The following is a 144,179-nucleotide window of genomic DNA, read 5'->3' as shown; positions in this document are numbered from 1 at the left end:
GGATGATAGTATGAGAGGGTCAAGTGGAGAATTTTCTTTAAAAGATGGGAGAGACCTGGGAATATTTGGAGACAGCAGGAAAGGATCCAATGGTTCTGTTTTCTTTACCTGCATCAGTTCATAAAAGTCTTACAATTCTTCTCTGAAATCTTTATAATCATCATTTCTTATTGTGCAGTAACAGTCATCTACACTGATGCATCATAACTTGTTCAGCCATTCCTTAACTAATGGCCACACATTTTGTTTGAGCTGGAACACTGTTACAATGACTCAGGGCAGAGTACCAACGGAGTACAGGTCTGTAGGTTCATTGGGAGAAGGGTGAGAGCCTCCTCACCAGGTTTGCACATATCTGGGGTAACAGTGTTTGTTATTTTGGGTTCTGTCTGGGCCAACTTGATGGTATTGGAGGCCTAGAATATTGTTGAGGTTGATTCAAGGGCAACAAATACCCAGAGAGCTGGAGGGGAAAGGACTGAGCTTAAACAGAGCTACCACAAGCAATTTTGACGCTCTGAATAAGCAGCACAAACCATTTCCTCAAATCAACTAATTCATAATGTGAAAACCACACAAATGAACTCAACAAGCACTTTTTAAGTGCTAATTATGTGTTAGAAGCTGGGAATACAAAGAAAAGCAAAAAATGGCCCCTGCCCTCAAGGAGTTTACCTTCTGATGGAAGAAACGACATATCAATAGTTGCAAGAAGTAATTGAAACAACTCCAGTTGAGAGGGAGAGAGAACTGGCTGCTGAAGGATTGCAGATATTAAATTTTGTACCCTTTAAATTTCAATGCCCTGGGACAAAGTTTTTATTGTCCTGCCTTAGTTACATCTCTGGGGCTAAGCTATCCATTCTCACTGGTTACTTGATTGCTGGCCCCTCAGATGGTGGTTCTCGATGTTCCCTCTCTCCCATTAGCCATTCTTTCCTGACTTGGAGTATTTTGTTTTCTTGCAACTTAATTGAAAATGGGAACATTGTAGCCAGGAGATGAAGGGGTGAGGGAAAGGTGGCAATCTTGTGCAGGGTGAAAGACAGCCAAGCAGCCAGCCCTGCTTCTTAATTCCCTGCACACGCTGTCCCTGGGAACCAAGCACAGAGCCCAAGAGCGCAGTGTTATCAACATGTCACTGCAGATGAGCTAGGACTTCATCAAACTTTAATCAGGATCTTTTAGAATAGCTAATTTCATGAAGTTAAAACTTCTTGAGACTCACAACAAATTGTACTGTGGTTCCCAAGTGGCAAAATCAAAAAAGTCATTTTGTAGATAAAAAGTATAATTCGTTGTTCACTGTGGTTCTCAAAGTACATGGAAAGGGCTTACAAGTCATTTCTGATGTTTTGAGTGCTTCAGCTCTCCAAGATGAAAAGACTTTCACCTTTCAAACTTGGACTGTGAGCTCATAGATGTCGAGATGGAAGGGATCTTAGAGGTCATCGAGTCTAACACCATTATTTTAGAGATGAGAAGACTGAGACCCAGAGAATTGTATCTCTTCGTTGACTTACCTGGGGTCATATAGCTAATAACATATCTATTTGGTGAGACATGAACTCAGATGGGTTTTATGGTACTGGAAAAACTTTGAGTATGGTTACAATTAATGTCTGTTTTCCAAAGACCAGCCTTGATAAATGCAAAGAGGATTTTAGGTTCATAGATCTTGAACTGAGAGGGACTTCAGAGGTATCTAATGGTACAGGGATGTAAAGTGACATGACCAGGGTCATTCAGGTGATGTTTGGAATTTGAATATAGGTCCCTTGATTGCAGAGTAAATGCTCTTTCCACCGTACCAGTGGAAGTTGTACGTACCATTTTCTTTTCAATTGGAGCTCCAATTATATGTTTGATAACATTGGCACATCCTGTCAGGTTTATATTTATTTCATAATCTTTGTCATGATTCATAAACTTTGGGGATTTTATTTTTACTTTTGTAAGGTAATTTGATGTGAAGGATGGAATTTGAGTTGCTTTCAAAATGTAAATTTGAAATAAACACCAGGTGATTTGCTGCCTAGCGTTAATGATGGTAACTGATATTTATATAGCCCAGTATGGTTTGCAAAACATTTTACGTCTATTATTTTGTTTGAGCCAATCAACAGCCCTGTGAGGTGGGAGGGAAGGAGGGAAGGAAGGAAGGAGGGAAGGAAGGAAGGAGGGAGGGAAGGAAGGAGGGAGGGAGGGAAGGAAGGAAGGAGGGAAGGAAGGAAGGAAGGAAGTGAAGATGGGTGAAGGAAGGAAAGGGAGGGAAGAAGGAAAGGATGAAAGGAAGGGAGGAATGGAGAAAGGAAGAAGGGAGGGAAGGAAGGAAAGTGAAGAGGAAGGAAGGAAAGGGAAAAGAAAGATGGAAGGATGGATGGGAGGGAGGGATGGAAAAGAGGAAGGAAGGGAAAGAAGAAAGGAGGAAGGAAGGCAGGAAGAAAGGGAGGGTGGTAGGGGAGGAGGGAAGAAGAAAGAAAAACAATTCCTGGAATCTTACTATATCTACTAATAACTATACTAGGTGCTATAGATATTATTTTCACCATGGTGTGGATGAAGAAACTGAGGTTTAGAGAGGGTATAAGCCAAGGCAGTTAGGTCACACAGCGGATAGGAAACTTGACCTGGACTTGGGAAGACATGGGTTCAAATGTGATCTCAGACACTTAATAGTTGTGTGACTCTGGACAAGTCACTTAATTTGTCTGCCACAGCTTTCTGTCCTGTAAAATGGGGATAATAATAGCTTCTACATCCCAGGGTTGCTATGAGGATAAATTTGTAAAGCACTTTGCAGATCTTAAAGCACTTTATACATGCTATTACAATTAATTATTATTTTTATTGTTGCTCAGAGCCACACATGAAGTATCGAATGTGGAGTTTGAACTCAGACTTTACAGAATCGAAGTCTGGTGCTCTATCAGCTGAGCCATACTGCTTCATAAGACCATGGGATCACAGATCTAGTGATTGACAGGACATTAGAAACCATTGGGTCCAATTGTCTCATTTTACAGAGGAGGAAACTGAGGCTTGTAACTGAGGTTAAAAGACCTGTCCAAAGTCACACAAATGGTAAATGACAGAGCCGCCATTTGGACCTAGGTTCCCTGGTTCCAAGTCTAGTGCTTTTTCCACCATGCCACATTGCTTCTCACCGAAGTCCATGGAAAAGTGCCAGCTTACAAAAAGACCTTGTTGCTCCCATCTTCTTTGGGGGCAAAATTACTCATAGATCTTTTCTGATGTTAACCTTTTTTATTTTTTGAGAAGCTGAGCAAAAAAGAAAAGCCAACTCTAAAGAGAGAGCCTGCCAAGTGGCGCTTGTTAATCTGTCTGAGAGCGGTACAGGAGGAGCATTAATCAAAATATTTATCTGTTTGGGGGGTGCCACTGCCTTTGAAAAATGGCATACTCCAGCAGAAGCTGGAGAGGAGGCCTCTTGGCCCCGAAAGTCTTGTGTTGACTTAATCTTCCCCTTTTTTTGCCTCACTGCCCGCACAATGCATTTTTCAAAGGATGGAATGGTTTTGATGGAAATCCATCAAAACATTTAGGGGAGAGCCACATTTCTATACTTTCATTAATTAGAGAATAAATACCCTAAAGGGGGTTGTTGATTTCTCTTTGTTGGTGGGGTGGAAATGGAATGGAACATTTGAGATACACAATCATCCCCTAATTGGTTAACAAGCACTTACTATGTGCCTGGCTCTGTGCTGGGTACTGGAGATGAAAAGAAAAAAAACCACATGGAATAATGTGTCCTGCCCTCAAGGGATTTGCATTCTACTGGTGGAGACATGTACATATATCAAGTATAAAGAGCTACATAAGATACAATAGATATATAAGATAATTTCTTGGGGATGGAGAAACATTAGAAACTGGGGAAAACCAGGAAAGAGCATTTCAGTTGAGTTTTGAAGGAAACTAGAGATTCTGGGAGATAGAGATGAGGAGAGTGCACTCTAGGCATGAGGATCTGCCTGTGCAAAGACTGGGAGATGGGAGATGGAACGTTGTATGTGAGAAACACAAAGAAGCCAGTTTGGTTGGACTGGAGAATGTAAGAAGGTCAATAAGCCTGGAAAATTTACGTTGGAGCCAGACTACGAGAGGCTTTAAATGTCAAATACAAGCGTTTGCTTTTGATCCTTGAGGCAATAAAGAGCAGCTAGTATTTACTGAGCAGGGAACTGACATGGTCAAATTTGTGCTTTGGGAGTATCACTTTGGCAACTGAGGGGGGATGGGTTAGAAAGGGGAGAAGCAACATAAGAAGATTCATTTGAAGGCTGTGACAATAGTCCTGGAGAGAGACAATGAGGACTTGAATTAGGCTTGTGACCCAAGAGCCATAACTCATCTTTATACAATGAGTCCCTAGGACTCATCTGCATAGTCATGGACTGGTTGTGATCTGCACTCGGGGATGGAATTCCCATTCAGAGAATTGCTCTGTGCTGGAAAAATACAATAATATCCTCTCATCTCTCTAGTGCTTGGCTCACAACAACCATTTGTACTAGGTAGCACAGGTATTTTTATCCTTATTTTACAGGTGAGGAGCCTGAGGCTATGAGAATTTAAGTGATTTGTTCATGGTCACACAGTTTCCAAGCGTCAAAGGTAGAATTTGAATTCAGGTCCTTGGGAATTCGAGCTGTAATGCTTTATGGATTAATGCCACTATCTCATTTTTCCTCCACAGCAGCTCTGTGAAATAGTACAAATATTACTATTCCCATTTTACGGACGAGGAAACTGAGGCTCCAAGAGTTAATTGACTTGCCCATGGTTAGTACTTGTCTGTCATTCACACCCAGGTCTCCTGGCTCCAGGTCCCACACTCGAATCACTGTACTCACAGTATATTTCCCAGGAAATGGATTCTTCGAGTGGCTCAGGAACTTTCCATCTGTAGTTAGTTTCAGAAGTAGTAAGATCCCAAGGATTTCTTTCTCTCTCCTTCCTTTTCTTCCCTCTTTCCTTTCCTCCCTTTCTTTCCTTTTCTTGCCCAGATGGGAAATGCAGAGGCCATTCAGGGACCCCACCCCACTGCCACTGGGCTGGAAATCTTGGATTTGTCCCCCTTTGTCACCTGGGTTATTTTCCTCTCTTCTATCCTTACATAGCTTGATGGATTTCTATTTCTGGGGTTCTTGTTCTGCAGCTCAGAACTCTGGAGCTCAAGAGATCTGTCAGCCTCAGCCTCAGCCTACCCAGCAGCAGACATTACAGGCATACATCACTGGTAGGGGCAGAAATTTCACAGGATCGTAAGGTTTAGTTGGGAGAGACCCTCTGAAGGGAATTGAGAAAGCCCTCCAAGGGTAGGAATGCCACTTAGAAGCTGCAGAAAGGCAGATTTAGAGTTGTCAGCAAGAGGAACTTTCTGATAATGAGAGAGCTGTCCATAATGGAACCATCTGTCCTAGGGTGGTAGTGGATCTTCCTTTATTGGAAGTCTTTAAGCAGAGGCTGGGTGGAATAGAGAGGATGTCAGTTCAGGGCAAGGTGGCCCCTAAGGCTCTGAGATTCTGGGATTAGAGACCATTTGCTACAATTGTCTTATTTTGTAGAAGAGACACCAGAGAAGGGAAGGGATGTCAAACAGTGGGTTAAGTGACAGACGTAGGATTCAAGTCCATGGAGGAGAGTCACAGGGTGCAATTAATTAATGCACAGGCATTAATTAAGTACCTACTGTGTGCTAGGCACTCTGCTAAGTGCTGGGGATACAAAAAAGGCAAAAGACAGCCCCTACCCTCAAGGAGCTTCCAATCTAGTGGAGTACATCACATCTAATGGAGTACAGTGGAGGACAGTACATTCTGGTATGACTGTGCCTCTCAACTCCTGTGGTTTTATTTTATTTTCTAGTGTGAGAAGCTATAGATCATGCTGAACCTAACAAATGTCATATGTGTCACTTGACCTGTTGTCATCCACAACTCATACATGGATGGCAGAAGATTTGAAGTCCCAGATTGAATCAGAGTGCCTGGCTTCAAGTTTCTGCTTAGCCACTCCCAAGCTGTATAACCAAGAACAAATCACTTCCCTAGTTTGGGCCTTAGTTAACTCATCTGTAAAATGGGGCAGTTAGGTGGCATAGTGGATAGAGCCCTGGACTTGGAGTCAGGAAGACCTGAGTCAAATACAGACTCATACACTTACTAGCTGTGTGACCCTGGGCGAGTTACTTAACCCTGTTTGCCTCAGTTTCCTCAACAGTAAAGTGGGGATAATCATAACACCTTCTTCCCAGCATTGTTGTGAGGATCAAATGAGATGATATTTGTAAGGATTTTGCAAATCTGAAAGCGTAACTCTTATTCTCACTCAATAGTCAGCATAGAGAGACACAAAGGAGTACGTAATGGAAAGTTTGGAGTCAGGTAGACCTGGATTTGAATCCCAGCTCTGATACTTTTTAAGATGTATGACCTTAGGAAAAATCGCTTCACATTCCTAAGCCTCAGTTTCCCTATCTATAAAATGGGTCACGGTATGGAGTTTTAATAAAATTCTTAAGTGTTACCATCACCATCATTATTCCAGTACTCTGTCTCTCCCAATAACACACTGCCAAAGATATCTCCAATCCTAGAGTCTCATTCTCAAGGGAAAAAGAATTCCCATCCTGGAAATTTTTTTAAACCTTTTTTTTGTGAGTGATGTGCAAGGCTGGTTTTCTGGCTGGAAAACTGGAGCTGAATAGTTAACCTCTCTTCCTCCATCACTGTTTGGTTTACGAGGTTGTCGTGAGGAGGCTGGACAAGAGTCCTGCGCCTATAACGTCAGTAACACTCTGTTTTCTCCCCTAACAGTGATGGAAAAATTCCCATCTATTTCCTTTTGATGAGAACCATAATATTTAGAAGCCGATGCCTCTGATGTTTTCCCATTGTAATTCACTTTAGAAAATGGTAGGATCAGAGGTTTAGAGCCAGAAGGAACCTCAGAAACCATCTGGTCCAACCCCTTCTTTTTGCAGGTGAGGAACCTGAAGCCAGAGAGGTAACCAACTTCCCCCAAGGCCACATAGGGAGTGAGTGACAGAACCCGGGTCCTCTGACTTGAAATCCAATGGTTTGTTCATTACAGCAATCAGAGGTATCCTTTCAGTAACTTAAGGAGGCTTTATTGACCTCATCCTCTGGTTAGCATAAAGTTATGGGAAGTCATCAAGAGAAGCACTTAGTAGGACCTCAGCTAGAGGTAGCCTTGAGAGTTGGAGGCCGACTTTTCTGGATCACGTTCTATTTCTCGTTAGTCTGGAACCTCACTGTAGGAGAGAGGAAAGCAACGTAAGTGAAGGATACTTTGGGAAAAGACGAGACCTTTTGGCCTTTGCACAAAGGGGAGAAGAGTCTAAGAGGAAAAAGTGTTGGTGCAACCAACCAGCATGGGAAATGAGTTCTATACTATTGGCAGCTAGGTGGTCCGGTGGATGGAGTGCTGGCCTGCAGTCAGGAAGATCGGAGTTCAAATCCGGCCTCAGACACATACCAGTTGTGTGACCCTGGGCAAGTCACTTCACCCTGTTTGCCTCAGTTTCCTCATCTGTAAAATGAGCTGGAGAAGGAAACAGCAAACCACTTTAGTATCTTTGCCAAGAAAATCCCAAATAGAGTCACAAAGAGTCAGACATGATTGAAATGACTGAACAACAACAAAATACTTTGTCAGAGGACCTTGGTTAGGGTCCTGCCTCTGTCACTAGTGGTTTGACCTTAGACAAGTCACTTATTTTACAAGAACATGGCTTAGGGCTAGAAGCAACTAATCTGCACAGTGGATAGAGCCCTGGACTTGGAGTCAGGATGATAAGAATTTAAAATATGCCTTAGATCCTTATTAGCTGTGGGACCCTAGGCAAATCACTTAGCCTTTCAGCCTCTATTTCCTCATCTGAAAGATGGGGATAATGACAGCACATACTTCACAAAGTTGTTGTGAGGATCAAATGAGATAATATATGGAAAGTACTTGGCAAACTTTAAAGAGTCGTGTAAATATTAATTCTTCCTCCTCCTTCTTCCTTCCTTCCTCCTCCTCCTCCTCCTCCTTCCTTCCTTCCTCCTCCTCCTTCTTCCTTCCTTCCTTCCTCCTCCTCCTCCTCCTTCTTCCTTCCTTCCTCCTCCTTCTTCCTTCCTTCCTCCTCCTCCTTCTTCCTTCCTTCCTCCTCCTCCTTCTTCCTTCCTTCCTCCTCCTCCTCCTCCTCCTTCTTCCTTCCTTCCTCCTCCTCCTTCTTCCTTCCTTCCTCCTCCTCCTCCTCCTTCTTCCTTCCTCCTCCTCCTCCTTCTTCCTTCCTCCTCCTCCTCCTTCTTCCTTTCTTCCTTCCTTCTCCTCCTCCTCCTCCTTCTTCCTTCCTCCTCCTCCTTCTTCCTTCCTTCCTCCTCCTCCTCCTCCTCCTTCTTCCTTCCTTCCTTCCTCCTCCTCCTTCCTTCCTTCCTTCCTTCCTTCCTCCTTCTCCTCCTTCTTCCTTCCTTCCTTCCTCCTCCTCCTCCTTCCTTCCTTCCTCCTCCTCCTCCTTCCTTCCTTCCTTCCTTCCTCCTCCTCCTCCTTCTTCCTTCCTTCCTTCCTTCCTTCCTTCCTTCCTTCCTTCCTTCCTCCTCCTCCTTCTTCCTTCCTTCCTTCCTCCTTCTCCTCCTTCTTCCTTCCTTCCTCCTCCTCCTCCTTCTTCCTTCCTTCCTCCTCCTCCTCCTCCTTCTTCTTCCTTCCTTCCTCCTCCTCCTCCTTCTTCCTTCCTTCCTCCTCCTCCTTCTTCCTTCCTTCCTTCCTTCCTCCTTCTCCTCCTTCTTCCTTCCTTCCTCCTCCTCCTCCTCCTTCTTCCTTCCTTCCTCCTCCTCCTCCTCCTTCTTCCTTCCTTCCTTCCTCCTCCTCCTTCCTTCCTTCCTTCCTCCTCCTCCTTCCTTCCTTCCTTCCTTCCTTCCTTCCTTCCTTCCTCCTCCTCCTCCTCCTTCTTCCTTCCTTCCTTCCTCCTCCTCCTCCTTCTTCCTTCCTTCCTCCTCCTCCTCTTCCTTCTTCCTTCCTTCCTCCTCCTCCTCTTCCTTCTTCCTTCCTTCCTTCCTCCTCCTCCTCTTCCTTCTTCCTTCCTTCCTTCCTCCTCCTCCTCCTCCTCTTCCTTCTTCCTTCCTTCCTCCTCCTCCTCCTCCTCTTCCTTCTTCCTTCCTTCCTCCTCCTCCTCCTCCTCTTCCTTCTTCCTTCCTTCCTCCTCCTCCTCCTTCCTTCTTCGCTTCACCCTGGAGTCAGGAAGACCTGGCTTCAAATCTCACCTCTGACATTCACTAGCTGTGTGGCCTTGGGCAAGTCACTTAATTTCTCTGTGCCTCATTTCCATTATCTGTAAAAAGGGGACAGTGATATCTGTAGCATCTATCCCATTCAAACTCTGTGAATCAAATTTCCTTGCAAACTCTAAAGCACCATGTAAATGTCTGTTAACATTTACCAACCCTTATGAAGCACCCAATCGTAGAGCACTGTTCTTTCTGGGTCCTGGGAGAGATACTCATAAGATAATGTGTAAAGAACTTTGCAGACCTTAAAGTCTTATATCAGTGCTATCACCACCACCACCATCACTATCATCATCATTATTAATAATAAATAAGTATAATAGTAAGCAATTGTATTGTTAATAGCAATATTATCATTAGTGGTATTGTCATTAGGTATTGGTAAAATTCTTATTAATATTACGAAGTTTAGATAAGACTCGGTCCCTTCTCTTACTGAGCTTACAGTCTTGTAAGGGGTCTAAGATGCCAGCAGGGAGAGTTATAATGCACAACATTACAGGCTAAGTGCATTTAGATATGGAGGTCTGAGACAGATGGTTGTTACTGACTGGCTGGCAGAAGAGGGGAACCTGAACTGTCCAGCGCCTCAGTTTTCTTATCTCTAAAACTGGAGAGACAGAGGGGAGGGGTATAATGCAAAAGAGAATAAATTTGAGGTCAGAACATTTGGGTTTTCCTCCTGACTTTGACACTTAATGGGTCAACCTCCCCAAGCCTCAGTTTCCTCATCTGGGCTGTGGAAAGGAAAATGCTTAGTCAGTTTCAAGGTGCTGTAGAAATATTTTTTCCTGTTGCTATTCCTATGATTAAGTGGTATGAACCGTTTTCCTTGGAAAGGTGGGAAAGGATGGGTGTGGAATATTCCCATCCTTTAGTGGTTCTCACAGTGTGGTCTGGGAGACCCTTGGTTCTTCCCAGGACCTTTCCAGAGGTCCACAAGACCACAGCAATTTTCATCCTATTACAAAGATGTTTTCTTTTCAAATATGGTAACTAACAATAGATGCAAACCACATTGACAAAAACTCTTTGGAGGAGGGTCCGCCATAATTTTGAGACCTAAAAGTTTGAGACCTAAAAGTTTTGAGACCTAAAAGTGTTGGCATCTGCTATCAGCCTTGATGGATGGTTAGAGTAACTGGGAGAGTAAGAGTCCAAATCAAAGGAATCAATAACACGAAACAAAAGGACAGGGTCACCTCTGTCTTGCGGATCGTTTCCCTCCCTGTCTTGTCATGGATTGTACTGCAGAGATGGTTTGGCTGTGCACAGGAGTGCTCCAGACCTCAGCACCTGCCCCTCTTGGCTGGTGATTTCTCGCCCCCTTCTCCATGGTGGAACAAAGCACTTACTGTGCTGGGGGATGCTTATGTAAGCCCGTTCCCCCTCCTTCCCTCCTCACCCCCCTCTCCTCTCTCCTCCCCTGGCAGGGCCTTTCGGATAGCTTGCCAATAAAATGCCCTAAGAACAATGAGCAAGTCAGTTGTAGCCTCAAGATTGTCTGTTTATCGTCTCATCGATCAGGGTGTAAAATCCATTTGCTGACAGGTGAAGTTGGTGCTAGGGTCAGTGTTTTCATAGATCATGTCCTGCTTAAGGTGGCTTTGGGACTGCAGGGTCTTAGAGCTGGGAGGCGTCTCGGAGGTCAGCCCCTTCGCTCTATTATTTTTGAAAACAAATTTTGAATGATGCCTTTTGTTTCTTACATTAGGGCTATTTCCCAATACCCTTCTTCCCTCCTGCCACATAGAACCTCCCTTGTGGGCACCAAATCACCATAACCAAGAATGCGCCTGAGCCTGAAAGCATAGGAACAGTTCTGCTCCCATAATGCCCTCTCTCATTTAAATCCAATTCACTTACATGTCATGGCATCCCCTCTCTGATGTGGTTCTCTTCAGGAATGAAGGACAAACAACCATAAGCCGTGACCAACTCTCTGTGACCCCATTTGGGGTTTTCTTGGCAGAAATAGTGGAGCGGTTTGCCGTTTCCCTCTCCAGCTCATTTTACAGATGAGGAAACTGAGGCAAACAAGGTTAAATGACTTACTCAGGGTAACCTAGCTGGTAAGTGTCTGTGGTTGGATTTGAACTCATGAATCATGGAGATGAGCCCAGTGCTCTATCCATGGTGCCACCTATACTAATTGTGTATGCTTGGATAACTCATTTCCCTTCTCTGGGCCTCAGTTTCCCTCTCTATAAAATCAGGGGGTTAGACTAGGTATCTTTAAGGTCCCTTCCAGCTCTAGAGCTATGATCCTATGATATGTTTCTTTGGAATCCTCATTAATGTAATGCAATTTGTCCACTAATAGAATGAGCTCATCTCCCACAATGGGACAGCTAGATGCTACAATGGATCGAATGATGGACCGGAGGTCAGGAAGACCTGAGTTCAAATCTACCTTTGGACATTTACTAGCTGTGTGACCTTGGGCGAATCACTTAGTCTCTGACTGCCTCAGTTTCCTCAACTGTAAAATAGGGATAATAGCAGCTCTTATTCTTGAAGGATCACATGAGATAATATTTACAGTACCAGGCACATAGTAGGTGCTATGTGAATGCTTATCCCCTCCCTCCCAAATGTTTCAAAAGACTATTGTTCCAGAATTACTGCTAATGTCTTGATTGGTAAATCCAATGGCATTTTCTCAGTCCTCATCCTTCTTGAGCTCTCTGAGGCCTCTAACACGGTCAAACATCCTCTTCTCTCTACATTTTCATGATCCTGCTCTCTCTTGGTTCTCTGCTTCCCTATCTGGCCGCCCCTCCTCCATCTGCTTTGTTAGATCCTTCTTTCATATCCTCTAATGGTGGGGGTCCCCCAAAGGCTCTGTCCTGGGACCTCTCCTTTTCTGTTTTGCTTGGCGATCTTATCAGCTCCCCTGGATTCAATTAGCATCTCTCTGCTGATGATTTTCAGATATACTTATCCAGCCCTAACTTCTTTCGCCTCCGGACTCACGTCTCCAAGGGCCTCTTGACCTCTTGAACTGGATATCATATAGGCATTATATATAGGCTTAACATGTCTAAAACTGAACTCAATATGGGTTTCCTCAGGCCTAGTGGGCCTGCAGTCAGGAAGACCTAAGTTCAAATCCAGCCTCAGACACCTAAGTGAGCCCAGGCCAGCCACTTAACCTTTGTCTGACTCAGTTTCCTCAAGTGCAGATAGGGATAATAATAGCATTTACTTTCCAGGGCAGCCGGGGATAGAATGCTGGACCTGGAGTCCAGAAGACTCATCTTCCTGAGTTCAGATCTGACCTCAGATACATACTAGCTGTATGACCCTGGGCAAGCCACTTCACCCTGTTTGCCTCGGTTTCCTCATCTGTAAAAAGAGCTGGAGAAGGAAATGGCAAACCTTTCCAGTATCCTTACCAAGAAAACCCTGCAAGGGGTCACAAAGAGTCGGACATGACTGAAATGATTGAAGAACACTTTCTAAGGTTGTTGTTCAGGTAATATTTGTAAAGTCCTTAGCATAGTGCCTGGCACATGGTAAGTACACTTGTTCCCTTACTCTCCTTCCTATTTCTAAAGATCAAAATATTTCTTTCTTCCTACATTTCCTTTGACTGTGGAGGTACCATCCATCTCCCAGTCCCCCAGGCTTAAAACCCAGGTGTTATCCTCCACTCACCCCCACCCCATGTTGCCAAGGTCTGTCATTTCTACCTTTGTAACATCTCTGGTATGTACGTCCCTTCTCTCCTCTGACTCTGCCATAGGGTCTTCATCCTTTGATAACTAGACCATTGCAAAAGTTGGTCTGCCTGCCTTAAGGCCCTCCCCTCTTTAATTTTCCTCTTGGCCTTCAGGCTCATCTTCTTAAAGTGCAATTCTGACCATACCACCTCCCCCCATTCAATAAATTCCAGTGATTCCCCATTACTTTCAGAATCAAATACTAAATGCTCTGTTTGGCATTCCAAGCCCTTCATAAGCTAGCCCCCTCCTACCTTTCCAGTGTCCTCACACCTCAGTCACTCCCGTTCACTTTAGGATGCAGTAACACTGGCCTCGTTTCTGATCCTCAAACAAGACATTCCATCTCCTGACTAAGCATTTTCACTTGCTGTTCCCCATGCCTGGAATTCTCTCTCTTTTCATTACAGTCTTCCAGCCTCCTTGTTTTCCTTCATGTCCCAGCTATAACCACACTTTTTGCAAGGAGCCTTTCCTGATTCTCCCTAATGCCTTCCCTCTGAGATTATGGGCAGCTGGGTGGCTTAGTGGATATAGTACCTGGAGTCAGGAGGATCTGAGTTCAAATCAAACCTCAGACACGTACTAGCTGTGTGACCCTGGGCAAGTCACTTCACTCTGCCTCAGTTTCTTCATCTATAAAATGAGCTGGAGAAGGAAATGACAAACCACTCTAGCATCTCTGCCAAGAAAACACCAAATGGGGTCATAAAGAGTTGGACACAAATAAAATATGACTACAACAAAAACAAAAAAATCTCAGCTCAGAAACTGACTACCTCTGTGACCTTGGAGAAATTACTTAACCCCTGGGCCTCAGTTTTCTCACCTGTAAAATGAGGTGGTTGGGGTGAGGCTCCTTTGAGGAATAGCTTCATCGAGTTAAGAGTTAGATGGGACCTCAAAAGATCACCTGGTCTGCTTTCTTTTCCTCAGGAAGGCCATTTTACAGATGAGGAAAATCCTAACCTAGAGAGGGGGAGAGGACTCTCTCCCAAGGTTGAGCAGTTAGAAAATGATTGGGGGAGGGCCAGGAGTAGTAGATCATGGAATCATAGATAGAATTGGAGGAATCTTTGGAGACCATCTAGTCCAACTCCCTCATTTTATAGATAAAGAAACTGAGGCCCAGGGAGGTTAAGCAATTTCTCCAAGGTCACACAGGTAGCAAGGATTTGAACTTCCAGAGCTGATGCCCTTTCTACTTTCCCCCACTGCCTCTCATGCCTCATACTTGAGTCGACTCAATGCCATGTAAAATACCAAGGGTAAGCATATCAGCTACAGTTTCTCCAGCACTTAGAGGTTTGTTAAATGCTTCTTTCCCACTAAACCTGTGAGATAAGTGGGAGAAATGCTATTTCTCTCATTTTACAAATGAAGAAACTGAGGTCGAGAGGAAGGAAGTGATGCCTAAGGTCAAATAGCTAGTAAGTGACAGAGCTGAGACTCCAGCTGCCTTTCAGTTCCACCATTTTGCTTCCCAATGAGTGCACCAAACTTTCTTGTGGACAATTAAGAGGATTTTGAAATGTTTCTCTTCATTGAGATGGATAAATTTGGTCTCACAGCTAATATTTGAAAACACAAATAAAACACTACCCAAACCTCAATAAAGAAACAGCCAGGATGCATTCTGGGTAGCCAACCAAGTAGTGCCATGATTATAAAACTGAAAAAGGCACAGGGTTATGTTTGAGCATCTTGGTGCAGTTGGAAGAGAGCTGGGTTCAAATCCAGCCTCTTCCACTTGGTACTTACGACTTTGGTAATAAGTATGACTCCATCATTGGCTTCAGCTTCCTTATCTGGAAAATGGAGAGGTTAGGCTAGGTGGCCTCTCAGATCCCTTCTGTATCTAAACCTGTGCACAACAAAAGCAAAAATCACCTCTCTATACACAAGGTGGACCAAATTGCTTTCCTTTTGGTTGAGTCTTATGTGTCATTGTGTCTTGGTGTGGAAAAGATATCACGAAGTCTTTGAAAGGTGCTCTGTTCTCTCTTAAAGTTATTTATTTTTTTGCTAGTTCACTGGCTTCAAGAATGAACAGAGGGGTGATGCTTGTGGGAGAAGTTGCCTTGGAGAATTAGAAAGAGCCAGCTGGACCTATAGATGGCCCGGCAAGCAGACAGACATTCATTCAGGTGCTAGTTCTGCTCCTTCACAGATCTGTGACCTTGGGCAAGTTGGTTCATCCCATTTGTAAACATGCCAGACATTCTAATGTCTTCTTACTTCTGGTCCCAGGCTTCTTTCCTGATGAGGATGGGGAAGGGTGCAAAGATAGTTCTTCCTGCATAGTCACTCAGGTGATCAGAAGGCTCTTTCTATACCAGAGAAAGGGACCTAAGAGTCCATTTAGTCAATCCCTTCACTTTGCAAATGAGGAAACTGAGGATCAAGAATGTTGTCCAAAGTCACTTAGGGAATGTCAGAAGTAGAGTTTGAACCCAGAAGTAGGATTTGTGCTGATGCCTCTCTTGACATGGGAGGCAGAATGGTGCAATGGTTAGGGAGCTAATCCAGGAGTCAGGAATACTTGGGTTCAAGTCTCACCTTTAACATACACTGACTGTGTGACCCTGGGTGAGGTTAGGGTCACAACTCACAGTTTAAGAAGCACTGAAGGGGTCGTGAGTGGAAAAAGTTTAAGAGGCCCTGATAGAGAACATGAGGCATTGAAGAATTGGAAGAGCAGATAAGTCAGAGATTCAGAACACCTGGGAGTTCAAATCCCAGCTTTGCCAGTGGCCAGCTGGGTGACTCTGGTCTGGTCACTTCAACTGTTTTGTCCTCGGATTCCCAGTCTGTAAAAAAAAAAAAACCAAAACCCACCCCCCAAAACAAAAACACCAAAAACCTAGCTGACCTAATATTCTCCCACAGCAACCTCTCCTAATGAGAATGAGGAGGGATAGGAAAGATATTTCTCCCCTCTCAGTCACTCAGGTGATCTGAGGCATCCTCTTTGCCATCCGTGGTGATGTTGACCTAACTGGATACACCCTGCAGGTTGTCATAGGGGCCTTGGGAGTGGCCGCTTTTGATGAGCTAGCTAAAAAGACTTAAGAAGCCAACTTGAGAATTTTTTGGAGCTGTGGAGGCTTTGATTACATCATCAGTAGACCTGGAATCACTGAATGCATTTCTCCTCTTTGTCATGAAGGTAAAATTGAGACATGGCTCATGGAAATAATGATATGAAGGGGAAAATATCTGAAAATGAGCAGGTCAGGATATGTTCAATTGATGGTAACTGGACTGATATGAAGTCCTCTCTCGTGTGGAGAACTGTTAAAAATTAATGGTTTTGTTTTTATATTAGGTTTATTCCCAAATGTGTCTTTCTCCAGCATTTCTACCCAGGGAGCTATCCCTGTTACCAAAGATTTAAAAAGGAAGTGGAAAAAGCGATAAAACCAACTAATCCGCTGACTTCACTTGACAGTCTAAGAGTATTCCACACCCATAGCCATTGCCCGTGCCCTTACCCTATCCCCCTGCAATGACAGGAAGCACTTTTTCTCTATTCTTTTCAGGGTCAAGCGTGGGCCAGATAAATACACAGCATTTGGGTACATCTTAATTACTATTTATATTTGCATGGCTGTCATCACTGTCTATGTTATTTTCCTAATGTTGCTTATCTCATTCTGCATCAGTTAATTTAAGTCTTCTATACTTCCCTGAATCCTTTATATTTGTTAATTTCATATAGCACATTAGTAGTCCATTTCATTTGGGTTCCACAGCTTATTAGTCATTGTCCAATCAATGGGTGTCCAGTTTTTGGCTATCAAATATTCTTAGAAAACTTGGAATAATTCCTAAGCCACCTAGAGCATATAATGTCAGACATGGGAGGGCTCTTAGAAGAGAGAATGTCACAGCTGGAAGGGAGCTGAGAATAAAGAATGTCAAAGCTAGGAAGGATCTTAGGACATAGAATGAAGGTGCTAAGAGAGCCATTACAACATGTGTGAGAATGTGGGAACGTGAGAACTGAGAGGGTCCTAAGAACAGAGAGTGTCAGAATTGGGAGGGAACCTTAGAACTGAGAATATCAGATCTGGGTGGTATGTATCATAGGGAAAAAGAGCTGCTGGACTTGGAGTCTGGAGACCTGAGTTCATATTCCTCCTCAGACACTTACTCTGTGACACACAAGCTCAGTGACCTCACTTAACCTTATACAGCATCAGTCCCCTCCCTCCTCTGCATAGTGAGTATGATAATACCTGCATGACCTATTTCTCCTGAAAACCACGATAGCGATGTCAGTTATTATTATTAGAGCTGAACACCTTAGTTCTGGACAGACCCTTAGAGATCATGCAGCTCAGTGGGAAGTCCTGAAAGCAGCATGTGGTGCCAGCCCCTTTTCATTGGCTTTATTCCTATCCTTGATTCCTAAGTTAAGCTTTTACTGTCACCTTTGTGGCAGTTTCTTGGTCTGCAAACAAACACTTAAATGCCCAGGGACGGTTGGCCTTTTAAGGGAACCTGGTGGTGAATTCTTTTAGAAAGAGAAGAATTCTTTTGCAACACGAATCATCACCTGATTAAGCTCTTTTAAAAAGGTTATATATGCATGGACATATACATATGTAAGTGAATATCCATATTGTATATTTGTATATATATTACATATTTTATATATTTGTGTGCAAACTTTTTTTTAACATGGGGTACAATCTTACCCTGCAGCACATTTCATTTAGAGGCAGTATTTTGTAAGGACTACAGTGCTAGACTTGGACTCAGGAAGACCTAGATTCAAATTTTGCCTGGTACTTAATGTTTGTGTGACCATGGGCAAGTTATTTAAACCTCCCTATGTATTGTTCTACTCTTTTGTATAAAGGGGCTTAACATTACATGTAGAACCTACATTACAGGGTTGTAAGGTTCAAATTGACCTCATGTATATAAAATGCTTTGTGGACAGGTCTGTTTTTATTGAGCCATTCATTGGGAGGGATTGGGTAGAACAGGTGGGTTCTTGATTTGTGCCAGCCTAGAGGCATCTTTGGAAAGGTGGGTGGCACAGTGCTGGCCCTGAAGTCAAATCTGGTCTCAGACATTTACTAGTTGAGTTCTAATCTGGCATCAAACACTTACTAACTGTAAGTAATTTAACCCAGTTTGCCTCAGTTTTTTCATCTGTAAAATGAGCTAGAGAAGGAAATGGCAAACAATTCTAAGAAAACCCCCAAAAGGTCACAAAGAATAGGATATGACTGAACAACAACTACAAAGAGGCATCTTGGTGCAGTGGAAAGAGTGCTGAATTTGGAGTCAAAGGACCTGAGTTCAAATCTAGTCTTTGCCTCAGTCCCTGTGGAATGTTAGACCAGCCACTTATTTTCCTTGTCCTCAGTTTCCTAATCTGTGAAATGAGGTGCTTGGACTAGATGCCTTCTCATGTTCCTTCTAGCTCCAGGTTCTGTAATTCACTTCTCCTGGTCTCAGTTGCTTCATCTATAAAATGAATTAAAATGAGGGGACCGGGCTCAGCGACCTCTAGGGTCCCTCCCAGATCCTGATTCATCCATCATCCATTGAACCGGGGAGGGAAAGCTCTCTGTGCCTCTCCTTGTCGGTTCATTGTGAGCGAGGGCAATGGAAGGTTTCAGCTTCCTTTGGCTCCGAAGATTCTGTGAGAGAGAAGGCTGCAGTTGCAATCTAGGTCACTGTTGTGCTCCCCTACAGACAGAAAACGGAAGCTGAATCTCCCAGGTGCTGTTAAGTGCATGCTAAGGAGGTGGTGGGGGGAGCCTGCAGGGAGATGGAAATGGGCTGTCCATAGTGCCCATTCACCCCCCTCCCTTGCCAGATCGGTTACCTCATAGCTTCTACTTCATTTTGCAGAATTCATTTCCCAGCAAGAACGCATTGTCATGTACCCCGTGGCTTCTCATCAGCAATCCCTTTGTTTTCGTTCCTGCCCCCACCATACCTCCTGTTGATTCTGGGTTCAATTTAATAGCTTTCACCTCAGACTGCAGGTAGTAGATAACCTGTGAACAATATTCAGCTAATCCCCTTCACAGCTAGGGCTCCAGTGGGATGGCCATTGAGGAAGGAAATATTCCTGGAACTTCTGGTCAAAATAAGAAATAAACTGCAGAGCTTGCCTGTTCTGTTGAAGTATTTAAGACTGGTGCCCAGATACAACAGAGAGAGCAATGGACTCAGAGTCAGAGTCTGGGCTTGAATCTTGCAGCTGCCACTTTTTTTGCATTTCTTTATATCCCTAGAACTAAGCACAGTGCCTGGCACATGGTAAATGCTTAATAAATGCTTGTTGACTGACTTCAACTCTCTGATACTCAGTTTCCCCATCTGTAGAATGGATGTTGAAGTAGATGGACTCTAAGTTAATCTCCTGCTATAAATCTCTGAGTCTCTAACAAGAATTTGGGAACTCTTAAGTGACCTTTCAGCAACTGAACTCATCAATCGGGACATCCAATCTGTTGGAGGACAGCTAGGTTTCAGAAGGAAGGAAACAAACATTTATTAAGCATCTACTTTAGTGGGGAGAGAAGGAATGCCTGCTGTGTGCCTGACACCGTGCCAAGCACTTTATGAATATTAATTCATTTGATCCTCACAACAATGCTTGCAAGGTAGAGACTGTTATTATCCCCATTTTGCACTTGAGGAAACTGAGGCTGAGAGTGGTTACGGGACTTGCCCAGGATCACACACCTAGTAAGTGTCTGAGGCAGAATTTGAACTCGGCTTCAGCGCTCTATATACTGCATCAGTTTGCTATTTGGTTCTCCTTCCCTTTCTCTTTTCCTTCCCTACCCTCCTATGTGAGCATGGATTGAAGGAACTGGGGAGGTTGAGCCAGGAGAAGAGAAAAGCCATGAGCACAGGATCGCTGTCTATACAAGAAGGATTAGACTACTTGGCTGCAGTAGAAGTTTGCAGAGAGGGAGATTTCAGCTTGATGTAATGAGATCTCCAACAATGAGAGATGTCCCCAAGTGGCATAGGCTCCTTTGGCAGGTCCAGAGATCTCTGAGCAAAGGTTAAATGACCACCTGTTGGTCAGTCAGTGTATCAATCAGAATTTATTAAACACTATGTGCCAGACCCTGTGCTTAAACTTTGGGAATGTGTTGTTTTGTTTAGTTATTTCAGTCATGTCCTGTTCTTTGTGATCCCATTTGGGGTTTTCTTGGCAAAGATACAGGAGTGGTTTGCCATTTCCTTCTCTAGTTCATTTTACAGATGAGAAAACTGAGGCAAACAAGGTTAAGTGACTTGGGAATATAAGGAAAGACAAAAAAGATAGTCCCTGCCCTCAAGGATCTTATATTCTAATGGAGGAGACAACATATAAATAATTAGGTTACATACAAGATCTAAACAAAGTAGATAGAAGATAGTCTTAGAGGGGAAAACATTAAAAACTGAGGGAACCAGGAAAGGCCTCCTACAGAAGATAAGAATTAGGCTGAGTCTTGAAGAAAGCCAGAGATTCTAAGATGTGGAGATAAGGAGAGAAAGAATTCCACTTATGGGGCATCACCACTGCAAATTCATGGAGTTGGGAGATGCAATGTGTTTGAAAAACAGCAAGTGGACCAGTGTAGCTATATTATAGAGTGATAGGAAGGATGTCTGGAGGTGCATCTGAGGCCTTCTCTTGATTGGACCATCATTTGGTGACGTACACAGGCCACCCACACTTGGTTCTCAGCTCCTCTCCAGACTTAGCTGCCTCCTCCTTAGCAGTCTTGCATTCCCCCTTACTTTCCTACTCCCTTTATCCCCTACTGTTTCCAGTTCCCTTTTATGTATTGTCTTTCCTCATTAGAATGTAAGCTCTTTGAGGACAAGAGCTGTCGCTTTCGCTTATCTTTGTTTCTCTAATACTTAGCACAGTGCCTGGCACAGTAAGTGCTTAAGAAATGCTCTCTCTCTCTCTCTCTCTCTCTCTCTCTCTCTCTCTCTCTCTCTCTCTCTTTCTGTCTTTCTTCTGTGTCTCTGTGTCTGTCTGTCTGTCTCTCTCTCTCTCCATCCATCCAACTATTCAGCACATCTGTCCATCAATTTATCACTGCTCTCTCTTCATCTAATTTATCTCCCCATTTATCATTTCTCTCTCCATATATACGCATGTATGTGTAGATATGTATATGTATATACATATATATCCACAGAAGCACACACACACATATATACATATATATATATGTATATATATATATATATATATATATATATATATATATATATATATATATATATATACTCCTCTCTCTGTCTCATCTCCTTACTCACCCATTTCTGATCAGACTGCAATTGGCGGTGGTTGGGCTTCCAGGATGTTGAGCCTAAGGACACTGGTAGGATGATGCACTCTCATCCCTGGTGGTGGTGGTGGTGAGGATGGCACTTCTTGACACACTTGGGTTTGGTCTGGGTCAGGTTGGCAGCACAGCTCCCACTAAGGTCCTCACTCTTTGCCATCCCTGCTTGGGGTTGGCCTCACCATCAGACAACCCAAGAGGGAGAGCTGGGTGTGGGGGGTGGGGTGGGCATGTAGACAGGGAGGCTGGTGGTGGGTGGGTGGAGAAGCTGCCAGATCTCTCCCCTTCCTGTGCTTGCCATCTAGGCCTGGCCACACATGGCCCAGCTAGCACCCATTTAGCAAGAATGCTTAAAATAGAACTTGATCATCCTGTCTTTCTCTTTCCTTTCGCAGCCAAACTCCTAGAAAAAAGCTGTCTACGTTCTTTGCCTCCACTTCATTGCCTCCCACTCCCTTTTCAACCCCTTGCAAGCTGGCTTCAGACCTTACCAATTGGCTGATACTGTTCTCTCCAAAATTACCAGTGATCTTTCATTGCCAAATCCAATGGAGTTTTTTCCCCTGGTCTCATCCTTCTTGACCTTTCAGAAACATTTGACACTGTGGTCCCTTTTCCTGTGGTCAGTTAGGTGGTACAGTGGATAGAGCTTGGGACCTGGAGGTCAAAGATCTGAATTCAAATCCAGCGTCAGATAATTCCTTACCTCTGTGATTATTTTAATTATTTTAAAATTTATTTGTTTTTAAAATATTATTAAATTTATTTAAATTATTTTAACCTTTGCTGGCCTCAGTTTCCTCAGCTGTAAAAAAGAGGATAATAATATCACTTATCTTCCAGGGTTGTTGTGAGGGTCACATGAGAATAATATTTGTAGAATGTTTCCCACAGTGCCTGGCACATAGTAAATGCTTAATAAATGGTTGTTGCCTTCCATCTGTAATGTTAATGGATCTTCCTAGTCCATTAAAAGGTCTGTGACCTGCTTTGAGCTCTGGCTCAGCTCACAGCTGTGATACATCCTGAGTCACATAAAGTCCATTGGGGGAGGAACTTGATGAAAGGGGAAGCTTGCTTACTGGGAGGCTTGTTTTTGGTAGGAAGGCTTTCACACCTGTTGGTACTAAGCTAATTAGGCACTGAGTCACAAGGGTTGTGATGCCTTCCAGCTCTGAGTCTATTAGCCAAAAGTGCATGTAAAATCAGGTTTTTGCTTTGGGGGTTCGCTTATGGGAAGGATCTTATGATTCCCTGGTTGAGACTCTGAATAGCCATAGGTTCAGATCCCCTCACCCCGCCCCGCCTGCTCAGAAGTAAAGGTTCTCTTGATCTAGCAGTGTATGTAAAGTGTATAGCAGTATTGCTTTGATTCAGGCAGTTAAGAGCCCTGTCTGTTGGTCTTTATGCTAATTTCTCTGCTTGTATTTTCTCTGACATTCATGGGGCTGACTCTTCCCCTGAACTAGTGAATGCAATTAAAGAAGATTGTTGACCGCTTTAAAGTTGCTTTCCTTTACAAGCAGATCTGAGAATCTGTGCTAGCAGCCATCCTGGGTATGCTAGGGTGCTTACTGCTACACCGTCCCATCCCTTCCTCTTGTCAAGCTGATGACATTGCTCTCTTCTGGTCCTCTTCTTCCCTTTCTGACCAGTCCCTTGTCTTCTTTGCAAGGTTATCATCCACGTGGCTCCCTCTACTCATGGGTGTATTCCAAGGCTCTGTCATGGGTCTTTTTATTTTTCTCCACGTTCCTTCTCTTGGTAACCTCATTTGCTCTTATGATTCAATGATCATCTCTATGCTAATGACTCTTAGATCTGTATTTGCAGCCTATTTGCTCTTCGGTCTTCCTTTTCTATCTATTAGATATTTCCATCTGGAAGTCTGGTTGGCGTTTTAAATTCAACAAAACATTAATCAGCTTGAATCAACCCTCAACCACCAAGCATTTATTAAGAACATATTATGTGTCAAGCAGCTGTGCTGTAATTGGGGTTACAAAGACAAAAGTGATGTGGTTCCTGCCCTCAAGGAGCTTCCATTCTATTGGATTACATTCACAGCTCTCCTCCTTGAAACTGCCATATTTGCTGGGGATACCACTATGCTTCCTGTCACCAAGGTTTATAATCCCAGGGCCACTCTTCCTTCTTCCTTCTCCCCCCATATCTAATTAGTTGCTAAGTTTTGTCTGTTTCTGTTGTTGAGTTATTTCAGTCATGTCTTACTCTTCATGACCCCACTTGAGGTTTTCTTGGCAAAGATACTGGCATGATTTGCTGTTTCCTTCTCCAGCTCATTTTACAGATGAGGAAACTGAGGCAAATAGGATTAAATGATTTGCCCAGGGTCACACAGCTAGTAAGTGTCTGGGACCGGATTTGAACTCATAAAGATGAGTCTTCTTACTTCAGGCCCAGCGCTCTATGTACCATAGCACCATCTAGCTGCCTAGTTTGTCCATTTCCACCTCCATAGTATCTTTTCCATCCACCTAGACTATTGTAATAGCCTAATTGGATTCCCGACTTCTGATCTCTCCTCTTTCTGTGTATCCTATACATGTTTACCAAAATAGTCTTCCCCAAAGCACCGTGCAGACATGGCACTCATCTGCTCAAGGAGCTTCAGTGGCTCCCAGTCCAATGTCCAACAGAGTACAAATAGTGCACTCAGGATAAAATACCAATTTCTCAGCTTGGCATTTATGGCCATGCACAACCACGCTCCAGCTTACTTTTTTAGGCTTCTTTTCTACTGGTTCTCTTCATACATTTTATAGTCCAGACAAACTGGCCCAGTTTCTGTTCCCTGAACTTAGCACTTCATCTTCCACCTCTGTGCCTCTGTATAAACTGTGCCCCCTGCCTGGAATGCCCTTCTTCCTCACCTCTGCCTCTTAAAATCCCTAGCTTCCTTCTTTCAGACAATCAGTCAACCAATGATTGAGTATCTGAAATGGCCTGTTATGTTCCAGGCATTCTACTAGGCACTAGGGATGCACAGACAAAAAGCCAGAAACAGTCCCTCCTTTCCATGAGCTTGCACAGTTAAATTGAGGCTATGCTCATGTGTAACCTCCTAGAGGAAGGTTCCCCCTAGTTGTTGGTGCTTCCTTCCCCTTCCTCCTCCTCCTGCACTTCCCGGGCACATACGTAGTAAGTGCATAATAAATGGTTTTTTATCCATGCATTCAAATTATCCTGCGTATATTTATCTGTTACATGTAATATACCCTCAGTGGAATGTAAGCTCCTCAAAGGTAGGGACTAGATTCCATTTTCTCCTTTCATCCCCAGTGACAAACACAGCACCTGGAAAATAAGGAGCATCTAATAAATGCTTGTTGGATTTGATTACGTTGGATTGGAAGTTTCCAGATGATCTATCGGGGTGAGCTCCCTACTTCCTTTCATGTTGGTGCTTTGGAATCTCTGTCTTTCTCTACCCCCATATTCACCCCAACTGAAGGCATTTCCCTACATCCTGTACTAGGCACAAATGACCTGGAAATTATAGAAAAGGAGTTACTGCTTTAACTGCCGTGGCAGAAGGAGTTTCCTCATGGAGAGTCACAGGTCCTGCAAAAAAAATAGAATGAATAGATGTTCTTGCTTCTACCTCATCCCCCAAGATCCCTATATCTCTTCCTGGTTGTATAGTAAGCACTTAATAAATGCTGTCTGTCTATCTATCTATCTATCTATCTATCTATCTATCTATCTATCTATCTAGGCTGATCTATGCAGCTATCTGTATCTGTCCCTATCATCTATCAGTAATTTATCTATCTATCCATTCCTTCATCTATCTACCATCTACCCACTTAACTATTATCTGCTTATCTATCTACCTACCTCTCCATCCATCCATCCATCTCTATCATCATTTTGCTGATCTATCTATCCCTTCATCTATTATCTATTTACTTATCTATTATCTGCTTATCTATTTATCTCTTTCTTTCTCTCTCTATCTCTCTCTTCCTATCCATCCATCCATCCATCCATATCTATCTGCTTATCTCTCTCTCTCTGCCAACCTATATCTATATCTGTCTGTCTGTCTGTCTGTCTATCCATCTATCTATCTAATCTAATCTATCAATAGTAGATAGAGTAACTGGGAGTCTAGAAGATCTGAGTTCAAATCTTTCCTCAGATACCTACTAGCTGTATGGCCCTGGGCAAGTCACTTAACCTCTTAACCTCTCAGCTTCAGTTTCCTTATATGTAAAGTGGAGATGATAAGAGCACCTACCTCATAGGGTTCCTGTGAGGGTCAAAGGAGATTACACACGTGAAGTGCTTGCAGACCTCTACTATATAAACACTAGCTGTTATCTATCTATCTTCTAGTCAGTTTAACTTTTGAATCAGAGCTAGGGCTCCCCCTGTCCCCCCAATCCTTGAAAGACACACAAGCATACCTTCTGGAGTGAAGACTGATGCCAGGCCTCCAGTAAGACAACCCACGCCAACCAGGTTGGCAAATGTGTTGCAGCTGGCATAGTGTGACTCCATCCCAGGGTCATATCTGTTTTTCGTTCTTGCCATCTGAGCCACTGAATCAGGACCAGGTTATCTCTACTGAGAGAGAGTCTCTTCTCTAGTGCAGATGGTTTAAAAAAAAACAAAGCAAATCAAGAAACTCTTGGAACTTTGTTATAACTAGACATTCTGGGTCACCGAGGAAAAGCTTAATGAAGGAATCTTTCTCCCAATTCCTTTACCTTTGTCAATAGTGACATAAACAAGAACAGGTCCTATTTCTCTCTTAAAAGTTTGTGACGCATTTATAGATGTGATCTTATCTGATCCAAACCACAAATCTGTGATTTAGTTATTTAGTCAATCATTCAGCATCAGTCACTCATCGTGTACCCACTATGTGCGAGGTCCTTTAGAACACAAACTCCCTAAGGGCAGGCAGGGACTATCTTCCTTGTTTTTATTTCCCTAGCACTTAGCACACACAGTAATCACTTAATAGATGTTTGTTGATTTGATTGTGAAGGCCCTGTGCTAGATGATGGGGATATGAAGGCAAAAAACGAAACACTCCCTGTCCTCAAGAAGCTTACATTCTATTGAGGAAGCAGCATATTTATATAAGTGGATAAAAAATATATATAATGAAATATATATGAAATAATAACTTCCTATATATGAAATAACATACATGAAACAATTCACTTATGTAAGTGGATAAAAGATATATGTACATATATGTATATATGTGTATATGCATATACATACATGCATATACATGAAATAATTTCAGGAACGGGCACTAGTGTCTGGGAGGTATCAGAGGAGGCCTCATTTAGAGATGGCTCTTGAGCTGAGCTATGAAGGAAGCTAGGGATTCTGGGAGGGGGAGGTAAGAAGGGAGTGCCTTCTAGGTTTGGGGGAGAGCTCATGCAAAGATACAGAAATGGGAGACTACGTGTAATGAGGTAGGAATAGCAAATTTCTAGTTCAAATCTGGCCCCAGACACTTACTAGCTGTGTGACCCTGGGCAAGTCATTTATCCTCTGTCTGTCTCAGTTTCCTCATCTGTAACATGGGTTTAGTAATAATTCCCACCTCTCAGAGTTGTTGTGAAGATAAAAGGAGATGATGTTTGTAAAGCATTTCATGGACCTTAAAGAGATCTATAAATGCTAGTTGTTATAGTGATGATGATGATGATGATGATGGCCAGTTTTTCTGAAATATAGTAACTATGAATATCTCCATTTTACAGATAAGGACACTGAGGTTCAGAGGTTAAGTGGCATGATCAACAAGTATCTGGTAATTATCTGAGGAGCTGGGGTCTTACTCAAGTTCAGTGTCACACAATCACATAGCTATTCTTACCACAGGCAGATACTGTTTGAATGGCATTTCTTACTTTTAGGAAGAGCAGGAGGTAGGTTCAGATCCAGCCTTTGCTGCTCACTATCTGTGGGACTTTGAGTAAGTCATATCCCTTCTCTGGGTCCGGAATTCTTTCCCAGGAAAATAAGGGGGTCATTCAAGCTGATCTCAAAGACCCCTTCCAGTCTAAGGATATGGTCTAGAAGAGCTGTCTTCTCCGCTCTCTCTATTCCTTTCCATTGCCCTTTGCCTTTTCCCCAGGCAGTCCAAAGCGGGTAATAGTCAATCAACAAACCGAAAAGCTGACATTCAGAAATATGGGAACTTCCCTTAGTTTAGTGGGAGAATGTGAAGCAAACGGTTTCCCTGTAGTGTTTTAGGGACCCTTAGACTATCATTGAATTAGCCAAATCTTACCATAGATCAGGCCTGCATGACATATGGCCCATGGGCCACTTGGATTTTGGGCAGCCTGCGAAGAATGCAGGGTTACCACTGGGCACTTTCCTGTTTGTCATGTGACTTGAGGCAACCAGCTATGGTCCGTCTGTCTCAGCTCTACCCTATCTGCAGCCCAAAGACATTTAGCCTGTTCTAATTTTGGCCCTAGCCTACTGCCAGGTTGCGCAGGTCTGTAATAGCTAGTGGATCCCTTTAGATTCAGGGTCCTGAATGTCTGGGGCTGCTTGGCTAGATGGTGATGCCCAAAAGGGGCCATATGTTATAGTGGAAAGAACGCCGGCCTGGGAGTCCGAAGAACCAAACTCAGATCCCTGGCTGTAGCCCTGTGACCAAGTCTCTTAGACTCAATTTCCTCGTCTATAAAATGGGAGTAGAGGTATTTGCCTGGATCCCCATTTAGGGGGTGTGAGGGTGCAATGGGAGTATTTTGTCAATGGAAAGACAATACACAAGTGCTGTTGAAACATGCAGTTGTGTCTGACTCTTCATGACCTCATGGCGTTTTCTTGGCAAAGATACTGCAGTGATTTGCCATTTCCTTCTCCAGTGGATTAAAGAAAATTGAGGTTAAGTGACTTGCCCAGGGTCACACAGCTAGTAAGTACTTAGGCCGGATCTGAACTCAGGTCTTCCTGACTTCAGTCCCAGTGCTCTATCCACTGAGCCACCCAGCTGACAAATGTTAGATATTATTATTTCTTTGACTGGCACTATAGTGAATAGTGTTGGATTTTGAATCAGGATGGCCTGGATTCAAGTCTTGCTTTTGGCACATGGTATCTGTGTGGGTCATGGGCAAGATGGACTAGCTAGCCTCTGAGGTACCTTCCAGCTCTAGAACTCTGATTCCTTCTGTTTCCTGATTTCCTTACTCTGAAGGTAAGTTCCTCCACTTCCCTTCTTAGTGCTCTAGGCATCTCTTTAAGACTAGGAATTACAGATGAGTTGCCAGTCTGCCCCAGTGGAGGGATTTTCCCACAGCAGGAGTTCCTTATGTGACTTAAATCACAGGTCCATGACTCCTTTGCCTTCTCCCTTCTCTCCATTATTTCTCTGGGGAGCAGGAACATGAATAGGATTCTAAGGTATTGCTCTAGTTGGTTGATGATGGAAATTCAGGGTAATTGAATGAATATTTCTTGCCTGGTTCCCCTTCCATATCTTCAGTAGAATGTAAGTTCCTTGAGAGCAGGAATTATTTTGTTTTTGCTTTTATGTCAAGTCAAGGCACGTAGCAGGTGCTTAATAAACATGTACTGAAATGTTTGTAGATGGGGAAGAACAAGGTGGCACTCAAATTCAGTTCTGCTGCCTCCTGGGCCAGGAATCTTTGTTATGATTTCCAAAGGGGAGTATTTACACCTTGTGTGATGTGGTAGAGCTCCACGCCTGACTCTCTCCCCTCCCCTGCTGCCCCAGATGAGGTATACACAGGGAGATGGTGTCTAGATTGGTTGTGGGTGACCTGTCTCCAAGGATCAATTCCAATACCTGGATAAGAACTTTCATTCCCTAGCCCTGGGGCAGAGATCAGAGATTTTATTTATGGATTCCCCTGTGACCGAGTTGCTACAGCAGAATAATTCCCTTATCTGATAGCTGATAGAAAGTTATAAGGTTGAGGTTTTTTTTATTCACATTCTCCCATCGGTCGATTTCCTTCTCTGGTCTATTTAAACATTAAATGAAAAGTCCAAGCTAGCTTTTTGGCTTGGTCATGGAAATCTCAGAATGAATAATCCTGAGAGGAAAAATCCCCAGGGACAATGTATCCCTCTCTGCCTGGAAAGGGATGGCATTTCCCAGGGATGGCATAACTGAGGCCAGTTTCCTCCCTTTCATCTCTCTCAGAGCTAGAACCACTCGGCAGGCTCCAGGTGGCAGAAACCTGATTACAATGATGATGGCCAGCATTTACAAAGCTCTTTAAGGTTTGCAAAGTACTTTACAGGCATCATCTTGTTTTTTTAAAAGGTCTCAACAGATAATCCTTGGAGGTAAGCATTCCCCATTTTATAAAAGAGGAAATTGAGTCTCAGATCTGTCTGTCTAGAACTGAAAGGGAACTCAGAGACCACTTAATCCAACTACCTCATTTTACAGGTGAGGAAACTGAGTCTCAGAAAGATTTATAGGATCATATGATCTACCAACTACCTCATTTTACAGAGGAGGAAACTGTCAATCTTTGCTTAAATGTCTACTGTGAGGAAGAACTCACTAGGAGAGAGAGGTAGAGGAAGAGAACAAGCATTTTAACATTCATAGGACAACATTTCTAGAGCTGGAAGGGAACTCAGAAGCTATTTAGCTCAACTCCCCTCATTTGATAGGAAACTGAGGCTCAAGGAGGACAAGTGATTTACCCAGGGTCACACAGCTTATCAATGGTGGGATCAGAATTCAGATCTACCTGACTCCCAGTGGAGCCCTGAATTCATTATGTCATTTGGATCTCCTACTTCCCAGACATAAGAAATGACTTTTTTCCATCTAGGATCATGGAGTAAGAGCTGGAAGGGAACCTGGAGACCATCTGGCCTTGAGTAGGAATGCCTTCTATAACATCTCTGCCAAGCGGACAGCCAACCTTTCCTTGAACCTCTTCAGTGAGGAGCCCGCTGGGGTGCAGGTGAAGGGAACAAACATTGATTAGGTGCCAGGCTCTGTGCTAAGTAAGCATTTTTACAAATATTATCTCATTTGATGTTACTACTTCTTGAGGCAGCTCATTCCACTTTGGGAGAGCTCCAATTAAAGCTAGGTGGCACTGTGGATAGAGTGCCAGGCCTGGAGTCAGAAAGACTCATCTTCTTAAGCTCAAACCTGGCCTCAGACACTTACTAGCTGTATGAACCTGGGCAAGTCACTTCACCCTGTTTACCTCAGTTTCCTCATCTGTAAAATGAGCCAGAGAAGGAAATGGCAAACCACTCCAGTATTTTTGCCAAGAAAACCCCCAAATTGGGTCACGAAGAGTCAGACATGACAGAAAAATGGCTCAACAACAACAAACAACAATTATTTTTTTTAAAAAAACCCTTTTTCTTATATCAAATCCAAATCTGTCTCTTTTCAACTTAGGCCTTTAGGGCCAAACAGAACATGTCTAATTCATCTTTTATGTGACAACCTTTCAAATCCTAGAAGACAGCTCTTATATCCCCCCAAAGTTTTCTCTTCTCTTCTCCAGGCTATAACTATCCCTAATTCTTTCCCCTCATCAGTGAGTAGCCAAGTGTCCTGCTTCCCCCTAAGAAGAATCTCACCTGTAGGAGGAAGCCTGGCTTACAGTCAAAGGGCCCAGCCTCAGTCCTTGCTTCTACCACTTTACTTAATCTTTGTGATGTTGGGCAAGTCATTTTATTCCCTCTGGTCCTCAGTTTCCTTATCTGTAAAATGAAAGGATTGAATGGCAGTCTGGTACAGTGAAAAAGTGAAGGATTTGGTATCAAAGGACCTACCACTTTTATTTACTATCTGTACCCTCTGTGCCTCAGTTTCTTGTGAGAATCCAAAGGTTTAAGTGCATTACAAATATTAAAACACCATGTAAATGTCTACTGTTTTGATGATGTTGAATTGAGAACAGGGTTTGTCTTTTTTTGTATTTGTATCCCCTGGGCTTTGCACATAGTAGGTGCTTAATAAATGTTTATTGACTGTAGACTGTGATTAACTAGCCAGATAGAAGATGAGTCCTGCTTCAGGAATGTCCTTTGTTAGTGTGATGCATTAGGACCAGCCCACTCTCAGGAATCAGAGGACCTGAGTTCAAATCCTGCCTCTGATGCTTACTGACTCCATTTCCTCATTTGCAAAATTTAAGTGGGGAGTGGACTAGGTAGATAGCTTTGAGCTCCCTTCCAGCTCTAGTTCTGTGATTTTAGGGTGCAGTGAGATGAACACTACCCGATTTGAAGTCTAGGGGCCTGGGTTCAAATCCTAAGTCTGTCGCTTACTACCTGTAATAACCTTGAGGAAATCACTTGGCCTCTCTGGACCCCACTTTCCTCCTCAGTTAAATGACCAGATGACCTCCAAGGTCCCTTCCAAGTCTAGATAGAAGATTTTTTCGGAGGGTCTTCACTGAGAGAGATACCTAGCCAAGGTGCTGAAGTGGGGCAGGGGGGTGGGGGTGGGACAAAGAGGAAGGAGGAAGGAAGAGGGAAAGAAAGAAGAGGAGAGGAGCAGGCAGCAAGCAGTCACTCCTCTCCCTTCCCTGGGCTAGAGTCCCCCCACCTCAGTCCTCCTGTGTTTTCCTCAGTCCCTCCCAGGCCTGTTTTGTCATATTCTCCAGTCGGGTAATTGCCACTGCGGGGTGATTTGTCCTCTTTATTAGACTCTCTTTACAAGCAAATTAGGAGGAGTTTCCAAGGCTCTTACTTTTTACAAAATCTGGTGCAGAACCGCGGGGGGAGTCAAGCAGCCGGAAAGACAGTAATTACTCCCAGCCAAGGAACGCCCTGGCTGGCTAATGCTGAAATATCGGAGCACACTTCAGAAACAGCTTGTTTTCTGGCCTACTCCTGAGTGAACAAGGGAAAGGCTTAGTTTGCCTGCCCTTAAGATGGGGAGACTGGTCCAGCTCTAGGCTGGGAGCTCTGCTAATGAGACCCAAATCTTTACAGAACATCACAAATGTCTTTTTAAAATGTGTATCTCTCTCTCTCTCTCCCCCCCCCCTCTTTCCCTCTCTTCTCTCTCCTATTTCTCTTTCCTTTCCTATCTGTCTTTTCTTTCCCCCTCCCCTGCCCCCCAAATACACAGCCTGGAGAGGTAGGAAGATAAACACAGTAATCCTGGTCATTGTCATCAATATTGTCATTAAATGGCCAGGGCACACTGTGATTCTGTCACTATAGCAGGCAAAATTTTTGTGGCTCTCATCTGGAAATTGTCACTGGTTTAGCATGAGAAGCAGTGTGGCACAGTGAATAGGGCATTGAATTTAGAATCAATTCAATACCATTCAATTTAATTCAAGTCTGTTCAATTGAGCAGTGATTTATTGAGCAACTACTGTGTTAGAATGAAACGTTATCACAGAAATGTCAGTCAGTCTACTAGCATTTATTAAGTACCTGCTACATACCAAGCACTGTGCCAAGTGCTGGGGATACAAAGAAAGGCAAAAGACTGTCCCTGCCTTCAAGGGGCTCCCACTCTAATGGGGGAGAGTGATGATGTACGAACTGAAAAAGATGGGGTGTTCATGTGGTAAGTGTCCGCCGCTAACCTCTGGGTGTTAAGAGAAAGTGAGTGAGGCTTCTATTTAGGAGAAGGCAGAGTTGCACAGGATGGGCAGGCCTGGATGGGTTGCAGTCTGCATCATTGGAGGGAATGTTCACACCTATGAGATCATTAATCTATTGGGGGTATTTCAGGTCAATCAAACAATGTATATTTATTAAGTGCTTACTATGTGCCAGGGCATGAAGGGAGGTGGTGCAGTGGATAGAATATTGGGCCTTGAGTTAAATCTGGCTTCAGACACTTACTAGCTGTGTGACCATGGGCAAGTCACTTAACCCTTGGTTTGCCTCAGCTTCCTCACCTATAAAAAGGAGCTGGAGAAGGAAATGCAAACCACTCTAGAATCTCTGCCAAGAAAACCCAAATGGGGTCATGAAGGGGTGGACATGACTGAAAATGACTAAACAACAACATATGCCATCATTATGTAAGAAAGAATTGATCCCCAGTTAACTTGATGGAAGGAAGGAGGGCCTGGGTTCAAATCACCCCTCTGCTACCTCATTCTGTGAGCAAGGGAGACTTGCCCTTTCTGAGCCTCAGGTACTTCATCTGTAAGAAGGGGGTAATAGTAACCATAGATCCTCCCTTTCAGAGTTGTTGTGAAGCTCAAATGAGCAAATGTCTAGAAAGTGCTTTGCAAACTTTCAACTATTATATAAACATGAGCTATTCTTGTTTCTTGTCAATATCTCTGAGGCTTTAGGGTCTGTGTTGGAACAACCACAAATCAACTGGGACTTGTTTTGGCAGGTACCAAGGGAGTTATAGAACAGGAAACCAAAATTCATAAAGGTAGGAGTGAGCTTAGAGATTAACTAAGAACCATCATCAGTCCTTTTTCTGGAGATCAGTAGCATTTTTCCGCCATAAATGCTTCAGAGTTGTCTTAGATCATTGTGTTGCTGACAATAGCTCAATCGTTCACAGCTGATCATCAGTACATTTCACTTTGCATCAGCTCATGTAAATCTTTCCAGGTTTTTCTGAGAACACCCTTCTCATCATTTCTTATAGGTGCAGTAGTATTCCAGCATAATCACATGCCACAATTTTTTCAGCCATTTCCCAATTGATGGGCATTTCCTCAATTTCCAATTCTTTGCCACAAGAAAAGTACTGCTATAAATATTTTTGTACCTATAGGTCCCTTTCCTTTTTGTTTTTTTATCTCTTTTGGGAAACAGACTTAGTAGTGTTGTTGCTAGGTCAAAAGGTATGCATCGTTTTATGGACATTTGGACGCATTTCCAAATTGCTCTGATTGAGAACATGGATGAGGGGGAATGGTTGAGCCAGATCACAACTCCACCAACAGTGCATCAATGTCCCATTTTTCCCACATCTCCTTCAACATTTGTCATTTTACTTTTCTGTCCTATGAGCCAGTCTGATAGGCATGAGGCAGTACCTCAGAATTATTTTAATTTGTATTTCTCCAAGCAATAGTGAGCTAGAGCATTTTTATATGGCCATGGATAGCTTTGATTATTTCCTATCTTTAGGTCATTTATCAGTTGGGGAATTAATAATTTAATAAATATGATTCGGTTCTCTATATGTTTGAAAAATGAGGCCTTTATCAGAGAAACTTGCTTCAAATTTTTTTTCACAGTTACTACTGTATCTCCCTCCATCTTATTTCCTACCCCATTTATTCTATTCTCTCTTCTTTCACCCCATCCCTCTTGAAAAATGTTTTGCTTCTAACTACCCCCTCTCCCAATCTGCCCTGACTTCTATCACCTCCTCGCCCCTTTCTCTTATCCCCTTCCCCTGTTACTTCGTTGTAGGGCAAGATGGATTTCTATACCCAATTGCTTGTGTATGTTATTCTCTCTTTGAGTCAATTCTGATGAGGGTAAGATTCACTCACTGTGCCCCCCACCCCTCTCTTTTTCCCTTCCACTGTAAAATCTTTTTCTTGCATCTTTTATGTGAGATAATTTACCCCATTCTATTTCTCTCTTTCCCTTCCTTCCAGTACATTCCTCTCTCACCCCTTAATTTTACTTTTTAAGCTATCATCCCTTCGTATTCAACTTACACCTGTGCCCTCTGTCTATGTATAATGAGAAAGTTCTTGTGAGTTTCCCTTCCTTCCAGTACATTCCTCTCTCACCCCTTAATTTTACTTTTTAAGCTATCATCCCTTCGTATTCAACTTACACCTGTGCCCTCTGTCTATGTATAATGAGAAAGTTCTTGTGAGTTACAAGTATCATCTTCCCATGTAGGAATGTAAATGGTTTAACCTTATTAAATCACTTATGATTTCTCTTTTTTGTTTACCTTTTTATGTTTCTCTTGAGTCTTGTATTTGAAAGTCAATTTTCTATTCAGCTCTGGTCTTTTCATCAAGAATGCTTGAAAGTCTTCTATTTCACTGAATATCCATGTTCTCCCCTGAAGGATTATTTTCAGTTTTGCTGGGTAGGTGATTCTTGATTGTAATCCTAGCCTCTTTGCCCTCCAGAATATCATATTCCAAGCCTTTTGATCCTTTAGTGTAGAAGCTGCTAAATCGTGTGTTATTCTGACTGTGGCTCCATGATACTTGAATTGTTTCTTTCTGGCTGCTTGCAATATTTTCCCCTTGACCTGGGAGCTCTGGAATTTGTCTATAATATTCCTTGGCATTTTCATTTTGGGATCTCTTTCAGGAGGTGATTGGTGGATTCTTTGCATTTCTATTTTACCCTCTGGTTTTGCAATATTAGAGCAGTTTTCCTTGTTGATTTCTTGAAATATTATGTTTAGGCTCTTTTATTGATCATGGCTTTCGGATAGTCCAATAATTTTTTTAAAATGAACTCTTCTGGATCTATTTTCTGGGTCAATCATTATTCCAATGAGATATTTCACAGTCTTCTATTTTTCATTCTTTCAGTTTTGTTTTATTGTTTCTTGATTTCTCATAAAGTCATTAGCTTCCATTTGCTCAATTCTAATTTTTAAAGAATTCTTTTCTTCAGTGTGATTTTGTATCTCCCCTTCCATTTGGCCAATTCTGCTTTCTAAGGAGTTTTTTTCTTCAGTGAATTTTTGTGTCTCTTTTTCCATTTGTCCAATTCTGCTTTTCAAGGCGTTCTTCTCCTCATTGGCTTTTTGTACCTCTTCTACCATATGGCCTAGTCTGTTTTTTAAGGTGCTATTTTCTTCATTATTTTTCGTATCTCCTTTCCCAAGCTGCTGACTCATTTTTCATGGTTTTCTTGTATTACTCTCATTTTCCCCCAATTTTCCTCTATTTCTCTAGCTTGATTTTCAGAATCCTTTTTGAGCTCTTTCATGGCCTGAGACCAATTCATATTTTTCTTGGAGGCTTTGGATGTAGGAGCTTTGATTTTGTTATCTTCTGAGTGTGTGTTTTGGTCTTCCTTGTCACCATAGTATCTTTCTATGGTCAGATCATTTTTCTCTTGTTTGCTCATTTCCCCAGCCTATTACTTCACTTTTAACTCTTTTTTTGAGGGAGGAAGGCAGAGCAATTGGGGTTAAGTGACCAAGGTCACCCAGCTAATGTGTCAAGTGTCTTAGGCTGGATTTGAATATAGGTCCTCATGACTCTGCTCTACTCACTGTGCCACCTAGCTGCCCCTAACTTTTTGTTAAAGTGGGGTTCTGTTTCCATGGTAGAGGGTGCACTTCAGGGGTTTTGTACAGCTGTTTTCAGAGATACTTATAGCACTTGTAAGTTTTCAGTTCTTCCAAGGTGGTATGATCTAAGGAGAGGTGTTTACTCCTCTTGTGGCCTGTGCTCTGGTCTGTGAGTGACCAGTCGCACTCTTTTTTTTGCCCTGGAACTATGAGGAGGGTCTCTGCTCCACTGTGGCCACAAGCTCTGGTGTTCTAGTGCTCTCATTGCCTTGGGACTGCCACCCAGGACTGCAACCCAGATCTGATTGGGCAAAGCAACAGAGTTCTGCCTCAGTGCTAGCAAGGAGACCCCTATAATCTCTTTCTGATCAGTTGTTTGACCCCCTTACTATCTGTAGGCTGGGAGCTCTGGAAGCAGCTGCTGCCACTGCTGATCCAGTCACTCCCACGGCCTGCTCCTGGTTTCCTGGGACTGGGACTATGCTGTCTCGGCCTGTACTGGACTGTGTTCCACTCTCACCCAGGTTGGGCAGACCTTTCCTGCAGACTTTCTAAGTTGTCTTTGACACCTGTGGGCTGAAAGGTCTGGAAACCACCACTGTTGCCACTGATTCAGTTGCCCCAAGGCCTGCTCCTGATTTGCTGGGGTCTGGTCCACCCTGGTGTGGCCTGTGCTGGACTATGTTCCTCTCTGACCCTGGAGTAATAGACTTTTCCTGCCAAACTTTTAAGATGTCTTAGGCTGGAAAATTTTTCACTCTATCTTTTTGTGAATTCTGCCACTTTAGAGTTTTTTTAAGAGTCATTATATAAAATTTTTTGGAGGGATTTGGGGGAGAGCTCAGATGAGTCCTTGCCTTTACTCTACCATCTTGGCTCTGCCTTTGCAGGGATGGCTGATTTGTAGTTCAGCACTCTGGAGAGCTCCATCCTCAGCTCACTGCTTTGTGATCTTCTTGGTTCTAGCCTCTGCCTTGACCCCACCCTGGGGCTCTGAGCTCCTAATTGGTGAATCTTCTCCATATTTGATCTTGTCTGAGACCCAGCACAGTGCTTTCCAGCCACCTTCATGCCATACTGCTTGGAGGTACTGGCTGCCCATCCCCACACCCTTTTCTCCTCCAGCTCTGGTAACAGTAATCAAATCACCACCAGCTTCCTGGAAGGGATGGTCATTTGTGGCTGCACAAATGTTACTTTCAGTAATTTTTCCAAATTTCATTCCTCTATGGCCATTAGACCCCCATATGTGTTATTTCCCCTTATTAGAGAGTTATTCCCCTTCTTGAGAGTAATGACTGTCTTACTTTTTGAATCTGTATCACCAGACTGAACCGAGTGGCACATAGTAATCATTTAATAAGTGCTCATTCCTTCATTCATTCATTCTAAGGGTCATTATCCCTTGGGTAATGGAACTCAGCCTTCCACAGCTTAGGCCTTGTATGCCTAAGGGGATGAGCCCTCTAGTGCAGTGTCATTCAAGGCCATGGAAAGATGAAATCCAAGAGCCTTACCTCTCAGATCAGTCCTATTTACCCTGCCCCATGTCACCCATGCACCAGAAGTGGTGACTGCTCCTTTGTCTAGGACAGGCTCTTTTGTTTGCAAGTGGATTCCTGTTTCCACCTTTTCTATATCTCACTGGGCATTCCATCCCCCATGCCCATTTTTAGCCTGGAGAAGAGAAGATATAGGTAGGACATAATAGCTGTGTTCAAATATTTGAAGGGTTGTCATATGGAAGAGGGATTAGCCTTGTTCTACTCAGCCCCTGAGGGCAGAACTAGAAGCGATTGGGGAAAATTGGAAAATTTAGGCCTGATGTCAGAAAAAAACTTCCTAACAATGAGGACTTTCCTAAAGTAGCAATGGACTGGTTCCAGAGGTGGTGAGCTCCCCATCACTGGAGGTCTTCAAGAGGAGGCTGAATCTCTCTTATCAGTGATGTTGTAGGGTGATCCTTGTTCAGTGCATATTGGACTGGTTGGCAGTTGTCAGTCCTGCCAATACTGGGATTTGAAGGCTCAGATCTTTCCCTACCAGACCCAGTAAGTCCCATCTCATTCTTCACTGTCAACTGTCTCTCTCCAGGCAGTCATTATCCTGTATCATCATTTGCAAATAAAATGAAGACAGAGCGGGTGTCAGGCATTCTCTTATACTGGCAGCCAAAGGCTGTGGGCTTTCTTCAAATGCACACATCTAAGCTGCAGCATCTCTCATGGGTACCTGCCATCTGATTTGCCTCCCTTTCCTTTCTCCACATTTCCTTCTCTTTCTTTCCTTTTGATCCATCTTTACTTCCCCTCTCCTTCCTTCCTTCCATCTTCCTTCCTTCTTCCATCTCTTCCTCCCTCTCTTCCTTCTTTCCTCCCATCCATCCTCCCTTCATTCTGCTCCCCCTCCCTCCCTTATTTTCCTTCCTTCCTTCTTTTGTTCCTTCATTCCTTCCTTCTTCCTTCCTTCCTCCATCTATCCCTCCTTCTCTCTTCCTTCTTTCTTTCCTTCCATCCATCTTCCCTACCTTTCTTCCTTCCTCCCTCCCTTTCTCTCTCCTTCCTTCCATCCATCCTCCCTTTCTCTTTCCTTCCTTCCTTCCTTCCTTCCTTCCTTCCTTCCTTCCTTCCTTCCTTCCTTCCTTCCTCCATCTCTCCCTCCCTCTCTTCTTCTTTCCTTCCATCCATCTTCCCTCCTTCCCTTTCTTCCTTCCTCTCTCCCTTCCTTCCTCCTTCCCATCCTTTCCTCCTTCCTCACCCCTGACCTATCGATATCCTCTTTGCTTTTGCAGGCCCAGGGCAAATTTGGGTCTCCTATGAAAAGCCTTCCTTGGTGCCCTCTTGGAAATGATCGCTGTTTTCTTGGACCTTGCAACTTTCTATCTCTCATGCTGGTCTACAGCTAGTGCTGATATTGTGCATAACTCTAGTAAACTTGATGCAGGGCAGCACCTGATCCTGTCCTGCTCCCCTGGCAGCCTCAGTCCTACTCCAGGAAGCTGTAACCTGGCTGAGGTCAGAGATGATGACAGAGTGAACAGAGGACCGATCTTCAAGACCCAATTGTGTCACTTACTTTGTGATCTTATCATGCATCTTACCCTTCATCTTACCAGATATTAATTTCCTTATCTGTAAATGTAAATGAGGTGGGTAGATCAGATGATCTCTTGATGGTCCTTAATTTTTGTGCCTTCTCTCTCCTGATAATCTCCAATTTTTCCTGTATGTAGCTTGTTTATACATAGTCATTTGCATTTTGTTGGAAGACTCATCTTACTAGCCATGTGACCCTAGGCAAATCACTTAACCCTGTTTGCCTCAGTTTCCTCATCTGTAAAATGAGCTGGAGAAGGAAATGACAAGTCACTCCAGGATCTTTGCCAAGAAAATCCCAAATGGGGTTACAGAGTCTGATAGGACTGAAATGACTGAAAAAATTACAACAAAAATTATTAGACTGTGAACTCCTTGAGGGCAGATACTGTTTTTTGCCTTTCTTTGTATTCTCAATGCTTAGTACAGTGCCTGGAACTGTATGTAATAAATGCTTATTGATTCTTGGAGTTCCAAATTCCATTTTCTAATTTCATCTGCAAAATGATGGGACGGAACTAGATGATCTCAAAGGCTCCTCCCAGCTCTGACATCCCCTGTTCTAAGACCCCTCCCAGCTCTGACATTCTCTGTTGTAAGATACCTTTTAGTTGCAACACTCTGTTTATATCCTGTGATATTTCCCTGATTCAACATTCCATTTTCTAGGGTTTCTTCCAGGTCTAATTTTCTTTGATAGATGAGTGGATGCCTCCAAATAGTGAAAAGAGTACTAGACTAGAGCCAGAGGGCCTGGGTTTGAACCTTGCTTCTGCCACTTCTTACCTATGTGACCTTGGGCAAGTCACTTAGCCATCCCTGGCCTCAGTTTCCTTCTCTGTAAAATTAGGAAATTGGATTGAGGTCCCTTCCAGTCTCAAGGCAGCATGGATAGCACTCTGGGCCTGGAGTTAGGAAGACCTGAGTTCAAATCTAGCCTCAGACATTGACCAGCTTTGTGTCCCTAGGCAAGTTACTTAACTTCAGTTTTTTTCAACTATAAAATGGAGATATTGTACCTCCCTCCCAGGCTGGTTGTGAGGATCACATGAGATAATACTTATAAAGAGTGATTGGCATAGTGCCTGGCATGTAGTAGGTACTATATAAAAACTTATTCCCTTCCTTTCTCCTTCCCCAAGTCTATGATTCAATGATATTATGTTCTAAGGTTTCTTCCAACCCTTACCTTCTGTGAGCTATCTTTGTATCTCCCCTAGTTTAGAATACAGGGCTCTGCACACAGTAGGTACTCAAGCAATGACTGTTAAATGCATGTCTAGATAGGAGGTGGCCTCCATCTTAATCCTGGGAGAGAATCCAGAGTACCTTTGGCCACAAGGCCTCATGTGGCCCTCTAGGTCCTCAAGTATGGCCATTTGACTGATTCTAACTTCATGGAACAAATCCTCTTAATAAAAGGATTGGTTCTGTAAAAATTGGACTTAGTCAAAAGGCTATGCCCAAAGACCTAGAAGGCCACCTGTGGCCTTGAGGCCACAGGTTCCCCACCCCTGGTCCAGACTGTTGAGGGGCACAGCACCTCTGGCAAGGTCACTGATGGTAGAGAAGGGTAGAATCAGGACTTCAAGACTCCCATGCCTCTGGTTCCCATCTGGTGACTGGATTCTGCAGCAGCTGCTAGAAGCAGCTGCTTCTCTGAGATTTAGTTTGCTTACCCCTAGAGGTTTTTGTAACAAGATGGATAATTGACACCCATCAGATTCCAGCGGTGCTAAGGTCTAAGTGAACCACCTAAAGAGTGATGAAAGGCATCTTTGAATGTTATTTTGCTAATGAAAGCCTATCCCTTCTTCCAATAACATTACTGAATCCGTACTAAGCTTTGAAAACAAGCAGTATCAGGGGACAGTTCAGGTATATACAGTGTGATATGGCAGTGACTTAGAAAGGTAACTGTCTTTCTCAGTCCATACCTACTATGTGGAACTTTCTCTGTTCTAAGGCCCCTCCCAGCCCAGACATTCCCTGTTCTGAGGCTCCTCCCAGGTTTGACATTCACTGTTCTAAGGCCTCTCCCAGCTCTGACATTCCCTGTCCTAAGGTCCCTCCAGCCCTGATGTTCCCTGTTCTAAGGTCCCTCCCAGCCCTGACGTTCCCTGTTCTAAGGTTCCTTCCAGCCCTGACATTCTCTGTTGTAAGATACCTTCTAGTTGTCAACACTCCATATATGTCCTGTAATATTTCCCTGATTCAGCATCCTATTTTCTAGGGTTCCTTCCAGGTTTAACATTCTTTGATAGATGAGTAGAGGCCTCCAAACAGTGAAAAGAGTACTAGGCTAGAGCCAGAGGGCTTCTGCCACTTTTTACCTATGTGACCTTGGGCAAATCACTTAGCCACCCCTGGCCTCAGTTTCCTTCTCTGTAAAATTAGGGAATTGGATTGAGGTCCCTTCCAGTCTCAAGGCAGCATGGATAGAGCTCTGGGCCTGGAGTTAGGAAGACCTGAGTTCAAATCCAGCCACAGACACTTACTGGCCTTGTGTCCTGTTGCAACAATTTGGCTAGCAGCTGCTGTGGGGGTGAAAGACCAACACAAGCCCAACAACAAAATCGCTGCCAGCACAGGTTCTTTTGATCTGCCTTACTAAGGAAAGTAATGTTAGGGGGTTAACAATACTACTTTAATCCAACATATACATATAAACTCACTTAGTTCAGGGGAAAAAGTGAGCACCCTGAACTTCAGAGCAAATATAAACAAATTACAAACATACATTATAAACAGACCAAATACAATTCATAGTTACCAAGAAACCATCAACATCTGAGTTGAGGAGCCAGGGAGCTCATAAGAAAGTCTGGTCCAGAGTCATGCACCACTCCTCCTGTGGCTCGAGGGCCAAGGGAGAACACCAACTTCTGGGTTTATATATCTTGTTCAGGGTCAAAGATGAGTCACACATGCGACTTACCCATGTGACCTAAAAGTCTCTGATGTCACAAACATGTCACTCAAACCCATGTAAACTAGGCTTTCCTTTGAGCCAAAGAGGTCATCAAGGACTCCTAATTTAATCAAGGAAACAAAGGCCAAACTCTCCAAGGGCACTTGGTTGAATAAATGTTAAAAGCTCATCTTAATTACCAATACATGTCCCTAGGCAAGTCACTTAACTTCAGGTTTTTTTTTTTTCAATTATAAGATGGAGAAAATAACAGCACCTCCTTCGCAGGCTTGTTGTAAGGATCAAAAGGTGATTAGCACATAGTAGGTGCAATATTAAAAAACCTGTTCCTTCCTGTATGGAACATTCTCTGTTCTAAGCCCCCTTCTGGCTCTGACATTCTCTGTTCTTTGATCCTTCCTGCCTCTGATATTTTTCTACATTCTAAACTTCCTCTCAGCTCTGACATTCTCTATTATAAGGTCTCTTTCTGCACTTAGTCAAATGGCTCTCCAACATTCACTATTTTTACCCTTTGATGGACTTTTTATAGGGCTGGTCCATCAGTATATCTATCTATCTGTCTGCCTGTCTGTCTATTTTTCTATCTATCCTTCTTTTCTGTCAATCTATCATTTCTCTCTCTCTCTCTCTCTCTCTCTCTCTCTCTCTCTCTCTCTCTCTCTCTCTCTCTCTCTCCCTCTCTCCCTCCCTCATTTCTCTTTGTCTTGGACAAATGTAGAAGATGGAAATGTGTTGATCCCAGGACTGAACAGAAGGAGGAGATCAGTCTTTGGGAAATACCACTGTTCTTTTAATTATCTTAATTTTCCTCTTGATACCAAACCCCATCTTCTACAGAATGACTGTATGCTATATGGTTGTGTTCTATATAGCTGGGAGTTGTGAAATATTGCATTCTGCAAAGAACTGAAGTTCTTCCATGGCTAAGAGGTCATGGAGAAGTGCATGGTGGATGTAAGAAAGTTGTAATATATCCCAAATGAGAACGGGAGAAACAGTATAAAGGATGTCATTATGTCATTAGAGAAAGGTATGGAAAACATAATGGGCCAGCCATGTGGTGAGCTCAAGGGATAATCAGTGGAGAGATAACCTACATGCTCTGTTGGTATCCACACACTGTCAAGAGAGCATAGGGAAGGCCCCCAGCACTCTGGTAGACCCGCTATAGTGGTTTTTGGTAAGGATATGGAGGAGATGGGCAAGTATCAATGCATTGCAATTTATATATTATTGGAGGGAATGCCCAAACCAAAGAGGTCAAAGATCCATTGGCCTATTGGTAAGTGAAAAAAAGACCCCACAGAGCAGAGGCTAGAGGATCCTAAAATCATACATAGCAAGACGATTTAGAGATGCATCTACTCTAGGTCTAGAGATGGAAAGTAATTTGTTAAGTAGCAGGATTTTGAGAGAGGCATAGGGACTGGAGATTGGAAGAGACCACATTGGTCATCTAGTCTAACCTATACAACACTCAGAATCCCACGGAGAGTACCCACTGCAAATGGTCGTGCAGATTCATCTTTGGAAAAACCAGGGGAACTCATTGTCTGTAGAGGCAGCCTTTGTTGATGCCTTTTGTTTTTCCTTTCTCCCCACAATTATTTCACATTATACTTTCCCCTCTACATCATTGAATCCACCATTTTAACAGTGAAAAAGTTAAGTGAAGCCTGTCAAAGTTACTGCATTTAACAGTGGGTGTCTTAACTGGAGCAATCTCCTTCCCCAGCTCTATACTAGAGGAAGTTCATTTCATTAGTGGATTTCATGGTCAGTTTCATCCTCTAGGGATTCATAATGTCAGTTTCATTGTTGGTTCTCCTGTAGCAAGATTAATTATCCCCATCAATCTGAGTTAGACTGCGTTTTAGTTTTGTTTTCATGTACATGATTGCCATCCTTGAATAGTTTTTTCTCTTAGTTTTGCTTTTTTAATTCTGTATTAATTTACACATGTATTTCCATGCCTCCCTGAACTTTCCACATTTTTTTGAATGACATCCTTTATATTACTTCTCCTGTCCTAATTTGGGATGTAGTACAACCTTTTCAAATCCACCATTTATTTCTCCATGACCTCTTGGGTGATCTTCAACTTTAGTTCTTTGGAGAATACAATATTCCATAACTCCTAGCCACATAGAACACAGTCATATAGCACATAGCCATTATGTAGAAGACAGGTCTTGGCATGAGGAAGAAAATTAAGATCAATGTCTATTTTTTCTTGGAGGGGGAAAGGCAGGGCAATTGGAGTTAAGTGACTTGCCCAAGGTCACACAGCTAGTAAGTGTGTCAAGTGTCTGAGGCAGAATTTGAACTCAGGTCCTCCTGACTTCAGGGCTAGTGCTTTACTCACTGCACCACCTAGCTGCCCCCCAAATGTGTAATGATTTTTTCGATTACATTCAGATGGCACCATTTGTTCAGCCACTTATCCATATCTTTAAAAAATCAGAATTGGTCAGGGAGTTTCCTGTGCAGCCACACCAATCTTTGCTTTTGCTCTCCTTTCTATACTGACAGAGAGATATTCCTCATCTACCCTTGGCCATTCTGGCCACTATCCTGCTACAATGTTGCTGCACTCCACCCTCCACCCTCCACTTGGCAATCTAGTGTCTGCCTTGGGGCCTTATGCTTCTAACTAGGAGGCTGCTAAGTGGTACAGCAGATAGAGCGATAAACCCAGAACGAGGAAGACCTGATTTCAAATCTGACCACAGATATTTATTAGGTATGTGATCCTGAGTGTATCTCTCCGCCTTGGTTTCCTCATCTGTAAAGTGGGGATAACCATAACATCTACTTCACAAAGTTGTTGTGAGGGAAATACCTACTCTGTGCCAGGCACTGTATTAAGTGCTTTACAAATATTATCTCATTTGATCCTCATAACAACCCTGTGAAGTAGGTGCTGTTATCATTCCTATTTTGCAGTTGAGAAAACTGACACTAACAGAGGTCAAGTGACTTGCCCAGGGTCACAGAGCTAATAAGTATCTGAGACTGGATTTGAATTCAGGTCTTCCTGACTCTAAGTCTACCTCTCTTTCCACTGTGCCACCTAGCTGCTGGCACTTTATAAATGCTCCTTCCATTCTTTCTCCCCCCTCATTTCCCTTCTCTTCCCCTTCTAGTGAGAATAAACCATTTCTAGGCACTTGGAAACCTATCACAGTATACTCTAGTCATGCCACTGTACTTCACCCACCCTCTGCTTCAGTCCTCAGTTTCCTGACTGGGGTCAGTTCACCAGATCTAGGCACCCATAACAATACATCCCAACTATATTCCTGTTATGTGCTAGGCACATGGGTGGTACAGAGGATGGAGTGCTGGATTTGGAGTCAGGAAGACCTGACTTTTTAGGAAGACCAGACATTTACTAGGCAGGTGATCCTGGGCAAGTCACTGTCTGTAAAGTGGGCATAGTGATAGCACCTATCTCATAGGGGTGCTATGAGGATCAAACAAATTATCCACTAACCTATGTATAGTGCTTTACAAAACTTTTAGTGCTACATAAATGCTAGCTACTATTATTATATTGCAGGTGTTATTTTTATTATTATATGCCCTGGAAAGATTCAAATCAATTGCGATATGACTCCATTTTTCTATCCCTGTGTCTTAGATCAAAACACCCTCTCACCACCTTCACCATTCTCTGACTCAAGTTGCTTTTTCTTTCATTGTTATGATTTTAAAAATTATTGGATTGGGGCAGCTAGGCGGCACACTGGATAGAGCCCTGGCCCTGAAGTTAGGAGGACCTGATTTCAAATCCGATCTCAGACACTTACTAGCTGTATGACCCTGGGCAAGTCACTTAACCTCAATTTAAAGCTAGGAGAAACTGTAGAAGTCATCCAGTCTTACACACATTATTTCATTTCAATCCAATCCAACAAACAATTATTAAGTGCCCTATATATGCCAGGTATTATCCTAGGTACTGGAGCTAGGAAGGCAAAAACCAGACAGTCTCATTTGAGCCTCACGACAACCCAGCATGGTACAGTGGAGTCCGGGGACCTCAGTTCCTCTGATTGCCTCTGATGCTGACTGTCTGTGTAGCCTTGGAAAAATTTCTGAACCTCCCTGGGCTTCATTTCCTCTTCTGTAAAAGAAGGGGGTTGATATGGGGGATCTCTGAGGTCTCTTCTAGCTCTGAATCTATGAATCTAATAAGGAAGGTATCCTCGGCATTATCATTTCCCTTTTATAGATGAGGACAATGAGACCCAGGTCACACAAATACATAGCAGAGATCGATTTTGGACCCAGGTCCCGTGACTCTAATCAAGTGACCTGAATGAGACACTTCATTTTTCCTCTCCAGGCAGTTTCTCTGGCTATCCCTTATGCTCGGAATGCTCCGCCTCCTCATCTCCACCTACTGACCTCCCTGGCTTCTGTCAAGTCCCAACTAAAATCCCATCTCTTATAGGAAGCCTTTCCCAACCTCTCCAAATTCTAATGCCTTCCTTCTGTTAATTCTTTCCTACCTATCCTGGCTGTATATATTTGTTTGCATGTTATCTCCCTCATAAGATTGTAAGCACCTTGAGGGAAGGGACTGTCCTTTGCCTCTTTTTGCATTCTTGGTGCTTAGCACAGTGCCTGGCACATTTTATTGTTGTTTAGTTGTTTCAGTCATGTCTGATTCTTCATGACCTCATTTGGGGTCTTCTTGGCAAAGATATTGGAGTGGTTTGTCATTTCCTTCTCCAACTCATTTTATAGATGAGGAAACAGAGGCAAATAGGGTAAGTGACTTGCCCAGGGTCACACAGCTAGTCAGTGTCTGAGGCAGGATTTGAATTCTGGAAAAGTGAGTCTTCCTGATTTCAAGTCTAGTGCTCTATCCACTGCTCCACCTAGCCGCCCTGCCTAGCACATAGAAAGCATACAATAACTTTATAACAATTGATTGACATAGTGGACTACAAAGAGGTACAGTGGATAGAATACTGGGTTTGGAGTCAGGAAAACCTGAGTTTGAATTTGGCTTCAGATACTTCCTAGCTGCATGATCCTGGGAAAGTCACTTAAATCTCTGTTTGCCTCAGTTTCCTCAACTATAAAAATGGGGATAATAATAGCAACTCTCTTAGAGGGTTGTTGTGAGGATCAAATGAGATGCTGTTTGTAAAGCACAGTGCCTGGCACACAGTAGGTAGTCTATAAACACTTATTTCTTTCCCTTCCCTCATGGTCATACAGCTAATAGATAGGAGAGGCAGGATTTGAACTCATGTGTTCCTGACTCCAAGCCTAACATTCATTCCATACACTGTATCCTACTTCTTCTCATCAAATAAGTGCACCTACTGTATCACAGGCCCTGATCTCATGCCCTTGCAGTCTACTAAGATGTAGGCCAGCTAGGTGGCCCAGCGGATAGAGCACTGGACCAGGAGTCAGGAAGACCCGAGTCCAAATCCAGCTGCAGACACTAGCTGTGTGACCCTGGGCAAAATCACTTTACCCTGTTTGTCTCAGTTTCCTCATCTATAAAATAAGCTGGAGGAGGAAATGGCAAACCACTTCAGGCTATTTGTTAAGAAAATCCCAAATGGTCATGAAGAGTTGGATACAACTGAAAAAAAAGTGACTGAACAACTAAGATGAAATGTGTAATAGGATAGGGGCTGAACCTGTAAGTGCATTGATATAGAGAACTTCTGGTGAAGAAACTCTTCTCTACTTATGCATGTCACTGCCTTCTTTGCTACTTGGAATCTTAGAATTGTTTAGACCCTTTAAAATGGTGACTTAGGATCACAAAGCTAATTAGTGTGAGTGTCAAGATTTGAATACAGGTCTTTGGTTTCAAGGCCAGCTCTTTCCTTCTTCTGCCTTTTGGGATCCCAGTAGATATGATATTACATAAAGCTTGGGCTTCACATCCCATCCAGCCACACACTCAGAACATCTCATCATCTGCCTGCCCCAGCTGGCCTGTTCCTCCCCATCTGAACTAGAACCCACTACATGGACCTGAGACCTGGACTTCTATGTCTGGTCTTTCACAATCCAGACCTTAGTTGCCAGATAGGATAGAATATGATCCCTGTCTGGTTTATACTTTTGCTTCACATCCAATACACCCAGCTGTACCATCAGCCTGCCACAGACCATGGACACCCACCCCCTCCCCAGAACAAAACATTGGCATGATCACTGCTTCCCTATATCTGTTATATCTATTAAGATGTCCACTTCTTGAGGGCAAGAATTATTTTTCTTAAAAATATTTGCATCCTCGACACTTGGCACGATGTCTGGTACAATGCTAAATCAATATTTTTTCATTCCTTCACTGAAGATAATAGTAAGGATATCTGTATATCTCAAATATACAGAAAGCAGAGTAGTCTGTAGAACTCGAGTTTGGGGAGGGAAAGGAAATAAGCATTAATCAAGTGTCTACTGTGTGTCAGACTCTGGGCTAAGTGCTTTATTAATTTTATCTCATTTGGTAAGTTGGAAGAGACTACCTATTTTTTCTCCCTTTTTGAGGGCACAAAGATCTCCTTTATCAGTGGTGAGGGCAATTCTGTGACTCTGTACAACAATTTGTACATTTTGAATTGTGACCATAGGCTCATAGACTTAGAGATGAGAGGGTGCTCAGAGGTAATCTGCTTCATTTTATAGATGAGGAAAGCAAGGCCCAAGGACATTGAGTGGTTTGCCTAAGGTAACACAGGGAAGAAGTAGCAGTGTCCTTTCCAGGTCATTATATCAACTCTGTGAGATACTTAGTACATTGCATGTCAGAGAAAGTGTCATCTTCATCTTACAGAAGAGGAAACGCAGGCACAGAGAGATCAGGTGATTTTACCAACTGTTAATTGGCTAATCCAGGGCTGTCCAACCTTAGGTTTTTATTGAAACAGTAGACAATATATTTTGATTTGCCATTTTGGTGAGAGTTCTGTGGTAGCTTGGCTTCCTTTACTAAAGCATTTATGTAAATTTCTATGCTTGTAGGCGGGCTGCATAAATTGCACTGTGGGCCGCACGTGGCCTCGTTTTGGACAGCCCTGGGTTAATCCATGACAGGGCCAAACCAGAATCCTGAACCCATATTCCTATTTCAATTTCCCCCAACTCCATATTCATAGACTAAGTCCCACAGTATGGAGTGGAGGAGGTCTCTATGCAGATCCTTTATGATAGGCTATTTCTGCTTTCCCTGGGTACCTCTAATCTTAAGCATTTCCCAGCAGTCTTGAATTTAGAGATTAAAACCCACCCTGGTACTTGTTGGCAGATGAAATTTTCTCTGTGGCACTCACAGCATAAAATCCACTTAAGAAGCTTGACCAAAGATAAGAAAGTGATAAGTGAATGAAATTCACCTTTAGAAGAGACTGAAAAGTGGAAGCCAGAAAGTCACTCACCTGTAGTGAAGGCTGTGTGTCCCTTACACCCCCATCCACAATGTCACCATCCAGAGGACTGAGGTGGGAGCAGGAGGCAGATCAGGAATGGTTGCTGAAAATAAACATCTTGACTACAGAGATTTGAAAAGCAGATCAGATAAGAAAATATGAGACCCAAAGGTCAGGGTTTTGTGGAAGGTTGTGTCCTGTGTATAGGATAATATGGAGAAACCTGATGAGAAGTCGTTTGATTATTGGAACTCAGAGCTGGAAGAGACCTTCGAGGCCATCCATAGGACTACAGGTTTAGAGCTAGAAGTGACCTTAGAGGACATATAGGCTAATGTCGTTTTACAGGTGAGAAAACTGAGGCCCGTAGAGGTGAAGTCATTGGTACCAAGGCCACATATGACACAGAACCAAAGCTGGGAGGAACTTTAGGGGTTATTTAGTCCAACCTTCTCATTTTGCAGGTGAGGAAACTGAGGCCCATAGAGGTGAAGTCATTGGTACCAAGGCCACATATGACACAGAACCAAAGCTGGGAGGAACTTTAGGGATCATTTAATCCAACCTCCTCACTTTGCAGATGAGGAAACTGAGGCACAGAGAGGTGAATTGATGTATCCCACATCATACAGAAGCGAGAGGCAGAGCAGGGATTTGAACTTCAAATCTAGTATTCTTGCCACTGTATACTACACTGTGTCGTTCAATTGAACTTGAAACATACATTAAGTACCTATGATGTTCCAGGAGCTGTATTAAACCCTGGGGATACAAAAAAGAAATAATCCTGCCCTCAGGTAGCTTATTTCCTTTGGTGAGGGTGGGAAAGGGAATCCTATATGGCTACAAATAAGTAAGAATATGGAAATATAAGGTAATTTTGAAGAGTAAGTGAGCATGAACAACAAGATGGCTTGGAAAAGGTCACCTCTAAGAGGGCCACTGTGGATCACCTGAGCATGGGCCACATTGTACTCTGCCTCCAAAAATAAGTAAACAGATCAGTGCATTTTCTGGTAAGAAAAATGGATTTCTGGAAGAAGAAAATGTTAGGTTGGGGCCCAAGTGAAGAGTTGAAAGAAGGACATGTTTTTAGGGGATGACGGTGACTTTTCTTATCTCATTTAGATGAAAAGCCTGAGGCCCTGTGTGAGAGAGAGCCTTCCTTTCCTGTGACCTGCTTTTCCTCAATCTCTCTTCCTCTAATATCATTTAAACCTGACCTTTTGTAATGGAGTTGGTTTCCTTTGGTGTAGAGATAATGCAGTGGCCTTTTTCCCATCCAGGGCATTATTAAGACACTGTGTTGCATCCCACGACTAGATTTACTGTCCCCCAGGCTGGGATTAAGTAGCATGTGGTTGACAAGCTTGAGTGGAAGATATCCTGAGAGTTCATAGGAAAACTTAAATGAATCAAAACAGGTCAGTAATGACAGAACCAGAGAAATGTTGCAGGCAATTATAGATGACTTTTGTCCTTTGGTTACTGTTTGGTGGCTGCCCTTTGTCAGTCTGGGGAGGAGGGAGGGGTTACCATTCTTGGCTCATGTCCAGTGCTTAAAAATAACTGGAAATCTTATTTTCACCCTAAGGCTAACCTTTGTTTCATCTAAATTTTCATTTTTATTTTTGCCCATGTGCAGGGTAATTTTGTGACCTTGAAGATGGGATTCATTCTTAGGTCAAACTGGTTATGAGTCCTAGAAATTGAAGAAACAGAATTCCAGATACTCAGAGTTGGAGGGGCCCATTGTTCATCTGTTCTGAACCACATTTAGTCACAAGACCCCTCTATAGTTTATCTGACAAATGATTCTCTGGCCTTCCCTTGGAAGATTGGAGAAGTTGGGCATGTCCCAAGATAGCCCATTCTACTTTTGAATAGGTCTAATTGTTAGGAAGGCTTTCTTCGCAATGAATGAGATTAGCCTTTCTCCAGCCTTCACCCTCTGGCTTTTAGTTCTGTTGTGTGGGGCCAGAAAGATCATCACTCTTAGACTTGAAACCTGGGAAGCATCTTTTGACATTTTCATGTTGTACCTCACATAGCGCTTTGGTAATTCTTGCCTGCCCTTATTATAGCTGTCTCCCTACTAGTCTGTAAGCTATTTGAGGGTAAGGACTGGAAGGAGACAGCCTGGAGAAGAGAAGTTTTAATTGGAGATATGTTAACTGTCTTCTCATGGCTTAAGGTTTTTCATGTGAAAAAAGCACTAAGGTTCCCCCACCCCTTGGTCTCAGAGGGAAAAACTAGGAAGGAAGGGAGTTTGCAAAAGTGAATGTTTTGGCTTGATATCATGACAAACTTTCTTATAATTGGAGCTATCTACAAGTAAAATCATTCTTGAAAAGGTGTGAGTTTCTCTTCGCCGGAGATTTTTATTTTTATTTTTTCATTGATGGCTTTTAAGCCAAGGCTGGAGGACCATTTGTTGAAGATGTTTTAGAGGGAATTAATCTTTTTTAAATTTTATTTTCCATTCCAAATCCTCTCCTTCCTCCTTCCTTCCCACGTCTATTGAGAAGGCAAGCAAAATAAAGTGTATTACAAATAGGTATAATCATGCAAAACAAATTCCTGCATTAGCCATGTCCAAAAGAAAAAAAGAAAAGAAGAAAGGAATGTAGGAAGAAAGAAAGAAGGAAGGAAAGAAAGGAAGACAGATGGAAAGAAGAAAAAAAGAAGGAAAGAAGGAGAAAAGGAAAGAAAAATGGGAATAAAGGAAAAGAAGAAAAAAGGAAGGAAGGAAAAGGAAGGAAGGAAGGAAAGAAGGAAGAGAAAGGAAGGAAGGGAAAATATGCTTTGATCTGGGATCTGAGCCCATCACTCCTCTATCTGGAGGTGGGTAGCGTGTTTCACCATGGGTCCTCTGGAATCATGGTTGGTGGTTTCGTTGAACAGCTCTTAAGTCTTTCAAAGTTGGTTGTTTTTACAATGTTATTGTTACTGTATAAATCATTCCCCTGGTTCTGTTTAATTCACTTTGCATCAGTCCACACTAGTCTTCCAAAGTTTCACTGAAATTATCCTTGTCATCAAGTCTTATGGCATTATGGCCATTTATTACATTCACATAGCATAATAGCAATGTGCTGCTGAACCTGCCCCCACAGGGTTGCGAGGAAAGTGAACACTTTAAAATGCTATATAGGAATGTGGGACACTCTTGTGTGATCTGCTCTGAGGTCTCTTTCAGTTTTAACACTGTATGTATCCATGACTGGTATGCTGGTGTGTTACAGGTCAGTGGCTTGTCTGAACTCTAAGAGCAGACCATTTTAGAGACAAAGTGGAATTTGATGAGATTTCATTGAACTGGAAGGGATCAAAGAATTATAGATTTAGAGGTGGGATGGACCTTACAGATCATCTCTTCCAAACCTCTTATTTGAAAGATGAGATGGAGGTACAGAGAGGAAACATGGGAACATTCTAGCTTTGATGTCCATTGTTCCAGGGACTGTCCATTGCTGTCATTCTTTATACTCAAGCCCCCTTCTCAGTTCTGACCTTCTGTTACATAGAATGACATTCATCCTTGGATCCTTGGACCAGAGCTGGAAGGAACCTAGTTCCAGCTAGTTCAACTCCTTCATTTTGCATATGAGGAAGCCAAGATCCAGGCTAACTAAGGTCACATCGGTAGAAGGCATCAAGCACCTTCTCAGCTTTGACATTCTTTGTTCTCATGTATTTTCCAGCTCTGACATTCTATGTTCTCAGGTCTCTTCCAAGTCTAACGTTCCTTTTCTAAGGGTCTTTTCACTCTGACATTCTCAGTTCTAAACTTCCTCCCACCTTTGATATTCTCTGTTCTAAGCTCCTCATCCCAGCTCTGACATTCCCTGTTCTAAGGGCCCTCCCACCTCTGACATTTTCTGTTCTTATCTCCTTCCCACCCTGCCCCTGTTGTGACATTCCTTATTGTAACCCCTCTCTACTTCCAAGCTCTGACATTCTCTGTTCTAAGGCTCTCCCAGCTCTGACATTATCTGTTATAAACTCCCTCCCAGCTCTGATATTCTCTGCACCAAGGCCCTTTCCAACTCTGATATTTGCAGTTCTAAATGTCCTCCCATTCTTGACATTCTCTGGTCTAGGGTCTCTCTGTGCTCTGACAGTCTGAGTTATAAGGTCTTATGTCACCTGGGGTAGTTTTCTGTTCTGCTTTTAAGTAGGGCCATTCCTTTTTTTTTTTTAAGGGGAGGGTTAGAGCACGGATACTGTCATACTCCTGTTTCTGTCCCCAACAACTGAGACAGTGAGCAGCAACCCAATGACTACAAAGATGCTATAAACATTAAGGGCCCTCTAACATCCAGGTGGGTTATCTGAGCAAAGAGGGAGAGAAGAGATTCATTGGCATCTCCTCCTTGGGCTGTAAAGATGCAGAGCCCATGGCCAGCCCAAGCTTCCTGGCAGCGTTCTCACAAGTAGTTACATCCCCGCATTGGTCGAGGAGGATGGAGGATGTGCCGCTAATCAGAAATGAGTTGTTTTTGCCTGGAGGGAGGGGGGCATGCAGGACAAGGGGAAAGAGGGGATGTCACTTGGGAGAAGAGTTGGTTGGCATTAACCGGCACCGATGTCCCCTGAATACCAACGATGCTGTGCTTGTGTCTGGAAAAGTTTAGAGGACGAACGTTGAGGCTGGGCCTGGAGGAGTTGGCTTAGTTTCAGCAGAATTTTTTTCCTGCCTATAGATGGAAAGAAGCAGAGTGGGGAATTTCTGAGCCCCAAGCAGATCCCAAGAACTGGTCCTCATTTCTTCTTCCCCAGCAATATCTACCCTGCCCCTTTCCCTCAATTAATGAACAAAGTAAGGAGAAAGTAGCACCCTCCCTCCCAATTTCTTTGTCCAAAGGCTATTCAGAAAATAAAGATCACACTGGTCAGTGAGATTAATCAGTAAACATTTATTATTTAGTATTACTATCATTATTGTATATTACTACATTATAGGCAGTATTTTACAATTATTCTCTCATTTGATCATCACAAGCCTGGGAGGTGGGTGCTATTATAATCACCCCCATCTTACAGATGAGGAAACTGAGGCAAACAGTAGTTAAGTGATTTGCCCAGGATCACACAGTTTAGATTTGAACTCGGATCTTTCTGACTCCAAGCCATTAGTCACTAGCTAATAAGAGCTAACAGTTATATAGTGCTTCCTATATGCCAGGCACTGTGCTTAGCTCTTTACAGTTAGAACACGAGCTCCCTGTGAGTGGTGATGGCTTCATCCATTGCCTTTTTATTTCCAATGCTTGGCATGGTGTTTTACACATAGTAGGTACTTAATCAATATTTATTGATTGAATTAGTGGGTGGCAGAGAAAGGACTTTGAACCCTGGTTTTTCCAACTCTGAGGCGCTCTCTAGAGACTACACCCCACAACGTCTCATGGTATGGTAATCCTCATTTTTACAGATGAAGAAATGAGGTCTTGTAACCAGGAAGTACAGTCTTTAAGATAATGGCTCTAGAGCAGGCCCTCAGAGGGGTTAAACGATTCACCCAAGGTCACACAGCTAACAAGCGTCTGGGACAGTATTCGAATTCAGGTCTTCCCAATTCCGTGTCTAGTGCTTTATCTACTAGAATATGCTGCCTCATTGCTTGAACAAGGGACTATGGTAGGAGCTCTCTCTGTTCAAGGCCCAAACTTTCCCTCCTCCTTCCATCCAGGAGGAGTGATCTCTCTTTCCTCAGATTTCTTTTAGCTCCTCACCTGGACTTTTCCATACTTCTCTCTCTCCTGTAGATCGATTATCTGGATACTACTCATTCCTCCCTCCACCCTCTAATCAAGCTTAGCTCAGCATCTGGCACGAAGTAAACACTTAATAAATGCTTATTGCCCCCTCCCCCCATACCCTGTTAGATTGGAAGCTCCTTGAGAGCAGGGCTTATGTCTTTGTGTTCTCAGAACTGACTGTAGGACCCTGCCCAGGGGGAAGGGCTTAGTAAGTGTTTATTGGATGGGATTAAATTATGTTTCCATCTCCTTCCACAGGGTTCCAGAGTTGAGAGGACAGCAAGGACTGGTCATCATTCACAATAGGCAGGCCTAGTCAATAGCACTCAGGTTAAATAGAGAGGCTCCTGGAAGGTGAATCAAGGGGCATTTGTTGAGAACATGACCTTGTGGTGGAAGCTGAATGTATAAAACTCAGTGTGCTTGGAGTCAAGAAGACCTGAGTTCAAATCCTCCCTCAAACACATGAGATCCTAGCTCTAGTGGATAGGAGTGAGAGAAGTATGGGACCTCAGAGGACATCTCATCCAGCCCCCTTGTTTTATAGTTGAGGAAACTGCACCAGTGTAGTAAATGGACTGATCCAAGATCACACGAAATGTTAAAGGCAGAATCTGAATCCAGGTCCCACTTTCAGAACTGGTATTCTTTTCACTGTGTCACAAACTTGTGATCCTGTACAAATTATTCAGTAGATTCAGTTTCTCCATCTGTCAAATTGAGATAAAAATAACTTACCTCACAGGGTTAAATGTGAGATCAAAGGAGATAATTTAGTAAAGAGATATGCAAAGAGATTTGCAAACTTTCAAGTCCTACATAAAGGTTAGTTTATATTACCGTTATTATATCATCATATATAATTAGTGAAAATACAGCAGGGCAAAATGGATGGAGACACATTTGACTGAGCGACGTTGGGGCAAATCACAGAACCTCTCAGGAGTCAAGGCAACTCTTCAAGTTGCAGAAAAGTTGCTGGCCTTCATTAGTGGAGGGACTTTTTCACCTGGGAGTTCTCTACAACAGGGATCTTTAAATTTTTTTTTGGTGTCATGGACAGTCTGGTGAAACCACTGGACCCCTGTTCAGAATGTATTTTTTAAAATTCATAATTGAAGGAAATTATCAACTGCAGTTTGAGTTTAGTGAAAAAATGAGGATTTTTTTCCATTCAGGTTCATGGATCCTTTGAAAATGATCTACAGACTCCAGGTTAAGAACCCTGCCTATGTATCATTGAAATTACAGGTTCTGCCCCTATCCCTAGGAGAAGGAAAAGGAGACTTATTATATTTGTTAATAGTATTATTGTTGGAACTAGCAATGGATTTGGAGCTGGAGGACCTGGGTTTGAATTCCTCCTCTGCTGGTTACTGCCTGGGTGACCTTGACCAAGTCACTTCCTCTATATGGGTCCCAATTTCTTGACCTGTAACCTGAGTGGGTTGGACTAGATGGCCTCTGAGGTCCTTTCCTTTGCTAAATCCTGTCTCACACAGGCTCTGGTCTTGAGGAACTTACCAGTTACTTAAAGAGACAAGACAAAGATACAGAATCAGGCAGAGGAGGCAGTGTTGATACAGGTCAGGTGAAAATTGTGGACTATAAGTAAAATGAGAAAATTCTACTGTGGGTTCATGGAATGATGAGATTTAGAACTGGGAATGATCTCCGAGATCATTGGGTCCACCCGCCTTTTGTTGTAGTGGAGGAAACTGAAACCTCCAAAGGGAAGGTGACTTGGCCAGGGTCATACAAGCTAGTAACTAACAAAGCCTGGATTCAGCCGCAGACCGGCTTCTTAAATCTCTTCTTCTAAGGGGGTGGACAGACTTTCCGGTTATTTAGTGGATTGTTGCAGGCACCAGCTGGAATCAGGACTGGTGCCAGGGATTGATTGGGGCTAAAGGATCTGAAAACCTTCTGTGAAAATCCTGGCAGAGCCTGGGTTGGCCGGAGCATGCCAGAAAGGAGGCAGTGGTTTTCCCTCGAGTCCCCAATATCAGCAGCAGGATTTGGACATTGGCACAACTGCTTTTCTCCCACCTCAAGTAAGTCAGTGTATGATTATTTCCTGATTATGTGTTTGTTTGGCCTTGCTATCCCTCTTCTAGACCTCTGGATCATGAGTGAAATACTTAAACTTCTTAGTTTTTTTCTCTTTTTTTCTTATAATAAGGATTGGAGTAATATAATATAGTAGACAGAATGGATGGATTAGAGTAAAGAGACCAAGTCTTGACATCTGACTTTAACACTTAATAGCTCTGTGACTCTTGGGGAATTCAATTCAATAAGCATTTATTAAGCACCTACTGTATTCAAGGGAATTCAACAAGCATTTATTTTAACACCTACCATGTTTAACAATAAATACTATAAATATATAATTTTTACATATTATATATAAAAATATATGAAATATATATTAGAAATATATATTATATTATATATATAAAATATGTATAAAATATAAAATAAGTAATAAAATTGTATGAAATACTATATTAAAACCAGAAATTTCAGAGAAGGTGCATTGGTGGAGAGTTTTCGAACTGAGAGTTCCCCATCCTGATGAAACCACATGTCCAGCCCCCTCCCATCCCCATGTGCCAGTCCCTGTGCTAGGCAGTGGGGATTCCAAACAAAAATAAGAGCTGTTTCCCTCAAGGGGCTTGCATTCTATTGGAGGCATCCAACATTTATAGAGCCAGAGGAGAAAGAAAGCATTAATGGGGTGGGAGGGGACAGGGAGGAGAGGGCATCAAGAAAGGCTCCCAAAGGGTTTGACATTTGAATTGAGTCTTAAAAAATGCAAAAGGGGGGAGAACATTCCGGGCATGGAGACCAGTCTGCCATAGGGCCCAGAGTAGGAGATAGTTAGTTTGATTGGAATAGACAATGCAAGGGGGCAATATGAATAAATTTAGGAAAGTGGTCTGGAGCCAGACTGTGAGAGGCTTTCTACACAAAGCCCCATTATAACACCTGTGTTTCAACAATCTGGCTAGCAGCTGTTGTGGGGGTGAAAGACAAACACAAGCCCAACAACAAGAATGCTACCAGCACGCTGCAAAAGCCCAGGTTCTTTTTATCTGCTTTACTAAGGAAAGCAATGTTAAGAGGTTGACAAGTTTACTTAATCCAGCATACAAATACCATTCACTTAGTTCAGGGGAAAAAGCCAGCACCCTGAACTTTGGAGAAAAATACAAACAAATTACAAACATTGACAGACAGACCAAATACAATTCATAGTTACCAACATCTAGGTTCAGCCTGGGAGCTCATAACAAGGGCTGGCCCAGAGTCACGTGCGACACCACTGCTGTGGGTAAGAGCTCTGGAAAAGAGAGCCAACCCCTGGTTTTATCTTTTTCAGGGTCAAGGGTGAGTCACACATGCGACTCACCCACGTGACCTAGAATTGTCACAAAGAGGCGACTTAAACCCACGTGGTCTAAAAGCCTCTGATTCCCAAACATGTCACTCAAAGTCATGTGTAAACTAGGCCCTCCCCTGAGGCAAGGAGGCCACCAAGGACTCCCAAATCTAATCAAGGAAACAAAGGCCAAACTCTTCAAGGGCACTTGGTTGAACTGAGTGCTGAGAGCCTGTTTTGTTTACCAACGCAACCTGCTTCTGAAATGTTTGTAGAATGAATCAATGAAAGAATGAATAGTGCCATAGAAATGGAGCTATGATTATTAAAGCCTCCTTGATGAGGTAAGGAAGGGGGAAGAAAGGTGGATGATTATAAAGCCTCATAATCTGAGTCTCGATTTCTTTATATATAAAATGGGGACAGTAATACTTGTATCAACTACCTCAGCTGTGAGTGAAACGTTTTTACGAAGACTAGATATGTGTTATTACTGTTATTATCGACAGTGATGCTTTAAAACCTCAAAGAGCTGTGACTTCATCAGTTGGGGTACTCCTTCCAGTGACGCCCTCTCTCCATGACTTAGTGGCAGTCTTTAAGGGTATGAAAAAATCCATCTCCTACGGCCAACTGTATTAGGAGGGCAGAGTTTATAATCTCAAAGAGGATCATAAACATGTCTGAAACGTTCGGAACCGCCGGATATAAGAAACTCTCAAAGTAGAAGGCAGAAGAATCAAAACATTTATTTAGGCTCCACAGTAACCAACCCATGAACCAGCAACCCCATTTTGATATATTGATCAAAAGCTTCCAGGCCCAATAAGTACGCCTTGAAAGAGTAACCAGGAGGCTACAGAGAAGCATGATTGCGTAAAGCAAAATCATGTTTCCCCCTCTATGGTAATAAGATTACCCACTGGCCTGAAGTCTTTGTTCAGCTTTCTCCCGTAGGTCAGCTCTGCTACTAGCAGCTCCTGCTTCAGCTGTGGCTGTGGCTGTGGCTGTGACTGCAACTGTAACTGTCGCTGTAACTGTCGCTGTAACTGTCTCTGGCTCCAACCGGAAAAGGAAAAGAGGATCTTCAAGCTGTCCTCTCCCCTCTTATAGAGTTTTTGACATCATCAAGCACCGCCTGAACGACCAGGGCCGATTGGTTCTTGACTTGGCCCCTCCCTGATGATCATCCTGTCCAAAATGACTCAGATTGCTCTTTGAATTGCAGACATATTATGGTCCACTATAGAAGTATGAAGAAAACATCTTCACCTTATAATCACTGTAAAGTGGAAAAGTCACTACCTGTGGAGTCAGAGGACCTGGGTTCAAATTCCATCTTTTATATTACATGCAACCTGTATGATCATGGGCAGGTCACTTAACCTCCCTGAGTCTTGGTTTCTTCTCTGTAAGATCAGAGGGTTGGACCAAATGGCCTCTGAGGGCTCTTCCAGCCCTGGATCTAGAACCCCATGACCTTCCACAGCTTTTACTTGACTGACACAGCCTTTTAGAACCCAATGTAATCTCCACACCAAAATGAGACATTGTACAAGGATTTTGGGTGGCATAATTAATAATAGTAATAGTAATAATGATAAACAAGTTTGAGAACAAGCAGCCACCATTCTACAGCACAACAATGAAAGCTGTAATAGGCACACATAATTGGATTTGTTGAATTAACTGTGCATGGAATAGAATGTATGAGATGGCTAAGATCCAGGAGTGTAATCAAAAGGCCCCGCCATGGGTGACATCTGAGAAAACTCAATCAAAAATAATCTGGTAAAGAAGCATGGAAAAAATATCAGAGCTGTGAATTTGTTTGCAGAAATGGAGGCATTTGTGATAGAAGTTCAGAACTAGGTCACAGCCACTAAAGAACAGAAGTTTTATCCTTAAGGGGCTGGGATTTAATGACTATGGCAGAGTTATGCAAAAATACCAGAAAATGTGCAAAATATTGCTAGAGGTTGTGAAAATGTCTTACCTACGAAACACCTGGAAAGAGATGCCCATGTGGTCAGAATATACATCTGAAGCAGATTGTCCTTCATAAATGAACAGATGATGAATCCTTACCTTACAAAAAGACACTAGAATGTCCTTGAGAACTTAACAAATAAAACTGTACTAGACCAGAGTATTATCACAGATAAAACCATTGCCCACCATTTTCTGGACATAGAATTTATATTAAAATATGCCAATGGATTTGGGATTTCATTGACTGGATGGTTCCTTCCAGGAATATAGGCCAAGATATGCTTGCCATCCTGTGAAATTCTTGCCTAAGTCTTCCCATAGGTTTCCACAAATATGCCGGAGACCTTCCTCACACTTTACATCTTTAGGCTTCTAATGGCGCATTCAGGTTGTCCATCGATCATCACTGGCCCTTGCCATACGAGTAGCCCATCTTCTCTTCCTACCATATAATTCCTTGGTGATTTCCTTTATTTCTGTATTTCTTTGAAGTTTCTCTTTAGGTTATGTGTTATAGCCTGCTCATGTTCACCATGCAACATGCATCTCCCCATTGGCCTCTGCGTAATCGTAAGAATATGGATTTGGAGATGGAGGTGATCCAACCCTCCCGTTTTACAAATGAGGAAATTGAAGCCCAGAGAGCTTAAGGGATTTGCCCAAGGTCACACAGCTAGTACGCGAGACAGGATTTGAATTTTGGTCCTCCTGACTCCAAGTCCCGGACACTATCTATTGAGCCATATTAATTTTTAAATATTTGGAGACTGTTGTATTCAGCGTAGGTACTTGATAATGGCTCGTTGAATTGAACTGAAGAGTTTTTTTTGGCTGAATAAGAAAGTCCTGGATTTATTTTAAACATCCCCCCATCAAAGCTATGAAATGAGTTACTGCAATTACATTTTAAGTTGAAACAATAAAGCTACAGGAAACTAGTATGTTAATGACTGTTTTCCCACAACTAAAAATAAAGTGTATCTTAAGGGGAACTTCAATTTTTTTAGTTTTCCATAACTTAAAGTCATACAAGATCACCAGAAAAATATTGCTATTTTTTCTTTTTCCCCCACTTAAAAAATAGCATTTTATTATTTCCTAATTACATAGTTTTCAGCATTCACTTTTATAAGATTTTGATGAACTGAAGATATCTAATACAAAAAATAAAACCAGCGTAGTGCAATGGAGAGAAAATCAGACTTGGGGTCAGGAGGTCTGGGTTCAAATCCTATTTCTTCCTTTTCTTCTTTTTTTCGGGCAGGGGGAGAGGGTAAATCTCATCACTTCTCTGACCTTCAGATCATCATCTATAAAATATACTTGTATTACCTGCTTCTTGGAGTTGTTGTGAGGAATACTCAAACTCTAGCATGTTTGATATTAACTGTGAGGTATGAAGGACAATAACGCAGAGAGGGCCTGGGCCTGTGATTTCATTGGCATAGCAAACTTCTGGGTGAGGAAGCTCCCTCCAACCAGTATAGGTCATACCCTGTCTTCAACTTATGGTCTTAGAGACCATTTTCCTAGAGAACTGAGGGGTTAAATGACTCATCCAGGGTCACAAAGCCAGAACATGTCACAGGCAGGACTAGAATTCAAGCCTCCCTGGCTTCGAGATCAGTTCTATTGACTACATCATATTACCTCTTCATATTATTATTATATGATATAATTATAACCGTTATATCATATAATGATAATAATTTGGCGGCTAGGTGTTTTGGTGGATAGAGTGCTGGACTTGGAGTCAGGAAGTCCTGAGTTCAAATGCAGTCACAGATACTTACTAGCTGTGTGACCCTGGGCAAGTCACTTAACCTTTTCTGGGCCTCAGTTTTCTCACCTGTAAAATTGGGATAATGATGACACCTACCTCCCAAGATTGTTGTAAGGATCAAATGAGATAACGTAGGTAAAGTGCTTTGCAAACCTTAAAGCTGTATATAATTGTTGTTATCAGCGACATTTACAGAGAGCTTTAAGATTTACAAAGTGCTTTTCATAAAATACCACTGATCTTTTGATCCTTGTAACAACCATGAGAGGTAGAGAGGGGAACAAATACTTACTAAGTACCTACTATGTGTCATGCACTGCGCTAAGCATTCTACAAATATCTCATTTGATAAAAACTGTGAATGCTATTATCCGCATTTTACAGATGAAGAAACTGTTATAGGAAGGTATTGTATACCGATGACTAAAGGACAGTCCCTACACTCTGGGAGCTTCCCCTCTAGTAGCCCTGTAAAGCAGCAGGAATGTCACATGACTTGCTCTTTCTCCTGGTTTCCTGGTATGAGTCCCATTACTTGGCAGCGGTGGGGTTTTATCATAAGTTGATGACAGTCCAGGCAAACAGAGGGGAGTGGCATGGTCCTCTTTGTGTCCTGCAGAATGGCTCTCACCCGATTCTAATGGGCAGGCATTCATTTTACTTGACTTTAGGTTAATGAGAAATAAGGGACAACATTCATTCTTTTTGGCTCTTTGTGGGGATGGTCTTTTGTCAACTACCTGCAGGTGGAGTGATGGGTAATGCAAATGGAAGTGTGTGTATGTGTTTAAAATATTTATCTTTTTCATTTTTCTCTGTGATTTCTCTCTCACCTTGTTGTTTCTCTCTGTTTCTATTTCTCTGTCTCTGATTCTTTTTTGTCTACATCTCTATTTAAGCTTGTCTCTCTGTCTCGTTCTGTCTCTTTGTCTTTCTCTCTCTCTGTTTCAGTCTCACCCTATGCCTCTTTTTGTCTGTCTCACTTTTTCTCTCTGTCTTTGTCTCTATCTCTACCCCTCTTTGTTTGTCTGTCTTTGTCTCAATGTGTTTATGTTCATTTGCTTGTCTCTCTGTTTCTTTCTTTTTTTTTCTCCTCTCTGTTTTCTCACTTTCTCTGTGTCTCTCTCTGAATCTCCTCATCTCCCTCCCTCTCTCCTCTTCTCCCCTCTCTCCCTTCCTTTCTCTGCCTCTCCCTCCCTGTATCCATCTGTCTGTCCCTTTCTGTATTTCTATATGTGTCTCTGTTTCTGCCTCTTCCTTCCTGGTCCTTCCCTCCCTCATCTAGTTTCATTGTTTCTCTTGAAGAAAATCTGCCAATTCAAATCCAAGGGGAGAAAATCCCCCTCTTTGGTGCTTACCTAGTGATTGCAGAGATTTGCTGGCATGGTTATGTTTGTGTGAGTTAAGCAGCTTACATATGAGGGGGGTGGTGAGGAGGGAAAGGAAAGGCCTGTTGACTTCTGTCAAGTGTTTGAAAGGATTTACAATAAAAGCAACACTTTGCGCCTACAGGAAGGCATCTATTTTTCATGTTGCCCCCTTCACCCAACTTTACAATCCTCCCCTCAAAAATTGATTTCTATATATAATTTTAGAAAATATCTTTATTGAAGCCAACTTGGTCATGTTTTTCACAAAGTACATGTAGATTGGCAGAATGATATCCATCACTGTGAAGGGAATACCACATTTGTAAATATAGAGCTTAAGCTTCTTGAAGGCCGGGTTTAAATCTGTTATGGTCTTAAATATGTTACTTCTCTGTGACTCAGTTTCCTTATTCCTATGAAAAGAATAGAGTGAACTAGATGACTTCTGAGATCTCTTCCAGCTTTAGAAAGATGTTCAGTAAGGAAGGCTGAGGTGGATTTTTCTTCCATTTTTCACGTCTTTCCCCAAGAAGACTTACTTTGGTCCTGAAAACAGCAACAATAAAAAATCCCCTTCAAAAAAAAATTTCTTCCCCTTTCCCTTCTTGCTCCCAAAAGCTCAGCTCACATCTGCGGTATTGGCTTCAGTGCTGGGTATCATGCTTCGGGAAAGACATTGGTAAAGTGGAGAGCCTACAGAGGAGTTGATAGGGGTAGTGGGGAAGGGCCTTATGGATGCTCCTTAAGGACAGGCACTGCCTCATTTTGTCTTTGTATCTCCATACCTAGCATCAGTGCCTGGCACACAGTAGGCACTTAATAAGTGTTTGCTTGATTCATCAAAGGAATTAAAGATGTTTAGCCTGGAGAAAAGAATTAAGGGGTTTGAAAGGCCAGGTAAGGACATCCTAGCTGTCTCCAAGTTCTTGAAAAGTTTGGTCTTAGGGGCAGGCGATGGGGAGAAGTTGCAGAGATGCTAGTTTGGGCTGGATGTCAGGAAGGACTTCCTAACCAGCAGAACTGTCCAGGAGTGAGATGGGATCCTTCAAGAGGGGATGAAATCCTTCTCACTGGTGGTCTTCAAGCAGAATACTGGATGACCCCTTGTTATAAACACCCGCAGTTAAGCACAGTGCCTGGCACATAGTAGTTGCTTAATAAATGCCTATCACTTGTTGGATGTGCTGCAGAGAGCATTTCTTACTTAGGTACAGGTTATTAGATGTTCCCTGAGGACCCTTTCAATCCTCAGGATTCTGAGTGATTCTGTAGATTCCCAATGAAAAGAGCTATAAGGCTTCTCTTGCTTGTGTGTTTTTGGTGGGTGGGGGCAGGGTGAAGTCTTAGGAAGAAGCTTGCTGGAGATGATTAAATTCTACCCGAGTTCCAGGCCAGCGCTGAGAGTTTAGTAAAAGTTAATCAAGGCAAACATCTGAACACAATTCCCGAATCCACGGGCTCAGATGGCTTTGGACGCCACATCACGGAGGGCAGGCCGTGTCTGCCGTGTGTGTTGTCGAGAGTTTCTGGGACACAGCAGGTGTTCGATCACTGTTAGTCACAGCTGCTGAACGAACCGGATAATAGCTTACATGGAAAGGAAAACATTTGTTCAACAAACAGTGGGGGGATAGTGGGGCTAGGTGTCCTAAGACGGGGGTTCAAAGCTTTGGTTAGAGGGTCAGGGGGGTCAAATGTAGGCGTTCCAGGTATAGGGAACACCTGTGATACCTTGGTCTTGAATCTGTCCCAGTTCTGCTACTTACTGTGAGATGATGAGTGACTCATTCCACTTGTCTCAGCCTCGCTCTCCTCTTCTGCAAAATGGGAGTGACAATATATTTATCACTTACTTCACTGAGGTTTTGTGAGGAAAATGTTTTGGAAATAATCATAGCAACGGACATTGACAAAGTGCTTTAAAGTTTGCTAAAGCACTTTATAGATGTTATCTTATTGGACCTCCACAGCAAACCTATGAAGTAGGTACTGAGGGTATTACTACTGCCATTTTACAGATAAGGAGATGGAGGCTAAAATGAGGTTCAGTGACTTACCCAGGGTCACACAGCTAATATCTGAGGTAGGATTTGAACCCAGGACTTCCTGACTGACTGGAACTTCAAATAGTGATAATTATGAGGGCAGGATAAACTATCCTCCCAGGGTAAAGTAGGTATTTGAACTTCCAGCTCACTTCCTAAGAAATTCCTGCTTCATTTTATTTCATCAGGGGATCTATCATAGTTTTAGAGCTGGGAAGGACCTCAGAAGATATTTAGTCCAACCTTCTCATGTCATAACTAAGAAAACTGAGGCCCTCAGAGGGGAGATGACTCATCCAAGGTCATACAGATAGAAAAGACTCAAAATTAGGTCCTCTGATTTCAAATTGGAGCTATAGTCTTTCCACTGAATCACAGTGCCTTCCACTGGACTTGGGAGGAGTTAATGACCCAACTTCGTTGGAGGTGCTTTACTCACCCAAGAGATCTGGCCCCTAGGTCAGGAATAATAAAAGCTGATATTTACATAGCCCTTTAAAGGTGGGAGATCATTTTACATACATTATCCCATTGGAACCTCACAACAACTCTGTGCTCTACAGACACTTTACAGGTGTAGAAAGTGATGTTCTGGAAGATTAGATGATTTGCTCCAATGATAATGCTCTCCATCCTCAAACTACCTTATCTTGTTGTGTATATAATGTCTATTTTATAAAGTACCTTTTCTCCACTCACATAGATATTACCCTAGTTCAGTTAGTCAGTCAACAAACATTTATTAAGAGTTTAACATCTGCCAAGTACTGTGATAAAGGCTGGGATACAATGAAAACCAGTCCCTGCCCTCAAGGAACTCATAGTCTGGGGGAGACAATATATAATTAACTAAGTATGTGAAAGATGTGTACACGATAAACTAAGGGCAGTTAGATGGTGCAGTGGATGGAGCGCCAGGTTAGGAGGCAGGAAGATTTGAGTTCAAATCTAGCCTCAGACACTTACTAGCTGTATGACGCTGGGCAAGTCACTTGCCCCTGTTTGCCTTCGCTTCCTCATCTACAAAATGAGCTGGAGAAAGAAATGGCAAACCACTCCAGTATGTTTGCCAAGAAAACCCAAAATGGGGTCACAAAGAATTGGACACAACTGAAAACAACTAAATAGCCTCAGAGAGAAGGCATTAAGATTAAGGAGGACAGGGAAGGGCTTCTTATAGAAAATGGGATTTGAGGTGAGTCTTGAAGGAACCCATCACATCTTTCCTATACTATTGCAATAGCTTCCTAATTGGTCTTCTTTGCCTCAAGTCTCTTCCCATGGAGTTGCCAAAGTGATTTTCTGAAAGTACAGATCTGACTCTTCTCAATAAACTCCGGCGATTCCCTATTAGCTCTAGGATTAAATATAAATTGCTCTGGTGCTTAAAGATCTTTACAACCCAGCCTGTTCCTACCTTTCCAATATTCTCACATTTTCATCTTCTCCATATTCAGTGATTTTGGTTTACTAGCTATTCCTCACACAAAACTCTTCATCTCCTATGTCCGTGTTTTAGGAGGGGCTGCTCTCTCCCTCTGTGCTTGGAATGCTCTTTCTCCTCACTTCTGCCTCCTAGAATTCTAGGCTTTCTTCAAGACTCAGAGTAAGCATTACCTTTTGCAGGATATCTTTCCTTATTTTCTCAGGCATTAGAGCCCTCCCTTCTCTGATTACCTTTCATCTCCTCTGCTTATATCTTGTATATACCTATGTTATTCACATGTCTTTTGGGTAGAAATGTCTAGTGCTTACCACAATTCTCTCTTTAATCTGCTTTGGTAAACTCCCACCTGGGAAACATGGTGGCCAAAGAAAAATTGTTGTAATTATTATCTACCATCTTTGCACATAGTAGGTGCTTAATAAATGCTCGTTGATTGCTCAAGGTTATGTAGCAAGTGAGTGTCTGAAGGGGGATTTCAATCTGGCTCTTTCTGACTCTAGGTCTGGAGCTCTAGCCACAACATTATAGTACTTCTTTAAGGAAAGGAATTCAATTGTAAATGGATCAATGGGAAAATAGAGAGCAGTGATATCTCAGTATATCAATATTTCAGAGAGTGAAAGACAGATGGAAGGACAGATTGAGATTCTACAAGACTCTAGAGAATGTATTTGTTAACACTACTGTATTTAGTTAGAGTTAAATATTTTTAAAATGTTGGCCTAACACTTGTAAACAAAATAGTCTTTAAAAAGTTTTTAAAAATTAGACAAAGCAAAAATGAAATAGATTGGCATATTTTAATATGCCCTGCAGCAGCCTGCATAATATAATTCTATAATGATTTTTAAAAGAAGGATGATACACCTTAATTTAGCTTTCTCAATGCACTGGCAAGTGCTGCTGGATGGAGCCATCAGTACAGTAAATACAGCAGAGATATGGCTTTATTGGTTGTTGCTGCCAATTAATAGCTATGACCCTATAGAGTTCATGGGCTACGGCAGAGAGGTGGTGCAGCTTCTAAATACTGTTGAGGAGGAATTCATGTCTCTGTTTTCTTGCTTTCCGAAGAGCTGACATGAATAATTTGAGCTCCCTTTGGGTCTGAGGTAATAAAACCAGCCAGAGAACCTGGGTTTGAATCTCCACTCTGACCTTTATCCTGTGTATGACCTTGGGCAGGTCAGTTTTCCAGGGCCTCAGTTTCCTTGTCTAGAGAGAGAGAGAGAGAGAGAGAGAGAGAGAGAGAGAGAGAGAGGGAGAGAGAGAGAAAGAGAGAGAGTTGAACTACCTGGCCACTGAGGTCTCTCCAGGCATTAGAGCTATGTTTTTTTTAACAGTGTCTTCCCTTTTTTGACCCGTTACCTTCCGTCAAATGAAGAGGTTGGGGTAGATGATCTTTAAGGTCACTTCCAGCTTTCAATCCCATGCTCTTATGATCCTAGATGTGTATGTTATGAAAGAGTTCTAAGCTTGACGTCAGAAGACCTTGGCTGGAGTCCCAACCCTGACACTTGCTAGCTTCAGGACCGTGGACAGATCACTGCCATTCTCTGAGTCCCTATTTTTCTCATCTTTACAGAGAATCTCTCTCAATTCTAGTGCTTTCACTCTGTTGATTTCCCGTCTATCTTGTCTATAGCTTGTTTGTACAGATTTGTTTGCATATTGTTTTCCGTATTGGATTGTGAGCTCCTTGAGGGCAAGAATTATCTTTTGCCTTTTTTTTGTATCCCCACTGCGCTTAGTGTGCTCTTAGCAGATAGTAGGAACTTAAAATACTTATTGACTGACTGACCAAATGACTGAGTGCCATAATACTCTATAAACCTCAAAGTCTTATTGTGGGGACTAAATGAGATAATGATTTTAAAGTCATTTGAGAAGATAAAGCAGTTTACTAACATGGTGTAGTGGAAAGAGAAAAGAGAGGGAGGGAGAAAAGGAAGAGTAGACAGAAGGAAGGTTGGTTTCTACTTTCAATGCCAGTCTGGTATATTTAGGGAGAAGTTTCACAAAATCTTATGATTCTCAGAATGGAAGGAAGCATGATGTAGTGGAAGATACTGGCATGGGAGCTAGAGGACCTGGGTTCAAGTTCCACATAGAATAACTCTGTACCTCAGTTTCCTCATCTGTAAAATGAGGGATTATGCTAGATGTCTTCTGAGGTTCCTTCCCCCTCTAGATTTGTGATCCTATAAGGCCCTACCCATCCCCAAGAGTCTATATGAAAAGGTCCCTTCCAGCTTGGACAGTTATGTTAGGCAGCTTTCCCAGCTTAACATTCTATGTCCTAATGCCCTTTCCAGCTTTAATGTTCCATGTCCTAACATCCTTTCCAGATTTAACACTCTATGTCCTAATGCCCTTTCTAGTTTTAATATTTTCTCTTCTAACATCCTTTCCAGTTCTAAAGTCCCTTCCAGTTCTTACATCCTATGTCCTGAGGCCCCTTCTAGCTCTCTGATGTTCTAAGTGTCTTTCCAATTCTAATATTCTAAGTGAAGAGGTTTCTTCCATTTCTCACTGCTCTGCCCTTATTGTATAGATACCATTCCAGAACAGATTTTTATGGAGCTCTAACTCTAGAGGTAATGCCTTCCTCCTGCCTGACTTTTCCCATATAACAAGTTCTCTGCCACCAGATGATACAAAGAAGTGGCCCTTCAGCCATTTCTTCCCCCCAGGTCACCTTTAAAATCAGGATGCTAAGAAAGTAATGAGAGGAGTTAGGAAGTCCTGCAGAGTCTGTGGAGGTAGCTGCATCAGAGACTAGTCAAGATGTCCGCTATCCAAGTCGAAGGATGGTTTAATGGGTGCATTGGCATCTCAAATCACTCTAATTTACTAGCCTTTATAGGGCTGCAACAACCCTCTTGATAATAATTCCAACAGCGGTTGTACTGCATGGCCATAAAACATCAACATTCTTTGCAATCTCTTCCAAGAACATAGTATATCAGCATTACAGAGAAGCTCCTAGCCAGCCATTAATTCGTTTGAAATGCACTGTCTCAGAAAAGATAGTGTTATCAAGTGTCAAATGCTAGCAGAGGTGATATGGGGTAGGAAAAAATGGAATTGAATTTGGAGGCTGAAAAACGGATAAAGCCAGGCTTAAACGTGCTACTTGTGTGCCTTGATGAATAGTGGGCCCTTTTCTCAGTCTCAGTTTCTTCACCCATCCAGTGGGGCTGATAGTATGTATTGCCTTCTTCACAGGGCTGTCACATGGAAAATGCTTTATTAACTGTATAACTTACACATTGTTTTAAAAATGTATGTTTACTTAAACATGTTTATTAATATTTTTCTTTTACATCACCTTCATTTCCAAATATGCCTTGCTGCCCCCTGGCCTTCCCAGTGAACCATCCCTTGAAACAGATTAAAAAAAGGAAAAAAGCCGGTCAGCAAAACTTGCCAATGCTTCAACTGAGTCATACAGTGTATGCAAGGTGTTATACCCATAGTCCCCCACCTCTTCAAAGGTGCATTGTCTTAATTCTTTTCCGGGGCTCAGTCATTATAATTATATATGAAGCATATATTTCTATAGCACTTTAAGGTTTATGAAGCTCTATCTTTATGACAACTCTGTGTGGTAGGGAATACACATATTATGTCCCCATTTTCCACATGAGGAAACGGAGAGGATAAGTGACTTACCTAAGATCACACAGCTAGGAAAGATCTGAGGTGGAATTTGGACTTGGGTCTTCCTGATTCCATGGCCAGCATTTTTTTCCCTCAATATCATACTTCTTTCCTTCACTTGCAGAATCTGAGGAATATGCATACGTGTCTGAGTTAAGACTAACAGGATGTTTAATCTAAAGCGTCCTTCTCTGGAATGAACTCCTTGTACATTAAAGTGTGCGACTGGCAATCATTCTGTTCATCTTATAATGTATGCTAACTAAATGCCAATCAAGGACAAAATATATGGGCCATTAAGCAGTGGTTGAACTTCAGTAAGTGTCAAACAGTTTCTTCTTATTTCATGTGTGAAATATCTGTCTTCTAAAAATCTTAATCAAATGTGTATTCTGGAACTTTCATAGCAAACTGCTGCATCAGAAAGAGATGTCTTCATTAGTTATATTTTCTTCCCTTTCCTCTCTTTTCTTTCCCTCCCTCCTCCTTCTCTTCTTCCTCCTCTCCCTCCTTCTCCCTCCTTATACTCCTTCTCCTGTGTCTTTTCCCATGATTCCTTCCTCCCTTTCCCCTTCCTTCCTTTTATCTATCTTTCCTTCCTTCCTCCTTCCCTTCTTTCCTCCCATCCTTCTTTCCCTTCCTTCCTTCCTCCCATCCTTCCTCCCATCTTTCCTTCCCTTCCTTCCCTCCCTCCCTCCCTTCCTTCCTTCCTTCCTCCCTCCCTCCCTCTCTTCCTTCCTTCTTTCCTTCCTTTCTTTTCTTCTCCTCTTCTTCAGAGGTGTTCATCAGGGTCCCCCAAGTCCTCCAGGTCTGTTTCCTCTTAGCCACTCTCTCCCTTCCACTGGCCAGTCTCTGGTTAGAGCATCTGTCCTGAACCAGTTGGAGTTTTATTCCTTGGAAGCTTTTCTAATTAAGCCTTCTAGAAAAGTGACATTTCATTATGGAGAGAGCTTCTTTTTAAGCTCCAAGGACAACAGACATTTTACTCACGTCAATGCAGTCTCCGTATTTCTTTCTGTCTCCCTCTCTTGCTTAGTGAGATGGGGGTGGGGAAAATGTTTCAAAAGGGATGTACCTTATGTGTCTTTACTTAATTACTGAGGTAGGTGTCGATTGAGTGATAAGTATTTCCAGGCCCTCCTCATTTATTTCACCATTGTTGAATCAGATAAACAAGTCTGATTAAACATCCTTTCCAGCGCCTTATCAGCATCACCAGTCTCCTTTGACAATGACCTTTTGACCAGCTCCCAGTCACATGCCAATGTACTTTACAACATGACCTCTCACAACAGCTGATGAATCTGTAGGTCTGATGCAGACCTATAGGGATATTGTGAAGGGGGAGAGAAGGCATTGGCATAGGGCATGAAGTGTAAAATGAGGTAGCTATAGTAGAAGGCTACCATTTTTCCTTCTAGCTATGCACTGAAGGAACTAGGAATATTTAGCCAGGAACAGAGAAGTCTTAGAAGAGGATATAGTAGTTGTGTGCAGAGTAGAAAGAAGCTTTAGACATCATCTGATGCCACCTCCCTATTTTATAGATGAGGAAATTGGAGCCTAGAGAGGTTTGATGACTTGCCAGAGATCACACAGGTAACAGGAGCAGCACTGAGATTTGAACCCAGGTCCTTGGACTTCAAACTAGGCTCCTCTATACCATGCTTTGGCTTTTAGTGAGTCAGATTCTTCTGTAGAATGGATGTAATAACCCCTGCCCTGCATCCCTATCCAAAAGAGGAGGGGCTAGTTTGGGAAGAAATGTGTCCACCCTCACTGGAGTCTCCAGGTGGAGTCTGGTTGGACCACTCATTGTAGAGGGGATTCTTGGTCAGCTACTAACTAGGGGGCCTTTAAGGCACTAGTGTGGTAGAGTGGCACTGGGTTTGGAGCCCAGACCTTTTGTTTCCTTCCTTTATATAAGCAAGTCACTTCCCCCTCCATGGACCTCAGTTTTCTCATCTGTAAAATGGATGTGTTGGACTAGATGATCTCTGAAGTTCCTTCCAGTTCAAAATCCCATTGATCCTGCCCCTCCCAGTACTATAATTTTGATCCCCATGTACCTAAAACCCTTCCAACTCTGAGATTCTAGGATTCAATGATTCTCTAGGAGTGAATGTTGCTGATATTAAAATCTAGCTCATTTGTCTTCAAAGGCATGAACCACACCCCTGGGGGAATTCTGTACCTCCTAGAAAAAAGAGGAACCTTCTGGATTCAAGTGGAAAATTAGAGAAAAAAGCAAGGAGGTATTCAGCCAGCCCTAGATTGCTGTAGTTTATCACTGTTCTCTTTAGCAGCCAGTCGAGCCACTGAGAGAACAGAGGCTTAGCTTCAGGAAAACCATCAGAGAAAGAAGAGCTGAACATAGAGAAGAGATGAACTCAGCAGCCAAGAACAGGGTTTAGGGCATGAGATGAAGGGGTAGTCTGATTAACTTTCCGGAGGAGGTTAGGACTTTTAGACCTGCAAGGGACCGTGGAGATATTCAATCCAAGTCTCATTTTACAGATAAAGAGACTGAGGCTCAAAGAGGTTAGAGAATTTACCTAGGCAGCTAGAGGCTGGACCTGGACCAAAGGAAGACCTTTGGGTTCAAATACAGGCTCAGATACTGTGTAATCCTGGGCAAATCATTTAACTTCTCTTTGCCTCAGTTTCCCTATCTGTAAAATGAGGATAATAACAGCACCTACCTCAAAGGGTTGTTGTTAGGTGTAAATGATATAATGTTTGAAAAGTGCTTTGCAAACCTTAAAGTGCTGTATAAGTATAAAATATTGTATTATCCAAGGTCACATAGTATTAAGTGGTAGAATTGGGGTTGGAATCCATGTTATCTGAGTCTTTCCACCCCATCGTTGTTTCTGCTTTGAGAAGTTGCAAAGATTTCCTGATTCTATTGGGATCCTCAAATACTCTCTGAAATTAATTGAAAAGAAAAGGAAATTTAAAAACCTATAGGGAGAAGAATAGGAGGCCAGAGCCTTCGGAGTTTCTTAATTTTTTTTTTTGTGAGCCTCCAGGGGGACCTGGAATGAGACTCTGTTCCAACCTTCATTACTGCCTTGGTTAAGCTGAGAAAAGTTCCTTGCAGATAATGACATTAAATGCCTTGGGGGCCAGGGCTTGGTGGCATGTTCTGGTGCTGCCAATCAGACTTAGGATTTCACATGGAAGGCCATCAGATGTTAGTGCTTTGCCAATGGAGGCTAATTGCTTTTTGGATCGGTGCCTACAGAGTCCAGGATGGGAAATGACAGCTCGAATTTGAGATCTTGGTGATGAAAATCCTGGTGTGGTAGGATGAATGAGAGACCAGAGTGGAGATAGTTAGACCAGTGGTCTTGGCCCAGCAGGGCTTCATGGCTCTGAAGTTTCTGGTGTAATGGGAATTTTCTTCGGAAATGCTGAGGAGTTTTGTAGATGTATCAGCACCACTACCACCATCACCATCATCATCATCATCATCCTTGTTGTTACTTTGAGGCTGTCCTGACAAATGACCCTGGTCACAGAACCCCAGATCTTGGAAGTATGAATAATGACAAAAATAACCCACATGTACAAGAATCTATAGAAGACAAGCTATAAAAGAAAATGGCGAAATGCCAGGACCATTTCTAGATGCACTCCATTAATTAAGATCATAATAATAGCAGTGTCCATTCAGAGTTTTAGGAACTTCATGGGATGTTGAGGTGGTGCAATGGTTAGGGCTCTTGAGTCAGGAAGACCTGAGTTCAAATGTGCCCTCAAATACTTGCCAGTTGTGTGACCCTGGGCAAGTCACTTAACCTCTGTTTGCCTCAGTATCTCCATATGAAAAATGGGGATAATGATAGCACCTACCTCCCAGGTTGGTTGTCAGGATCAAATGAGATAATAGTTGTAGAGTGCTTAGCACAGTGCCTGCAGGCGATGAAGTAAGTACTATATAAATGTTTTATATCATCATCATCATCATCATCATCATCATCATCATCATCATCATCATCATCGCTTTACTGTATGTTAAAATAGGAGCCTGGATTTGGAACTGAAAGGGAGCTCAGAGGCAATCTAGTCCAACCCCTTATTTTACAGATGAGGAAACTGAGGCTCAGAAAGATATAGGGGCTTGCTCAAAGTCACTTGGGTAGTATTATAGTCTCCCATCTTAAGATCCTAGCTCTTGAGCTGGACAAGCCTTCAGGGGCCATCGAGTCCACCCCTATTTTACAGGTGGGAAAATGAGTCTCAGAAAGTTGAAGCAACTTGTCCGAGGTCATCCAGGTTAGAGCTGAGATTTGGACTGAGGTCCTCTGACTTCATATGCAGTCATTATTCCATTGCCTGAACTTTTCCAGCACAACCCTAAGATTGATAGACTGACTCTGATGTCTCATGCTCATACAGAGGTGACCTTGGTCACTTAATATTCCTGGGCTTCAGGTTCTTCACCAATAAAATGAATGGGTTGGACTAGAGGCCTCTTTGGGCCTCAGTTTCCCTGTCTGTAAAATTAGAGGGTTAGGGCAGCTCAGGGGCACAGTGGATAGAGTGCTGGGCCTGGAGTCAGGCAGACTCCTCCTCCTGAATTCAAATCCTGCCTCAGACACTTACTACCTATGTTGTTATATCTCCTGGTCTATTCCAATGGCCTCCCAATTGGCCCATCTACATTAAATTTCTCCCTATCCCAATTTTCATATATAGCTGGAGGATACAATGTAATCTTCATACAGAAGAATTTTCTTAAATACAGATCTGATCATGGCCCTCTTCTTCTCAATATACTCTAGTGGCTCTCTATTCTGTCCAGAATCAAATATAACCATTCTCCGTTTTTATTTTTAAATATTTTCTTTCCATGGCGGTAACAAACCTTTCCAGCTTCATTCTACATAATGCCCCTTCACAGCCTTCTATTGGTTCCTTGGGCTAGTGGGAACTTGGGTAAATCCCTGGGAGTAGTTGTGGTTGTTGTGGCTGCAGTTTGTCCTTCCTTTGCTTCTTAGCTTAGCCTGCCTGCATTATTTAAATTATAAAAGGCTCAGGGAGCAGTGGGGAAGGGGGTTGGGGTGGGGGAACTGAGGTGGGGGAAGGTTGTTAGAAGTCTTTTCCTGAGCTCAAATTGCCTGTGGGTCACTTCTTTCAATTCTGGCTCACTGACTGCGAAAAGGGAACTCATGTTTCATACTCCTTTCATTCATGTATTTTGTATTTTAAAAGTTCAATTATTAAAGTAATTTTAATTGGATTTTATGGTTATAGAGCATCTATTCTGCTTTGTTTTTAAAGGAAAAAAAAACCCATTGAACCTGCTGGACTAAGCCACATTTAGGCTTCACTCACAGCACCTCCCTACTGCACCCTATTGCTAATCTCCATGCTTTTGTCTGAAACATATTCCTTCCTCTCCTCTGCCTCATACATTCCCCTACTTCCTTCTAGATGCAGTTTAAGGAGCACCTTCTATACAAAGTTTTTCTTACAGTAATAGTAACTAGCATTTATACAGTGCTTCAAGGTATATAAAGTACTTTACAAATTTCATCTAATTTTATCCTCACAATGATCCTGAAAGATAGGTGCTATTATTGGTCTTATTTTATAGTTGAGAAAACTGAGGCGGGCAGCACTTAAGTGACTCTTCCAAGATCACATGACTAGGAAGTTTCCGAGGCAAGATTTGAACTCAAGTCTTCCTGACTCCGGGTCCAGTGCTCCATCCACTATTCTGACACCTAGCTGCCTTAGTTTATATTCTTCCTAGTATTACCTTGCATCTATTTTTCATTTCTTTTCTCTATATTTCTTCTGTATATACTAATATATGTACACATTGTCTCCTTTAATAAAACAGAATCTCTTTGAGGTCAGGGAAGGTTTCACTTTTGTCTTTGTACTCTCAGTTCCTAGCACACAGTAGGCATTTAATAAGTGCTTGTTGGTTGAAAGAGGAAATTGGTCAGTATTTGAAAGTCTGCAGAAGGTATTTTGGAGCCATTATAGAAACCAATTGCTATGGCAGAGTGACTTATTCCTCCCAGTATTTGTTTGTTGACAGATTAAGGTAATTGCAGAATGGTGGCTGCTTTGCTCTGAACTATTACCCGTATCATATGTTTAATTGTGCTAAGAGTAGTTTACGTTTCTCTTGTGCCTTTCAAGCCAGAGGATCATTATGAGCTCCTAGGGAGCCTCTTGTGATGTGTTTATTTGCTTGGGCAATCAAATGGGGGTGTTTGGGATTTCTTTAAAAAATCATTTTCTGAGGAAAGGGTATTATATACAGAAAATGGAGACATCAAGGGGAAAATAGAGCATAAAGAAAAGTTAGAATATCCCCAAGCTATTTTTAAAGGAGAAGCTTTGCCTTGCCAAGTTCTGATATGTACGTGCATAAAATTTAAAAGGGATAAATAAATGTAAAGTCTTCCACTTGGGTTCAAAAAATCAATCTTACATCCAGAGGAAGGCTACCAGGATGGTGAATGACATTGAGATCATGTCTTAGGAAGATCTGTTTAAGGAACTAGGGATGGAGAAGAGAAGAATTAGGGAGATAGGATAGATATCTTTTAAAAAGTCTCTCTTAGAGAAAGATTAGACTTTTCCTGCTTGGCCCCAGAGGTCAGAACTAGGAGCAATGAATAGAAGCTGCAAAGGGGAGAATTTAGGGTGGTTCACAGGGAAAAATCCTCCCTAACAATGAGAACTAGGGAAATGAACTGATCCTCGGGAGGTGTGGGTTCTCTCTTGCTGGAGGTCTTCAAGTAGAGGGTGACTGACAACTTGGGAATTTTGTGGGGGCAATTATTTTGATGTATGGGTTGAACTATTCCTTCAGATTCTGAAATTCAATGCTTCTGTGTCAACAAAGGAGCCTTCCCCTCTCTGGGACCTGGGCAGCTCTCCGTAAGACTCGAAATTACGGACAAGTTGCTGATGCACATGGGTAGAAGACGGTCCCCCAGGACACCACAATGACATGTCTGGGCTAAAAATAAATGCACATCAGTTATTATTTTCCAATGGGGCATTTAGGAAAGGCAGATTTTTGCTTAATTTAAGGAAAATTTCAAACAATGAGAATTTTCCCAAGTGGAATGGGGTGATTCAGGAGGTGGTGAATGACTAATCCCTTGAGATCCTCAAGTGTGGCTGGATGACCCCTTGTTGGGGATGGTGTATGGGGGATTCTTGGACAAGTACATCTGGAAGTCAAGTGCTGCTAAGGGCCCGTCCAGCTTGGAGAGTCTGGGATTCTCTTCTCTTCTCCAAATTGGGCTGCTAGGGGATGCGGTGAAGAGACCACTGGGCCTGGAGTCTGGAAGATCTGAGTTCAAATCCCAACTCAGACCCATAATAGCTGTATGACCCTGGGCAAGCCACTTAATTTCTGTCTGCCTCAGTTTCCTCAACTATAAATTGGCTATAATAATAATGCTTACCTTTAGGGTTCTTGTGAAGATCAAATCAAGAAGATCTGAATTCAAATCCTGCCTCAGATCTTTTCCCGTTGTGTGATGCTGAGCAAGTCACTTAAGTTCTGTCTGTCTCAGTTTCCTCAACTGTAAATTGGGGATAATAACAGCAGTTATCTCTCAAGGTTGTTGAGAGGATCAGATGAGATCATACTTGTAAAGCATTTAGTACAGCACCTGGCACGTTGTTGTTCTTCGGTTGTTTCAGTCATGTGTGACTCTTTATGACTCTGTTTGGGGTTTTCTTGGCAAAGATACTGGAGTGGTTTTGCCATTTCTTTCTCTGGTTTATTTTATAGATGAGGAAACTGCGTCACACAGGGTTAAGTGACTTGCCCAGGGTCATACAGCTAGTAAGTATCTGAGGCTGGATTTGAACTCTGGTCTTCCTGACTCCAGGCCTGGCACCCTATCCACTGTGCTGCCCAGCTGCCCTCCTGGCACATAGTAGGTGCTTTATAAATTCTTGTTCCTTTCCCCACAAATAAAATGGGGGAAATTCTTTTAACTTTTCTTCGAATGCACCTATTTTTTCTACCAAAGTTTCTTACCTTTTTCCTGAAACAAAGACCTGAAAACTGATTCTAGGATTTGGCCCAGGGATTGATTGTCCAACACTCTTCCCCACCCTACCCCCATGCCCTCTCTGCCCCTTTCACATCAGAGTGCTTCTTTACTCAGTCCTGCCTCTCTCTATGATGCTTATTTCCTGTGTGATCTGGGGCAAATCACTTTGTTTTCACAGGCCTCAGTTTCCCCTTCTATGAAATGAGGGGCTTTGACAAATTGTCCTCTGGGGTTCCTTTCTGCTCTCAATCTAAAGTACCATGTGCAAGGCACCCCTGGAGACACTGGGCATACAAAGATGAGGACAACAAAGACAACCACCACCACCAGTCTCTGTCCTCTATGAGTTTATATCCTACTGGCCGTGGGGGGAGTGTGCAACACGGACACAGAAAATTACTCTATAGGGAAAAACCATGTGCACATATGAGTAAATTAAAATGACATGGAAAGTAAATGTGGCATAAAGGCCCTAGCAGCTGAGGGGGATAGAGCACAGATCAGAAAAGGCCTCAAGGAGTCCTCTAGGGCTAGCTCAGAAGCTTTCGGCTCTTTCTCCCAAATTACTGTTTTCAATGTACCCCAGAATTAGGAGAATCTTTTCTTGGCTTTTTCTGCATCAGAATCAGCACTGCTTGGCCTCTTTGTGCCCATTTTTCAGATGAGATAACTGATGCTGGGGAGTAGGGGAGAAGAGGAAGAGGATCATCTCATGATCTTTCTGAAAATTCAAGGTCTTGGAGTCCCCAGACTATCCCTCAGGTCCTTGAGTTGGGCTGGCTGTCTCCTAACAGATGTGAGCCAGCTAGAAGGGCTGGCTGGCTCTCTCTTCTAAAAGTGAAATTCAGTTTTTTATTATAAGTTAAATAGCTGTCCATTCTGCAGGCAGCCACCACTTGGTCCTTCTTGCAAAGAATTGGGTTCTGGGCCGAAACTAAGCCCTCCCTTGGACCTTGCAATGGAGGAAAGGGAGGACCAAATCCTCTGGATACTGTGGGACCAGAGGAGGCCCTGGTCTCCTGAAAATCCATGTGCAAAAATAACTACAATAATTTGGCCTCCATAGTTATAAATTTGCCTTTCATCCAAGCACAGTTCACTAAGACAAATGTCAACATAGCAGACTGTTTGCTAATTTTAGACTGCTTGCAGACTATCTTGCAAATATTTCATTTATGCTCGGTACAGGAAGGACTTTAGTATCTGTCTGTATCAGAGTTAGGCATGAAAAACACTGACCACTGGCCCCTTAGGAGCCCAAACTCTAACCAAACCTGTCTAGGAAATAGGCATCATATTCTAATTAATCAAAACATACCTGTGAGTCACGTGTCAATCATAGTCGAGCAATTCCATTCCATCCAACTATTGCCTCTGAGAATCTTTACTTTCCTTCAAAGCCCAGGAGGCTTTTTCTGATCCCCCAGCTTCCAGTGCTTCCCCCACTGAAATGACCTTGTATTTATTTTGTCATCCAGTGACAATGACCTCCTTGATGTTCCTTGAATATGATGCCCCATCTCCCAATGGCTGTCTTCCATGTCCATGATTCTCTCCTTACTCATCTCTACTTTCTGGTTTCCTTGGGTTCCTTCAAGTCTCAGCTAAAATCCTACTTTCTGCAAGAAGCCTTTCCTAGTCCTTCTTAATCTTAGTGCCTTCACTCTGAACCTAACTGCAATTTATGCTGCCTATATCTTGTCTGTACATAGTTGATTGCATGTTGTCTCCCCCATTCAATTGTGAGCTCCTTGAGGCCAGGGACTATCCTTTGCCTTGCTCTGTCTCCCCAGACTAGGCATAGTGCCTAGCACATGGTAGATATTTAACAAATGCTTGTTGATTGACTGGCTATCATTTGAAAGCAATATTAGCCTCATTCTGCTTGGACCCAGAGGGCAGAATCAAGACTTTGGATGGAAGCTACAAAGATGTCAATTTAGGCTGAATATCAGCCTAAAGTTTCTGATCCCCGTGTGGAATAGGCTGTCTTGGAATGTCATAGGATCCCTGGCTAGATTTTAAGCAAAGGCTGGATGTGGGATCCCACTTGTCAGGGATATTTAGAGGATTTTCATGTACATCTTGTTGGGACTGGATGGTCCTAAGGTCCATTTCCTGTTCTGGGCTCTTGTGAATTTCATGTAAATATCTATACTAGCATGCCCCAAGAGAGGCAGCTTCTTGTACTTCCTTCTCTATTTTTAAAAATTGCAGCCTGTGTCCTGAATGAAGCAACATATAGATTCGTGTCCCAAAGTTCATGTAACTTCCTTACCAGTGGGACCAAATCATAGCTTTCTAGTTAAACGCCCAGCTAACTGGTCATCAGGGTCCCAGCTCTCCTTGTTCAAGGAGATATATAACATGCCTTTAACATATTATAGATTTTCTCTCCCCAAGAGCAAAGAGACACAGAAAAATGAACAATTAGAGCTGGCCAAATCTATGATAAATTAATTAAGCAAACTTTGATAGGTAGAGAGTTGCCTGTCACTAGAAAGTTGGTTGACCATGGGAGGGCATGGAGGGGATTCCTGCATTGCAAAGGAGGTCAGCTAGATTCATTTCATTTCATTTCAACAATATTTAGTATTTGGATTTTTAAAATTATTAAACATTTATTTTTCTCCTTCCCTCTCTCCCCCTCAATGGTGGTTGTGGGGAACAAAACCCTTCTAAGAAATAAACACAATGAGGCAAAGAAATTCTTGTGTTGGTCATGTTAAAAAATAAGTGTCTCATTCTGCATATTAGTCCATCATCTCTCTGTCAGGAAGTAGGTGGCATTCTTCATCACTGGTGTTCTGGAATCATGGTTCATCATTGCGTCGATCAAAGTTCTCAAGTCTTTCAACATTCAATAGAAATTTATTAAGCACTGACTCATGCAAAGGTATTGAACTCTGTACTTGGAAAAGAAATAGGAAATCAATACAGTCCCTGCACTCAAGAAGCTTCCAGTTTAATCTGGGAAGGAGTGTTAAGGATGAGGATAGGTCACATACACAAATTAAATGATACAAAAGTGGTGTGTGCTAGGGGAAAAGTAGAGAGTAAACATAGTGCTTACGGGGTATGATGAACAAATAAATGGAATGATATCCTTATTTTTGTTTTACTTACTTCTAACCTGGAGTGGGGGGTTGGGAAAGACTTCTTGGAAGAGCTGGCACCTGAGCTGGGCCTTAAAGGAAAGGCAGGGCTTCAGTAGGCAGAAAGGGAAGGCTGAGTGTATTCCCAATTTGGAGGACCTTGTGAACAAAGACATGGAGATGGTAGAGGGCAGGATGAGTAGGAAAGAATAGTCTAGATGGCTTTGATCTCTTCCAGTGCAAAGAATCTATGATTCTAAGATTTCAGAATTCCAAGGTTATAGGAATCTTAGACTCTGGAATTCTATGGCTCTAGAATTAAAAGTTTCTAAGATTACCAGGTTTTACAATTCTAGAATTCTAATATTTGTGTTTTGAGGATCTAGAATAAAGTGTGTGGTATTCATAGAGTCTAGGATTTGAAGGCTTTAGAATTCTAAGATTATGGGATTTTTAGGTTCTAGGATCCTATAGTTCTAGAATCCCAAGGTTCTAGGATTCTAATGGTCAACAACTCAAAGGTTATTGGATCAGCAGGTTCTATAGTTCTAGAATTCTAAGTTTGTAGTGTTCCTATATTTGGAGATTCTAAAGATATAGGACACAGAGATTCTAGGATTAAAAGGATCCAGAATGGAAGGTTCTAAGATTCTAAAGACCTAAAATTCTTCTTTAATGGGATACTTAGATTATGAGATTCTATGGTTCTAGAATTCTAAGGTTCCAGAAGCCCAAGTTTTCAGGATTCCAAGTTTCCAGAATTCTAAGGATCCAGGATTCTAAGGTTCTATTGATGTAAGGTCTGGGATTTATTTGTATTGAGTTCTTTTTAGTAGGGCATTTCTGCTTAATTTTGTGTTCAGTTTATATTTTCTCTTGCTTAGGGACCAAAAGATCAAGCTGCCCAGCAGTGTTTATTTTAAGCTGAATGACATGAATTTGTTCACCAGTCTCTGCTAGACCATCATTGGAGGGGGTAGGGAAGGAAGTAATATTACCATAAGGGATTTTCAGGAACCTTCGATGTTGTCTTCACAAGCTTGGGCTGATTCCGGGAAGCTGTGAGAATCGGGCCATCAGTATTCTTCATACACAGCCCATCGCACATTGCAATGTTCTGTGGGATGGCTTTGGAATTAACAGCGATGCATCTCCCTGGGAGGTGGGCTTTGATGTTGGGAAGAGTGTCCCTTTCCCTTGGGGATGGAGAGATCATCAGGATTCTCAGTAAATACCCTGCAGGTTTGTAAGCTCTCCTGGGGAGCCCAGCAGAAGCATTTCAGATTTCTCCAATGCCAAGCAGACACATGCTTTACTTTTGTAAAAGACTGTAATAAGCTATAAGACACTGAAGTGGGTGGGTGGGTTGGAGAGGGAGTGCAGATAGGAAAGTGAATAAATTAGATCAAAATACAATTCAGAGGTGAGGCAGGGAGGTGGAACTGCCAAAAAATGGAATTACCTTTTCCGAGATTCCCTGTCCAAGGTGACAGTGAGACGTTCCTGTGCCTTAGACTGAGAACTTGGAATCTTAATAATTCCAGTACTAGAAGGGACCTTTGAGAGCCCAGGACCATAGAGCTGGACAGTTATCTAGACCCATCTCCTCATTTTACAAATAAGGAAACTGAGGCCCGGAGAAGTTAAGGGAATTGCCTGAAGTCGCTTAATGAATTAATGACAGTCTTTGAGTGGAACATGAGCTTCTTAAGGGCACAGACTGTTTTTTCATTTTTATCTTAGATTCTGTCCCTAGCACTTAGGTCAGTGCTTTGTATGCTGTAGGTGTTTAATAAATGCTTATTGAATTGTTGAAACAGGAAAGTCCAGGTCTCCGGACTCCCAATCCCAGGCTCTCTCCATGACATCTCACTGCCATTCCTATAGGAGCAACCAAGAGCATCATCCCTCTGTCTAAAGGGGGACCTAAGGATTGGAGACTGAGACAGAACAGGAGATGAGTCAAGACCAGAGTTGGGGAACCTGCAGCCTCGAAGCCGCGTGTGGCCTGCTAGGTCCTCAAGTGCGGCCCTTTGACTGAATCCAAACTTCACAGAACAAATCCCCTTAATAAAAGTTTGGATTCAAAGAGCTGCACTTGAGGACCAAGAGAACCACGTGTGACCTCGAGGCCATAGGTTCCCTACTCTTGGTCTAGACCATCACCGGACCAACGCCATCATTCTTCCCAAAGGGATGGTTCCATTAAGGAGAATCAAAATTTCAGCTGGAGCACGGTATTCTGTAGATATATGCATAAGATGTGCCATGTAGGCAGTGTGGTGTGGTAGATAGAGTAACGGGCCTGGAGTCAGGAGGACATAAGTTTAAATCCTGCGTCAGATACTTGCTAGCTGTGTGATCCTGGGCAAGTCACTTAATCTATCTCAGCCTTAGTTTTTCTTCTGTGAAATGGGGACAGTAATAGCGTGTATCTCAGAAAGATGTTGCAAGGATCAATGGAGATATTACACGTAAAATGTTTTTCAAACTTTAATGGATTATATAATGTTAGTTCTTTTAAATTAAGAGCCTCATTCTGTGTCACCCCATAGGCCTCCCAGCCCGAGATTCTGTCCCCAAAGGACCACCTAGAAATGAGGACCTTAGGAGGCTTCTCTTTAAAAAGCTAGGGAGGGGCAGTTAGGTGGTGCAGTGAGTAGAGAACTGGCCCTGGGGTTAGGAGGACCTGAGTTCAAATCTGGCGCAGATGCTTGACACCTTTACTAGCTGTGTGACCTTGGGCAAGTCACTTAACTCCAATTGCCCTGCCTTCCCCCCTCCAAAAAACAAAAACAAGTTAGGGAAAGCCCTAGACCTTGTCGCTTTCTCTTACGGGTCTGTTGTCCAGGAATTTCTCTGATGACAGAGGTTCTTAGCCTTTTCTGTATCCTGGACCCCTTTGACACAGTCTGGAATGCCTATGGATCCCTTCTTGGAATAATGGTTTTAAATGCATAAAATAAAATATTTAGAATTGTAAAGGAAACTAATTACACTGAAGTAGAGTTATCAGTTGGCTTTTAGGTTAAAACTCCGTGCTCGAAATCCTTACTCAAGGTTTAAAATACACATTAATTCATCAATTTATTTATCTTTCTACTCATTTATTTACTTATCTGCTTCTATTTATTGAGAAGAGCAGGACAAATAGTGAAGAGGGATGGGCGGAAAGAAACAGAAAAAAACCAGTGACATCAGTGTTGGTTCTAATTGCACATGGTAAATGCTTAGGAAAGGTTTCTTAGCTGAAAGGATGGAGTCTAGCACAGCACCTAGCATACAGTAAGTGCTTAATGAATGATTATTAATTAGCTGGTTTATGGGGAGGAGGAGGATATGGAAAAGCAGTGGAAATGTAGTCTGAGGCGTGTGTGTATGTGTGTATGTGTGTGTATGTGTATGTGTGTATGTGTATGTGTGTGTATGTGTGTGTATGTGTGTATGTGTGTGTATGTGTATGTATGTGTATATGTGTGTGTATGTGTGTATGTGTGTGTATGTGTGTGTATGTGTGTGTATGTGTGTATGTGTGTGTATGTGTGTGTATGTGTGTATGTGTGTATGTGTGTGTATGTGTGTGTATGTGTGTCTGTGTGTGTATGTGTGTGTGTATGTGTGTGTATGTGTGTATGTGTGTGTATGTGTGTGTATGTGTGTATGTGTGTGTGTATGTGTGTATGTGTGTGTGTATGTGTGTGTGTGTATGTGTAGATATAAGCCTCCTGAGGGCAGGTGCTATTTCCCTTTTTGTCTTTCTATGCCCAGAACCTAGCATACATCGTAGATATTTAATAATTATTTTTTGGCAAGGCAATTGAGGTTAAGTGACTTGTCCAGGGTCACATAGCCAGTAAGTGCCAAGTGTCTGAGGCTGGATTTGAACTCAGGTCCTCCAAGTGTAATATTATCTATTTTTATTGTATTTTTATTTATTTGGTTAAATATTTCTCAATTACATTTTAATTTTAGGCTACAGTTGGGGTTAACTGACTTGCCCAGGGTCACACAGCTAGGAAGTGATTGAAACTGGATTTGAACTCAGGTCCTCCTGATTCCAGAGCTGGTGCTCTATCCACTGCCTATCCTAGCAGCTCCCAGTAAAGGGTTGTGGAGTTGAATCTGTGTGCTACCTGTTGGGTCTCCCAGCAGAGTATAAGCCTCTTGAGGGCAGGGTCTGTTTCTTCTTGTCTTTATATCATGTACCTGGTTCAGGGATTTAATAAATGTTCATTGATTGATGATATAACATAACTTAGTCACTGTTGTAAAGGGTCCATGTTCCCTTCCGAGGCAAGAGCTGGAAAGGGTCTTCAATGACCATTTCTCCATCTGGCACCAGCCTCGTACAAGTGACTGGGCCTCCCTTCCATCTCCTTCTCCTGCTTCCTTTCCCCATGGGCAGATTTGGCCACCCAAAGCCGCTTGGGCCACTGGGGCTGTGCACCAAACAGATTAGGGCATGTCTCTGGGCTTCCAAGGCCCCAGGGCCAGCTGCATTCATGTCTTCATCTCATGTGTCCCTCTGGTGACAGGAGCTGAATTCTTCTGACACCTAGAAAGCCTCTTGTTCAAATGGCCTGATTCAGTTTAAGAAGAGAGAGGAGAGAGAGGATGGCAAGAAAGGAGGGGGCATTTCCTCATGAAGGAGACAGACGCGGCTTGAGTTGACTTTTTGGTTTGGTAATGAAGTAAATATTTGAGCTGTTAAAACATTAGAGGTCCCTTGATATTTCTGTGATGCATAAAGGGTGACCTTAATTGAGAGGGTGGCAAGTGTATGCTAAGACTCAAGCTGAGGATGTGAAAATACATGCCTCCCCCTCTCACCATTGCCATAGAGTAGCAAAGCGGATCGAGTGCTGAACTTGGCATAAGGAAGACAGTTCAAATCTTGCCTCAGACAGTTACTAGCTGTGTGACCCTTAACGTCTCTGGGCTTCAGTATCTTCCTCATTAAAATGGGGATAATAACAGTACCTACCTCCCATGGTTGTTGTGAGAACCAAATGAGATCATAATTGTAAGGTTCTTAACACAGTGATGGGCACATATTAGGCACTATGTAAATGTTAGCTATGATGATGATGATGATGTATCCTTACAAGAAAATATAAGCTCCTTGAGGACAGGGAGTATTTTGCTTTTGCTTCTGTTTGCTCCTCCAGCCAAACTGACCTTCTCTCCGCTCATCAAACAGATCTCTTCATCTCCTATCTCCATACTGCTGGCCTGTGTCTGTACTTGGAATACATTCCTCTCTGCCCGTAACCTCACAGAATAGCTCTCTTCCTTCAAGACACAGCTTCTGCTCCAACTTCTACATGAAGGCTTTTCCGTCTCCCTCCAACTGCTGGCGCCTTTCATCTTGAGCTATCTTGTATTAAACTACTTTGTATACATCTGTATTTATTCTGTATATACGCTCATACACATTCTTGTCTCTCTCTTTAGACAGTTAACTCTTTGAACTCAGGGATTGTTTCATTCATTGCATTTTTAGGCCCCAAACCTAGCACAGTTCTTGGCACAGAGTAGGCACTTAATAAATACTTGTGTGTTGATGGTACCTTGCACATAGTAGGTACCATAGAATTGGGTGGGATTGAATTTGTTCCAGCATTTGACTTGTGCTTGGAAAATGGCAAAGTACAATAGGAAGATCCTTGGGTGTGTTGTCAGGGTACCTGGGTTCTAGTCCTGGCAGTGCTGTTAACTGTGTATTCTTTGCCAGATCACAGCCCTCTGGGCTTCAGTTTCCTTTGTCAACTGGACCAGAACCAGCCTCTAAACTGTAGGTGGCCAGAGCCAACAAACAGAACAGGCTAAAGACAGGAGAGTCAGGATACAAGCAGAAATTTAATTAATTTCAGAGTGAGGAAAATGACTTTTGCAAACAGAAGCCCCCCCCCCCCGCCCACCAAGAAGGAGGGTTTAAGGTTGTTAAGGCTAGGGCCACTTATATACATGAAAGGGGTTACCCACAACACAATCATTCTTAGATCTTGAGATAGTTCTCATGGTTAGCATTTCTTGGGACAATACAGATATTCTTGGATCCCATGGGGACAGTCATTGTCTCAAGTCTTAGGGGTCAAGACCACCCTGTGGGGCACAGAACCAGAGTTCTGTGATAGGAATAGCAGTGTAGCACTTGTCAGCGACTTGTCAGAGATTGTAAACCTGTGATGGACAGCCCTGGGAAATAAGGGGAGAGAAATTTCTTAGTGAACACCTGGTGCTGGTCCAAGCAATACACTTTCCCAGAGAGTAATGTCATCCTGAGAGCAAAGGATTATTGCTATGCCAAGCTCAGGACACACCTGCTTGCTGGGCCTTGGCTCTCAAAAAAAGGATATCTCCAAAATATTTTGACACCCTGAGGTGGGGTAGATGAGGTGGGTAGATTAAATCAGAGGTGTCAAACACATGGCGGTTCTATTTGAGTTTGATGCCACTGCCTTAGATGGTCTCAAAATCCTTTCCAGTTCTAATATTCTATATTCTGGGATCCCTTCCTCCCCAGTTCTGACAGCATATCCATCCATCAGTAAGTATTTATGAAGTCTGTGTTCTGATAGGCTGTGTTCTAATATCCAAGGGCTCTGGATTTGAAATCATAGGACCAGGACTTTATCCCTAACTTTACAACTTACTATTTTGGGTGACTTCAGGCAACTCACTTGCCCTCTCTAGGCTTCAGCTTCTCCTTCTGAGAAATGAGAGTAGTTGACTAAGCAACCTGCAAGATTTCTCCCAGCTCTGACATTCCATGTTCTAAGATACCTCCAAACTCTGATATTCCATGTTCTAAGGCCCCTCCTAGCCTTGATCTTCCATGATCTAAAGGCCCTCCCAGCTCTGAGAATCTAAGCTCTAAAGTTACTCCCAGATCTGACATTCTGTATTCTAAAGTCCCTCCAAACCCTTTTCTGCTTTAAGGACCTTCTTAGGTCTTTAAAAAGATATTTTTTATTCTTAACTTAAGCATCAAAAAGGAAACGTTTTCCTCTACATAGCAGAACCCAAAAGAGGATTTTATTTGAAACCAGGAATCTCCATTTTTCCACTGCTTTTTAAAGAAGGCAATATAACAATTCCACATGTTACTTTTAAAATAGTCCTTCCTGTCTGTATTTCCTTCTCTTCCCTTCTGTGCACTTAAAAATGTTTTAATGACTCTATTTTGGGGAGTATCATTATTTCTAACCCTCCTTTCACCCAACCCCTGCCACCAATTTAAAACCCAGAGAGGCAGAGAAAACTCTTCAAACAGATAAGCATAGCTAAGCAAAATGAATCCACATAGTGGCCTTGCCCAGAAATGTGTGTTATTCTGTACCTTGAGTAGATCACCTTTCTCTCAGGAGGTGGGCAGTCTGCTTCATCACGAGGTCTCTGGAATCATGGTTGGACATTGCCTTGGGCTGAGTTCTTGTCTTCCAAAGTTCTTTTTCTTTACAATGCCATTGTCCTTGTATTGACTGTCCTCCTCAGTCTCAGTTCCTGTTACCCAGAATTTTCTGAAATAGTCTCATAATTTTTTATAGAACAGTAATATTCCATTAAATTTATGTACCAAGTTTGCTCAGTCATTCTCCAATTGGTGGCCCTCCCAGTTCTGACATTCTATGTCATAAGATTTCCCCAAAGCTTTGATGTTCAGTATTCTAAGGTCCCTGGCAAGTCTGACATTTTCTATTCTAAGGGCCCTCCCAGCTCTGATATTCCTTGTTCTAAAGGCCTTCCTAGTTCAGCTATTCCCTATTCTAAGGTTCCCCTCCCTGCTAGCTCTGCCATTCTCTGTTTTAAGGGCCTCTCCAGTTCTGCCATCCCCCTGTTTGAAAGGCCCTCCCAGCTCTGATATTGTTTGTTCTAAGGTCCTTCCCAGATCTGCCATTCCCTATTCTAAGGTTCCCCTCCCTGGCAGCTCTACCATTCTCTGTTCTAAAGGCTCTCCCAGCTCTGACATTCTATATTCTAAGGTCTCTCATAGTTCCGACATTCTGAATTTCCAGGCTCCTCCCAGCTCTAACAATTGATGTTCTAAATTCCCTTTCAGCCCTGACATTCTGAGTTCCAATATTCTGTGCTCCAAGATCCCTTGTAGGTCTCTGACAGTGACTCATACATAGTACAAAGCAATTCTTCTGAGGACAAAGACTATTTTAAAGGTAGGAGTCTAGTCTATTCACCAACATTAAGTGGTGTATACCATATTTCCTGATAAAAATCAGTCATTTGTGAATACCAAATCCAGCCCTAGACAGGCTATATGGCAATTAATTAAATCAGTAAATAAGTTATTATAATACAAATCCCATTAACAGGAGAGAAATGGGAGATTAAATCTTTTAGCAGTGAAACTTAAAAATTAATGGGAACAATCTTTGAGGAAGGCCCTCTTTTCATCTCCTCAACAAGAATAATAGTTTGGTTAGAGAGAATGCCACCAGAAGCGAATAAATTAAGCCTTTAACTCTCCAAGGGTAGAAAATACATTTTTAAAGAAGCCTTCCATTTAGTGGAACTGCTGTTTCTAGCCAATTGTATCCAGATGCTCGTGTCTTCAGGAGACTCTCAATGGGATGCTTTCTTCCCTGGTCTCATTTGTGAGGCTCATTCTGGTATCTGGGTATGCAGAGTGGCAGATGAGGGATGAGAGCCCCTCCCTCCATTTACATTGACAATGAAAGACAAAGGCTCTGGAGATGGGAAATGCTTTACCTCTTGGCAGAGAGAAGGGATACCAGGCTGGCTGGCAGCATCCTAGATGAATATTTATCAGGACCTAAGCCCAGTTAATAATAAGAATAATCATTCATAGGGTCCTTTATGGCTTACCAAAGGTTTCCATATATTATCTCATTGAATAATAATAACAGATGTTTTTAATAGTACTTTAAAGTTGAAAAAGTACTTTATACATATTATCTACTTCAAGACTCCCAGAGCATCTAGAATAGACAATGGCTAGATCCCTGGCCTTGGAGTCAGGAAGGTCTGCGTTCAGATCCTGACACAGATACGTAGTAGCAAGAATTTATAGAGTGCTTTAAGGTTGGCAAAACTCTTTATAAGTGTTATCTCATTTGATCTTCACAACAACCCTGGGAGGGAGGGGCTATTATGATTTCCATTTTACAGATGAGGAAACTGAGATTGGAAGAGGTTAAATGACTATTTCAGGGTCATATAGCTATTAAATGTCTGAGGTGGGATTTGAACTCAGGTTTTCCAACTCTCGGTCCAGTGCTCTATCCACATCACCACCCAGCTGTAAAATAAAAGGCTTCTCCTCTTTTTGAGGAAATTGGGGTTAAGTGGCTTGCCCAGGGTCACAAAGCTGGTAAGTGTCTGAGGTCAGATTTGAACTCAGATCCTCCTGACTCTAGAGATAATGCTCTATCCACTGCACCACCTAGCTGTCTCCAAATCAGAGGCTTCTAAAAGGGTCAAATGAAAAAAAAAAAATAAAAAGTGCGCAGCAGAGAACAAAAGAAAACTTGGAAAGAAGCACAGAAATGCTGGCTAGCTTTGAAAACAATGTGTAGTATTTATTACATAGGTTTTTTTTTTTTGTTTTTTTTGGCAGGGCAATTGGGATTAAGTGACTTGCCCAAGGTCACACAGCTAGTACATGTGTCAAGTGTCTGAGGCTGGATTTGAACTCAGGTCCTCCTGACTCCAGGACCCGTGCTCTACTCACTGTACCACCTAGCTGCCCCCCTATTACATAGGTTTTAAAAAAGTAAACTGTCTGAAATGGAAATTCACACTTTTATATTGAATTGTCTTTTTATATTCCGCTATTTACATGGAAATGTCCCCCCACCCATTTTATATTTAACTTTAAAATGAATAAAAATAAAAGGACCAAATGAGATCATATTTATAAGTGTTCTGCAAACTTTAAAATGTTATATAAATTCTGGCTCCTATTATTATTACAGAGAAGGAAACTGTCTAAGAGAGGTTAAATGACTTACCCAGAGTGAGTTAGTAAGTGTCTGAGGTGAGATTTGAACTCAGTTCTTCCTGACTCCAAGGCCAGACCTCTAGTCACTGCCCATTCTAGTTTAAATCTATAATCCTCATGTGGGAGGTGCTACAAATACAGAGCATGGAATCCTTAGATCATAGGTTTAGAATTGGAAGAGACTTTAAGGGGTCCTCTAGTCCAACCCTTCCATTTTACAGATTAGGAAACCTGAGGCTCAGATTGGAGAAGTAACTAACCCAACAAGGTCACTGGTGTTCTTTCCACTGCAGATGAGGAAACCAAGGGTTGAAGACCCCTTGCCAATGAAGATTTAGAGTCTGAGGACCTGGATTCAAATGCTGCCCCCCCTCCCCCCACTTACCAGCCATGTGACCTTGGGCCAGTCATGGGCCTCATTTTTCTCATTTGCAAAATGAAAGTTTTGAACTCAACGAGCTCTGAGGTCCCTTCCAGCTTCTGATCTATGGTCCTGAGTGTCAGAGACAGGTCTTAAACCCAGACCTTCTGATTTGGAGTCCATTGCTCTTTCTACCACACCACTTAGGAAAGGTCATTGCCGCCCTTATGAAGCATTTGTTCTCAAGGACCCCTGATGGATGAACACCCTTTTTAACAATGGATGTAGTCACCATGAGGGCCTAGGACTCTGCCTTTCTAGAATGCACAGGGTTATAGAGGTAGAACTGAAAGTGACCTTGGAGGATATCTATTCAAATCCCCACCCCTCCTTTTACAGATGAGGAAATGGAGGATGGGGAGGTAAAAATGACTTATCTAAGGTCACAAGGTTAGGAAATGGAAGGGATGAGATTTGAACTCAGGTACTCTGCTTCCAAGTCTAGCATGCTTTATGCTGCACCATAGTGACTCCTCTATTTTCCTTTCCACTATTTTTTGAGTTAATTTCCTTTTGACATTGATGACAGACAAAAGACAGGATGAAAAAAGAAAATAGAAACACTTGGATTTAAAATTCTGTGTTTTCTTTCACTGCTAGTCCTGACCTGGGACTTGGATGCCCATCACTACTCACTTAATGCAGCTAAGCAGAGTTGTAACTAGGACAGAACCATTGGGTCTACATCCCAGGGTGCTGAAATTTAGAAGGTAGTGACAGTATTTGCATTCCTTTCTCAGGTAGAAACAGCTGAGCTTCTCATCTACTTAGCAAGAATAATTCATTAAACTCTGAAGATACCAGATAGGTCTTTTTTCCTCATGGCAGCCACATTTTAGGTGGGTAAGTCCACAGGGGGGTCCAACTCAGCCCCCTCCTCTAGCAGGAGCCTCCTCAGTATTGATCCTCTTGGGGTCTTCACGCATAGGAGCCAGTAACCCAGGGTCTACATCTTCCCAATATTTGACAGTACCTTTCCTCTCCAATTCCAAGACTTATCTCTGAAACTCTCTTTCCTTGTCTCATGAAAATGTTATTTATCTTTATACAGTTTATTTGAGGACAACTTTCATGCTTGTTGCTCAAGGCACTAGAGTGGTCAGTTACAACTCTGCAGCTAAGTCATCGAGCTTGGAAAAATTCAGATAAGAAGCCCAAACTGACAAATGTAGAGAGTGCCTTATCTTACACAGGGCTGAATCATGCTGATGTCTTCAGCACTGGGCCGGGCAGCCTTTTTACGCAGAGAGCCAAGACTCTTAGATTTTCTAAGATAACATCACAGGTTTTCAGAATCAGAATTTCCTGATGATCAGAATGGAGTGGGATGTCTGTCCCCTATTTGCCTGCTCAGGACATTTTAGATTTTTGATCGATCGGTCAATCAATAAACATTTATCAAGTACCTACTATGTGCCAGGCGCTGTGCTAATCAAGCACTGGGGATACACATGTAAAATGAAATGCATTGTTGGTGGAGCTGAGACCTAGTCCAACCATTCTGGAAAACAATTTGGAATTATACCCCCCAGAGCCATTAAACTGTGCATACCCATTGATCCAGTGACGCCACCACTGGGTCTCTTCCCCAAAGAGATCGAAGATAGAGGGGAAGGACCCATACACGCACAAATATTTCTAGTAGCTCTTATTATGGCGGCAAAGAATTGGAAATTGAAGGGCTGCCTATCAATTGGGAAATGGCTAAACAAGTAAGGTGTATGAACGTGATGGAATACTATTGTGCTATAAGAAATAATGAAGGGGATGATTTCAGAAAAGCCTAGGAAGACCTGTATGAACTGATGCAAAGTAACCAGGAGAACAATTTATACAATAACAACAACATTGTAAAGATAATCAACTTTTTTTAATTGTTTGTATTTTTTTTAAGATAATCAACTTTGAAAGACTTGGGAACTTCGATCAACACAGTGACCAATCACAGTTCCAAAGTACTAATGATGAAAAAGCCATCTACCTCCAGATAGAGAGTTGATGGACTCAGAGGGTTGATTGAAGTTTATTTTTTCCCTTTATTGTTTTCTTGTATTTTTTTTTAATTTAGATGTGGCTAATGCAGAAATTTGTTTTGTATGACTACACATATTTAATTTTTCTTGCCTTCTCAAAGGGTGGGAGAGGGGGAGGGCAGGGAGATAATTTAAAAATGGAAGTAAAATAAAATTGAATAAAAAACCCCAAAAATGTAGAGTGAGGGGGTTGAACTCTAAGGTCTCTTTTAATGTATAACTCTAGTCCTATATGCTTAGCCATGAACAGTTGGGGATACCAAGAAGTACCCAATATTGTTCTGCCCTGAATGAACTTACAGTTGTAGGAGGGTGTTTTCCCCCTGAAGGCTCTCTCTCTCTCTCTCTCTCTCTCTCTCTCTCTGACCTCCCTCCCCGGTGTTTCTCTCTGGCTTTCTGTTTCTCTCTATCTCTTTTCTCACTTTCCCAGCTTGCAACAGCACTGTCAAATTGGGGCTCCCCAGAGGGGCCACTCCTCTCAGGGTTTTAGGAATAATCCTTGGAGTTGGCTATTTTTACAGTTGTGGTTACTGAGCCCCCACTAGCATCCTTCCCATTAATGATTCAGCTAGATGATTCAATTAAACCTTAATAAAAGCATTTACTGAAAAACAAAGCAGGAATAAAAAGTACATAACAATCTACCCATAGACCGGGGTCACAGTCTCCCATCACTACATACAGTCTTAATATATAGTGGGCACCAAGTTAAAGTACCACGTTGAATAAGGCACATGTGTCACATATATAGGGAACACAGTTAGCCAGGTCATCTCACAACTGTGCAACTATATTGCCTCTCTTTCATCAATTAGTTTAATGCAGCATATATAAATGCAGAGATATATTGCTTCTCTTCCGCACAGCTCTGAGGTCTTTTCTTAGACCAACTCTTCCTGGTTCAGGGATGGGTCTTATGGTAATTAAATAATATATTACCAAATCTTTATCTCTTCTGGCTAGGCCATAACCAAGCAATATACATTTCTCCAATAATCACAAAACAGCTGAAGTTTAGAGTTCCTCAGTGATAAAACCTCAGTGATAAAAAAAAGTTCTCCTCTTGGCCATATGTAAATGAACAGCTAGGAAATATGACATTGAGGCATTCCCTTCCCTGGGTAAGTGCAGTATCTTTTTCATACCCAGATCTCGTATTTTTTTGTCAATTTCCATCATGAAAATTGCCAAAAGTCTGAAGGGGAACATTCTTCTACAGTCTTCTACAGTCTTATGGAGACTGTACACACACATGTAAAAGTGGTTTGTAAAGATCAGCGAGCCCTATTCAACTTAACAACAATGAATACACACTGTACTAGGTGGTGGGGATACAATGACAAAAATGAGGGCCCCTACTCTCAAGGAGCTTACATTCTACTTAGGACATGTAAATCCAACGTAGTCTGAGGAGGGAGAAGTCACTAACAACTGAGGAGAGAGTGACTTGAAGATGGCTTCTCATAGGAGGTGGCATCTGGACTCAGCCTTGAATGAAGACAAACATTTGTTGCACTTGAAAAAGGATTAGATTTAAAGTAAGACAACTTGGGATCAAATCTTGGATCTGCTATTCACTAGTTATACTTGACTTTGGATAATTAACTTCTCTTATCTAGACCTCAATTTCCACATCTACAAAATGACGGGATTGGACAAAGTGATTTCTGAGGTCCATGCTGGTTCAAGAACCTGTGGGAGCTTCTCCTCACCAAAGTCCTCTGTGTATTACAATTTGGCCCCTTCCTCAAGCCACTTGTCTTCCCTCCTCCCTGATCTGGCTGTTACTTACATCAGTAAAAGGTGTCCTTGTGGAATGATTATGAATTGCACAAGGAAATGGCTTGATCTTCCTTTGAAGTGAAGTCTTTATAGGGAAAAAAGACACAAAGAACCCCCAGTGAATTCTTCCCCGTAATGAAATTAGTTTTCTAAAACAGATGTGGAAGGTAATTTGTACATTCCTGTCAGCTGGAAGATTTTGGAATGAATTACCTTCTCCAACCTTGTTGAGAATTTACCATATTACACCTAGAATTGCATCTCAGGACCAAAAAAAAATAAGAATAATAAGTGACAGGCATTACCACTTTAAAGCTTGTAAGGTATGTTAGGAGGGAGAAGGAAAAAGGGAACCAGTATTTCTATAGTCCTTGCTCTGTGCCGGGCACTGTGCTAAGTGCTTTATAAATATCTCTCATTGGAACCTCAAAATAAGCCTCTAAGGTAAATACTGTAGGAAGTATTATGAGTAATTATCCAGCTAATTATCATCTAAGTTGCACAGTGGCTAGAGTACTAGACCTGCAGTCAAGAAGTTCTGAATTCAAATCCAGCCTTATTAGCTATGTGACCCTCGGCAAGTCACTTAAACCTCTATGCCTCAGTTTCTTTATCTGTAAAATGGAGATAATCATAGCACTTATCTCCCAGGGTTGTTGTGAGGAACAAATGAGATATTTGTAAAGTGCTTTGCTAACCTTGAAGCACCATATAAATGATAACTATTATTAATTATCCCCATTTCATAGATGAGACCTTAGGACACAAAGGTTTATGTGACTTACCCACCTCACAAAGCTAGTGAACATTGGAGGTCAGATCTCACCCAGGCTTTTTCGATGTCAGGTACAACACTCTATCCTCTGTGGTACCAGACCATGATGCCAGTCTTATTTCAGGTCTTTTTTCCCCCTAGAGCTCTGGGCAAGAAGTCTGAAGACTCAGCTCCATTGTGTGATCTTGGACAAGGCACTTGCCCCTCTGAGCTGTAGTTCCCAGGGCATCATAGTAGAAAGAGCATCGGACTTACGATCAGTGGACCCAGGTTTGAATTCTATCTCTGTTAACTTACTACCTGGGGGATGTTGAGGAAGTCTCTTTGCTTTCCTGGCTCTTAGATTCTCATTTGCAAAATGAAGTGGTTGAACTAAATGATGTCTGAGATTCTCTCCATCTCCAGATGTTATGATCTGTAAAGTTTATACAGATATTACTCCTTGTACCATTGTCCCCAAAGCATCATTGTGAGGAAGGGGCTTTCTAACTCATTACTGAGATGTAGGCATGATCAGAAGGAAGCCTAGTATTGGTGGAAAGAGCTCAGAGCTTGGGATCATGTGACTCTGGTTTCAGTCTACTCCCTGTCATCAGCTCACTGTGTTAGGCAAGCCACAACCCTTTTCTGTGTCTCAGTTTTCTTCCCTTGATGGTAAGATGAAGAAGAGACTAGACCAGGTCTCTAAGATCTCTCCAAACTCTAACTCTGTACCTCCTAACGTCCGTTCCACTTCCAGAATACTGTATTGGAAAATTCGACCTTCCTCTAATACTGTATTGCTTGAGATCCTTCCAGCTCTGACATTGTCCATTCTAGGGTCCTGCCCACTTCTAAAATTCTATATGCTAATGTTCCTTCCACTCCTAACACTCTATCTTTTATGTTCTAAGGGTTTGTCTAGCACTGACATTCTTTGTTCTAGGGTCTTTTGTACCTCGGACATTTTATTTTCTAACATTCTTTCCACTTTTCACACTGTACATTCTATTGTTGAATTGTCTTTAGAGATAGTGGGTTTCTCCTCATAAATAAAAACTGTCAAGCTAAAGACAGACCAGTATTTGTCAGGTACGCGAGAGTGGGGATTTCTTTCCTTTATGGGTTAGACTAAATAGCCGACTCTCAAATTCTGGAATCTGATGGCTCTAAAGTCCTTTTGCCACTGGCGTTGTCTGTTCTAAATCCACTTTTCTAATGTTTTTCCACCCAGGATATTCAGTGTTCTAGGGTTTAAGGGTCCTTCCAACTCTGAGGTCTTCTGTTCTAAGGACTCTTTCAGCTCTGGCCTGCTTTTGTTTGTAGCAAGGCTCTGGGATTTGGGTTTTACCCTTTTGTTGTATTCCCAGAACTTACAATGCATATTAGTAAATAGTAAATAAATGTTGACTGCTGACTGACTCTTCCAATGTCCATTGGTACTGGCTGTCTAGAGCCTCTGAGCAAGTCTGGGTTTTATTCTCTAAGCATTCTAGGGGACCCTGAGGAGGTGTGTGTGTGTGTGTGTGTGTGTGTGTGTGTGTGTGTGTGTGTGTGTTTGTGTGTGTGTGTGTGTGTGAAGTACAACTGCTCAGAAGCCCCTAGCTGTGTATTTCCCCTACCGATAATCAATTGCTATCAATTAGCCAGGCAGACTTAATTAGCTTCTAGACATGGGTATTTACTAAGGTGGTATATTGTAAGAACAATTGATACAAGACATTTTCCCAAACTGGTAGCACACTCCTATAAGTACAAATCAAGTCCAGAGGGAAATGGGGTCAAGCTTAGAGCAAATGTGGCAAAGGAGGATAACTCTCAGATCCTAGAACCACTTTGCTGCAATTCCTTTCCTCCTCTTTATGGACTCCTCATGAAGTTCCCCTTAGGCATGATGTAGTTTTTTGTTGGGTTTCTTCAAACTACCTTTCTTCATTTTGTCTGATTTGTCCTCAATGGCCCATGCAGACACTGTCATCAGCTGTTTCAGGGATTCTTCTGGCATGCCGATGAGACATACAAATCCTCTGACCTTTCAAAATTCACAGGTCTTCCTTTGGTCAAAGATTGGAGCAGGGGAAGAGACAGAGCTTCTTCTACTCCCTTTTCCCCTTCCCCTTACCAAGTGGTTCCCTCTTGGGTTTGGCCACTGTAATGGGCATAGACTCAAATGCCTGATTTCAAACTAGTTTATTGGTGTTTTTTAATATAAGGCCCATAGGGAGTAACCAAGTGTCCATTTATCAATGAAGTTGCTTGCACAAAGTTTAATGGCTTTCATTGATTGATCAAGTAGAACTGCTAGACATTGTTTCTATCTAGTTCAAACCTCTGATTAATTGATTCAGATTGAGAAGTCCATGCTCTCTGTAACTAGGGAGGTTGGGGAATACGACATCTTTTTTATTCATGTTTCCTTAAGCCCTGATGCTCCATGATTCTAAGACAATTCTAATACTTGAGTTGGAAGGTCCTTGGATGGATTTTGATTGTATCTTGGGATGCCATATCATTACTCCTGTTCTTTTGGTCTAGTCACTTTCCTTTATTGCCCATAAGGTGACACCCTTCTGAATCAGCCTCAATGAATTCCTCTTGGGCCTTGGGTGCAGTGTCTTTTCATTAGTGTCCCGGATGATATGATTTCCCTAAGCAGGGTGGAGGGGGAAAGAGGAAGAACGTTTAGGAGCCTGAGTGGATTTGGATGTGGAGCACCTGGGATCACAAAGTCAGATCATAGATTTAGAGCTAGAAGAGAACATTAAGACCATCCCTTATTTTGCAGGTGAGGAGAATGAAGCACAGAGAGATTGAGTGATACAGGTAGTAAATATCTGAAACATGCTTTGAGCCCAGGTCTTCCCAACTACAAGTCTAGTGTTTTTGGGACAGCTTGGTGGCATAGTGAATAAAGTGATGGACCTGAAGTGAAAAAGACCTCAAACATTTACCAGCTGTGTGGCCCTGGGCAAGTCACTTAACCTCTGTCTGCCTCAGTTTCCTCAATGATAAAGTGGGAATAATAATAACACCTACCTTCCAGGGTTGTTGTTAGGATCACGTCAAGTAAAATTTGTAAAGTGCTTAGTACAGTGCTTAGAACATAGCAGGCACCTAATAAAAGTGTGTTCCCCTTCCCATGGGCCAGCTAGGTAGTGCAGTGAATAGAATGCCCACCCCGGGGGTCAAGAAGACTCATCTTTGGGAGTTCAAATCTGGCCTCAAGAGATTTACTAGTTGTGTGACCCTGGGCAAGTCACTTAATCCTGCATTCATCAGTTTCAACACCTGTAAAATGGGCTGGAGAAGGAAATGTTGAACCCCTCCAGTATCTTTGCCAAGAAAACCCCAAATGAGATCATGAAGATTTGGACACCGCTGGAATTACTCAACCAAAGCAGCAACAACAACCCCTTTCCTTCCCTATCCACCATGCAATACTGCCTCCTTCGTTCAAAATCCATCTTTTCCACTTAACGTCTTGGCAAGTTACCTGCCCTTCTTGTGCCTTGATTTCCTCATCTGTAAAATGAAGGAGTTGGACTAGATCTCCTTGGTCTCTTACAGTTCTAAGTCCATAGTCATTCTATGATCATTCATTTCTGGAAGTAGGGCAAACAGAGTAGCAGAGTACTTGGCAAAAGGCTTCCCCCAGGAGAATTAGTCTTTAATTAGCCACACAAAACTTTAAAATATTTTCCTTCTCATTTTCCAACCTGGAATTGGATTTTTAAATTTATTGGCTCATAGAACATATTTTGAACTAGGGAATCAAATGAGTTTCTAGTTTTTACTTAGAATGCTTTAATCCTCAGAAGATTAAAGAATGTGTCAGGTTGTTTTCTTTGAAACTTCATGTTGACAGTCATCTTTTCACTGAGTTGGCATTCGTTTGCAGGTGCCTGATGAGGAAGGCCCCCTACCCCTCATCACAGTGTTCAGTGCCTTTGGGGGATGCTGGAACAGCTCAGAGACCCGGGAGGTTGAGGGATAGGAAAGGGATGTCAAAGGGAAAAACCAATTAGCGAGGCTGCTTTAGAAAGGAAGGAACTAGAAAGATGCTGAGCCAACAAGATCAACAAAGGATGTCACCACAAAGGAATTGGCTTTCTTGTTCAAAAACATAAATAGAGATAACACTCTTTTTTCCTTCTTAATCAAAATGGCAAGGAGCCAGGAATGACCTGCGAGCTTTCTCTGGGGCCTAAGAGAAGCCCATAGCTGGCTTCAGCCTCTGGAAGGCTTTTCTAGTTAAGATGGAACAAAACGTGTGTGAAGGATGGAGATGGGTTGGGGGGAGGTGGAATTCTCCTACCCAGCATGGTGTGGGGAAGCAATGTGGCCCAGTGGAAGGAGAACTGACTCCTGGACCTGGGTTCACACCCTATCTCTTCCAATGGCTACCTGGGTGACATTAGATTTAACTTCCTGGGGCATCATTTTCCTCATATGGATAATGAGGGGGTTGGTTATTTGGCACTCTCCTTTAGCTCCAAGCTTATGATTATGTGGATTGGTGGACTTCCTGGCCACCAGCTCCAAACCATTTCACCTGCACTCCAGCCATCACCCCATCCTCTCTCCTTCAGGGACCTTGGACTACCTCCTCCCCTTCTTCCTCTTCCACCCAACTTTTTAGCTCTCTTTTATGTGTTTTCTTCCTCCACTAGAGTGTAAGCTCTTTGAGGGCAGAACTGTCTTGCTTGCTTGTATTTGTGTTTCTAACTCTTAGCATGGTGCCTAGTATAAAGTAAATGCTCAATAAATGCTTTGTTTAGAAATGCTTTCATTCCTATCAGGGCTCTGCTTGGTTTTGTCTCACAAACATCATGACCCCCTGGCACCCCAGAACTGCTCCAGGTACCCTCTAGTGGCCTCCTCTCCCTCTTTTCGCTTCCTTTTGTGTATTCTCTTCTCCCATCAGATTGTAAACTCCTTGAGGGCAGAGACTGTCTTTCTTTTTCTTATTTGTATCCCCAGCGCTTAGCACAATGCCTGGCACAAAGTAGGCACTTAATAAATGTTTATTGATTAATGCCTATTGACTTGTTGTTTGTCCTTTATTTTTAAAAAGGACCAATGATATCACGAGGTTGGTGTCTTGACTCATTTGTGAATTGGATTTAAGTGACACAGAGTCATCAGCCTCACTATCTCTTTCACAGTTATCGAAGTTCAGTGGCAAGACAAAAGCCAAGATTCATGGGCTGGGATGCAGTGGATGACCTTGGCATCTTCAGTGTCTGACCAAGCTCTAAGTGCTCCGCAGCACTTGCTTCAGCCGCCTTCCTAGCCATTGGAACAAATTGCTCTCCTCCACCCATTCCAATGGGGAAAGTCTTCACATGCTTGGGGTAGATATCCCCCTAACTCATTGATGGGTTCGAGGCCTATCAGTTACCCTCAACTTGGTTTAGCCCCATCTGCCGGGACAGTTTTACCAGGGTGTGACCGCTGCTCGTGCTATAGCATGTGAAGACTTACACCATTGGAATAGGTGGATGAGAACAATTTGTTTCAATGGCCACAAAGGCGGCGAAGCATTCAGAGCTTGGTCAGATATCGAAGACGCCAAGGTCATCCACCGCATCCCAGGCTGCTGCCAGTTGTTTGGAGTTTGGTCCTGCTACCAGACTGTGCTGACTCTGGAGGAGAGTGAGGCTGATGACTTTGTGCAACACAGCCTCACTTAAATCAATTCACACACGAGGCAAGACGTCACCCTGGTCGTGTCATTGGCCCTCTTGAAAATGAAGGACAAACCACAACAATTATAATGAGTGAGGGCGGCAGTTCTTTGAAATAAAATACCAGGTTGGCTGGCTTTTGTCAGTCATAGGAGCATAGATTTAGACCTTAGAGGTCATCCAATCCAACTCCCTCCCTTGCCCACCCCCACCCCACTTAAAGATAAGGAAATGTGGTCAAGGCAGATAAAGTAACATGCCCAAGGTCACAGATGGAGTTAAATGGCAGAGTTGGGATTCAAACCCAGCTCCTTGAACTCCAAAGCCTGAACTTTTTCCTGGAGTCAGAAAGACCTGAGGTCAAATGTGGCCTTAGACACTTACTAGCTATGTGACCTTGGGGAAATGTACTGACAATTAAGGTGGGACTTTTTTTAAGCATTTTAGAATGCTAAATTAATTAAGTCTCTTTGATTGAGTCTTACTAGGTGCTAAACCCCAGGCCCACACTTTTTTACTACTAGGTGCAAAGCCGTAGGCCCAAACCCCTAATTACTAGGTGCTAAGCCTATGTGGGCGAGAAGCCCTCAGAGTCCTAAGGGGAGTTGGTAAGACCAGAGTCAATAGTAGAGTCTAAATTCTGGTGGCTCAGATGACATTTGATGACAGCCAAAGACTGTATAAAAAGAGAGAACAAAGATGTTTTGCTGGGGGCTCTCACTCCTGGAGGTGTATTGATGTGGAGACTCTGGGCAGCTGTAGTTAAGAGCCCTCCAGCTTGTGAACTCAGATGTTGATGTGTTCTTGGTAGCTATGGATTGTATTTGGTCTATTTATAATGTATGTTTGTAATTTGTTTGTATTTGCTCTGAAGTTCAGGGTGCTGGCTTTTTCCCCTGGACTAAGTAAATGATATTTGTATGTTGGATTGAAATAAAATTGTTAACCCCCTTAACGTTGCTTTCCTTAGTAAAGCAGATCAAAAGAAACTGTGCTGGCAGCATTCTTGTTTTTGGGCTTGTGTTGGTCTTTCACCCCCACAATAGCTGCTAGCCAGATTGTTGAAACTGCAAGTCATTTAACCTCTCTGCCTCAGTTTCTTCATCTATAAATTGGGGATTATAATAGCACCAAGGTCCCAGAGTTATTTCAAGGATCAAATGAAATACCATTTGTAAACACCTTGCAAATCTCAAAGGGTGAATAAATGCCTAGCTATTATGTAATAATAATAATAACCATTATTGTGGTGGTTGTTATTAATATGCCATGATGGCCCCATTGAAGATTAACTCATGTTTTGATGCAGGGCAGGAACACCCTAAGTAAAACTCCCATTTATTTATTCAAGGAGGGTCCAATTCATTGGTTGATGAATATTAGAGCTGGAAGGGACCTGAGAGATTGTCTAGTATGATAGGTTCATTTTACAGATAAAGAAACTGAGGCAATATGAGTACCTAGAGATTACATGACTTCCTTCACTCAATCTAGCAGAGTTGGGACTAAAACCCAATTGTGTGCCATGCATGGATACACTGAAGGACCAGCAGAGGTTTATTTTAGAGAAGAGAACATTTAGGGAAATACCTAATAGTTCATCTCCAAGTATTTGAAAGGCTATCCTTTAAAAGGGAAATTAACTTGTTTTACTTTGCCCCAAGACTAAGATCAATGGGCAGAAGATCCAGAGGGGTAGATTTAGGCTTAAGAGGAACAATAAACAATCATTTGTTAAGTATCTATATGGCCAGCACTGGAGCTACCAAGACAAAAATGAAAAGTCTTTGCCCTCAGGGAGCTCCCAGTCTATTTGGGGAAGACAGTGTATTCTCACACAAAATAGATAGAAGTGGGGAAAGTGGAATCTGGGAATGCCTGTGGTAAAGGGTGACTTGTGAGCAGAAATGAGGGAAAACTCTGGAACAATTAGAGCTCTGCAAAAGTGGATTGAGTTTCCTTGGGAGATGATGGGATCCCCTCCCTTGAAGTCTTCCAGGAAAGTGTAGATGAGGACTTGGGGTGGGGCATGTGGGAGGGGTTTTATTGAGTGGATGCCCCTGGGGTCCCTTCTAACTTGGAGATCCCATAACTCGGATCTCTTGACTCTCTCAGCCCAATGCTCTTTTCGTGCTGTCTACTAATGTTAATTCATGATGACAGAGGCATAATATTAATGGTTTACCCACCTGCCCTAAGGGAAAAAGTTAGGGCAGTGGTGCTCGTGTGTGTACACATGCACATTCTGCACTCTATTTTTGATACAGAGAGTCGATGTTGGAACACAGAGTGATGACTCAGCATTCTTCCCTAGTGCAGTAGACACTGAGTTGAACCAGGAACCCCCGGAGTGGCATAGCTGGTTTAGGCTTTAGTTGGCATCCCTGCTTACTAACAAACTGAAAGGGTGAGCAAGGCACTCTTGGGCTGGAGGAATGGGGGTGATAATCTCCAGGGACGTTTTATATTCCAGTTTCAACTCTTGCCTGGTATTTCCAGAGGGAGATGGGAAATGACAATTGGCTCTGGGGCCCTCTCCAAATCACCCAAGTTTGGGGGAGAATAGCAGAAGAGTCTTCTGGGTGGAGAGCTCATAGTCAAACCTTAACCAGAGAGGCAACCGAGGAAAAGGAAATCATCATTTGAGGTCTACCCTGAAACTCAAGAACTGCCAGAGAGAATGCGTTTATGATTCATCAACAACGAAAAAAATCAGACAGATTTCCTTCTCTCTTATTTTTAGCAGCAAGCTGTCTAGGTACTCTGAAGAATGGAAATGTGATATATTTAGAAAATCTAATTGTGGGCTTGTTGTCTTTCTTTAGAAAGAAGCTGAGGAACCAAACAGGGTTCCATTCCTCTTTAAATATTCCTTTTCTTCTTTAATCTTGCTTTCTCTCAGGAGATAGTCTCTATGGGGGTACATGATGCTTGCTAGTGATGCCACCTTTTTAATTTTCCCATTGTTCTTGCTAGGCTGGCTTTCTAAGCACTCAGTCTGAGCAAAGGGATTCTTAGACTGGATGGGACCTTAGAATATGAAATGTGAGAGCTGGGAGGGAATTTAGAACATGGAATATCAGAACCCAGAATTTCAAAGCTATGAGGATCTCTAGGCCACAGAATGTCAGAGCTGCCAGGAGCTGGTGAGAGACATTTAAAGCCCTCCACAATCTGGCCCCTTCCCAACTTTCAGTTTTCTTGTACTTTACTCCATTCAATGTTCTACCATTCAGTAACACTAGCCTTTTTGCTGTTCCTTGCACAAGATACTCCATCTCCCATCTCAGTACTTTTCCCCTGGCTGCTCCCCCATACCTAGAAGGCTCTTCCTTAACTCTGCCTCCTGGCTTCCCTGAACACTCATCTCAAATGCTACCTTCTTCTGGAAGCTTTTCCTGGTCCCCTCCCCAGCTGCTGGTGCCTTTTCCTCTCAGATTACATTCCGTCTACTATGTTGTCATTCAGTTGTTCTTCAGTCATGTCCAACTCTTTGGGACCCATTTGGGGTTTTGTTGGCAAAGATACTGGAGCAGTTTGCCATTTCCTTCTCCAGCTGATTTTACAGGTGATGAAACTGAGGCAAACAGGGTGAAGTGACTTACCCAGGGTCACAAAGCTAGTAAGGGTCTGAGGCCAGATTTGAACTCAGGAAGGTGAGTCTTCCTCTATCCACTGCCCCACCTTCCTGTCCCTATGTATGTGTGCAGGCATGTATGTGCATTTGCATATGTATATATGTAGGTATACATATATGTCCATGCACGTAAGCATATACATATATTATATACACATACCCAATACACACATGTGTGTATACATACATATATACATACATACATATGTGTATATATGTGTATGTATGTAGATACACATAAATGCTTTGGCCCCACTTTCCCAGGGCTAGCCCTTTCACATTTCCCACCCTTAGGGTTCTCTAGTAACCTGATGGGGTTGGGAAGTCTCTTTCCTGTTATCACCTTGAGCCTCCACCAGATCTGTCCCCCTACTTTAGAGGTCCAGTGACTACTAGGCCCTAGTTTCTTGTAATCACTTAACATCAAATTAACTTTTACAAATGGTGTTTACTTAACAGCTAGAGCAAAAACAAATGTGCAAACATTTGCTCCAAGCCCTGGGAGGCATGATTTCTGCCTACCACCTTAGTCTCTGGGGACAGAGTTGGGATTAGGTTCATAGCTTAGTTCAGTTCCTACATAGCATTAGTCTTACCAAGTTCATGTCCAAAGACAGCACTGATGCTGGCTTCTGCTGGACTAGAGTACTGGGACACTTCTCCTTAGACCTTGCTACTGGGTTGGCTGCAATATCTAGCCTGGACTTATGGATTCCTAGATTCCCCCTGGCTCAAGTTCCCGTGGCAGATCAGAGACTCCATTCCCTTTCCCTAGAACAGAAGAGCATGAATGAAAAACCAAAGACTCTTCCTTGGAGCCACATAGCCTCAGGAGGAGAAGGAGGCCCCGAGGCCTACCTCCTTTGTCATGTAGTATGAGTGAATAAGCCACTTCCTCCCTTAGACTCTAATGTGAATGCTGGGTAGTGAGAATGCTGGAAAAGTCTGGATCAATGCTGACTCAGGCCATCTGAGAGTTGTCAACTATTCTTGCTCTGCAGCCAATGGAAACATTCTTCTCAGCCATGTGATAGACCAGTGCTCTGGTCCTTTAGTCTCCCAGAAGTAGTTCCCTAGCATCTTACACATGAGTGATGCCATCTTAAGTGGTTTGGGCATTCACCAGACCTGCTCTGCTCCCCCTTCCATAACCCATTATATGTAAGTAGTTATTTATAAGCCATCTTTCCCATTAGACTATGACCTCTTTGAAGGCATAGGTGGTGATTGTGTGTGTGTGTGTGTGGGGGGTATCCCTAGTGCTTAGCACAGTGCCTGGCATAGTGCTTAATAAATGCCTATTGATGACTGACTTACTAGAACAGAGAATTTCAGAATTGAGAAGGACCTGAGAAATCAGTCCATCCCATGCCTGTATTTGGGAAGCTCTACCTCACATCTCCCCTATGCTGGGTATCTGGGTCCCCTGCCTCCCCTACATCTGTTGTAGTTTATTTTCTTCTTTCCCCCCTCTCCTCACTTCCTGGAGGTCAGGTAAAATCTCCCTTTTCCTTGGCCTGGGGATCTCTAGGCCACTAACTTATTTCCTTGGGGGCTCAGTTCTGATGTGCCCCTATTGCTTCCCTTCTTGTCACCAGGCCTTCTCTCTGGCTGGCCCTGGGTAACCCAGAACAGGTATCCCATCAGCACTCTGGATTCTCATTTCACTGTCCGTTAGTTCATTGTTGAGCCTTAAAGGGGCTTCTCAGAAGAATGAGATGGGCTAGTCAATGATGGAAGCCTTTTTATTTTGTGTATTTGAGGGAAGATCCCATGGCTTAAATGGACATACCCATGGAGAAAGAGGTTGGGCAATGAAGAAAGCTGCCACCCTCTCTGTCTCAAACTAGAGCAGCGCACTAACCCTCCATATGGACCAGGAATGAGATCTCCGAAGCAAGAAGGACTGCAAATAGGGAAAGTGCCAGAGAGCCTCTTCAGGCATGGAATAAAGTCCCATGGCTTCCTATTGGGATCACATATAAACCTCTCCATTGGGCATTTAAAGCTCTTCCCAATCTGCCCCTTTCCTGCCTTTCCAGGCTTCCTACAGTTTACTACTCTTCCCATATTGTCTTACTTGCTGCTCTTCACACAGAACTCTTTATCTCCCACCTCCTTGCCTTTGCATTGGCTGTCCCCCATGCCTGGAGTGCACTCCCTCCTCACCTTTGCCTCTTAGCTTTCCTGATTTCCTTCAATTTCCAGCTTTCCCACTGCCCCTCCCGTCCCTTCTGCTAACATCCTTTCCTCTGATATTACTTTCTATCTATTCTTCTTGTCTTGTACTATGTATCTTATATATCTGTATGTATGTACTTTATATACTTTGTATCTTATACTTTGTGTCTTGTATGCATGTATGTACTTTGTATCTTATACTTTGTATACTATAAACATTTTGTCTCTTCTGTTAAAAGGCAAGCTCTTTGAGGGCAGGGACTATTTCTTTTTTATCTCTGTTACCCCAGAGTTTAGTACAGTGCCTAGCACACAGCAGGCATTTATTGATTGAGAGAAGATTCTATGATATGGAGGAACAGGAAAGAAAGAAAAGAAGCAGTTAAGTACTTTATAAATATTATCTCATTATATCCTCCCAACAACTTTGAGAGGTAGCTGCTGTTATTATCCACATTTATAGCTGAGGAAACTGAGGCAGACGGAGCTTAAAGTGATTAGGTCACCCACCTGTAAATGTCTGAGGCTGGATTTGAACTCGGGTCTTCCTGACTCCAAACCCAGCTCACTGTCAGCAGTGTGTTACCTAGCTGCCTCTAGTTATAGTCCTTTAAGGCTCACAAAGCCTTACACATTTGATGCTGGGATTCCAGATATAAGGAGTTCTAGAAGAGGAGCAGACAGGAAGAGGGACAGACACAGGGCAGAGATGGCCTGTAGACTGAGAAAGATGCCCCCAGAAATCCCAGTCCACACCACCCCTACCAGTGTGCCTGGCGAGCATGGTGAGTCCCACAATGCCATGTATCCCACCTGGCTCAGTCCCCAGGCCCATTGCACTTGCCCAAGAAGACTCTGCTAAGTCAGAGAGATAGACCTTACTCTAATAATGGGATGTCAGGCAGCAATATCAATTCCCAAAAAGGGAGGCCCTTCCCCATGTCCCTCAGATCACTGTCCTCAGGTAGAGACCCTGGGGACACATCAGAAGTCCTAGCAGTTTAGGAAGGAAGGGACACTTAGAATCAGGGTGGGCAGATGGGCCAAGGGAAGTACTCTAGTGGCAGTAGATTTGATAGAATGCTGGACTTGGAAAGTCAGGAAGAGCTGAGTTTGAATCCTGCCTTTGACATTTACCAACTGTTTGAGTCTAGGCAAGTCACTGAACTGCTGGGGTCCTCAGTTTTCCCATCTTTAAAGTGGGGAAGCTAACAACCCCTTTCTGACAGGGCTATTGTGAGGATCGAGGGACATGCTGCAAGTAAAGCATTCTGCAAACTGTGAAAGTGCTGGATGAATGGCAGCCACTGGTATTTTTCTTGTTTGAGAGGAAGTCAGGCTGGGGCCTTCTCAGACATGACCCCAGTGATCCTGCCTCTGGTGCAGGGGAAGGAGGGATGGTCTGTTCACCCTCTGCAGCCCGAGGACCCGAGGCCCTGGGGCTGATGGCTGCTGAATGCTATCTGGGCCTGACAGAAGCTTCTGGAAAGGGCACTGAGGGCAAGAGCTTGTTGGGGGCTGCCTGGGGGATCTGAGCTCTGAGTGTGCTGGAGAGAGAGGCAAGGCCTGGGCCCAGATGCTGCTGACATGCTGGATAGAGAGGTTTTTCTGGCCCCTAGGGTGTTCGTTCTCTCTCTCTCTCTCTCTCTCTCTCTCTCTCTCTCTCCCTCTCCCTCTCTCTCTCCCTCTCTCCCTCTCTCCCTCTCTCCCTTTCTCCCTTTCTCCCTCTCTCCCTCTCTCCCTCTCTCCCTCTCTCCCTCTCTCCCTCTCTCCCTCTCTCCCTCTCTCCCTCTCTCTTTCTGTCTGTCTTTTTCTCTGTCTCTCATTCTCTGTGTATCTCTCCCTTGCTCTCTCTCACTGTCTCTGCTTCTATCTCTCTGTTTCTCTCTATCTCTGTGACTGACTCTGTTTCTGTCTGTCTGTTTCTCGCATTCCTTTCTTCCTTTCTCTTTCAGAAATGACAGAATGTCAGGGCTGGGAGGGGCCTTAGAACAGGGGTCAGAGCCAGTTTAAGGTTTGGCATCAACAATCCATCTGGTTCTACAAGAGTGTTTTAGGTGTGAAAGGCAAGAGGTAAGAGACAAAGAATAGAGGGCTAAGAATCCAGAGGCCAGGGTTCTAGTTCTGCCCCTGGGGTGGGGGTGGGGGTGTGTCATGTGACTTCTCTGTGCCCCAGCCTACTCTCTTAGGGATAAGTTGCTGTGTGGTTGGTAGTGGGAATTTTTTCATCTGGAAGTTCTCTCTGTCAGTGAAAGCACAGGTGTAGTCCTGACCCCTATCTGTATCTATATCTGTACTTGTACCTGTATCTGTATTTATATGTGTACATATGTATATGTGTATTGTGCACATGTGTTTGTATGTATATGTATGTGCACATGTATAGATGCGTCTATGTAGATATGTGTGTAAATATGTATATGTATGTGTATGTATATGCGTGTGTATGTATATGTATAAATCTACAGGACATATCAAAATTCTTAGTGCAGTTTTAAGCCATTATGCTTTAATATAATGTTTAATATAATTAATATGTAATAATATAATATTTAATATGATAAAGTTATTATAACGTAATATAATTATAATATAATACAACCTTAAATCCCTATATAAAGGTTCAGTATTATTATTATCCTTGCTTTGACAACTCAAAACTACACTAAGAATTTTGGGATACCTTATATATTTGCAGACACACATATATACATTTACACACATGTGTAAGTATGTATATATATGTATATGTGTGTATATGTATGTATCTATGTGTGTATATATCTTCATACAGATTATTACTTTATTAGGTTCTGCTTTCTTCAAGATATGGGGCAAATGGCTTGGGGCAGGAAATTTATATTTTATTATTTCTTTTAATAATAATAATGACAGCTAGCATTTATATCATGCTTACTATGTGCCAGGCACTGTGCTAAGTGCTTTCCAATTATTATCTCATTTGATTTTTACAACGACTCAGAAGTAGGTGCTATTATTATACCAGTTTTATAAATATGAAACTGAGGCAGACAGAGGTTAAATGACTTGCCCAGGATCACACAGCTAGTAAGTATCTGTGGCTGCATTTGAACTCAGGTCATCTAGACTCCAGGCCCAGTGTTCTTATCCACTGTACTTCTGTATTTCTTTGATTTTTTCTTTTTATGGATGGTTATTACATCTATGAAAGAAAGCAGGATTTAGTGGACTGAAAGCTGGCCTTGGAGTAAGGAAGACCCAGGTCTGAATCCTGTCTCTGATATTTATTAGCTAAGTAAAGGGAAGTCACTTTCTCTTGGCTTTAGGCAGCTAATTCTCTAGGCCTTAGAGTCTAAGGCTTCTCTGTGATTGACGGAGCATTGCAATCTGCATCAGTGTAGAACACCCCTATTCTGAGCAAACTTGGCTCCTCAATTACAAAGAGACTTTAAAAATAAACCGTATAATCCCCTGCCACATAATAAATGTTCCACTTACATATGGTGATTGGTTAATAAACACTCCTTCAAGTGAGGCATCTTGGCATAGTCGGTAGAAGTCTGAATTTCGGGTCAGAAAAACCTGAGTTAGAATCTTATATCAGACACTATATGACCTTGGGCAAGTCACTTCACCACTGTCTGCCTCAGTTTCTTTATCTGTAAAATGAGAGAAATAGTACCTGCCTCCTAGGGTTGATTCGAGGTACTATCAAACGAGGTGATTTTTGAAACCCTTAAATCACGTCATACCTTAAATGCTATCATTATTAGCATTATTATCTGTATAATGTTAGGTAAATAGTTTAATTTCTCTTGGCCTTAACTATTTCATCTGTAAAGTGGGGATAATGTTAGCATCTACCTCCCGGGGTTGTTGTGAGGATCAAATTAGGCAACATATATAATGGTCTTTACAATCTTTAAAGCATCAAATAAATTTAAGGGATAATTGATATCTGGATTTGAAGTCAGGGGACTTTGGTATAAATCGTGGCTCTGCTGCTTATTGTGTGATGTCAGGCAAGTCATTTAGCGTCTCCGGGCCTCAGTTTCCTCAATTGTAAAGTGAGGCGGTTGGACTAGATTGCCACTCAGATCCCTTCTGGTCCTAGTCCTATATTTTCTGATCCTTTGATATTAATTTCAGAAATATTTATTAAGCTCCTTTCATGTGCAAGGCCCTGGAGATACAAAGAGGAAAAACAGAATGGCCCCAACCTCAAGGAGCTTACAGTCTAATGAGCAGAGTGGGGGAGTACTTGTTGATTTCATTTGTCTTTAAAAGTTTTTCTTTTCCCCATCATTCCTGGCATAATCCTGTCTATCAAGTAGCCCTTTCTCTTGCCTGGAGACAGCTAGTGGGCTTTCCTATTGGGAAAGAGCTGTCTGAGCTCATGGCCCAGCCTTGGACCCCAGCAATCCATCTTCTTTCTTGCTCCCCATCTGTTTGCTCCATCTCCTGGCCCTGCCTCTTCCTGATCCTTTGGAACACTACCACGCTCCTTCCCCCTCATGTTATTGATGGTGGAATGTCCAGGAGGTTTTTAAAAGGGGAGGAAGGGATGGCGGTGGATGGGCTGAAGCCTTGAGTCAGCTCTCCTCCACGGGTTCTCTTCCCTTCAATCTGATTCGGAGAAATTGGTCCCAAAGTGTCTGACGGAAAGCCCAGGGGTAGAAGCCCGGAAAGCAGCTCCTGGAGTGGAGCGCTGCATAGGGAGGAGCCAGCTTTAGCACTCTCAGTGGTAAGTGGAGGAAGGCAGAATTCTGCCAGACCGTCCTGTTTTGCCCTGGGCACTGGGTCTAAATAAGGGGGTGTGATCATTTGGAAAAGAGGGAGGCCTTTTTGGGAGATCTGTGTTGTGGTATAAGAAATTCATGGAGACTTGGGTTTGTATCACAGCTATCATTTATTACCTGTGTGATGCTGAGCAATTTATTTAACTTTTCTGGGTGGGCCTCAGTTTCCTAGTTTGTAAAATGAGGGGATTAGATTAGATCCCTTAATAAACTAGCATGATAAAGTGTTAAGCACTCAAAGGACAAACTCGGCTTCATTTCTGTCTGTGCTAAGGGGCAGCTAGGGGGCGCAGTGGATAGAGCCCTAGGCCTGAACTCGGGAAGATCTGAGTTCAAATGTGACCTCAGATACTTATTAGCTGTGCAACCCTGGGCAAATGACTCCATCCTGTTTGCCTCAGTTTCCTCCTCTGTAAAATGGGCTGGAGAAGGAAAGGAAAACCACCCCAGTATCTTTGCCAAAACCTCCAAAACCCAACAACCCCAAAACAAAAAACCCCAAATTGGGTCACAGTCAGACACGACTGAAAATGACTGAACAATTCCCAAGACATCACACAGTGCCTGAGATGTAGTACGTACATACTCCATGCTTGTTGCTTGATTCATTCATTCTCTCATGAATTCATTTGTTCATTCAGAAAACATTTATTATGTCTATTATGTTAGACCCTGGGATAGATATAGAATAAATAAGGTCTAATCTCCATCCTCATGGGCCAATCTAGTAGATGCATGGATGCTATGGTCAGTCCCTTCCAACTCTAAAATGATTTGATTCTGTGTCTTTTGTGTTCACCAAGCCCTTGTAGGGTTGCTAGGAGGCCAGCCTTTGGTCTGATGGTGCCACAAGGCTCCATCTCTTGCCTTTCTCTTGGAAAATCTCAAGGCAATTATTCCCCTAAGAATTCTGGCTTCCAGACAGGAAGAAGGGAGTAAGATGAGCAATGGGGAAGGAAGCAATCATTTCCCAGGCTTTTATTCTTCTAATTAAAAGCAATGGGGCATGATGGACAGAGTGCTAGACCTGGAGTCAAGAAGGACTGGGTTCAAATCCCACCTTTGACTTTTATTATTTGTGTGAACAGCTGCTCTGTGTGGCAGCTGCTCCCAGCAACTCCCTCTAATTTATCTCAAGTTCAATAGCAAAGAAGCAAATTTAGGTTTTAAGATAAAGGAGGAACTTCCTGCAAATTAGAGCTGCCACAAAGTGGAATGAGCTGCCTCAGGAGATGGTGAATTCTTGTATAGGGATGGGTTGTTCTGGATGTCCCTCAAGCTCTGAGATCTATAGATCTATGAATCTATGAAGTGCAAAGTTATGGAAGGGTTGCCTTCTGTATGGACAGAGGGAGTTCCCTCTACTGGGAGGTCCTGATGGTGACAAATTTCCATTATCTTCCCAATAGTACCTATGGGGATTTAGGGAGAGGCCCAACAAAGGATGTGGTACGACAGGCTCTCCAGTACTTCCAGTTGGCATCATGTTATGGCTCCTCTGAGAGCTGCAGTTACAAAAGGAACATCAGCCCATCAGGTCCTGCTTTCTCGTTTTATACATGAGGAAACTGAAGCCTTGAAAGGAAAAGTGACTTATCCAAATGGCTCACAGGGTCAAAGATTTACAATTGGAAGGGACCTTGGATACCACTGGATCGAACTCTTTTAGTTTTACAGATGAGAAAACTGAGACCCAGAGAAGAGAAATGGCTTATGCAAGGCTACTCAGGTCTAAGTACAAGATCACAGCTTTAGAGCCAGAAGGGAGACCTCCTCCCTTTCTTTTACAGATAAGGATGATGAAGACCAGAGAAATTAACATAGCAACATAGACTTGCTCTGGGTTGTGCAGGTAGTAAGGAACAAAGCTGGAATTTGAGCTCATCCTAGAATCCCACCCCTCATGGGGCTACAGTGTCACATGATCATAAGATTTAGAGCAGAAAGGTGCCTTAGAGCTTACCAACCTCAAATGTCACATTTTCCAGATGAGGAAACTGAGTCCCAAAGAGGTAGAAGAATGTTCCCAGCATCCCATAGTTGATCAGGAGTAGAACCAAGGTGTGAACCCTAAATCAAGCCCTCTGTCCATGACATCACTGGAGGGACAGCCAAGTTTGGAGTCATTGGACTTTAGTTCAAATCCCATCTCCACCTGGGTGACCTTGGACAAGTCTCTTAACCTCTGAATACTTTAATTGAATATTAGTGTTGACTAGGAAGTCTGGTAGGGACCTTCTGTGGCCTTCTTTTCTCCAGTGGCAGTGAGGAGGAAGATGCAGGTCTGAGCAACAGGGCATTAGGGCCCTGGACCCTCTGGTTCAGTTTGCAAATGCCAGTGCATCTACTTCAGGATCCATTCCCCCCGCTCACTGTCATTTAGAAGGCTCAGGTTGACGCTTGGGGTCTGGTATCCACAAACCAAGGCAGCCTGGCTGGAGCTGGGGAGCTGGCCAATTCACCTGGCCAGCCCCCGTCCAGGTGGGAAGCCTCTGAAGAAAGGGAGCATTGAGGAAGCAGATGATTGAAGGAGATTACCTTCTTTCTAACAGTTCCTGTTGTATTAGCAATGTGTGTCCTGGACCCCTTGGATAGACTGGTGAAACCTATGGGCCCCTTCTCAGAATCATATTTTTAAATACACAGAATCAAACATGTAAGTTACAAAGGAACCCAATTATTTTGAAATACAGTCATCAAAATATTTTTTAAAGAGCTCAACTTTACAGACCCCAGGTTAAGAACCTCTCTTTTGGAGGTTAGCATTTAGAGATGGTGGTTGGAGGAGATGGTTAGAATGGGAGAACTTCCCTAAAGTAGAGTGAACATATTGCCAGGATGTCAGGTCAACAGGAAGAGTTTAAAGTTGACCTGTATGGAAGAAGGGAACTATCTCCAAAAAGACACAGTCACAGAATCTCAGAATTGTAGAGAGAAAAGTCCCTGAGAACAAAGATGGCAGAGCTAGGAGGGATCTTAGAACACAGAATGTCAGAGTAAGCGATGGGATTGTGGGTCGTAGTTAGAACATATATGTTGGAGATGGATGAGACCTTAGAACAGAGAATGTCAGGCCTTTGAACCTAGGATGTCAGATTTGGGAAGGGCCTTAGAACATGACATGTCAGAGCTGGGAGGGGCCTTAAAACCCTGAATATCACACCGAGGAGGGCCCTTAAAACATAGAATGTCATGGTTGAGGAGGGGGAGGGAATTCAGCATGTTTCCTCATCTTTCATAAGAGGTGGCTGGTTTAGAATGTCTCTTAAGCTTTTCCAGATTTAGATCCTAGGAACACTAAATGTCATTACTGTCAGGGACCTCTGTAGTTGTTTCAGTCATGTCTCACTTTCCATGACCCCACTTGGGGTTTTCTTGGCAGAGGAATTGGTGTGGTTTTCCATTTCTTTTTCCAGCTTATTTTACAGATGAGGAAACTGAGGCAAATAGGGTTAAGTGACTTGCCCAGGGTTACACAGCTAGTCAGTGCCTGAGGCTAGATTTGAACTCAGGAAGATGTGTTCTTGATTCCAGGTCCAGAATTCTATTCACTGCACCACCCAACTGCCCAATCCAACTAGCTCCCTGATTTGACAGATGAGTGAACCAAGCCCCAGAGGAAGGAAAAGGCTTACCTACGATGATTGCATGTTTCTGTAGTCTCAGGGTTCAAACTACCCCAATGCCTTCTGACCCCCAGGCCAATGGTCTTCATACCACACTGTGCTGAATATGACCCCAGCTACTCCAAAAGCCCAGCTGCCCTCTCTGGCAGGTTGCCCACAGTATTTACTTTTAGTTCTTAAAAAAAAGCTTTCTCAGAAAGTAGCCCTCTTTAGCTTTGTGTAGCAGTTGTAAACATGCCTACGCCTACATTTAATTAGCCAGTTAATCAGTCAATAATCGTTGTATCGTGCTCTTCCTCCATGGCACAGGGCTCAGTGTTGGGGTTACAGAGACAAAAGCCAAGTAGTTCCTGCCTTCCAGGAACTTAAGTTCAACAGAGAGGATACAAGATATATGCATAGACGTAGACACAAAATATATTCGGATAAGACAGAGCAGGTTGCCTGGCTGGCATGACTTCACCCTATACTTTTCAGTAGCTGCCCATGGATATTCAAGGTCAAGAACCATTGGGAGCTACAGCTGCCCACCTGTTGCCAGCTTTACCATCTTGGCAATTTCCCCTCATTGCCTGTAGCATTTGGGCTCATAGGTGACTCATCAACTTAGAGAGGAAAGGGATCTAAAAGGCCACCTAGTCCAATCCCCTCCCATTACAGATGAGGAGTTGAAGTGTTTGGGCTAAGGTCACAAAATACTAAGGAGCAGAGCTGAGGTTTAAACTCGTCTTCTGACACCAAAGTCAAGTCTCTTTCCACTGTGCCATATAGCCATTGACGGGGCTGGTTGGCCAAATAGCCCTTGACTGGGCTGGTTGGCCAAATCCAGTAAGATGACTAGTTGAAAGCTGTCCCAGTCTCCTGACTTCTGGTTATTTGAGTCCACCTCAGACATTTGTTAGATGTGTGAGCATGGGGTCTAGAGAGGGAGTATAGGGTCTTTAGCTGGGTTCAAATCCCAGCTTGGCCACTTGTTCTTTGGCTGACCTTGGTCAAGTTTTTCCCTTTTGGGGGCCTCAGTTTCTTCATTTACAAAATGAATGGATTGAGTTAGATGACCTCAAATGTCCCTTCTTCCTCTAAATCTGTGAGCCTATGACTAGTTACCCAAGAAGAAGATAGAGGCTTTGAAAAAAATTTACTTGTGCCCTATTTATGCCTAAAGGTGGCCATGGCCATCTTCAATTTGCCTGCTATCCAAAGGATTTTGGGTCCTGGCATAGAGTCTCCCAAAGAAAGATCAGGATTTTCAGAGCCATTCTTGATTGTGAACCACTTATCCAGCCTGACTCTGCATTGTGTTCTTGCGCATTGTGAAATCAGAGAAGGCTAGCTATCTGAGGGCAGAGATCTGTGGTTACCTGGATAGCTATGCTCTAATGAGAAGCTGCAGAAATCCAACCTCAGAAGGGGGTACATTTCAATGAGGGAAAGAAAACCACTTGGGTTTTGAACATAGACTTAGTGAGGAGAGAGGGTGGGGTGGTCCTTCCAACTCCCTCTTTTGAGGGGAGAACAGCAGTTCAGCTCAGCTTAGGGGGAGCGTGGGGATTCTGATGACTGCTACTAAGGTACAGTAACACGGAGCTGGGCGGCAGGGTCTAATATTAGAATGACTGGGTGGTGGTAGGCAGGCATTCACTCTTCTGTGTGCATGTGGGAGCATGAAGCCTCCTCCCAACCCCCGACCTCTCCTCTCTCTCTTCATCTCCTCACACTATCTTCTCCCCAGCTCTAACCGCTGAGTGCGGTCTCCATTGCTCTAGGGGTTCTAGACTTTTTGCTTTCCTAATTTCAGATCTTTGGATTTTTGAGCATGAAGTCCAATTCCTTCATTTTACAGATGGAGAAATTGAGGCCTGGAGTAGGGAAGAGACTTGCCCAGGGTCACTTGAGGAGCAGATGACAAGCTAGGATTTGAACTCAGGTCTTCTCCACTTTGGACTTCAGACTCAAATCTCTTCCTGTCACAGCATACTACCTCTCTTTCTTCTTTCCTTTTTTTGGGGGAAATGCCATTGCATTCTGCCAACTGTGACAGTGTGCCTTCATTTCTGCTCTGCCCAGGATCTGTGTGTGGCTCCCCCCTCCCTCCTGCTCCCCAGCCCCAGCCCCACCTCCACCCCCTCCTTTCCCAGGCATCTTGCAAATAAATCACGGGTGGTAGACAGGCTTGCCTCACCCTGCGGGGGGTGGGGGTGGGGGGGGGAGATTGCTGGTCCACATCTTGGCTGTTTGCATAGAGCTCTGCAGCAGCGGCAGCAGCTACAGCTCTGGGCACTGGGACGCTCTTTTATTTGCCTGCTGCCGGCAGTCCCGGAGAGTTGTCTGGGTGAGCGAGAGAGAGCAAGAGAGAAGGGAGAGGAGAGAGTGAGCCAGGAAGGCAGAGACACAACGCTGCCTGGCTGTGCTGAGGGCAACCAGAGGGAGCATTTCTCTTCTTGATCCCGTCTCTGACAGCTGTGCTGAGTTTTCCACCGCCACCAGCCAGAGATGTAGAGTAGTGTTTCCTTTTTTTTTCTTTTGGGTCCTGCATGCAGGGGTGGGGGGTGGAGAGGGTGGGATTGACTTGGTTTGGAGGTGAGGAGAGTGGGATGGTAGATTGTTAATTTTCCTTCTAGGGACCCCCGCTGAAGCTCCAAGCTGTTAAAGGAGTGATAAGGACACAGCGTCTTCCTTAAGGCAGAGGGGTGGGCAGAAGGTGTTGGCAGGAGATTGGGTGGCTCTTCCCCTCCCATCCCTCCTACAGTCCTCGGTGTCTAGGTATATGTCCTTCCTCTCTTCGGGGCAGTGGGCTGGGTTGGATCAGAACGGTGTGGGAAGTGGGGCAGAAGGATTTGAAGGGGGAACGTGGTGTGCCTGTGTGTCTGTGTTGATCATGTCTCTTTTAACACATCTGCAGTGTTTTATCACCTGAGAGGCAATAGAGAGCCCAGGGAGATTATTGCCTGGTGTCCGAGGAGGTGGTGTGATTTCTCTGTGTCTAAATATATATATATACACACACACACACACATACACACACATATATTTATATGGTGTATATGTGTATATACAATATGTATATGCTCAAAATAAGCTCTTTAAAAGTAAAATACAGTTCGCAAAATGCGATGAATGAATTAACTGGTTGGGTGGGGGAGCTGGGAAGTGTAGAGTGAGAGCTACAGACTTCGGTTGGCATGAGAGACGAGAAGATAGCCTGAGCCCAGATAACTAGCTGCTTAACCCTTGCCTGGGCTTGTGAGCTTAGCTCCAGAGCCTGTCCTAGGGACAGCCCTGTGGATAACTTTGTTCACGGTGGTATTTGTGCTTTTGGCTAGCAGATCCATAAGGTACCTTTCTTGGTGACTGGTGTCCAGATAGACTGCAGAGGAATGGGATGATGAATGTCCCAGGTTCTGCTCGTCCAGCTCTGGGTGAGCCTTTCACACAGAGGGTAGGGAGCCTTGGGAGAGTGATACTGTCCATGGTTCTGCTGTGGAGAGAAAAGGGCTTGGGGCAGAGCCCAGAAAAGGTTCCAGTCTCTGCCTTTAGATCGGTTTCTTTTTCTTTGATTCTTTCCCTGACCCTTACCTATGTGTGTGGGATCCCAGTGGTGCAGGTTGAACCAGCCTGATTGAGAGGAAAGGTTGTGGTCTCCTATGACAGAATCTGAGAACCTCAAATTTAATCTTTAAAAAGGAAAAGATGCTGTTGGCATGAATTGTGATTCTTTGAAGCTGGGATTTTTTTCTTGTTTCCATCCAACTAATAATTTCAGTCTTTTGAAATGAACATCCTTATATTTTGGTGTTTTGGGCGTTATCTCAGAGACTACTTAACCTCCACCTTTCAGCTTTCTACTTTGGTCTTTGTGGGTTGAAGGAACAGAATACTTAACTCTGGTGGATGTAAAATGAAGACCAGGTACATTAATTTTATTCATGCCCAAAGCACATAAAAATGTCTAATTCCCAGGGTCTGCCTCTGTGTAGGAAGCTTAGGCAAGGAGGTATTCCTAGGGAGGAGGGAAGTGTGGCCTTTTAGTTAGTGCTAAGGATAGAAAATCAAGGCTCCCAGCTCCTATTCCTGACCTCACCAGTGACTTGTTGAGTAGCTGTGAGAACACAGTCATAGAGCTTGAGTTGTAGAACCTCTTATCTCTTTCCTTTCCCCCTTCTCCACCTCCATCTTTGCCCCTCATCCCTGGGGTGGCTGAGATCCGAAAGGACCACATCTCCCTCTGTCCCTCCCCCTCACCCAGTTTAAATTGGTGCAGTGTGGTGCATTGGGGAGAAACAGGAGAGGCAGCACCGTGTATACAAAGAGACATGGCCAAAGACTTAGGGGAACTGGATTCCAGTCTTGGCTTCGCCATTTATTCTCTGTTGGCTTTGGACAAGTTGATTGTCTTCTCAGAGCCTTGTTCACTCCCCTGTATACTGAGGGATTGGATGGCATGGGTTCTAGAGGTCCTGTTTTTAGTTTGGACATTCTGAGATTGATTGTAGGGCAGATGAGGAAAAGCCAGGAACTCTTGAGGAGAAGATCTGGGTGAATCCTCGCATTTCCATTCACTGTTTCTTTATTTCCACTGCTTCACAGATGCTCTGGACACCTTTTTGGGCTGGAGGGTTAGAATCAGGAAGCTGTCTCTAGGGTGCTGGTTTCTAGATATTCCATTTGGTCTTTGTCAAATTGTGTGTGTATCTGTATCTGCATACACATATGTGCACTCATATGCTCGCATGCGCACCATTAGAGAACTTGGGATTTCTAATATGAATGAAGTAGACGTATGGACAGCGTCTTTGCTCTTTAGACCATTCGAGTGGGAAAATGGCCATGAGATTAGGCAACTTGGTGAATGGCATGAAGGCAACAAAAATGAGCATGGTTTATTCCTGTTTAACAGCTGTAGCTTTAACCTAGGATAAAAATAAACCTTGGTCTTGTACACTGGTGGGCTGGAGTTGATGAATTTAAATGATTCAATTGACACTGAGAATAGAGAGTCTCGATGGTGCTGTAAACAGAGAATTAGAGAGAGATTGGTGAGTTCCTTCCCTTCCCTACTCTACCCCACACCCTTCTTACAGGTTTTAAGATCAATGAAATACTTCTCTACTTCCCTACCTTCTGGAAGCCATCAGAATCTTCTAACCACTGGTGGCTGCAGTGGATACATTAGACATTGAGAATTGTTTCTCCTCTTAAATATTGTTCCTACCTAATTCAGAAAGGATCAAGTAGGGGAAAGGGCACAAAGTACTATAGTCCCGTGGAAGGAGTGCTGTATTTAGCACCAGAGAACCTGGGTTTAAATCTTGGTTTTGCCCCCTGTGTGACATTGGATCGGTCTCGGTTTTCTCCTCCATGAAATTAGGGGTTACACTAAATGATCTTTAAGGTTTCTTCCAGCTCAGATATGCATTGTTCTATGTTTATATAGTCTGAGATTCTTTCTAGCTTTAACTTTTTAGGTTTTAAGATTTCTCCTGCTCTAAATCTTTGATCCTATGATGAAAACTTCCTTTTTGAATTGGTCAACAAAAATATACTAAACCCCACACTCGATACAAGGCTCTGTTCTAGGCATAATAAGGAGACGGGTGTAGGACAAGTAAAAGACATGCTTCCTCTCCTGCCTTCTAGGAGTCTACAATCTCGAAGTGATGAGACACACATACAAGAAGAAATAACTAATAAGAACAAGAAATCAATGCTAGAGGTCAATTGAGTTTCCCCATTACTAAGTGGGGAGAGGTCTTCAAACAAGGGTTAGATGGTTCCTTATTTTGGATGCTATGAAAGACATTCCTGTTCAGGTACAGTTTGGCCTACATGCTCTCATGTCTGTCTTTCAAATATACAATTCCATGATTCTATGCCTCTGTCATCACTGTCTCCAAATATGTGAGGGGCCATCATGAGGATGACTAGATGTATTTATTTTATATGAGTCCAATGGGAGGATTTGGACTAAAGAAGGGAAGTTAATTGAGAGGCAGATAGATAGATGCCTGCTCAATAAAAGGTAGAATTTCCAACCTCCTAGAGCTGTCCTACAATGGAATTGGCTGCTTTGGCAAGTGACCGTGCTGTCGCTGAAAGTGTTCAAGCAATGACTGGAAGACCTCTTTTGGGCTATGGTAAAGGGAACTGACTCATACTTCAGGCTGAGGCTGAACTAGATGGCCTAAGGATATTATCTGTCTCTGATGCTACTTTTGTGACATTGGTTAAGTCACTTGAACTCCTCATCTATAAAATGAAGGGTTTAGATTACATGGCCTCAAGGTTGTTTCTCACTCTATTAGAGCCCTCTGATCCAGTGAGTGGCATAGCCAAGACATTCTGCAAGAATTCAGGGAAGTGAGGCATCACTCGCGCAGTGGTCTTGTAATCAAGGAAGGCTTCATGGTGGAGGTGTGACTTGAACCAGCTTTGAAGGATTGGTTGAGGCCGGATAGGTGAAAAAGAAGAAAGAGGGCCTTCCAGGCAGGGGCAACAGCATGAGAAAAGGTATGGAGGCAGGAAAGTTAAAGCAGGGGGTTCAAATGTGGATGCAGTGTTTGAAAAACATCACTGGAACATAACAAACAGTAGCTTTAACAATGACAATATTAGTGGTTTCCTTGTCACATCACCAGCAGACGTCTGCTCCAAAATTCTGTTGCTACAATCTACTTGGACAATTGGCCCTGGGCTGTTAGAATGACTTTATATTAGATTATCTGAATTTTAAACATAAAATGACACACCGTTATTGTAATGTACTTGGCTGAATGCCAGGGGAATTATACGAGATTCCTGTGAATTCCAGAAATAAAGTAATAATCATGATAATCGTGATAGTCACAGCAGTGGTAATATCGTATCGGATTCCCCTGAGAGGGAACATGGGAGGGTAGAAAGAGAGCTGGACCTGGAGACAAAAGATCTGAGTTTGGTTCCCAGTTCAGATGTGTACAACAATTCAAATTCCTTTCTTTGGACCGCAGTCTCAACCTCCACAGAATGACAGCAGTAATCCCCTCACGGGGTTATTGGGAGTACTTTGCAAACCTGAAAGCACCATAGAAATATTAGCTATTTTTCCTATTCTTATGTAAGTATGGATTGGGTAACTCATCTCCGTGCCTTAAAGTAGGGCTTTACCTGAAACGAGCCCAATCAATCAATTGGACAATTCACCTCAGAACTGATCCCGGAAAGATCAAAGGAAGGACGTGCCAATGAAAAATGTGGCACCAGTGAGCCTTTTATAAAGAGCATGGGACAGCGGAGGGGAGGGGTAACAGGGAGGGTAAGAGCTGGGCTCTAGATAATGAGAAGGTCTGCAACTAAGTGGCCATGTGAATGTCGGAAATTTGGTTCAATGAATGTTTATTGGGTACCTGCTGTATGCAGAGCCCTGTGCTGTGTGTGGAGGGTGAGAATACAAAGTTTTGATAGGACACAGTCCCTTCTGTAATGGAACCTACAAGGATATAGTGTAGTGCCAAGAGTGTTAGATTTCTAGTATTTACTATTGGTGTGACTGTGGGCAAGTCACTTAACCACTTGGGCCTCACTTTCCTTTTCAATAGAAGAAAGTCCATTTTTTTTTTTAATAAAATGAGGTTAGGAGTCAGAATTGGGAGTTCTAACATTCCCTGTTCTGAGGCCCCTCCCAGCTCCGACATTCCCTGTTCTGAGGCCCCTCCCAGTTCTGACATTTCCTATTCTGAGGCCCCTTCCAGTCCTTAAATTCCCTGTTCTAAGGGCCCTCCCAGCTCTGACATCCCCTGTTCTAAGGCCCCTCCCAGCTCCGACATTGCATGTCCCAAGGGCCCTGGAAGCTCTGACATTCTCTGTTCTAAGGTCCTTCCTACCACTCAAATTCTCTGTTCTAAAGGCTCTCCCAGCTCTGACACTCCGTGCTCTATGTTTCTTCCCAGCTCTGACATAATCTGTTCCTTACCCAGGCCCCACAGTCATTGAGAGCCCCATGGCCCCTTTTCCCCACCAGGTCCTATTCCCATTTCTCCAGATCACCATGCTGAGCAGGTGCCTGGGAGAATTCGGCAGCAGATCGCTGGGGTGCAGAGAGCAGCAGTCTGCAGCAGCATGATGGCTTCCGATAAGTAATTGTATTGCTGTATTGGACTCAGTGATATAGGGGCTGCTTGGATTACATTGTACTGGGGCTTTGCCAACAACTGAAGGCTGAGCAATCACAGGTAACACCGGAGCTGGGCTGCTTGTTTTTTTCTTTCTCCCCTTCCCTACAATTAATCCACAGGAGGAAACTCATCTGACAGCTCCACAATGATAGGTCTGGGAAGGATTTATTTTGGGGGAAAGCTCATCGCATCTCTCCGACATAATCCTCCATACAGGATAATTCAGATACCACTACCCCCCTCCACACACCCCCACTTAATAAAAAGGAACCTGCACAGTGACAGGCATCTTGTGAATGAAAACAGCTTTGGATTCATGCCGTGTTATTGGAGGACATTTGAATAGCAGCACCTGGCTCCCTGGCAGAGCTCAAAAAAGGGGGAGGGGAGAGATTTCAGAAACTTTATTCAGGTTTTTGACAAAAGATGATGCCCAAAGAAGGCATGCTCTCTCTCTCTCTCTCTCTCTCTCTCTCTCTCTCTCTCTCTCTCTCTCTCTCTCTCTCTCTTTCTGTCTCTTTGTCTCTGTCTATCTTTCTGTCTCTGTCTCTCTCTTTGTCTCTCTCTGTCTCTTTGTCTCTGTCTGTCTCTGTCTCTATCTTTCTGTCTCTGTCTCTTTGTCTCTCTCTTTGTCTCTGTCTCTTTGTCTGTCTCTGTCTCTCTCTGTTTCTCTGTCTTTCTCTGTCTCCGTATCTTTGTCTCTGTCTGTCTCTGTCTCTTTGTCTCTGTCTTTCTGTCTCTGTCTCTCTCTTTGTCTGTCTGTCTCTGTCTCTACCTCTGTCTCTCTCTCTGTCTCTCTCTGTCTCTGTCTGTCTCTCTCTCTCTCTCTCTGTCTGTCTGTCTCTGTCTCTCTCTCTTTAAGGGTATAAAAAGCAGAGGGGAGGGGGGAGTGCATTCCATACATGGGTCAGTGCAAAGGCACCTTATACAGGAGATGGAGCATCCTGTATGAGGAACTGTAAGAAGCCTAGTTTGTTTGTAATCTAGAAATGAGACAAGACCAGAAGTTCATTTGTTCAGGAATTCGTGTCATTAGTCACAGGGGGGCCTGAATGAAAGTATGGATGGATGAGCGCAATCCCACTCCCACTACCACGCAGTTAAACCAGCAAGTTCATCCAGACAACATTTATTTTTTATGGGCAATGGGTAACATTAGCTTTGAGGACTCTATGGGGACCAGGGATATGATAAATGGAAAGATTTAGAAATCAGAGAGTGTCCCATGAGTGGTAGCAGCAGCAGCATGTAGCAGAAAGAACAATGGATTTATGGCCAGAAGACCTGGATTCGAATCTCGGCTTTGCCATTTAATGTCTTTGTGACCATGGACAAGGCACTTAATGTTTCTGGTTCTCAGTTTCATCCTCTACAGAATGAAGGGATCAGACTAAGGTCTCCTGCAGCATCTGTGGCACTTTGGGGAGAGGTTTATATTAGGAATGGAGGTGTCAGCATTTCAAAACAAGATGAAGAAAAATGACAGTTGGACAGGGCCGCCCTTCCTAGAAACCCAGCCCTCGTCCCATTAGAGAGAGAGAGATGTCAGGTTAGTTCTGTTTTCCAGCAAGAGTCAATGCTAAGTTCATCTGTCTGCCAGGAATTAGAGTCCCAGAGATTCTTGCCCCGCCCCCCCCCCCCCCCCCCCAGGCAGTGAAGGTGGAGACAGGGATGAATCTCTTGCTATTGCAGGCTCACAGCCAGCTAGGTCCTCCTCCAAGAGCCAAAGGTTAGTGGCTTGTAGCAAAGACTGCTTGGATCCCCTGGCTGAGGTGCTGAGCTGGCACCGTGATGCCTATGGTGAAGGGCCCTTTTATTTTTGTCATGCCAGCTAAAAATAAATTCAGCCAGAAAGTACATGGCCTCTTGACTAATAGCCAAATTAGGGACTAGTATCCTTGGCTCTAGGAATGCTCAGTGTGGATTCTTGGCTTTGCCACAGTATCTGGAAGCTCCTTGAAGGCAAAGACTCATTCTGTGGTCTTAGCATCCCCAGGGTAGTGCCCGCTATGTAGCTGGCATTGAAAAAATGGCATTTTATTTCTTTTATCTTTACACAATCTTTCCCCACTCTAATAGGATCAAATGAGATATTTGTAAAATGCATAGCAGAGTACCTGGCACATAGCAGGCCCTACAGAAATGCTTATTCTCTTGCCTTCTCCATCCCCCTCCCCCTCCTCTTCCCCCCATCAACCCCTCTTTTTGATAGACAGATAAATAAGCAAGAACATCTGACACAAAAACATTTTCTGACACTGTATACAACATGCTGTCCTAGTTGTCCCCACCTCTCTGCCAAAAGGAGGAGATAGGTTTCATTATCTCTTCTTTAAGATCCTCACAGGTTTTAATAGGCACTTAAATGGAAATGAACTGAATCAAATTGAACTTTGTGCCCCTGAGTGAGAGACACTGGAGAAATGCAGAGATGGTTGAAGTGACTTAATGGCATTTTAAAGCCTATTTCTATCTATCTATCTATCTGTTCATCTATTGCTTCTTTCCTCCCTCCCTCCCCTTCTTTGTTTTTCTTTTCTTCCTTCTTTCTTCTCTCTCTCCTTTCCTTCCTTCCTTCCTTCCTTCCTTCCTTCCTTCCTTCCTTCCTTCCTTCCTTCCTTCCTTCCTTCTTTTTTCCTTCTCTCCTTTCCTTCCTTCCTTCCTTCTTTTTTCCCTCTCTCCTTTCCTTCCTTCCTTTCTTTCCTTTCCTTTCCTTTTCTTCCTTCCTTTCTTCCTTCCTTCTTTCCTTTTTTCCCTCTCTCCTTTCCTTCCTTCCTTCCTTTCTTCCTTCCTTCCTTCTTTTTTCCCTCTCTCCTTTCCTTCCTTCCTTTCTTTCCTTTCCTTTCCTTTTCTTCCTTCCTTTCTTCCTTCCTTCTTTCCTTCCTTCCTTCCGTCCTTCCTTCCTTCCTCTCTTCCTTTCCCTTCCTTCCTTCCTTTCCCACTCCATCCCTCCTTTCCTCTCTTCTTTTCCAACCTGTGCTAGTTCCCCACCCCCACCTTTAGGTAGCTTAGGACTCACTATATTGGTGTCAGACTTAGTTGAGGCACCTGATATATATAGCCCATCAAAGCTCAGAACTCCCAAACTCAGGTCACCACCAACTTTGGTGTTTATGGTAGCAGGGATTGAAGGTGTGCATCGCCATGTCCAGATAAAGTGGATACTTTAAGTAACACTTCATATGACTATTGCTCCTTCAATTTTACAAAGTTAAGAGCCTTCCTTTCCAGAAAACTGTGAGTAAGGAGGAAGAGATGACCTAGTTGTTGTTTAGTCATTTTTTCAGTCATGTCTGATTCTTCCTGACCCCTTTTTGGGTTTTCTTTGCCAAGGTATTGGAGTGATTTGCTATTTCCTTCAGCTGATTTTACAGATGAGGAAACTGAGGCAAACAGGGTTAAGTGACTTGCCCAGGGTCACAAAGCTAGTAAGTGTTCGAGTCCAGATTTGAACTCAGGTCTTCCTGACTCCAGGCTCAGCACTGTGCCACCTAGCTGCCATGAGCAACACCACCACCACCAATAGCAATCAACAGCAACAACAGCGACAGCAACAAAACCTGCCAAGAAATGACTGAGGGTGCACAGCAATCCATCGAGGTCAATGCAGTAGAGCGGGGCAGTGGTTAGAGAAGAGCTTTACTTCCTGTAATCCAACAACCTGGTGAGGTCATATTATTATGCTCCTTATACTACCATACAAATACTTTTCTCCCCATTTCATAGATGAGGAAACTGAGGTTTGGAGAGGTGAGGTGATTTGCCTTCACACTGCCAATAAAGATCAAAGCTGGGGCTTGGACTTGAACCTGGATCCTTCATTTCTCCTTCTTTTATGTTGTCTTAAGAGCTCTCTCCACTTGGCTGGCTCCATTCCAAGGGGACAGAGCTATGTGGCTGACATCGATGTGACCGATATAAAGCTGTAGGGGAATGTATTGTCTTCTACTGAACCAATGGCCAGGTCCTGGGGGTAGGGAATACAGAGAGGAAGCCCAGAGGAAGAGATGGTGCTGAATGAGGTTATAACCAGAGTGGGGATTTGGAATCCAGGAAAGAGAGCTGTTCTCAGCTGTAACCACAGCCCTGCCCTACTGCATTTACCTCAATGGATTGCAGTGAACTCTTGGCTCTCCCTTGGCAGGCTTACTCTTCTAGAAGGAAAGGCCCGTGACTTTTCCCCTATACATTTTTAAAAATTCTAAACCTAAGTGCAATGAACAAAAACAAATTAAAACCGTGATCTTTCACAAAACTTTATATTCAACACTATTTACAATTTATAATTTGCATGTTAGCTTTAATAAAACCACCACAAAAATCCCATTTGCTTCAGAGTCCCTTTATGACCTTTTCCCTATCTGTGTTTTTGGTTTTAGTTTTGTTGGTTTACAAGGTTTTCTTTTGTTTTTATCTGAGGTTGGTTCTCCTCCTACCTCTACCCTACTCACGCACCACTGACCAGGACACTGATCCCACCATATCACAGGAAGTTCAGGGAAAAGCATACAGTGTCATTTGGTCAACGTGATTTTGTTAAGTGCTTGGTAGGTGCCAGGAACTGTGCTAAGCATTGGATCTCAGGCTCCCACCTCATAGCAAGCTGATAACAGTGACAACAGCTGGCTTTTAAATAACACTTTAAGGTTTGCAAAGAGCTTCACAAATAGTATCTCATTTGATCCTCACAACAACTCTGGGAGGTGGGGCTCTCATTACCCCCATTTTACAGATAAAAAAAAACAAAGGAGAGAAAGGTTAATAGGCCATACAAAAGTGAGTTAAGGGTTACTAGAACCCAGGTCACCTGATTTCCAGTTCAGTATTCTTTCCATTGCACTAAATTTGCTAGAGTCCCTCCCACCTCTGCCATTCCCTGTTCTAAGGTCCCTTCCAGCTCTGACATTCTCTGTTCTAAGGTCCCTCCCACCTCTGCCATTCCCTGTTCTAAGGTCCCTTCCAGCTCTGACATTCTCTGTCCTAAGGCCGCTTCCAGCCCTGACATCGCCTGTTCTAAGGTCCCTTCCAGTTCTGCCGTTCCCTGTTCTAAGGCCCCTCCCAGCCCTAAAATCCCCTGTTCTAAGGCCCCTCCTAGTCCTGACATTCTGTGATTTCATGTTCCTGTAGGAGTGTTTCTAGGAATGCTCAATGTAGATTCTTTGCTTTGCCACAGCATCTGGAAGTTCCTTGAATGTAAAGACTCATTCCATGGCCTCTGGATCCCCAGAGCAGTGTCTGCCATACAATGGGCATTGAAAAAATTTTATTTCATTATTTTATTTCAGTCTTTTATCTTTACAGTCTTGTTCCTCTCTAATAGGATAAAATGAGAATTCCCAGAAAAGAAAATACAAAATTTATAACTGTTACATGAATTCACATTGTATCTGAACCACTACCTCTATGTCTACTTTTTCTCCCCTCCCCCCATATGAATAATAGAGAATTGACTATTTTGATATACTCACAGTCTCAGAATGATAGAATTTTAGTGGGATCTCAGTGCCCATCAAGTCCAATCCACACCTTAAAAGGAATCCTCCACTATAACATACTCACCATGTGGTTACTCAGTTTTTCTTGAAAACCTCCAATGAGAGGTGGCCCATTCTGCCTCTGACACTTATTACCTGTGCAACCTTGGCAAATCACTGAAACTCTTTGGACCTGTTTTTTTATTTGTAAAATGAAGGATGCCAAGCCTGATGGCCTCCTAGGTTCCTTCCAACTTCATATCTATATTCCTATTTCCTTCTGAGAGATCCCATTACACTTTTGGATAGTTCCAGTAATTAGGAAATTTTTCCTGACATCAAAGCCAAAATCTGCTCTCTTTGCACCTTCCAATATTGCTCCTCATTCTGCTCTTTGGGGGTAAAGAGAATACATCTCTAGATACCTAGATATCTTCAGGTACCTGAATATATATCTCAGGTCTCCCTTTTCCTCCAACCTCTTCTTCTTTGGAAGGTGGTATGAGGTGGACCCCAGTGTTTCAGTCTCTTCACCATTCTTTGTCTGGTACATAGTAAGTACTTAATAACTGCTCTGTCTACCATGCAGGGCTGTTGTGGTTCAAATGAAGCAATATTGGTAAAGTGCTTAGCATAGTGCCTGGAACAAAGTAGACACTTAATCAATGTTTATTCTCTTACAGAAGAGTTTACCTATCTCTTTTCTTCTCTCTCTTTCCCTCCCTCCTCCCCTCCCTCCTTCTCTCTCTCTCTCTCTCTCTCTCTCTCTCTCTCCCCCCCCATTTCCATCCTTCAATCATCTGTCTATCTTATATCTCTCTTCCTTTTTCCATTCTTCTGTCTGTGTGTATTCTCTGTATCCACCTATTTAACTATCTCATCAACACATTAACCTTTCAATGGGGGGTATATGAGGTGTTCAGTAGGACTAGCACCTTTGGTGTAAGGGTTTGCTGAGACCTTTCCAGGGCTGATCATCTACTTTTGGTGTCCCCTTGACACCCAACTTCCACCTGTGGCTCCAAGAAGCTATAGCATTTGAAGTGGTCACACCCTGGTGAAACTGTCTCAACCGATGGGCTAAACCAGGTTGAGGGTAGACAACTGATAAGCCTCAAATTCATCACTGAGTTAGGAAGATGTCTATCCCAAGCATGTGAAGACATCCTCTGGCAGAATGGTTGGGTGAGAATAATTTGTTCCAATAACCACAAAGGTGGCTGGAACAGGTACTATAGATTGCTTAGAGCTTGGTCAGACATCAAAGACGCCAAGGTCCTCCACTGCATCCTTGACCATTGCCAGTCATTTTGACTCATGACTCTGGAAGAGAGAGTGAGGTTTGGCTTGTGCAGTTCTGCCTCACTTAAATCTAATTCACATGCAAATCAAGACATCACCTGTGATGTCATAGGTTGTCTTCAGAAATGGACAACAACAACAACAACCCATTAACATATTTTAGTTTCCACTTGGGGGTGGGGTGGGAGGAAGAAGCTGGGCAAACTCCCTCAATGTGACAAACCCTACTGCTAGTTTGTAAGTCCCTAGAAGGAAGCAAAGAGGGAAAAGATGGAGAAGGCAACTTGCTGAACTCCTTTGTCAGTGAGATATCTTGGTCTGGGATGGTGGCGCATCTGGATTCTATTGGAGCTTCTATGATATAAGCTCATCCCCCACTATCACTGCCAGACGACAGCTGGGATGCCATGGCCCATTAACCTTTTGTTCTGCCTTTCTATCTTGCTGGACAGCAACAGGAATGCTAATATCTCTAAATTCCACGTGGACAGAATTGAGTCCTGGAGTCTGACATTTGCTAGCTGTGTGACATAAATCACTGGTTGTCTCTGAGCTTGATCTGTTGTTGTTTTCATCTGTAGCTTGCTGTAGGGATAAAAGGCTGTTCCTGCAGTTAGGAAGATCTAGGTTCAAGTTCTGCCACTGGCATATACTAGCTGTGTGACCATAGATAAGTCATTTGTGGTCCTAAGAGAGATCACTGGGGCCTTGAGAAGTTAAATCAAAGAGGAGACATTGATGAGCATCAGTGAATAGAGTTCCCACCTATGGGAGAAGTGCCATTGGTTCTGGAGTCAGGAAAGTGGATTTGAATTCCAGCTTGCTCATTTATTCCCTTTATATTTTTCAGCAAATTGCCTCTAGGCCTCAGTTTCCTCTCCTGTAAAAGGAAGAGGTTGGATGGGATGAGAAGCAACTGAATTTTGAGTCATCTGACCTGGGTTCGAATCCTGGTTCTGCCCCTTAATCACTGTGTGACCTTGGGCAAGCCCCTTACCCTCAGTAAGTAACTGAGTAACTCAGTAAGTGACTGGATAAATCAGCAAGTAACTGAGTGACTCAGTAAGTAACTGAGTAACTCAGTAAGTAACTGGATAAATCAGCAAGTAACTGAGTGACTCTGTAAGTAACTGAGTAACTCAGTAAGTAACTGAATAAATCAGTAACCCAGTAATTAACTGGGCCTCAGTTTCTTTATCCTTAAAATGAGGGCATTGAATTAGATAATCTCTAAGGTCTGCAACTCTTATTTATGACCTCTAAGGTCCCTCTCAACTATGACCTTAAAGTTCTTGAGTATTTTTTAAACTTTTATTGGCTTTTCCTGTTTTGACATCACCTTCATTTCCCAGTATTTCTCTCCCCTTCCCTGAAAGTCATCCCTTAGGGCAAAGAATAAAAAAGACGAAAAAGCCCAATCTGCCAAAACTGACCAACACCTCAGCCAAATCTGACACTATCTATGGTGCTTCATAAGTAGGGTTGGACCCCTCTTTTTTTAAAAAAGGGGAGGGTGGGAAGGAAGTGGCTTCTCATTTCTATTCTTTGGGGCCAAGTTTGGTCATTATAATTTCGTGACATTCAGTGTCTGTTTTCCCTAAAGCAATTTAGAAATATGTTTATGTGTGTGTACATATGTGTATATATGCATGTATATATGTATGTATATATTTGTGTGTGTCTGTGGGCATGGCATGTTCCTCTGCTCTCCTCCCCCCCCCATTTCCCTTACCCACATGCCATGATTAATTCTCTTCCTCTTCAAGAAGAAGCCCCCTGTGCTTGATCAGGGGGTTGGCTGGTGGGAATGAGCCTCTTTGCTAAATTTTGTCTCCAGAGCTGGGCTTGATGCCCCCTCTCCCTGGATGCTGTAGCCACAGATGGAGCAAAAGGTCTCAGATGTCTCAGAACAAATGGAGTTGATGGAACACTCAGCAAAGGGAAGGGGATGGGAGAATAAGAGGGCAGAGAGTTGCCTGTGATCAGTAGCAGGATCTGAAGGGCCTGGAGCACCAGGAAGGGCCAGGCCCCCAGAGAGGAGGCTGCTCCAGGAGTTGCTACCTGAGCTGAGCTCTAAGTCTGCCTTGAAAAGTGGATGAGGGAAGGTAGCCTGTTATCCCCAGAGTGATTTCATGTGGCTGATTATTGTTACTCTAGGAACCTGGGAGGAACCTTAGAACACAGAATCTAAAATTTGGGAAAGTCATTAGATCATGGAGCCTCAGAACTGGAGAAAGTGTTCAATGTCAGAACTGGGAAGGTTCTTAGAACACAGAATATCAGAGCTAAAAGGAGCTTTAGATCAGGGAATATCAGAGCTGGGAGGGCCCTTAGAACAGGGGATGTCAGAGCTGGGAGGGCCCTTAGACAAGGGGATGTCACAGCTGGGAGCCCTTAGAACAGGGGATGTCAAAACTGGGAGGGCCCTTAGACCAGGGGATGTCAGGGCTGGGGAGAGGGCAGGAGCAGAGGGCTAGAAGGTATTTTGGATCATTGGAAATCATAGCTAGAATGGTTCCCTCTCTTCTCCTGGTCTGAGTTTCCTAGCTATAAAATGCAATATCAACTCCAGCCTGAATCACCTTTAAGATGTGAGTTGAATTAAATTCATCTGGAAATCAGGAGGCCATTTTTTCTCAGTGCTTCAGTCCTCCCTCCATTCATTCTTTGCTCTCCCCTTTTTGGCAGAAATGACTTGCCCCATGGATTTCCTATCCACCCCCTTTCTGCCCTCACACAGTCTCTCCTCTAGCTCAGACCCCCACCACCTCTTCTCTGGATTCCTGCAATAGTCACTGGGCTGGTCTCCCATTACCTGGTGTTTTCCCTCTCCTTTTCTTCCATTCACCCTCCATACAATGACTCAAATTGATAATCCTAAATCACAGATCTGACTATGACAACCATACTCCCTACTCAAAAAATCTTCCTTGGCTCCCTAGTGCTCCTAAGATACAATAAAAATCCTGTTTGGCATTTAAATGCCTTCATAATCTGCTTCTTGTCTCTCCTTCCAGTCTTATTGCATATTATTCACCTCCCCCACCTCCCCAGGAACTCTTCATCCAATTCAAATTGTTCTGTTAGCTGTTCCCTATACAGTACCTAGCACAGCACACTGCACATAGTAGGTGCTTCATAAATATTTGTGGAATTGGTCCTACAACTTTCCTAAGATCTCATAGCAAGGGAGTGGAAAGGTGGTTTTAAAAATCAGTTTTATTCTTTTCCTCAGCCCCTCCCAAGTCAGCAGTTCTGCAGTGGCCCTATTCATTGGAGTGTACAAATGATCTCTCCCTCCAGGACTAAACAAAATAACTTCCCTTAAAATGTGGCCAACAGAAGAAACATAAGTTCTTTGGGAAGTGTTGAGGTCTTTTCCTATCTGTCTTGCTGTGAAAAGTCCCAGGTGGGCAAGAGAGAAAGATACACCTGTTCTGAGCTGGGGAGCTCCTGGCTTTTTGCCAGGTTGGGAACCAAGTTTAAAAATCTAGCCAGGAAGCACTGAGCTGCTTACAAGTGAAGCATCTCATGTGGATGCTGGGGAAAATGACTGGCTTGTCCCAGTGAGGTTCTGCTGCCAGGGAGGAGATGAACAGTTCTAGAAAGCAACAGGCCAGTTTTCTCTCTGCACTGCTAGTCCTCCCTCCATTTTGTGCAGTCATCTCTATTTTTGTTTTCTTGCCTGAAGGTCTAGGTGGTTCAGTTGGCTAAGTTGTGATGGAGCCAGGGTGAGGGCAGATGCTTATAAGGTTCTGGGGTCCTTGGGCTGGTCCAGTGTTCTGGAAAGGTTATTGTGTGGGAAGAACTAAAACAGGCTGTTGTTCAGAGAAGCTGAATCCTTCTCCATAGAATGTAAGGACTGACCCAAGAGGAATCCTCTCCCTCCCCCCTTCTCTTGTACCTCCCTTTCCTCCCAACTTGGGATGGATTTGGGCATGTCCTGATCAATGGACTCATAAAACAGGAAACCAGTGGGAGAAAGCTGATGGTGTAGTGGAAAGAATAGATTGCAGGCTCAAATCCCAGGGCAGTTGGGTTTTAACACCTGTTAGGTAGAGTCGTTACCTGTGTAACCTTGGGTGAATCATTTTACCTTTCTTTTTCTGTAAAAGGATGGGGTTGAACTAGATAATCTTCGAAGTCCTTTCCAACTCTAAATCTGTGGATAAGAGTTGAGATTGACCCCCTCTGATTGTGGCGATGTGGGTAGTGGTAGTGATGATGGTAATGGTGATGGTGGTGGTGGTGGTGGTGTGGTAGTGATGGTGGTGGTGAGGATAGTAATGGTGATGGTGGTGATAGTCATGGTGATGGTGGTGGTGGTGGTGGTGGTGCTGGTGTGGTAGTGATGGTGGTGGTGAGGATAGTAATGGTGATGGTGATGGTGGTGGTGGTGGTGGTGGTGGTGGGGATGGTGATGGTGATGGTGGTGGTGTGGTAGTAATGGTGGTGGTGGGGATAGTAGTGGTGATGGTGGTGATGGTGTTGATAATGATAGAGTGGTGAGAGGATTGGTTCAGTTAACCAATCTAAGTTAACTTCCTCACCTGACTATAGTTTGAATCTTCTATACCAGGTCTTCTCTGTGTCATGGACCTTTTTGGTAGCCAATCATAGATCAAATGAGATATTTGTCAAATGCTTAACATAATGCCTGGGATATAGTAGGTGCTTAATAAATATTTTTTCCCTTCACCCACCCCTCTTCCCTTCAGTCTTCTTGTTAACTCTTTGGACCTCTTTGTAGAATTGTGTTTTTAAATGTATTAAATAAAATACATAGGATTCCCAAGGGAACCAATTATGGTCCAAATACATACACACACATATATATATATGTGTGTGTATATATATATATATATACGTATATATGCATATATTTAAAGTTCCAGGACCTTAGAGTAATCCCCTCTGTTTACACAGATTGTGTGTCTGTGTAGTGGCTATACATGTGGCAAGGGAAAGGGAGAGGGTGAATGTTAGAGAGAGAATTAGAGGTTCCAAATCTAGAAAGGACATTAGGGGTCCTCTCCTCCAACCCCATCATTTTTACAGGGGAGGAAACTGAAGTCCCTAGAGAGGAGGAAGGTGATAAATAAATGGCTAGTTTTTAGTTGCTCTTCTGTTGTTGAATCCTGAGCTATGGGTTCCCCAAGGTAGCTTAGTTGCATTTGACTAGGGGGGAAGACAACCTGCAATGGCCTTTAGAACAGGCTTTGGAGTCCAAGGACCTGGGTTCAAATGCTGGCTCTTCTGCTTAGTACTTTTGTGACTTTGTGTAAATCACTTCTCCTTTCTGGGCCTTAGTTTCCTCTGCTAAATGAGGGGGTTGGACTAGAGCATAGGTTCATGTTTTTTTTTTAAATTTTGATAACTATATTTTAATATAATTGGTTTTCTTTGTAATACCCTCAGCTTTATTTTAGGCATTTAAAAACCTTATTCTGGGAAGGGATCTGTTGGGCCAACCAGATCGCCAAAAGGGTCCTGGACACACATAAAAGGTAAAGAATCCCAACCTAGAGGATCTCTAAGGTTCTTTCCAGCTTGGGATCTGTGACCCATCAGGAACAAAGCAGGCCGGGAAGAAGCCAAGCTGGAGGTGGGGTGGGGTGTGGGAGGTGGGGGGGGGGGCGGGGAGAGGGGTTAGGGCAAGGGTGGGGTGGGGCCAGGGCCAGGTTGGGGGTGGGGCCAGCAGGTGGTAAGAAGCCTAGCTAGGGTAGAGGTTCTCTGTTGTTCCTTCCCTGGACCCTTCCCCACCTTCCCTGAAGCTTATTGCAGCTAACACTCAACCTGTTGGCACCCATTGGTCTCTCGGATCTGCTCTCAAATTTCACCTGGGAGGGCATCATTGTTATTATTGTTCAGTTGTGTCTGACTCTGTGACCCCATGGACCATAGCATGCCAGGCCCTTCTGTCCTCCACTATCTCCCGAAGTCTGTCCAAGTTCATGTTCATTGCTTCCATGACACTATCCCTCCGTCTCATCCTCTGCCATCCCCTTCTCCTTTTACCTTCAGTATTTCCCAACATCAGGGTCTTTTCCAGTGACTCCAAAGTATTTAAGCTTCAGCTTCAGTACTTGACCTTCTGGTGAATAGCCTGAATTAATTAATAAACAATCCTTGTTCAAATAGCCCCTGCACTTCTGGGGAGGGAGGGATTGGAAAAGGGAAAGGAAAGAGAATGGAATGAGCATTTAGAGTACCTACTATGTGCCTGGCACTGTGCTAAATGCTTTTTTACAAACATTATCTTGTTTGTTCCTTACAACATCCCTAAGAAGTAGGTAGTATTATTATCCCCACTTTATAGTTGGGGAAACTGAGGTAGGCTAAGATGGAGTGACTTGTCCAAGGTCACAACAGCTAGTAAGTGTCTGAGGCTGGTTTTGTACTGAGGTCTTCCAGGCCCACGGTTCTATTCATGGGACCAAATAATTGCCTCTGGAAAAAAGAGGGGACCCTCTCTTGTGTTTTTTTGGAGGGGGAAAAGTAAGGCAATTGGGGTTAAGTGACTTGCCCAAGGTCACACAGCTAGTAAGTGTCAAGTGTCTGAGGCCAGATTTGACCTCAGGTCCTCCTGACTCCAGGGCCAGTGCTCTATTCACTGTGCCACCTAGCTGCCCCTGGATCCTCTCTTGTGGATGGCCATTGTGTCATTAACCAAAAGGCCCACTTAGAAATGTTAGCCTGAAGTAGGTGAGTGAAAGTGGAAGTGGTCTCTGCTGACTTCATTCTTCAAGGGTCTTTTTACCCTCTGCATCTTGTGCAGGGTCTCATAGTAGGCAGTTCAGGGGATAAAGGGCTGGGCCTGGACTCATGAAGACCTCAATTCAAATCTACCCTCAGATGCTTACTAGCTGTGTGACCCTGGAAGAGTCACTCTACCTTAGCCTACCTCAGTTTCCCCAACTATAAAGTGGGGATGATAATAGCACCTACCTCCCAGAATTGTAAGATAATCTCTGTATAGCATGTTGCAAACATTAAAGCATGATACAAATGCTAGATATTATTAATAGCAGCATAGTAGATACTTCACAAATGCTCAAGTTGACTGTCTGCCCCAATCTTGCACAGCCAGGCAATCTCACAGGCCCCCAGACCAGTTTGGAAGACTCCCCAAATATTTCAAGCAACACACAACATGGGACCTGACTCTAGAGCAGGAAGGGCCTTCAGAGGCCTCAATTTGCTGATGAGGAAACTGAGGTCCAGGTAGTAAGAGTAAGAGGCAGTACTCGAACACAGGGCCTCTGACTCCAGAGTCAGAGTTCTTTGCCTATAGCTCACTGATTTATTTCAAAATAATCTAAATATACAAACAAGGGTGAGAAGCTGGCTGGCCTGGGGGTGGTCTGTGGTCCCAGCGATCCTATCCTGGTGATGGAAGTAATGATGGAGAAAGGGAAGGTATTTCTGCAAACCCCACACCACCCCCACCTTTTCCACCTGATTAATCGCATTAAGCTTTTGTCAATAGAAAGATTCCCTGAGCGCCAGTCTGTGGCAGCTGGTAGAGGCGGCAGACTTCCTCAGTATTTAAGAAAGCTGCATTGCAGGGCTGAGCAGCCTGGACCAGGGAGCATAGACCCTCACAAACATTCGGCTGACAGCCAGGCAGGGCAGGCGGGGCACAGGCGGATGGATGCATTAGCAGAGATGAGAACAGAAAGCCCTAGAGTCTGGGAAGCATCTTAGACCATGAAGAAGATGGGAGAGCTGGTCTCTAGTGCTGGTTCTGCCAATATCCCAGTGGAATGACCTTTCTAAATCTCAGTTTCTCCATCTGCAAAGTGGGAGGATAATCAGGGAGGTGGCATGGGTGCAGTGGAGCTGAGTAGGATTGGGAGCTAGAGAACTTGTCTCTTTTACTTACTACTTGGGTGATCTTGGTGGGGCACTTGGCCTTTGGGAGGCCTCAGTTTCCTTATCCATAAATTGGGTTGGATCCCTAAGATCCTACATCTGCCCTACATCTATGGTCTCAGGGACTTAATTATGGTTAATAATAGACTGACAAATTGCTTTCATGTGCCCTGTCTCATTCTGGGCAGAGAAGGGATTATTACCCTTGAATCCATATTATTACCCCCATTTTTAGTTGAGGAAACTGAGGCCCAGGGAGGTAGAAGTAACTTACCCTGAAATCACACACATAAGTGGAAGAGCTGGGATTTGAACCAATCAGGGTGAGTGGAGGGGGTTTCGTGTTTATATGACACCCCCAGTGTTCCAGGAGCTTAATAAAGATTATCTCTGTGATCTTCACAGCAGCCCTGTGAGGTGGATGCTATTATCTACATTTTACTGTTGAGGAAACTGAGGCAGACAGAAGTTAGGTGACTTGCCCAGGGTCATACAGAGTATCTGAGGCAGGATTTGAATGCAGATCTTCCTGTCTCCAGGCCCATCACTCTATCTATCTACTGTGCCACCTAGTGCCCCAGGGTCCTCTGATTCCAAATCCTTTCCTATATCATAGATTTATGGCAGATAGGGACCCCTCCTTTCACAGATGAGGAAACGGAAGACGAGGAGGAGAGGGAACAAGAATTTATTAAGTACCTACTATGTGCTAGGAGCTGTGCTAAGCACTTTGATTTTTCTCATTTGATCCCCACAATAACCTTGGAAGGTAGGTGCTATTATTACGTCCATTTTACAGATGGGGAAATTGAGGCTAGCAGAATTCACTGACTTTCCCAGGGTCCCAACAGCCAGGAAGTGTCCATTTTGCCAACGTGTCATTTGTTATTTTTTGGTCCAGACCTATGATTTCATTTGTGAAGGGAATTTCTAAAGAGGAAACTACCTCCCTCAATCAATGCAACTGCTCTGTAATTTATTGTCTTAGAGCAGATATTCTTAAACATTTTCATGTCAAGGATGTCTCTGTCAGTCTGGTGTACCCTCCTCAGAATGATATTCTTTTTTTTTTTGAGGGGGGAAGACAGGGCAATTGGGGTTAAGTGACTTGCCCAGGGTCACACAGCTAGTAAGTATGTCAAATGTCTGAGGCCAAATTTGAACTCAGGTCCTCCTGACTCCAGGGCTGGCACTCTACTCACTGTGCCACCTAGCTGCCCCAAGAATGATATTCTTAAGTGCACAAAATACAGCACATAGGATTCCAAAGGAAATCAGGGATATTGAAATAAAGATAGATTAAGTTCACAGGCTCCTTGAAACCTATCTGCAGAGGTGACAAATCTGGTCTCAGACACTTTGCTAGTTTGTAACCCTTGGCAAGTCACTTAACCTCCATTTGCCTCAGTTTCCCCAAGTATAAAAAGGGGATCAGTATTGTACCTGCCTCCCAGGATTGTTGTAAGGATCAAAGGAGATAATATTTATAAGTGGCTAGCATAATGCCTAGCACATAGTAGGCACTTAATAAATACTCATTTCCTTCCTTAGAAAGTTACCTTGGGCACTGAGAAATTAACTCGGATCTTCCTGATTCTGAGCCTATTCCTCTATCTACTACACTGCACAGCCTTTGTAGTGAATGAATGAATGAATGAATGATGATGATGATGACCATGTTGATAAATGTTGGTGAAATCAAATTGAAACTGTGGCACAAAGGGGTCTCTCCTCTGTGGTCATCCTCTTGGCTTGTCAAAATCTTAGCTTCCAGATTTAAAAGCCTGCTCTACCTCTGAGTCACACTCTTCTGGGCCCCAGGCGTGGGAGCCAATTGAATGGAAAAGATGAATATTGTGGGAGAGAGAGAGAGAGACTTCAATTCTTTACTTTCTTTTCAGATTCAGAAGCCAGGTCTGGTAGCCAGAGAGGGCTCGAACTCAGCCAGTTGGTGGAGAAATGGTCAGTGTAGGCCTGATGGATTTGGAAACTCAAATGGTTTCTCTCATCCCTTTCAGAATCTTCAGTCATTTTTCAGTTATGTGAGACTCTCTGTGACTCCATTTGGTGTTTTTCTTGGCAAAGGTACTGGAGTGGTTTGCCATTTCCTTCTCCAGCTCATTTTACAGACAAAGAAACTGAGGCACACAGGGTTAAATGACTTTCACAGGGTCACACAGTTAGTGTCTGAAGCCAGATTTGACTTCAGGTCTTCCTGACTCCAGGTGAGACACTATCCACTGTGTGACCTAGCTGCCCTATTCTCATCCCTTAAAGAGCAAAAATAAGCAATGAGAGCCAGGGTAGAAGCTAAGGTTCTTTACTCGTGTGCCTTGTTGTCCCCAAACCCTTGCCTCCTATCCATTCTTTGGGGTTTTTATAATGTCTCAGCCTCTTTGTTTCCTGCTCCTCCTTCCCCAACTACTTTTGGAAAGGAGAGTCAGGGCTTCATAGTGGATAGAGAGAGCTGCCCTCAAAGACTGCACTGATAGAGTGTTTTCCCTACACTAAGGAAATCAACAGCCTAACGCGCATGTGCATGCGCACGCACACACATACACTTATGTTGGTTCTTCAGATAGAGTGTAAGCTTCCTGAGGGTAAAGATGATATCATTTTTGTTTTGGTGTCTCTAGTACATAATAGGCAATTAATAACTGCTTATTGATTGACTAAGAGAGAATCGTTACTGGGAATTGACAGTTGGCTTTGCAGCCAGAAGATCTGGGTTCAAATTCAGTCTTCTTATACTTTGCTTTCCTCTATCTGTACTATTCAGCCATACTTCCTTACCCGATATTCCTCACACATAACCCTCCTCCATCTCCAGCCTCTAGGCCTTTGCACTGGCTCTCCTCCATTCTTGGAATGGTCTCTCTCTTCACCTCCCCCTCCTGGCTTCCCAAATCCTACCTTCTGCAAGAGGCCTTTCCATGGCCCAGTAAGGTTGCCTTCCAAGTACACTGTATGTAGATGTACATAATTACTTCATGTTGTTTTCCTCATTCGACTGTAAGCTCCTTGAAGGCAGGAACTATATATTTTTATCTATTTTCCTGACTTAGAAGCAATGCCTGATGAATAATAAACACTTAGGTGGTTGTTGATTGACATACTTGATGTGTGACCCTAGGCTAATTAATTAAACCCTCAGTGCTCTAGGCAAATCTAAGACTCGATTGCAGAAAAGGTGCCCACCTACACAGGAGTTCCCGAGTGTTCCTTATACCAATGAAATCACTGGTACAATCCCACCCCTATCCCTTGCTGACTGTTGAAATGGAGGAGAAATTTTTGTTCCTTTCCTTCCTCCCTTTCCCTCAAGGGAAGCCCTACCATGAGAGCCTAGAAACCATCACAGACTTAGAGCTGGAAGGGATCCCCTCATTATATTTCTAGTCCAACTGAGGACTAGGGGAGTTAAATGACTTGGCCCAGGTCACACAGGCAAAAAGCATCAGAAGCAAGATTTGAACCGAGCTCTAGAGCCAGGACTCTTTCCCCTCCACCAAGGACGTGTGAGCAAGAAAGCTCAGAACTCAGCTTAGGTTTCCTAACTCCAAAGCCGATGCTCTTACCATCATTCCAGACTGTCTCTTTGTCTGTGGATAAACCAGCCTGTGAATATTAAGCTAATGATTCTGGTTGGGGATGAGCAGTTCCCAGCCGAGGTTCCCCCTCCCCCACCATATGGGCACCTCTTACAAATCATTGGCATCTACAGCAGAGATGCTGAGACTCAGGCTCTGGCTTAGCATGTGGTGCAAAGAGAAGGAAGGAATTTGGAAGGCAGCTGGCTGTCCAGCCTTGATCCATTACCTGGTGGGGCTCCAGAATGGTGCAGTGCTCAAGAATTCCAGTAAGTTTCCACCTCCACCCCATGAATTCCCAAGCCAGTGT

This window comes from Trichosurus vulpecula, chromosome 1 (assembly GCF_011100635.1).
Source record: "Trichosurus vulpecula isolate mTriVul1 chromosome 1, mTriVul1.pri, whole genome shotgun sequence".
In the NCBI taxonomy this organism is placed as follows: domain Eukaryota; kingdom Metazoa; phylum Chordata; class Mammalia; order Diprotodontia; family Phalangeridae; genus Trichosurus; species Trichosurus vulpecula.
The sequence above is the reverse complement of the archived record's forward strand: the minus strand, read 5'-3'. Positions refer to the sequence as shown.